The following is a 144,179-nucleotide window of genomic DNA, read 5'->3' on the forward strand; positions in this document are numbered from 1 at the left end:
ATAGGTTCTTCAAAGTTATGTTAGTTTCTTAAAAATTCGAGAGTGAAAACTAAGTGTGATAAGATTTTGGAAAAAGCTCAACTGGGAAGTGTACTATAGCTTTGGATTTGAGGTAGGGGTTTTTCTTGGGGAGGTTTTGTTTTGTATACATTGAGTTAATTAAATATTGTAAATACTACATTAGGCTTGATAATATTTGATTGTTGTTATGCTTGGTTATATTGTTTGATTGTTATCCTTGATATTAGATGTATACATGTTGTCAATTATCATTATAATTTGATGAATTTTGACATATTCATATGTTGTTGGTGGTGGTTGGAATTTTTGGGTTCATAAAGAAATTATGGAAAAGAGGATAATGGGAAGTATCTTTTGTGTAGTTGAGTCTAACCATTGTAGGGACCAAGTTCAAGCGAGCTCGTGTGCACAGTAGATTAGGAAATCGGCGGTATAATTGTCGATTGGGTGATTTGGGCTTGGAGATCAATGGACAAGATGACTAGCAAAAGGGGAATTATGGGATGATTGAAATGGGTGTTAGTTTATATAATGGGGCATTCGGAATCACAGTGGTAAAATGCATGGTATGGGACATGCAGATTTGCTTGCCCTATTATATAGATTAACAGGTTGGGTAGACTTGAAGTTTATTCATGCATTGTATAAATTGTACATTATAAATCTCACTAATCACATAAGACATAGGACCCTTACTGAGCATGTAATGTTCACCCCTTATTGAATCTATTGCAGGCTTTGAAACTAAAGTGTAGTTTTTGCTGAGGAAACAAGAAGAATGAATTATGGATAGTTTTGAGTGTTTTGTTGAAAGTTTGTTACTTTCTTGTTATTTTGTTTGTAATAATACAATGTAAATTACTTTGACTTAAATGGAAGTTTATGTTCAATCTTCATGTTTCTTTGTAATTAAATTTTTAGTTTTAGTTTTTCTTTTACCTCACATTCCCAAATAATAACAAAAAAAAAAATAATAATTGGGGTGTGACAAATATTCTCTAATAGTTTTCATATTTTAGCATGGTATCAGAGCGGCGATCTTGGAATTGCTGACTCTAGTTTCAAACCCCCGCCGCTATGGGGGTTGATGATTTTTTCAACCCTCATAGAGGTAGCACCACCGACTCCTTCTCTCCTTCTCAACCAACCATAGCTAATTGAGTGCCCAAATGGCTCAGCTCCTACAGATGCAGACTTTGGCCCCGAATTTGATCCTGAATCGGGATCCTATTTTGATGACCCGAACCCGATCCGGAATCAGGATCCTATTTTGACGACCCTAACCCCGACCTCGACTATGACGACGACGACCCGACCCCGACTCGAAGATGACCTCGACCCCAACTCCGATGATGACCACAACCCCGAACTTGTCTATGATTGGACCTCGATCCCGATTTCGACTTCGACTCAGCCCGACTCGAGCTCGATCCCGATCCAATTCCTACTCTACCGTATCCTATGCATCTTCTGCTCCACATCGTGAGACTTGTTTTAAATCGCATGGCTACCCCGATTGGTGGGCTACTCTTAAAGATCGAGGACAATGCAATACGACCAGTAATGGTACTGGTTATGGATTCCATACTTCCGATAAGATTGATTCCAGGAGTTGGATAATTGATTCGGTGCAACTGATCATATGATGTTTGATCCTGATGATTATCTGAATACTACACAACCTGAACGAACTGTATTGCAAATGCCAATGGCGTTACTTATCCTGTGATGGGGCTGGCACTGTTGCACTCTCATGCTCTCTCACACTGTCTAATACTTTACTTGTTCCATCTTTATCCACTAAATTGTTGTCCGTTAGTCAGCTTAATGAACAATTGAATTGTTGTGTACTCATTTACCCGAGTTTTTGTTTGCTTCAGGATATTCACACTAAGAAGATTCTTGATCGTGGTACTAAGAGAGGAGAGCTATATTATGTCGATGACTTCAGTCCTGGCATGGCTAACAGTGTGACGCATGGCTAACAGTGACGCATCCCTTTGATAGCAAACAAAAGCAAATTTGGTTGTGGCACCGTCGATTAGGACATCCGTCTTTTAGTTATATGAAGCATCTTATACCAGATTTATTCTCAGGTTTCAAGGACTCGATTTCACATGTGATACTTGTATTTTGGCTAAGAGTCACCGTGTGCCCTACCCGTTAAGTACGAACAAGTGTACTACTCCATTTACGTTAATTCACTCTGATGTCTGGGGACCTTCACCTATCACTGCTCCTTCTGGTGTTCGATGATTTGTCACATTCATAGATGATTGTACACGGATGACATGGCTTTATTTGCTGAAGAATAAAAACGAAGTGTTTTCCCGTTTTCAGTCATTCCACAAACAGATGAAAACTCAATTTAATGCTCAAATCCAGATTCTTCGCTCCGACAATGGTGGAGAATTTTTCAATCATGACTTTCAGACTTACTTCCAACAACATAGAATTATCCATGAGACGACTTATCCTCAGACACCACAACAAAATGGTGTTGCTGAACGAAAGAATCAACATCTTCTTGAAACCGCCTGAGCACTTCTGATTGGCGCTCATGTTCCTCGCCATCACTGGGATGATGCTATTGTCACTACAGTTCACCTAATCAACCGCATGCCTTCTGGTGTATTGACTTTTAAAACTCCCTTATAGGTGCTTGCGCAACACAGACCTCTGCCCTCTGTTTTGGTACTCATACCCCGAATCTTTGGATGTGTGGCTTTCGTTCATCTCCATAAAAATCAACGTAGCAAACTTGATCCATGTGCGCTTCGTTGTGTTTTTGTGGGTTATGCCACTCATCAAAAAGGCTACCTTTGTTATCACCCTCCTACCCGACGTACATCTAAGTCACTTTGGATGTGACCTTTCTGGAATCTGAGCTGTTCTTCCATGGCTCATCATCCAATTCTACGCTTCAGGGGGAGATACGAAATGAAGAGCAGAATTGGAGCAACTTGGAAAACGAAGAAATTCTCCTATGTACAGAAATGATTGATCATCCCGAGTCTGGAGCACAAGATTACTCTCTGCCGAAAAGCGACCAATCGCCCATTCATAGCAATCAATTACCTGACCCACCTAATCCATACGAAGATATTTCTGATCCGAGTCTCACACCTACAGACAATACAGAACAATAAGATGAAGACCCTTCTAACTCAACAGTACCAACAGACCAATCTCCTGAGAATATCCTTGAGGTAACTACTCCTACTAGACTTGTGCATTTAGAGGATAAAACTATTGGATATCAATTACCTTTCAGGCAAAATCGTGGGAAGCCACCAAACCACTATTCACCTGATATTGGCAAGACATCCAAGTATCCAATTGCAAATCATGTATATACTGAGAAGCTGTCTAAACCACTCAAGACTTTTGTGCATCAGTTGTCTGCTATCCATATTCCAACCAAGGTCTCTGAAGCATTGAAAGATCCTAATTGGATCCAAGCTATAAAAGAGGAGATGAAAGCTCTTGAGAAAAATCAGACTTGGACATTGGAGACTATACCACGAGGAAAAAAGACTATCGGATGTAGATGGGTGTTTACTATAAAACACAATGCAGATGGATCTATCGAGCGATACAAGACAAGACTTGTGACAAAAGGGTACACACAGACCTATGGTATAGACTATGAAGAAACCTTTGCTCCAGTTGCAAAGTTAAACACCATCAGAGTCTTATTGTCCCTTGCAGCTAATTTGGATTGGCCACTACACCAGTTTGATGTAAAGAATGCTTTTCTACATGGCGAACTCACGGAGGAGGTGTACATGGACATTCCTCCTGGTTATAATACTACTCAGACTGGAACAGTTTGCAGGCTAGGAAAACCATTGTATGGGTTGAAACAGTGACCACGTGCATGGTTTGGACGGTTCACCATGGCAATGGAGAACAATGGTTTCAAACAGTGCAACTCAGATCATACTTTGTTCTTGAAACATCGGAAAGGGAAGGTAACAACATTAATTATTTATGTTGATGATATGATTATTACTGGGAATGATAAACAGTAAATATCACAGCTACAAGACTATCTGCTACAGAGTTTGAAATGAAGGATCTAGGTGGACTCAAGTATTTCTTTGGAATTGAGGTGGCTCGATCGCAGCAAGGCATATTTCTCTCTCAAAGGAAATATGTCTTGGACTTGTTGATGCACAGGAATGCTAGATTGCAAACCTGCGGACGCTCCTATTGTTCAGAATCATCATCTTAGAGAATATCCGAATCAAGTTCCAACTAACAAAGAAAGATACCAAAGGTTAGTGGGAAGATTGATCTATTTGTCACATACTCGACCAGACATTGCTTATGCAAAGTGAGCGTTGTCAGTCCAATTTATGCACTCTCCAAGTGAAGACCACATGAATGCAGTTCTTCGGATACTTAGATATTTGAAGTCTGCACTGGAAAAGGACTTATGCAGATTGGGCAGGTAATGTAACAGATAGAAAATCCACATCGGGTTACTTCACATTCTTGGGAGGTAATTTGGTGACATGGAGGAGCAAGAAACAGAATGTAGTAGCTTTATCCAGTGCAGAAGCCGAGTTCAGAGGCATGACTAAAGGAATTTGTGAACTTCTTTGGTTAAGAAAGTTGCTTACTGAACTTGGGTATAAACCTACATCTACAATGAATCTCTTTTGTGACAACAAGGCTGCTATAGCCATTGCACAGAATCCGGTTCAGCATGATCGTACTAAACATGTTGAGGTGGATCGACACTTCATCAAACAGAAGCTTGAGGCTAAAGTGTTTCAGTTTCCTTTTGTGAAATCCGAGGATCAATTGGCGGATATTTTGACAAAGGCGATTTCCAGTAAAGCATTCCACAATTCACTGGATCAGTTGTGCATTGGCAACATCTATGCACCAACATGAGGGGGAGTGTTGGCATGACTTGTGGATATTGACTTACTTTCCTTACACACCAAGGATTCCTATTTTATTTGTAATTAGTTTACTTTAATTCCTGATTTCCTACTGTAAATAGATTTAGGAATTTATTATTTACTTGCCCATTCAGGTTTTGTTGTATTATAAATATGACCTCCTACAAGGAGAAGAATACATAGAAAATTCCCACAAACAAATATTCTCTCATAGTTTTCATATTTTAGCAGTTTCCACCCGTCCTTGCTTGATCACCACTTCCGCCTTCTTCATTGTAAGCGTCTTGAATCCCAACATCTGTGCTTCCAAATGCGGAGAAATAATTCTCATTAATGTTGTTGGTCTCGTTGCTTTGATCAGTATTTTCTGCCTCACTATTATCATTTTGCTGGAGCACTTGTTCAGTTCTTTCTCCTTGGGGCTCTTGTTCATAAAGAGTTCTACGGTGACCAGAAAAGCGGTTTCTTACCATCTCTTGAGGGCTTTGGTTCAGTTGTTCAGCTTCAGTTTGAGATCGAGACCCATCTTATATATATGCGAAGATTAAAATGGAAAGATCTTCAAATAAGTGGAGGCCAATACTCAATCAGATGGAAGATAATCTTTCAATAAATGGAAGTTACTATTGTAAACTAATTTCATAAATTCCTTAAACCCTATACACGCATAGAATCACATCAAGGAAAATATCTTGAATCAAATAAAAATATTAATCATAATAGTACATACCTGCCATTAATGAAAGCTCAAAAGAAAGTTTTCTACTCTCCGTAGAGTTCTTATGTTCGACTAGCAATAGGGACTAGATGTTTTGAACGGGTATTTCTAAGAGAGCATGGACCACTTCTTGAAAATGGAATAAGTTACTATTATGTATGTGGATTTATTTATTAATCTTTGTTTTGTTTTTTTTTGGGTCATAAGTTTATTAATCTTTGTTATATCTGCAGTATTCCAAATGATCAACTTGGAAAAGTCTTCCCAGCCAAAAAAAACAAAAAACAAAAAACAAAAAAACAAAAAAACAAAATTGGAAAAGTCTTGTGAAAAAAGATTATGTGTGTGTGGAGAAAGGTTCAAGTTTTTCAAATTTTTTTTCGAATCTCGACAAAATAAATAAAATAAAATAAAATGATTACAAACTAACAATCGAAAAAGAAATTAAGCAAAATCAAACTTAGGCAAACCAAATAAATCCAAAGATAGCAATGGAACGAAGATTCAAATAAGTTGATTTTTATAGTTAATCTCAGTTATATTCTAAACAACTCAGTTCTTCCTCCTCTCTTCTATCTTCTCTTCCTCCTTTCTCCTCTTCCCATATTTTCAAATACATAAGTTTTTCTCTATTTATCTTCGTTTTGTTATGATTTTCCTCCAACCATCACATGCGGCTTCGTCTTGGTGTTGGATTTCCATCTACATTTTTGGCGTAGTATATGCCCAGTTGGCTTCGTCTTGGGCATATACTTCGTCCTTGGTAAAATAAAAAAATTACAAACAAAAAATTCTCTCTAGAATACTAGGGTTTCTCTAGGGTTCTAGGAGAGTCAAATCTGATCACTACAGGAGGCGGGGACACCCCCGGCGTAGTATATGCCCAGTTACTGAGATTAACCAACTGGTCTATTTATCTTTGTTTAGAAGCCAACTGGGCATATACTACGTACCATCACATGGGCATATACTACGCACATGCACCTTTGAAAGAGAAGTTCACACATAAATTATATAAGAAATTATAATTAGTGCTTACAATTATAAATTATCTAGCTAATTGATTACTTTGAATTTTTGTTTTGATCACATGCAGGACAAAAGAGGACCACTCTTGTCCTAATGCAAAGGGGGGCCGGACAGACATTTGTAAGTGGCCATGTTTCACAGACTGTACGTAGTATATGCCCAGTTGGCTTCTAAACAAAGAGCTCCTGTGTTTTGTAACAAACAAACAAAAAAACAAAAAAACAGCATCTTTGTTTTATTTTTAGCCAATCCACTTTTCATATTTATATAAAAATATAAAAATATGAACAATTTTATATTAACTTCCGCAGTTTCCTTTAATATGTACACATATTCCGGCTGGTCACCTGCAAAAATTTTATATTGAAGGTCACCACGTGCCTAGTGACAATCTTTGGGTGTCACCATGTTTTATCCTGTGTCTTTACATCGCATGTCACCACGTACCTAGTGACAATTCTTATGTGCTTTGTCATTTGGTGCTCTATTGATAATGGAGGGCTTTGGTTATTTAATTAGGGTCATTTTTTTCATCCTTATTATGAATTTGGGATTCTTTAATCGTTGGAAAAAGAAATATCACTCAACCTTAAGGTTAACTATGAATCAGAGTGAGAATGAATCGAATCAACATGAATTCTCATTAAAATATATACTGACTATCATGAATCGAAATGAAGAAATGTTTGATTAGTGGAATCATGCCCTCAAAGAATGTATATTTTATTTTATTTTTTCAAAAACCTACTACAACTTTTCAAATGGGAAAAACTATTTCACTGACAATAAAAATTAATTATAAATATAAGCTATAGTTGCCTGTGATCATCTGACACATTATATATTATACTTGCACTCCTACTGAGAATTGAGGGGCTCAAGCATCTTAGATGCTTTCCAGTTTGTTTATCGTAAAATTACAACAACTTCCCCTCTTTTTTGCTGTAACGTTAGCAAAGATACTAATGATATTAATTATTGGAGCAGTACATAAGCTTGAAAATAGGCCCAGGTATTGCTATTATTAATTTATGATTTTAAAATGTACAAATTCTACATTTTAAGGGATTCAAAACGTCAAGAGCGATGTCGAGTCAAACAATATAGGGTAAAATATTTTTTTGATATATTTCCATTCATCAAAATAAGGTATTTATAATACAAGTGTGTAAACCCTAGTAGGGTTATACAAAAAAACAAATAAAATTCTAATTACACAAAATTTGTACAAAAGAGAAAGAAAAAAATCAAATAGAATAGGAAATAAATATCCTAATCAAACTAGGATCTTGTGAACATGGTGATGATCACCGTAAAGTTCGTTTTAGTATTTGAAAGTACATAATACGGTTGGTTATAATAAACAAATTTTTTTGATAACGAGAGATTTGTTATATCTATAATGTTCGTAAAACTTCATTTTTCACAAAAATCTGATGAACGAACTCTGCTTCTTCATTTTCCATTTTTATGGTTCCTAAAATAATGCCACTGTTGCTGAACTTGAGAGAGAGGTGCATTAATATTGTATATTGACGACCATCAACATAATATATATTTTTATTTTATTCATCAGATGAATAGTACATATAATTAAGAAGGGAGGGGAGGCCCTAGCTAGCTACAGACCTCAGTGAGTCATCAGTTCAGCTTCGTCTTCATCAGTACTGGATGCGGAGTCAGTTTCTCCACCGGAGTCGAGTAGTTTTTCTTTGCCGTGGCCTTTGTAGATGTGGGTGTTGCCAAACTCGAAAATTCCTACTCTCTCCGATTTTTTCCCCGTAATATTATTCCCAACGATGCTGAAGCTGAAGTCATTGCCTCTTCCGCCCTTGTCTTTTTTCCTGGGTTGGAGAGTTTTGGTGCTCACTGATGGGGATTTCGAGCTGTTGCTGTTTTGTTGGTCGGTGTTCGCCTTAGAAGAATCCTCCGAACCTTGTTTCTGATCACCAAGAGGAGGCTTCAGATATAGCCAGCCGGTAGACATTTTCACTGCTTGGGATCCTTGTCTGGTTTGAAATTTATCTATATATATAAAGGCGGAAAGCCTCAAAAGCCCCAGAATACCCTTGGTAACCTAAAATACTAAATCGCATGATTTTAATTAAAATAGGATAAAATTGTAAAACAAAAATTAATAAAAGAAAAATAAAAACCGGCAGAATTTATTAATTTTTGCAAACACGTCTTGGAGAAACCGCTAGCCCTATTCATACACCTTCATCAGAGGTCTTGGGTGGTTCCTTCAAGTGTGGCTCATTCTATTATTGGTGAAAACATTACAGGAAGTGATGACAGAAGAATGGACAAGACTGATCACAATTGCAGATGCCATCTCTTGATATTTTGAACTTGCATTTCTCTTGATATGAAGAAGAAACGTGGTATGAAATCTGCTTTGAATTGAGTCTTTCTCTTTTTTTCAAGGATTTGATATATCTTTAACGCTACCGACCCTGGTGTGATGGCTTTATCCAATTTGGATCAAATCTAAATTTTTTATTTTAATTTCCTCTTTTCTTCATTGTGTTAATGTATGTTTTTTGTAATTTTATTTTGGCTTCCCTTGACATCTTTGTAATAGGATTTGTATTGTTATTTATCAAGCTCAAGTTTAGATTAAGAAAAGCTTCTCTTGGTGCAAGTTCAAGGTTCTCTTGTTATTTATCAAGCTCAAGGTTTTTGTAATTATCTGTATCGCAAGTTACTGAGCAGTTAAACTGCGTTGTACTGATGTATCTATTCTTTGTCTTACTATAGGATATCCAGACTTGAGAGATCTTTGGTTGTAGTACTAAAAAGGGGGGGCTTTATTATGTGGATGATGTGGCAATTAGTCGGGTTCTTCATGCTGGTAGCGCCAAAACTTCTCAGCATCGCCGGATTTGGTTGCTCCATTACCAATTTGGTCATGCCTTACTTGGATACTTACGGCATTTGTTTCTTGCATTATTTAGTGGTGTCAACGAGTCTGCTTTCTAGTGTCAGACTTGTATTTTAGCTAAGAGTCATTGGGTATCCTACCCTCCAAGTTGTAATAAATGGCTTATGCCATTTGATTTAGTTCATTATGATGTTTGGGGACCTTCCTCGGTTTCTACAACCTTGGGAGTTCATTGGTTTGTGTTATTTGTGAATGATTGCACTCGTATGATGTGGTTATATGGGATGAAAAATAAAACTGATGTTTTCGAAAATTTTCAACGTTTCTATCAGATGATTCAGACTCAATTTATGCTCCCTATCAAGGTTTTTCGATATGATAATCGTGGAGAATTTGTTAATTCGGCGTTATCCCATTTTTTTCACACTAAGGGTGTACTTTATGAGACTACTTGCTCTCAAACACCACAACAGAATGGGGTTGCTGAACGTAAAAAAGGGCAAATCCTTGCTGCTGCCCGTGCTCTGCTGCTTGGTGCGTCGGTTTCAAAGCGGTTTGGATGGATGTTGTTACATATGCAGTCTATCTCTTGAATCATCTACCTTCACTAGTTTTGGATTTCCAAACTCCTAATCATATCTCTGCCTCTTCGATACTGACTCTGTCTCCAAAGGTGATTGGTTGTGTTGTCTATGTTCACCTTCATCAGAATCAGAGGAGTAAGTTAGACCCATGTGTTCTCCGCTGTGTATTTATGGGTTTCTCTCCTCATCAAAAAGGCTACCGATGCTATCATCTTACAACCCGACGTCTATATGTCTCTATAGACGTTACCTTTATTGAGGATGAAATGTTCTTCTCTGATACACTCGAGCACGTCTTTCAGGGGGAGACTAGTAGTGAAGGACATAACTGGCTAGATTTACAAGGGGGAGTAGTATTGGATAGTTTGATACAAAGGGAAGAACCGATCGAACCTGCTGAACCTGCTACACCAGCCGAACTTGCTACATTAGATGAATCTGCTATTTTAACTTATGTCACTATCACATCGAATCTGATTGCCCCCCATGAAGCTTCTCTAATAGTACCCGATCAAGCTCCCTTGGATATTCCTAAAGTAAGTGCTTCTATTCATACTTCTGATAATTCTTATGTTTTACCGCCTAGACGGAACAGTGGGGTTCCACCTGATCTATTTGATTATTATTCTTGATATTGGGTGTTTACATGTTGCTAATTATTATAATATCATTTTATTAATATTGTCATGTTCATTTGTTATGGGTGATGGTTGGAATTGTTGGGTTGATAAAGAAATTATGGAAAATAGGATAATAGGAGTGATCTTTTGTGTAGTTGAGACTAACCATTGTAGGGACCAAGTTCAGGCGAGCTTGTGTGCACAATGTGGGAACACATATTTTTGAGACCAATAAGAATGGCACATGGAAAATGGGATAGTCCTTAGGCCTCAGCTAATTACCCTAATTAGTTAGAGATTTATCTTTGATTTAAGATATGAGTATCTTCCCTAAATCATGGAACCAATTTTCAGCAAATCTCTTTGATTAATTCTCATAATCTTTTTGAGTAAGAATAATCCTAATTAAATAAGGATTATTCTTTAAACCCTAGCCAAGTAAGGAGACTATAAATATATGGTTACACGACACACATGAGGGAATTTAAACTTGTATGTTAGCTATCTTGGTTGGAATTAAGAGTAGACAATATATGCCTTAATTCGAATTGTACTATGAATAGGAAGCGTGTTAATGTATGGTTTTTGTTATTTTCTTTTGGCTTCCCTTGACAACTTTGTAATAAGATGTTATTGTTATTTATCAAGCTCAAGTTTAGATTAAGGTAAACTTTTCTTGGTGTTCTTCTCTAATTTCTACTCTATGGAGTTTCAAGCAAGTTGACAAAGGTATTGTGCATTGCATATCATTACATTAAACAGTCTTCATAAAATGATGACTAGTCATCCATTTCTCATCTGACTAGTCATCCTTGCTCTGTAGGATTTCCAGCTGGATAACAAACTATTTTGTCCTATTCTTCTTTCTCTCTCTCTGTTGCCATGTGGGTTTCTGACCTAAGGAATATTTTGGTCTGTAAATGCTACAATTTTTCTCATTTGGCGGTTGTCTCTTTTGGGTGGAAGTTTTGGAAAGTTTGGTTTGCCATCTTTCGCTTCTTCTTCCTCGAGAGAACCATCTTATTTTCATCTATGAGTTTTTCCAATTGATTTCTTTTTGAAAAATTGCATTTGAAACACAAAACTGCATCTAGCTACTTAAATCATTCTCTCATTTATATCTAGGTCAGATTCAAGACTGATTTCTTCAAGAATATGGTTTCTTGAAGAAATTGGTCATTCTCCTTTGAATCCAAATTTTGGTTTCGGTTTGTGTTGGAGCTTGCAAGCTAGTGCCAAGGGATGAACGAGCTGGAGAAGGAGCTGCCATTGCCATGAAGAACTGAGCTTCAAGCTTTGCTAAGTTGGAGAAGAAGATTGCACAAAGGATGTATAGCTCATCTTCCTAAATAGATCTAGGTTTTTCTTGAGCTTGCTTGTGTTCCTTTGGAAGAATCTTTTTCTATTTAGTGGATTGCCTAGTCGGTTGATGACCCCCAGTTTTTCCCAATGGCAGGTTTCTGGGTGAACAGTTCCTGATTTCCATCTCTGTAAATTTTTTGGGTTTGTGTTCTTGATAGTTGACTAGTCATCTGGGTTTGTGCGGTTGACTAGTCATCTTTTTCTGCTGTTTGGTGTTTGCTTGATTATGCTGTCTTCACACACTTTCACCAAAGTTATTGCTAGCACAGGGGATGCCTAGATTGACGGGTCATTCTAAGTGCCTAGGTTGTCACTAGTAATTCTCTAGGCTTGTAGGTTCATCTTGGTATGCTATGTCTATGTTATTGTTTGGCATAATTCATATCTGACAGTTGACTAGTCATAAGAGTATGAGTATTTGGTCAAGGTCTAGAGTGTGTGAGGTTTGCTGTGTTCTTGGTTGAATATCTTTTCAATTTACCCATCGTCACCTAAGTACCAATTTCAAAGCGTATGTATGGACCATCGACAACAGGGATTAGATACATGTTTGGTTGTTTAAAATTTTCTCCTATGCATAATGAATTTCTAATGCTTGATTTAGGTTTGACAACAAAGGATCTGATTGAAGAATTAGGAATACAAGGTTTAGACCAGACACCATGGCTAAATTATACATTAGAGAAAATCAATCTTTTTACTTGAATTGAACTTGTTAACGTGATTGTTTGAGACTTAGAATTGGATTGTTCTCTAGTATCTTTCTTCTTTGTTTGTTTAACTTTTTGTTTTCAATTCATGTACTCTTGTCAATCATCTTTAAACCTTGTTTCCATTTCTCTTTTGTGCAGGGAATCGAATTGAATCAATCTATCAACAATCCTCGTTGGATCGACCTCTAGCACTTACACATGCTATACTACCCAACGGCTTATGCACTTGCGAGTATCACAAGTTGAGGATGCAGCTAAATCAATTTTGGCATAACTGAATCAACAACACCACATTGCCAGGCCTTGTCCAGGAGAAACACTTACATGAAACGGGAATAGCACTGCTATCCCCAGCCAATCATGTTATGCCATGCGTGATAACTTTTCCACATGCAGTCTGTGGTTTACAGAGATTGCAAAATAGTATTATCCTTGTTCATACAAGTTTTTATGCTTGTCAACTAACTAATTATGTTTTTTTTTCCCACTAGTTAGGGGATGGGGTGGGGGGGCGAGGTTTTACTCATACATGCCTAGGGATGGGTTTGAACCTCAAACATCTCAGGACAAACACACTTGGCACTAGTCATGTATTTTCCACATACATTATCCTTTCTCGAAAGTGAAGTTCGAAAGATAAAGCAACCAATTGGAAATGGCGTTGTGCCCAATACGTCGATTGTCTACTATGATAACATGAAGGACGTTGAAGTTTCATCTTAAAATTAATGGGCTATATAGGAGTAGCGTAACTCTTTATAAACTTATGTTAAATGCGTTTAACTTTTCATAGTGTGACATACTCTCAACAATCTAGATGCACCATCAAAGTGGAGACCCACCTAACTAAGTGTCAAAAAGGCACGAAACAGTGTATTTGAATATTATCATTACATATTTTCTAAAATTAGATTTAAAGTACCATCTAGTGAATGCAAACGTAGTCTTCTTTAACTCGTTGTCGTAAGTCTCGAATTGTTGAGTAAAATCCATGTGCACTGTGGGCTCATAGGGGCTTTGCCATTTCAATTTTCTATGCTTCCTACCACTGTTTTATTTTGCGCCCTCTCATGCTTTTTGATTATTTTATTAAGTATGAGAATCAATTAGGTAGATAATTTTGCTCTATTTTTTTTTTCTTTCCTGCTCTAGCTTTGTTGTGTGACAATCTATTATCAAAATTGATGTGGCAATGTTCATGTCTAAGTTCACTCTGATTCTTATTTATTTGCATGCAATAACAAGCTGACATATGGGGGGTATCGGAACCCAAAGAATCTGACAACCGAACCAAATTGGGTTGAGAAAAAAATAAAGAGTTGACCAAATAAGTCAAACCCAATTCAAAAGATCGGATTGGATGTTTGGTTCTAGTTTTAATTCTACACCATAAAAAATAAATTGATCCGAACGGAACCGACTATATTAATTTTAATTTTTAGTTTTCATATATCCCAATGCTAAATTTAATTTTTCATATGTCATGTGAACGAGTTAAACTGATATTGAAATAAACAAATTGAACTTAAAAACTTGTATTTATGGGTTTAAAGGGATAAGATGAGATAAATGGTATAATTTAGTTATGTTCTTCATTTGATTTTGGCTCGAGGAAATTGGGAGAGAAATTGCATTGACCCTTAAGATATCATAAGTGCCCAAGTGCCCCAAGCAAGCCATAAACTCTTTTAACTCCATGGCCAACCAAAAAAAGTCCAAGTGAATGTATCTGAATATTGTTATTACATCTTATCTGCAATTAGATCTCTCCTACTCAAAGTTTTCACACCACCCTACTCTCCTCATGCAAAATTTTAATTTTAGTTTTTTAATTTGGTATATTATTTTGATGTTGTAATTTTTGTTTAGGTTAGTTATCACGTGGTTATTGTATGAGATATTTCTTAGAATCAGAGCCGGTCTTAGGAAAGACCCAGGACAAATTTCTAGAGAGTGCCCTTTTAGACAAATGAAAAACTAAAATTACAAATTGTTTTATCAACAAATTAATTTTATTAGGTAACATTTTTTAATTTTTATAAAAACACGAACAATAACAATAAAACTAATGAACGAAGAATAATAAAATTTGGATTTTGAGAATTTTTTTCTTCAACTCGAAACTTCAAATTTCCAATTATGAAAAACAAGAATCTCTGTTGAGTTTTTGCTAAATCAAATAAAAAGAAAAATAAGTTAACAAAGATATCTTATGTACTCTACTTATGCAGTAGACAATGCAACACAATTTTTTTTGACTGAAGCCCAAGAGAAAACACCAATGCCAAAAGAGAATGCATATCCAGATGTGCTCTTACTGTCCTCAACTGATCCACCCTAGTCACTGTCACATAAGCCAATCAACATTGCATTTTTTTCGTAACACATACTCTAAACCATAGTTTAGGTTCCCCTTGATATATCTTTCCACTCGTTTGGTAGTTCCATAGTGTTTGCTTGTAGGACAATGCATGAATCTAGCAAGTAGACTAGAGGCATACATAATATCTGGTCTAGTGGCAGTTAGGTACAAAAGACTACCTACAATACTTCTGTATAGTTTTTCACTCGTGGCTCTACTTCCATCATCTTTGGTTAATGTCTCAATTGCTACAAGAGGTGTGGTCACAGTTTTGCATTCATTCAAGCCAAACTTGTTCAGTAGAGAGCTTGCATATTTCTTTTGATGTATGAATATGCTAGAGTTTGTTTGACCCACTCTCATACCAAGAAAATGATGTAGAAGGCCCAAATCTTTCATCTCATATTTCATCATCATGTCTTCCTTGAATTCAACCAGTAGTTCCTTGCTACTTCATGTGTACAGAATGTTATCTATATAGATAGAAACAATTAGGATATCTTTGTCTCCCTTTGTCTTGGTGTACAAGTTAGCTTCACTTAGGCTCTTCTCAAAATCACACTGAGTGAAGTAGGTATCTATCTCTCCATACCAGGCTCTAGATGCTTGTTTCAGCACATAGAGAGCTTTATGCAACCTGTACACCTTGTCTTCTTTGCCTTTGATCACAAAACCCTCTGGTTGGTCTATATAGACTTATTCTTGCAATACACCATTTAGGAAAGCTGATTTTACATCAAGCTGATATAGCTTTCATTCTTTCTGAGCAGCTAGAGCAATGAGAGTTATAATGGTGTCCAATCTAGCTACAGGAGCATAGGTTTCATGGTAGTCCAATCTAAGTTTATGAGCATTCCCTTTGGAAACTAACCTTGCTTTATTCTTTTGGACTAAACCATCCAAGTTTAGCTTTGTTTTGTAAACCCACTTGACTCCAATAACTGGCTTCTCAGTTGGTTTGTCTCCTAGTTCCCATGTACCTTTTTTTTTTCAATCATTTATAATTCATCTTCCATAGCTTTTAGCCATGATTTATCTTGAGCTGCCTCTGCATATTTCTCTGGTTCTATGATGCACAAATTGCATTGTGCAAGCACATCATCTAACCTTCTCACTACTACAAAAAGTGACAAAGACGACCAAAAAAAACGACGGTTTAAGGGAAAACCGTCGTTGTTTTTTAAAAGACGACGGTTCTATAAAACCGCCGTGTAAGAACAACTTAAACACCTAAAAAATGGAGATTCCAATGGTTGTTTCTAGAAAACGACACACTTAGTTAAAAACCGGCGTCTTATTGAAATAGGATTTCCACAGAGTAAAATCTAAGCCAACAAAGAACGGTAGAAGGTATGAATAGACCGACGTAGAAAGTAAAGACGACGATATCAAAAAAAAGCCGCCGTTTTTACTCAAAAATTAACACAACCAAATTTTCGTATATGGCGCCGTATAATTACAAATAAATCCACGGCGGTATAATACAAAATACTGCCGTATTAAATTAATGTACAACTACGACAAAGATAAATTTACCGATGTCTTTCCTGTATAGTTCTACGACGGTATCTTTAACTCTCACCACATTGGGGTTTTTCATTTAACGACGTATTATAAAATTTACCGTCGTATTTATTCACTTTATACGTCATACCTTATATTTAAACCATCGTCTTAATAAGAATTTTTTTAACAACGTATTTCTTGGATTTTCTTATCCTACGTCGGTAGATCAACTTAATGACAAGAATTGAAATAACCACGACGGTTTATATAGAAAACCGCCGACATAATCAGATTTTTTTGAGATCGCAAGAGTTACGAAATCTTACCAGATGGAACTCTGTTCCTCATCATAATCGGACCACAGAAAGACAATATTTTAGAGGTTAATGATGTATGTGTATTTGTGTCTTTGAGATACACAAACGCACATACACATTAACATCCAAAAAATTGCTTCTAAAATTTAACGACGGCAGCCTCAGATTTGCAATCGAGAGACAATTTTTTGGAAGTTGATGGTGTGTGCGTTTGTGTATCTACACAAACGCACACACACATCAACATCCAAACAATTGCCTCCTAAAATTTCACGACGGCAGCCACAGATTTGCATTCAGAAAGACAATTTTTTGAACGTAGGTGATGTGTGTGTGTTTGTGAATCAGATACACAAACATACACACACCAACATCCAAACAATTGCCTCCTAAAATGTGAGACAGAGAAAAGGGCAAGAAGAAGTTGAAACCCTGATTGAAAACTAAAACTGAAAGAACTCGTGAAAAAAAACTCTATGTATAATTAAAAAAATCCACGTCGGTTATATTACAGTTAATGACGTTTAACAGAAAGAATCTACGTCGGTAATTATAAACCTACCGTCATCTTACTTTAATATACTACGATGACAAAAAAGATGACCAAAAAAAGACGACGGTAGAACAAAAAACCGTCGTTGTTTTTATCTTCGTATTTAGATGCTGAGGCAATTTTATTATTTGATTTTATTAGTTTGGTCTGTTCTCTTTCTACAGGACTTGGACAATGTCTTCATCATATCTCCCAGCAACTACTGATTTGATTACTCAGGCTTTAGAGGCCATTTCTATTCTTTATCGCATTCTTGAAAACCCTTCTTCTTCTTCTGAAGCTCTACAGATAAATGACCAGGCTATCACAAATCTGACGGATCTTCTTAGACAAGAAAATCGAGCAGAGGATCTTCGTAACCTTCTCACCCAGTTGAGGCCTTTCTTTAACTTGATTCCCGAGGCGAAAACTACAAAAATTGTACGTAGTATTATTGATGCAGATAGCTAAAGTACCAGACACATCTGATCTTTAGATTTCCCTTTGCAAAGAAATGGTGCAGTGGACCCGTCTGAGAAGTGAACTTTCCTTCGACAACGAGTGGAGGCCAGGCTTGCATCTCTTTTGATGGAAAGCAATGAGTATTCAGAAGCACTAAGTCACCTATCAGGCTTGATCAATTTATACAAAAAATTTCATATCCACATCAGTTAACGAGGTGTTTGAAAACCACGTCGGTTTAATATAAAAAACGACGTGGTAACTTATAATATTACTTATTTAAAAGTAAACTTTTGACATGTAGCGCCCAACTAACCACGTCGTTTTCGGAATACAAAAAGTCAAAAGGCTTTTTTACTAACCACGTCGGTTGATGTTATTTTAATGTCGTATAAACATCATTAACCATGACGCTATATGAAAAAACCGACACTGGAGATAATATCGTCGTGGAATTGTATATAAACACGGCATTTTATGAAAACTGTTGTTAAAAAAATTTACTAGGGCGGTGAAAACATATACCGACGTCTAATATATAATACTAGGGCGCTTTCTATTAATCGCGTGCGTTTTATGAAACGATGTGTGAATATATTAAACTTTTCGTCCACGACTTACACTTGCACTCGTTTCCAAACCCGAGAAAAATTTCAGGCTCCGAGAGAAAACTTTTCATCTTTTTCCTCCTCGAGCACAGTCGGTGTATCTCATCGTCTTCCTCTCGTCTTCGTCGTCGTCTTTGAACTTAAACACCGAACTCCGAGAGAAAGCTTTCATTGCACGCAAAAGGTAAGCATTTCTCACTATTTTTGTTACTGTTTTGCATGCTCATACGGTTTTTGTTTTGAAAATATTTTTACCTTTTTTCTGGCCAAAATCATTTTAATTCTTTCCAAGTTTGATAAAATATACAGACAAAGAGGGAAAGTTTCCAACTTTGAACACAACTACTTCAACTAAATAAGACGACCGCAGTTTCTTATTTACGTGGTTAAATTTATAGACCACGACGGTTCGTCAGTCGTCCTAGCATCGTCTGAAAGTTGTTCTAAGTTGTTTTTAAAATGACCTTCGTTTTTTTATTTGCTTGTCTAAGATATTCATTGCAGGTTTGATTTCTCTGAACCATGGTTTTTGTTTTTCCTAATTTGATAAAATACAAAGACAAAGAATGAAGGGTTTGGAACAACTTCACTGTTTTAGTTTTCCATCTTATATAGATGACGGAATATATTAATATTAGCATCGTGTGAATTTTCATACCACGACGTTATATTAATATTAACGTCGTTTGAATTTATATATCACGACAGAATATAAATATCGTTGTAATAAGGTCTTATTACGTCTTCTGTTATAATTGTTTCGTCGTTGTTTAAGTACCATCGTTTTAAACATTTATTAGGTCTCATGTTATGTTTTTGCATCGTGTAAAATCTTATCATATGTCGTGTTTTATAAATAACCGTCGTTTGTGTTCTTAATTTTTTCCTGAAATATTTTCACTTTCAAGTTTGATTTGTCTGTAACCATGGTTTCTCAAGACCAAAGTAAGGACTCTGGCTAGAAAAAAAATGGAGGTAAGGAGTTTAGAATGGTAAATCCTCAAGACAAGTCCTTGAAGAGATGAAGTTTGTTTTCTCTGTTGAGACAGAACCAGGCAACACGACAACATATTCTGAGGATTCAAAGTCAGGTCAAGGTATAAGCACAATGCCTCGTGTTGTGAAGAGAAAATATCATAAACTCAAGCCAGTTGTTGAGTACAATAAAAGGGGGAAAGGATGTGGCCCTGCACATATTGAGATGCAATCCTACATTGGTGTGTTGGCACGCTCCAGAGTCCCACTTGTGGACAAGAAATGGGCTGAAATCCCCAATGATATAAAAGAGCATATTTGGGAAGTCGTTGATATGGCTTTTGTGGTAGGTCAAGGGGGCAAGAACCTGGTGTTATCTTCCGCTGCCAAGAAATGGAAGGATTTCAAGTCTACACTAACGATGCATCATATCCTTCCATTCATCAAGGAAAAGGAGAAATTTAGCCAACCCCCTGAACTATATGAATTCATAAAGAAAGTAGAATGGGATGCCTTTGTAGCTTCAAGGTTATCCGAACAATTTGTGTATGTGCATTTTCAACATTCACATATTAGGGAGAAACTTGAGTACAATCATCGATTGTCTCGAAAAGGATATCCTGGTTTGGAGGATCAATTGGAGGAAACCATGCCCGGGGTAGAAATTGATCGATCTACCTTATGGAAGAAAGCTAGACAAGACAAGCATGGTAACATCCCGGATCCAAAGGTGGCAGAGAAAGCAAAATTAATTGTAAGCCTACTCACTCTGTTTTAAATTTTTATCAAACTGTGTATTGCACTTATAATTCTTATTACATCTTATGTTATATTTTTGCATCGTGTGACTGATATTACTATGTTGAGATGTTTTAAAAAACGTCATTACAGGTCTGAATTTGGAATCACTACTCTATTTTTTGTAATTATAGCATAAGACGTCGGTGGTTTATTCATTACGTCGTTTGAAACTTCTAACCACGTCGTTGGTTAAGTACCGTCGTGATAAATTTAAGATAACGTCGATTGCTATGTTATTGCGTCGTGCGAAATTATATAATACGTCGTTTTTTTATAAATAACTGTCGTGTGTTTTCTTGTGCTGACCTTTTTTATATATCTTTGTTTTAGGATGAATTGCAAAAACAAGTCTCGGAAGGCGCTTCATCAGAATCGCAAGTAATGATGTGTTGACAATGGCTTTGGGTCCCAAGCATCCAGGGAGAGTTAGAGGGGTAGGTGCTGGGATTTCCCCTAGGCAATACTTCAATTTACCTAGACAACAGAGGGTAAAGTTTGCCGATCAATTAAAGGAAAGTGTAAGACTTGTCCTTCAAGAAGAGACTTTGAACATGGAAGCTAGATCAAGGGAAGAGACTTTAAAGATGGAGGCTAGAACCAAGCAATTGGTAGAGGCTGAGAGGGAAAATTTACTGAGTCAGCTTTCCCAACTCATCCCCAATTTTGATCCAAGCATGCTAAAACCGAAAACTAGCCCCTGTCAAAACCAAGGTCAAGAGAAATGTCCCAAAAATCCAATGTCGGACAAAGCAAGCTGCTCTGGGGCTCTTGATGGGAGATCCCAACATTTTGAGGATGATACTGCCAAGAATGGGGAAAAGCAGGATGAAATGGTAACATATCTGAACTTTGAATTCTTTATTTTTTTTAAAAGCTATTAGACATCGTTATTATGAATCAAACCGGCGTTTGAAATACATACCACAACGATTTTATTAATAAACCGTCGTTTGAATTTCAATATCACGTCGTATTTAGTTTACTTGTTTTACACACCATTAGATGTCATTATTTTTGAAAACTTTTATGGTGATTTAGACGACGGTTTTAGTCCTTACCGACGTAATAGATAAATCCCCACGACGTTTATTATTTACCATCATTTAATGATTTTAAGACGTCAATAATTCTTACATACCGTCTTATGTTATGCCTTACCACGACGTGTTGATTTAATTTTTTTAATTTCTGTACAATCTGTCTTATATATATATATTTCTTTATTTCTTAAAACAGAAATCTAGGGATTTAGAAAAGCAAGATGAAGAAAAGAAAGATGAAAAGCAAGATGAAAAGGTAAATTCTCATAACTTTGCCTTTTTTATTTGTTTTTCAAATTTCAGACGTCGATATTTTCTTTAAATCGTCGTTTGTTTTAAATTTCCATGGCAGTTTTGTTTTTAATTGAATTTTTACATTGTTGTACAAGCTTTCTTATATATCTCTATTTATTTATTAAAATAGAAATCCAGTGGTGGAGAAAAAGAAATTGTGGTAAATTCATTATCTATGAATTTTGCATTTTAATTAGACGTCGGAATTTGTTTTCTATGACGTAATAAATTATTCACCATGATGGTGTTTTGTTACCGTAGTTTAAATTTTTATCAGACGACATTTTTTTTCTTTAAACCATCGTGTTTATTGAATTACCATGTCATTTTATTTTGCTTTATTTCTTTAAATAGAATATTGAAGTAGTTGATTATTCAAAGCTGGAGGTGCCATCTTCTTTACAATCCCTTTGTCATTATGTGAAAACGACACTAAAGCCTCAGGAGAAGATTATGACCTTTACAATTGAGAAGGAGGTGTTTGGTTATGATCGTAGTACCTTTTTCTTGCATGAAGATATTACATAGTTTGCAGGCATGGAAGAAATTGGGGCTACCGTGGTTGCAGTATATATGAGGTTTGTCCTTATCAAATATTTATTTCACATTCTCCTTTCTGTTGAAAAAAAAAAGTCATGTGATCATTTCATATATATATTTAGGTGCCTATTTGATAATTTGAAAGCTGCAAATATGTTGAACATGGTTGGCTTTATCGACCCTGCTCAAGTTAGTGCCAACGCTGGGTCATTAACTGAGAGATCATGTTTGGTAGCCAATCAACTTCAAAAGACAGATGGTGAACAGATTTTCATGATGCCTTACAATCCAGGGTTAGTCTCCTTATCATGATTTTGTTTGTATGATGCACTGCATATAAAACTGTTTAACCTTTATATTAATTTTGTGCAGTCGTCATTGGGTGTTGTTCATTGTGAGAGCAAAGAATGAAACTGTCTATTTTCTGGATCCTCTGCACGGAAGTCGAGTGGTTGATGAGGAGGCTAAAAACATATTGAACAGTGCTATCAAAATGTATAATTCACACATATGCAGACAAGGCCGTAAAGCAACCATTTGGAAAACTCTGCCAGGCACACCAAAGCAACCAAGCAGTGTAGAATGCGGCTATTATGTCATGTGCTTCATGAGAGACATCATCATGGATCCTTCCCTGGAGTTTGAGAAGACAGTAAGAAGAAAATTTTCAGATTTATTTTATGTGGTTTTTTGTATTATCAACGACAGTCCTTTAAAATTACCGTCGTTGAATCGATATACTACGTCAGTTATGAAAAATAGCGTCGTCTGTGATTGAACTTCTTTTTATTTATAAAGCTTAATAATCATTGTTTATGGATTGCAGTTTGCGAAGGGAAAAGATCAAGCGCCATACCCCAAAGCAGCCATTGATGAAGTCAGGAAAGAATGGGCAGAGTTTGTTTGCCTTCATATGGAGTAGAGGATTTTTAGAACACTTGACATTTTTATATAACACTTTGTTAGAATTAGTAAAGTTTTTGTACAAATTTTGTTAGAATTAGACAAGTTTTTGTACAAATTTTGTCTATAATATACATCCTTTTTTTCCTTGAAAATTTGTTGAGGTTTTCGTAATTAAAAAAAAGAAATTGCGTAACCGAAGGGTAATAACGTTCCAACAACATAATTATGTCAAAAACCGTCGTCTTATGGAGTACAAAAGTTTGTAAAATAATAAAACGAGAGGAATAAAAAACACGACTGTACATTACAGACGACGTCTAAAGGAAGTATAGGTGACGTTTAATGTATGTTCCATTTATTACAACCGAAGTTGTAAAAAATAACAACGTCATCGTTTGAAACAAATCCGACGTAAAAGGATATTTAGACGACAGAGATGATGTGGTAATTAAATTACACGGTGACACCTTTTTAGTTTAAGTCGTGATATACCGTTTGTATGTCGATGCGACGTCGTTTGAGTGAAAATTCCGCCATGGTTTCGCTTTTAAACGACGTTCTTTTTACAAGTAAGTCGTTTATTAAATTTACAACGTCGTTACTTTCTTAACGCCGACGTGGTTTGTTGGTGTTTGTAGGGATATTTTATTCTATTTCATTCAAAATATTCATAATAAATTTAAAATATATCTAAAAAATGCAACGTTAACTCCTATAAAGTCATTGATATATTTTCTTCCCCCTAAAGCTTAAAAAAATGCAGTTTGAGTAATACAAATTTAAAATAACCACCCAAAAAAAAAATTGTTTTGATGAGTCATAACATCATTTATAGTTTGATGGTTTAGGGTTTAGGGTTTAGGGTTCAGGGTTGTTATATATTAAGGTTTAGGGTTAAAGGATAATTTTTGGGGTTTAGGGTTTATGGTTGTTATATATTAGGCCGTAAAACCATAAACCCTTTTTCTAAAATTATATTTAAAATATATAATTTAGGGTTTAGGGTATTATTTTTTAACGATGGTGTTTATGTTTTCAGTCGATGATTTACGAAGTGCGCTTTCTAAACCGGCGTTCTTTTAAAATGACGTTGTACACGAATAACAACGTCATTGATTAAAAAAAAAACGTAAACGGTTATTCAAACGACGCTATTGGTTCAGTAGACGACGTGGTTGGTTTGAAATAAACTGCGGTAAGTTCAGTCGTGGAATAATGATTGTACGTCGATTTTGGTGAAACTTTCACCATGATTTTGCTTTTAAACAACGTCCTTTTAAGTTGTTTATTAGGATTTACAACGTCTTTAATTTCTTAACGCCGACGTGGTTTGTTGTTGTTTGTAAGAATATTTTATTATTTTTAATTCAAAATATTCAAAATAAATTTAAAATAAATTCAAAAAATGCAACGTCAACTCCTATAAAGTCATTGAGATATTATCTTCCCCCTTAAGCTTAATAAAATGCAGTTTGAGTAATACAAATTTAAAATGACCACCAAAAATAAAATTATTTTGATGAGTCACAATATCACTTATAGTTTGATGGTTTAGGGTTTAGGGAGTTAAAGGAATATTTTTGGGGTTTGGGTTCTTTGGTTTAGATATTTTTGGCCCTAAAACCCTAATCCCTTTTCTAAAATTATTTTTAAAAAAAATATAATTTGTGTTTGCTTTATTAGGGTTTAGGGTATATTTTTAATTTTTAGTTTTGACAACGGTTTTTTGATTTTACATCGTAAATAATTTTACCACGACGTCTTTAATGTAATAAGTGTCATGTTTAATGTGAAATTTTAATGACGGTTTTTTTTTTCCGTCGATGTTTTAAAGAGCGCGCTTTCTAAAAAATTTCACGGCGACCTAAAATTTTCAAATTTCGCTCTAAATCCCCTTAACATTTCGCTCTCTCACTTCAACTCTAATTCAAAGTTGGGCTCTCTAAGCTCCGTCAAATCCAAGTAGGCCATAATATGTGAGCTCTGTCTACCTGTAAGTACAAACCCTTATCTTCCCCTTGTAAATTCATTGAATGATATTCAGTTGTTTTGTTAAAGAGTTTTAGATATATGTTTTGCGATCTTTTAATAATGTTGTCGGAGGTATGGGTTCATGGATTTTCTATTTAATGTTTTCATGATCAATTGGGAATGGATTTAATGTTGTCGGATTTTTTAATCACTCTCTGTTATGTTGAATCTGGAATGGATTTATTGTTTTCATGCTTAGTATACGTGTTCTTAATGCCCAAGATAAAAATTAATGTATATGTTGTGTTCTTAATAGGGTTTTGGGTTCTTGAAAATAAACTGGGATATCGACGCTTTTTTAGGTATACGACGACGGTGTTTTAATAAACCGTCGTCTGTATTATTATACACGACAGTTTTCTTTAACTACCATTGTAGTTAGAATTAGACGACGTTTGTTGAAAATCTGTCGTCTATATATGTCAAATACATCTGTTTTTGTTTAAAAACCGTCATCTGTATAATATATTACTTGCTATTAAAGCTTTATAGAATCTGCTATAGTGATGGTAATTGCTTGTCTTTTCACTTTATTATAGAATAGGGTATAGTGTCGGAGATGGATAAGTCATGGATGCACTCGGATAGAAGATCGAAGGCATATGAGATAGGGGTGAAATCATTTTTGAACTTTTCTGTAGAAAATCTTCTAACTACAACACATATCCGTTGTCCATGTGTTAAATGTGTGAATTTGCAATTGTTTGGGGTTGGAATTATAAGGGATCACTTATACTTTAATGGAGTTGACCAAAGCTATAAGAATTGGACATTTCACGGAGAACCTTGGGAAGCAACTACAAATGCTAGTAGAAATTTTCAAGAAGATGATATGAACATCGTAGGTACAGTTTTGTGTCTGAAGAAATAGAGATGGATGATAATAATTTTGGTGATTTTGGATCCGATCCTTATGAGTTTGCCAATGTGATTGGGGATGGAGATCAACCATTGTACCTTGGTTGTAGAAATTACACGAAGTTATCGGCATTAGTGAAGTTGTATAATTTGAAGGCAAAAAATGGGATGAGTGATGTCTGCTTTACATAATTATTGATACTTCAAGGCGATTTGCTTCCAGAAGGAAATACAATACCGGCCTCTATGTATGAGGCAAAAAAGACTTTGTGTGCATTAGGGCTGAGTTATTAGAAAATGCACACATGCCCCAATGATTGCATCTTCTATAGGAAGGAGTATGAAGATTCAACTAATTGTCCTGCTTGTGGTATCTTAAGGTGGAGGGAAGGCAAAGATTCAATCTTGAAAGAGGGTGTGCCTGCAAAGGTGGTGTGGTATTTTCCTCCAATTCCAAGGTTTAAAAGGATGTTTCAATCACATGAGACAGCTAAGAGTTTGACTTGGCATGCTGCTATAAAATCAATTGATGGTCAGATGTCTCATCCGGCAGATTCCCCATCTTCAAAACTGCTTGATAATAAATGGCCCGAGTTTGGTAATGAGCCGAGAAACTTGAGATTGGCTTTTTCATCTGATGGATTCAATCCCCATAGTTCTCTAAGTAGTAGATATAGTTCTTGGCCGGTTATTTTAGTTACATATAATCTTCCTCCATGGCTGTGCATGAAACGAAAGTTCATGATGTTGACCTTATTGATTTCCGATCCTAAACAACCCGGAAATAATATAGACGTCTACTTGGAGCCTTTGATTAATGATTTAAATTCTTTGTGGGATGGGATTAGATGAGTGTATGATGCACATAATGGAGAATACTTTACACTCAGAGCTGCATTAATGTGGTGATTTCCCCGTCTTTAGATGTGATTGGATAGATAGTTCTGGTCTTGTAGTCAACGAACTTGGATTTGCCCTTTTAGATTTGAGTAAATTGGACATAGGAATGACCAATTTGTTTTGGCTTCTCAAATCAAACAAGTATTTTTTGTTAACGACCCGATGCATCGTGGTTGGTCGGTAGTGTTATCAATGACTAATAGAGATTATAATGATGTCATTGGTGATGATGTCTTAGGTGATGTGAGAATTGAGTGTGAGCCATTTACTAGAGGGATGCCAAATGTTGACACATATAATAAACTGGTGGGTGAGTTTGGGAGTCAAAATATTCGAGATGGGTGTGAAGATATATGGATTGAATGATGCTTATGTAATTTATGAAATTACTTATGCCCTAAACGGCAGTGTATGACATTAATTTTGTAATATATTGTATTGTGATTTCTTCACTTTCATTATTCAGGTTTTGGCCACAACACAATCAGCACAAAAAATACTGGTTCAAGATTACAAACACGACGGTCTTGATAAAAATGTGAAAAACATACGTCTGTTCTAATAAAAAACGACGTTTTGGAGCATTCAACGACCGCAATATATTTACCGACGTCTTAAAGCAACTTAACAATGAAGAACCACGACGCTATTGTGAAACAGTTATTAAGGATATCACGTCGAGAGAAGCATAAAGAGCCGCCATGTAATTCCAAATAACACGACTCCAATCCCATAATACTGACGTCTAAAAGACGAGATATCTAACCGGAACATTACAAAAGACGACGTCTTCGATTATGAACTCGTCCGTGTCAAATCAAAAATCGTCGTCTTAATTTTACCACGTCGCTTGTTCTCTCATAAACTAAGTGGAAAAGGATTAATTCACGACGGTATTTGAAATCCATTGGTAAATTTGTCGACATCAAGATATATTTGGACGTCGTTCCTTTACAAAAACAACGTTATATGAATGTATCCACGTCTCTTTTCTTATGATCATGTTGTTAAAATGACTTTACAAGGCGAATTTCGGATAAACCACACCATCTCATAGACATTAGATGACCGTAATTTTAGTAATGATGACGTATAAATCCTGAAACACGGCTATCTTTTACATGATAACGATGTTGTATATTGACGACAACGAAAAAGAAAAAGAAAGAAAAAGAAAGAAATGTTTGGCATTTATATAGACGACGGTATCTTAGTATAACGTCGTGGTATTAACATTCACACGGCGTCAATAATAAGATACCGTCGTCTATATAAGATACCATACCCTACTTTCTTTGTCTTCATATTTTATCAAATTAGGAAAAACGAAAACCATGGTTCAGAGAAATCAAACCTGCAATTAAACAAGCAAATAAAAAATCGACAGTCATTTTAAAAACAACTTAGATCAATTTTAAGACGACGCTAGGACAACTGACGAACCGTCGTGATCTACATATTTAACCACGTAAATAAGAAGCTACCGTTGTCTTACTTAGTTGAAGTAGTTGTGTTCAAAGTTGGAAACTTTCCCTCTTTGTCTGTTTATTTTATCAACTTGGAAAGAATAAAAATGATTTTGGCCAGAAAAAGGTAAAAAGATTTTCAAAACAAAAACCGTATGAGCATGCAAAATAGCAACAAAAATAGTGAGAAATGAAAGCTTACCTTTTGCGTGCAATGAAAGCTTTCTCTCGGAGTTTGGTGTTTAAGTTCAGAGACGACGACGAGAGGAAGGCGATGAGATAGTCCGATAAAGCTCGACAAGGAAAAAGACGAAAAGTTTTCTCCGGGAGATTGAAATTTTTTCTCGGGTTTGGAAACAGTGCATGTGTAAGTCAGGTAGACGAAAAGTTGTATATATATACAAACTGTTTCATAATAATAAGACGGCGGTTTACATAGAACGACGACGTATAAATAAACAAACTATGACGATAATTTGAACTTAGGACGTGGTAAATAAATACGACCGTAGTGTTGTAGGTACCGTCGTAGTAAACTCCTAAATAAAAGTCGATAAATCAATATCTCGCGTCATGGTAGAAGTATTTAACACGACGTTTTTTTGTAATTTACCGACATTGATTTTTATAATATACGTCGTTTTTTTGTAATATACCGACGTAGAATTTATAAATAAACGCAGCGGTTTTTATGTAAGGACCGCTTGTGGGTTTTAAAATTTATTGTATAAATTTATCGCTTTCTTTCAGTTTCAGTTTTCATTTAGGTTTCCAAGTTCTTCCTCTCTCACAGACACTCTCTCTCACATCTCAAAGACAATAATTTGGATGTCCTTCTCAAAGAGAAATGGAGCTTACTCTCCAACAAATCTATGTCCACAAGAGGAAGCTTGTCAAGTCTGATAGGAGACTTAGTGCTTCTGAATACTCCTTGCTTTCCATCAAAAGAGATGCAAGCCTGGCCTCCACTTCTTCGAAGGAAAGTTCGCTTCTCGTGAAACTCGAAGATCGGATGTGCTCCTCTGCTCGATTTTCTTGGCTAAGAAGATCCGTCAGATTTGTGATAGCCTGTTCCTTTATTCGTAGAGCTTCTGAAGAAGAAGATGGGTTTTCAAGAATGCGATAAAGAATAGTAATGGCTTCAGATGACCTCTAAAGCCTGAGCAATCGAATCGATGGCTTCAGCTGTAAATGCTTTGAACTGTCCAAGTCTTGCGAAAGAGAACGGTTAAAGAAATTGAAACAACGACGGTTTTCTGTTCTTCCGTCGTCTTTTTTAAACTAAGACGACGCAATATTTTTTTCGCGACGTGGATTCTTTTTTAAACCGTCGTTATGTGTAATATAACCGGCGTGGATTTTACTTTTATAATTATAAATAGAATTTTTTTTCCCTTGTTCTTTCAGTTTATTTTTCAAAAACAGTGCGTTATAAATACAGTTTTTTTCCCGAGGAAATTAATGCTCTAGAATTTGTAAAGTTTCTTTTTTGGATGACTGATTTAAATCAAATACGAATATAAAAATAACGACTGTTTTTTGTTATACCGTCATCTTTTTTTAAACTAAGACGATGCAATATTTTTTCGTAACGTGGATTCGTTTTTAAAACGTCGTTATGTGTAATATAACCGACGTGGATTTTATTTTTATAATTATAAATAGAATTTTTTTACCTTGTTCTTTCAGTTTATTTTTCAAAAATAGTGCGTTATAAATAGAGTTTTTTTTCCCAAGGAAATTAATGTTCTAGAATTTATAAAGTTTCTTTTTTGGTTGACTGATTAAAATCAAATACGAATATAAAAACAACGACTGTTTTTTGTTATACCGTCGTCTTTTTTTGTCGTTTTAAGTAAGACTAAAACGACGTAATGTATTTGTTCCCCGACGTGGATTATTTTTGTTAAACGTCGTTAGGTCTAATATAACCGACGTGGATTTGATTTTTTAATTATAAATAGGGTTTTTTTTCACGGGTTCTTTTAGTTTTAGTATTCGATTAGGGTTTCAACTTCTTCTTGCCCCTTTCTCTGTCTCACCTCATCTCTTAGGAGGCAATTGTTTGAATGTTGGTGTGTGTGTGTATGTTTGTGTATCTGATTCAGAAACATACACACATCACCAATTTTCAAAAAATTGTCTCTCTGATTGCAAATCTGTGGCTGCCGTCGTGAAGTTTTAAGAGGCAATTGTTTGGATGTTGATGTGTGTGTGCGTTTGTGTAGATACACAAACGCACACATATCATCAACTTCCAAACAATTGTCTCTCTGATTGCAGATCTGAGGCTGCCGTCGTCAAATTTCATAGGCAATTTTTTGGATGTTAATGTGTATGTGCATTTGTGTATCTCAAAGACACAAATACACATACATCATTAACCTCTAAAATATTATCTTTCTGGTAAGATTATGATGAGGAACAGAGTTCCATCTTGTAAGATTTCCTAACCCTTGTGATCTCAGAAAAATCAGATTATGTCGGCGGTTTTCTATATACACCGTCGTGGTTATTTCAATTCTTGTCATTAAGTAGATCTACCGACGTAGGATAACAAAATCCAAGAAATAAATTGTTAAAAAAAATTCTTATTAAGACGACGGTTTAAATATAATGTATGACATATAAAGTGAATAAATACGACGTTAAATTTTATAATACGTCGTTAAATGAAAACCCCAACCTGATGAGATTTAAAGACACCGTCCTAGAAAATACGAGAAAGACGTCGTTATATTTATCTTTGCCGTAGTTGTACATTAATTTAATACGGCGGTATTTTGTATTTTACCGCCGTGGATTTATTTGTAATTATACAGCGCCTTATATGAAAACTTGGTCGTGTTAATTTCTGGGTAAAAACGGCGGCGTTTTTTTGAAATCGTCGTCTTTACTATCTACGTCGGTCGTTTCATAACTTCCGCCGTTATTTGTTGGCTTTGATTTTACTACTCGGAAATCCTATTTCAATAAGACGTCGGTTTTTTAATTAGGTATGTCGTGTTTTAGAAACAACCATTTGAATCTCCAATTTTTAGTTGTCTAAGGTGTTATTACATGGCGGTTTTATAGAACCGTCGTCTTTTAAAAAACAACGACGGTTTTCACTTAGGCCGTCGTTTTTTTCTGGTCGTCTTTGTCACTTTTTGTAGTAGTGTTTTCTGAGACTTGGGTGAACTAGATTTAGCTGCATTCTTGTTCTGGCCTTCTGGCCTTTTTGGACTCACAGGACGACGCAGCAAGCGTTTGTGTATTCACGTGTCTAGCAAGTAATGGTACAACCGTTTTTGAGCGATTGTGAATAGTATTCCTCATAAAATAAATAAGTACTTTGTGTGGAGAAGGTTCGAGAGTTTTTATTTTTGTTCGAGTTTGAGATTTTTATTGCTGGGATAGGATTCCATCCCACCATTCAAGACTAGAATTTGAGTCAATCAAACTTATTTTGAATAGCCAGAAATATGTTCGTCAGGTTTTAAATATTGCGATGTCCCTGACCGCTAGTAGGCTATATGTTGGCAGCTAGAGATTGCTTGTTGGTGAAGGAAGTGGAGGGAGAGAGATCCAAACCCTGAAGTGGGCTCGGAAGCTACTCTCTGATGATTTGTGATTGGCATGTCACTACTAGTGATACTCTTATAGTAGAAAGAGGGGATGAGGTGAAGATGAAGCCTATTAAACTGTTGCGCCCTTGTTTTCTTATATTCTAATCAAAGTCATTGTGCTCTAAAGAGGGGAATCTAGTTTTAGATAGGTTCTTTTCTATGCCTCAAGGAATAGCACTTTAATATTTCACCTATTATGGAATAAAACGCAAGATGGATGATGATTTTAGACCGTCATCGGACAAAGAGTACAATAATGAGCCTTGCATGAGAAGTGTTTGGTGGATAACATAACATCAAGAAGCAATTATGTATCCAACAGATACTTAATAATAAGTACAAATAAAAGTAAAGCTGGTTCCAACAAAACTACGAGAGCCTTATCGGACAGAAACAAATTCCATCGAACATAACTGCAATATACTTGAGACAGTGCAGAAGGTATGTCCGATGAGAGCTTGTCAGAATATCTGCAGTCATAACTTGTTCGAACCACGAATAGGAGTTTTGATTTAAGTGAGTTGGAAATCGAGACCAACTATCAAATCATACCAAGCGATGATGGTAGAGCATATAGGTTACAAACAATAGTGATGCAATTCCAATCAGGAGTTGTCAACTGGGAACTGGACATAGTATGTGTGTGGGAAAAGAATAGAATTCCAATCAAGAGTTGTCAACTGAGAACTCAAAGAAACGAAGAGGATTCGATTCAAGACTTGGCTTTGGTCTGCTGTGAGATGCTTTGCAAGAGTTTGAGTCTGGGTTACTTCGAGGTTGTCGAGAGTAAGCATATTTTGAAAGCTGTTCAAAATAGGTTTGAAAAGTACTTACCCTACACGTATTCAAGGCTAGAATTTGAATCAGTCTTCCTTTTAACTTACTGGTAATTAAAGAAAAATTTTATGTGGACGTAACTAGATGAATGCCTAGAGATGTGGCTCAATAAGTTAAAAGTTGAAACTCACACAAGGAGAAAATCTTGGGTAGAGCTGCCTTATCACATGGGTTCAGTCTACTGTTTGGTATAAGTATGGGCTGGATTGCATTGGACTTCAAAAAAAATTTGTTTTAAATTAATTTTAATGTTTATTAGATTATTTAATATTATAAATAATTAAATTTAAAAAAAAACATACACAAAATTCAAAATAAGAAATCACATGAAGATGAAATAAAAATAGTCCAAAAATTCACAAAATTAATGATAACTCGAAAATTCTTTTAATACATTCAAATGATCAACAAATACTTATGTTATTTTGTTCTATTTGCCATCCACTCATGTGAGAACATGATTAGTCAAGCTCTCTCTTTCTGTTACAGTGGATACATTAGTGTTTGTCGAAAGTGAAGATAGAAAGATAATAAAGCAACCAATTGGCAGAGCACGTCTGAATGCACCACGATCTCTCTCCTACTCAAAGTCCAAAGATTCACACCACCCTTTCACACTCTCCTCTCCTCACGCAAAAAGGGCAAATAGGCCGGTGATGTGTGCAACCCTATTTTTGTTTGGGTGGGTGGGTGCAGTAATTTTCAAGATCGAGTAGGCCTTTTTTCCTTTTTTAATTGTACTAGAATTCAGGTCCACTAGATCCTGAAAATCAAACACTGCTCCCCAAATAAAAATGGGGTCACATGGTTGGTAAATGTAATGATGACAATATTCAAATACATTAACTTGGACCCTTTTTTTTTCGGTTGGCCATGGAGTCAAAAGAGTTTATGGCTTGCTTTGGGCACTTGGGTACTTATGATATCTTAGGGATCAATGAAATTTCTCTCCTAATCTCCTCAAACCAAATCAAAATTGTTAAACGGAAACCATCAGGTTTATTCAACTTACTAGTGGGGTGTGTAAACTAGTGTTGAGAGAGTAATAGCGTGAGAGGAAGCTTAGTATAGTCAGCCGACCTTGAGAATTTTGCCCATCAACAAACTCTCTAGACAACTTTATATGCCCATAACTTTCTTAGACCGTCACACACATCACCCATTAGACAAGAAATTAGTGACGGAGCCATAAACTTTGACAGAGGAGGCACCTCAAATATTAAAATATATTTTTCTTACGGTGGCATTTGAACTAATTTTTTACGTGATACTAAATTCCTAAATTTGATTACTACACTCTATTATTTTACATATCACATTCGCTATCTATTTATCATTGATACTAGCAAAAGATATTGACTCAAATTAAATGTACTTTGTCAGATATACAAAGATTTGATAATAAAAGATTTGTAATTGTGTTAAGAAAACAAAGGTCTCAAGAAAGTTTAGAGGGGGCCATTGGATCCCCCAATACCCTAGCTCCTTCTCTGCCCCGGACTATATCCTGCTATATAATCTAACTCACCAAATGAATATAATAGAAGAATGAATGTCCCAACATATCGCATGGTACAAGGTATTAAACCCTAATATTCCGATTATTCTTTGGTGACTACTGATCCCAAATATTCCTTGTATATATACAAACAAAGTAATTAAAACTGCCAAACAAAGGTCAAAAACAGAATATAGAATGAGACCTGTGGTGGAGAATATAAAGTTTTACTCATGCACGCCGTCTAATAGGTTTTACAATAACCACAAAGAGTTTATACAATGCGGAGGAGTCCAATGGCAACATCAAATTCTCATATGGTATACCTCAATTCACATGGCTAAAGAAATTCTGGAATTAACATGATTATCGACGTATGGTATAATACTCTTGCGGTTGTATTTGATGTTGCCAAAGTTTTGTAACCCAACTTTTCGGGGATTACCTGCTATAATTGTATTATTATTAATGTCGTGACTGATACCTTTATTTTTGTGGAAGCCCTCGTTTCCTTCAGAGCCACCTTGATCTTTGCCGGCATTGCTCGAGTCGACATTGAAGTTGTGAAAGTTTTATTTCCCGACATTTGAGGATCCATTGCGTGCTGTAATTTTATTTTTAGAAATTCTGGATCGGTTGGTGCTGCGGCCATTTTCAGTATTAGTTGTCTTCAAGTTCCATTGGGAGTTGCTGAAATTGTGATACGCTTCCGGAACTCTATCTCCTTCAGTCTTATTGTCACAAATGTTGAGACCGCCACCTTTGAGTTTCTTTAGTTAAATATAACAGAAAATTAGATGGTGGGATCAATGGAGCGAATAATATAGAGTTGATGGACCATTTGAACGAATAATTTAATTGAGAGGCCAAAATGTAAATCGGGTATAAGTTTGAAGACCATTTGAGTAATATACCCTTATTGTTTCTAGTGGTTTAGGGAATCTTAATGGTACTTAATATTGTGCAGGCATCCTACTCGCGTGTGTTTGGGTTTACGTTAGGTTAGTGGTGGTCCTACCATGTGCATATGATGCTCTTGCTTTTCAAATTGAGATCATTTCACCATGAATTCAAGTTTGAACAAGATTCAGACCAAAAACAAAAGTCTGAACAAGAAATTTGTTCACACTTCACGTATTCAAATACCTATATGGTAGGGTTTGAAAACATGCCCGTGAACCAGCGAGTGGTCTCTATCGTTTGAACTGTGACCTATCTTCTATATATGCAAACTAATTACATAAATTCCTTATAGGCATACACACATACAATCACATCAAGGAAAATATCTTGAATCAAATAAAAATATTAATCATGCCTGTACATACATACCTGCCATTGATGAAAGCTCAAAAGAAAGTCTTCTCCTTTCTGTAGAGTTCTTATGTTCAACTAGCAATAGGGACACACTATTATATATGTGGATTTATTTAATTAATTAATTAGCATTTGTAATCATGCGATTACCTTTTTCTAATGATAATTTATTTAATATTAGTAGCAGCCGTCACCATTTCAATTTTGGATCTACAAATTTTTTTTATGTCCCATCATGTGAAAGAAACATGAACACCAATAGGAAAAACGAAAATTTTCCACCCACATAAAATACCTTTTTAGTCCAAGTTGATTATCCGGACTTTATTTATTTATTATTTCCATTTTTATCCTCACCTCTATATACAAGATGGGTCTCCAAATGAAGCTGAATACCTGCACAAGGAGATGGCAACACAACCCTTTACTGGTCCCTCTAGAACAGTTTGTGAAACTCAAACAGAGCTCCCACGAAACGAAACTGAAACAGTGCTCCCACAAAAAGAAACTGAATCAGAGCTCCCGCAAAACAGAACTAGTGAGGCAGAAAATAGTAATAACCAGACCTGCAACATTCAGAAGAATGTAATTACCGCAACAAAAAGCAAACACGTTGGGGTTTTCGACTTCAACAACGAATATCATGAAGGTGGTGCTGTTGATCATCATCAAGGAAGGAATGTTCAAAACAAAACTGACTACAACATTGATGGCAACGAGGTTGATTCAAAAGATGGGGAGTTTGTTGGGATCGGCAAATTTAGCAACAAGTACAACAACCCGAGGAAAGAAGAAGGAACGAGCAAGAAGCCATGGTATAAGTTTTGGGAAAAATAAAGAAGGGAGAAAGTAAGGGAGCTGCGCTGCTGAATAAAGAAAGAGGCTGGAGTTCATTTCCATTTTATAGTCCATGTCTTTGTTTCTTTGTAGTGTCTACTATTTGAATGTGGTTAGTTACAGTATTGGAGTTGAGAATATGGTCTCTTGGGTCGATCTGTGGAATTTATATATTGATTTTCAGCATGAAAAATACGTTCTACATGAGAAAAGTAATTATGAACCCCGAAGTCATGCGGGTCTTGATCAAAATCATAGAAGGATCAACCCCTAACATATACTCATCAGTAATCTGTGTGTATTTGAAAGTTTAATTCTGAGCATGAGAAAGAACTAATAACGAAGAAATCTGACTTATTGATTGCCACAAAACAAGTCCATACATAAATCTAGTTTTTCATGCCCCATAAAATGTGGTAGAGTCTTGACCTGCCCCATAAGATCTAGTTTTTCACCAACTATTTATTCTTGTTCTTCTCAGTCGTGCCATTTTTTTCACCTCAAGCCGCTTGCTTCATTTTTTGTTTTGCTTACTCACCATTGATATATAAAAGAGAAAAGAAGAAGCAATAACTAGAAGAACAAGAAGACCAAGAAGAAATGGTACGCTCGACTTCTTGTTGTACTTGTTGCCAACTTTGCTAATCCCAACACGCTCGCCTTTGTTTGCATAAAATGTATTGCCACAAATGTTGTGGTTTCGACCCCTCCTTGGTTGATGAACATCAACACCACCTCCACCTTCTTCGTTGTAAGCATCGTGATCCCAATATCCATGCTTTCAATTGCGAAGAAATCATTCTCATTAATGTTGAGAATGATCCCTTTATACATAAGATGTCTTAAGCATCGTGATCCCTTTATGTAATTAGTTTACAATAGTAACTTCCAGTTATAGAAAGATTGTCTTCCAATTGATTTTGGAGTATTTGCCTCCTCTTATTTGAAAGATCTTTTCATTTTTATCTTTGCATATACATAAGATGGGTCTCGATCTCAATATGAAGCTGAACAACTGAATCAGAGCCTCCAGGAGAGGATAAGAAACGAGAGTTTCACTAAAACACCCAAAATGGGGGTTGAAATTATAAAAAAACCCAAACACTATTTAAACATATAAACACACCCAAAACCCATCATTACACACACTCAAAACTCATTTATAAACACACCCAAAAAGTTGACTTTGGGGTTGATTTTGGGTGTGTTTATATATTTAAACAGTGCTTGGGTTTTTTTATAAATACATGTCTAGGATTGGGTTTATTTATAAATTTGTATTACATAAATTCCTTAAACCCTATACACACATAGAATCACATCAAGGAAAAGATCTTGAATCAAATAAAATTTCCTACTCTCTCCGATTTTATCCCCGTAATATATTATTCCCAACGATGTTGAAGTCATTGCCTCTTCCGCCCTTGTCTTTTTTCTTGGGTTGGAGAGTTTTGGTGCTCAAGGAAAAGAGAAGTGCACATTAATTATATAATAAATTATAATTAGTGCTTGCAATTATCAATTATCTAGCTAATTGATTACGTTCAAATTATAATTATCTTGCAATTATCAAAAGAGGACCCCTTCTTGTCCTAATCAAAGAGGGACCGGACAGACTTTTTAAAGTGGCCATGCTTGTGGAAAAATTATACAATACATTGTACATCAAATTTGGAAAGCAGCAATTTGAATAATCACCAGTGTTGACCAGGGCCGGACCTTGGCCAGGGAAACTAGGTCATCGCCCGGGGCCCACAATTGAGAGGGGCATAAATATGACGTTTTAATATGTGTTTAGGTCAGTTACCACGCGGGTATTGTATTTGTATGAGATATTTCTTAGAATGAACAAGAATTGTTTGTAGAGATTTGTAACTTTCTTGTTTTGTTTATGGTACTAGAAATGACTTTCTGTTTTTAGGTATTTTAGATGCACTGCATCCATATGGAAATATATATATATATATGATTTATCTACATTTCAAGATATCAATTAGGGGTGGCAATTTCTGATAACAGTAGAAGAATATGAAGAAAATGAAGAAGAAAGAAGAAGAAGAAGAATAAAGAAGAAGAAATCTGATGATTGTATATTGATTCTCATTAACCATGATTACATTGTAATAGTACTTATATAGCAAACTAACAGACTCTCTTAACAACTAACAAACTCTCTTAACAACCAGACACGTGCCATATGGTTATATGGTTATCATTCCCCCTCAAACCCAGCTGAGCTACTAAGTTGCAGATTCCTGCAATGTCTCAGAAAAATAGGACCATGTAATCCCTTTGTGAAGATGTCTGCTACCTGTTCTTCAGTAGGAATATACTGCATAATCAAGTCTTTCTTCTGTACTCTTTCTCTTACAAAATGAAAGTCAATATCTAAATGTTTGATCCGAGAATGATACACAGGATTTGAACTTAAAGCAAGGGCTGAAAGATTGTCACAATGTATTGTAGGAGGCTGTGGTAAGAAGACCTTTAAATCAAGTAAAACTTGTCGAACCCAAGCTAGATCCGCTGCTGTATTAGCTAATGCCCTGTACTCAGCCTCAGTTGAACTTCTAGAAACAGAATTTTGCTTCTTAGACTGCCAGGAAACTGGATTGTTGCCAAGATAAACCACAAAACCAGTAGTTGATCTGCGAGTATTCACATCTGAGGCCCAATCTGCATCACTATAGGCATGAAGATCCCAAGCTCCGCTTGTAAAAGTCAGACCATGATCCAAAGTACCATGAATATATCTCAGGATGCGCTTAACCAACTGAAAATGTAAATCTGGCGGTTGAGTCATATCTTGTGAGCGATGACATAACAAAGATCAGGTCGAGTGAATGTCAAATATTGCAGTGCCCCAACAATACTCCTGTAGATGGTTGGATCAGATAAGGAGTTACCCTCCGAAGCCAAAAGCTGACAATGTGGCTTACATGGAGTAGTACAAGGTCGACATGTATCCATACCAGCCTTTGCAAGTAAATCTCTAGCATATTTTGTTTGACATACAAAAATATCTCCATTATCATGATAAGAAATCTGCAATCCTAAGAAGTAGGTTAACCTCCCCATATCTTTCATTTCAAACACAGCACTTAATTCATCAATAACCTCTTGGACTAAACTATCTTTAGAACCAGTCAAGATGATATCATCAACATAGAGTAGAAGAATGACACTATCTGAACCAACATGCTTAACAAAGAGACTTGGATCAGAATGAGAAACAGTAAAACCAATGGCTGGAAGATGACCTGTGAACTTTGCATTCCAAGCTCTAGGTGCTTGCTTTAGCCCATAAAGAGATTTTCTCAATCGACAAACATGGGTTGGATATGCAGAATCTTCAAAACCTTGAGGTTGGCGCATAAACACTTCTTCTTCAAGATCACCATGAAGAAAAGCATTTTTCACATCAAGTTGTCGAAGAGACCACCTGTTCATAGCAGCAATACTCAAAACCAATCTAACTGTTGTATGCCTTACAACAGGACTAAAAGTCTCACTAAAATCTAGACCATGAGCTTGACTAAAACCTTGTGCAACCAAGCGAGCCTTATGTCTTGCTACAGACCCATCTGAGTTCTTGTTGACTCTATAAACCCATCGGCTACCAACAATGTTTTTATCCACAGGCATAGGAACTAAATCCCATGTACCTTGGGTGTGCAAAGCTTCAATTTCTTCCCTCATAGCCTGTATCCAAACAGAGGACTGAGAAGCAGCCTTATAGGTAGTTGGTTCAACAGTTTCATGAAAAGGTGGAATAGTAGTAAGATAGCATTGATAATCCTCAAATGGCTTAGTCTTGACAATACCACTCTTAAACCTTGTCTGCATATGATGCATAGGAGGAGGCATAGATGGTGAAGAAGATTCATGAGAAGGCAAAAGAGCTTGTAATTGGTGATCACTAAGAACCTGTAAATCGTCTGTAGGGTCTGCACCCGAAGCAATTAAAACTGATTCATCACCAAAAGATGCAGAAACATGGGAAGGGACATCAGAGGAATGTGAGGAAGCAAGACTAGGATCTGAACTAGAAGCCAAGGAAGGCACATGATGTGAAACAGAAACTACAATAGGTGGAGCCTTGAAAGAAGATGGAGTACAAGAAGAAAGATTGCTAGATGGAGGTGAAGGCTCGGAGTGCCTAAAAGGAAAGACACTCTCATCATGAACCACATGTCTAGAGAGAAGGAAACGGTGAGTAGCAGTGTTATAGCATATAACACCCTTATAACCCTGAGAATATCCCATGAAAACACACTGTACAGTCCTAGATTGAAGTTTATGTTCATTAAATGGTCTAATATATGGATAAACAGCTGTGCCAAAGACTCGTAGATGTTGAAGAGGTGGAGGCTTAGCAAATAACTTCTGAAAAGGAGACTGATTACCAAGAGCAATACTAGGCATGAAATTGATCAAGTAAGCAGCATGTGCCATAGCATGATACCAAAATTGACTAGGAAGATTGGCTGTAACTGACAGAGTTAAGGCAGTTTCTATAACATGACGATTCTTTCTCTCAGCAAGACCATTTTGCTGAGGAGTGGAAGGACAAGACAACTGGTGAATGATACCCTTTGAGTCAAGAAAAGAGGCAAATTGTGAACTATTAAACTCACCACCCCCATCACTTTGAAAATATTGAAGATGAGCACCAAATTGAGTACTAATAAAGGCATAGAACTTAAGAAAGATCTCAAAAACTCCAGATTTATTGAACAGTGGATAAAGCCACAGGAAACCAGTACATTCATCAACAAATGAGACATAATAGCGATATCCATCTATGGATTTATTTCTAGAGGGACCCCATACAACACTATGGATCCTCTGAAAGGCTATGTTAGACTTAATATGCTCACTAGGAAAAGGCAACCTATGCATTTTGCCGTGCAAGCAAGCAGAACATAGGGCAGAAACAGAATCAATAGAAACAGACACAGCTGAGGCTTGAAGCATTAGTTTCACAACTTCATTGGTTGGATGACCTAACCTCTGATGCCAAAGAGAGGACTTTATTTGTTGGCCAAGATAGGCAACTGGAGCAGAGGAAAAACAGGAGGCACGATTCAAGACAGAAGAGGCAGCTAGAGGAATGTGATAAAGACCTCGATTACTCTTGCCCTGAAGAACAATTTGCTTGGTGAGCTTGTCTTGTATGCAAAAACCAGAGGCATCAAAGGTGATAAGACAATTGTTATCTTGACACAATTGATGCACCGATAATAGATTTGCTTTAAGTTTGGGAACATGAAACACATTTGGCAAAGATAAAGCTTTGGTATTGGCACAAGAAATAGAGGTAGTGCCAAGATTAAGAATTTCCAAACCTTCCCCATTACCAACAGTGACATTCTCAGGTCACATCACAAGAAGTGACATTATGCAGGTGAGAGGCATTGCCAACCACATGATGAGAAGCTCCTGTGTCAACAATCCAGACTTGCTCTGGAGAATAAGAAGATTGAGCCGTCATAGCAGTTAAGGAAGATGGCGGTGCTTGCCCTTGAAATGCATAGTTAGAGCGGTGATAACAATCCAAAGCAGTATGCCCTCGTTTACCACAGATTTGGCACTCAACAACAGGTGAAGGAGCATCCGAAGAGGGAGCATTACGAAAATAACGATTCGCCAGTATGACCACGTTTGCTGCATATTTGACATTCTGGCACAACTTTGTATGAACCAGAACCACCATAATTGGAAGAGGAAGCACCACGAAAACGGATGAGCGGCGAGAGTGCTGATTCCGGCCGCCATTAAACCTTCCACGGCGGAAGAAAAGCCACGATAAGAATGCACAGGAGGCAGAGAATGAGGAGTAGGCAATAAGCCTTGACCAGAAGCAACAGAAGAGGTTTGAACACTAGAAGATGAATTCTCGGCATACAGACTGAGTGATGAACAATACGAGCATCGCAGTTTGCTCTGCAGCTAGGAGTTGAGCGCGAAAATCCTTAAGAGTGATTGGAGAATCACGAGCAATCAATACAGTCTTGATTATGGCATACTCTGGTGGTAAACCATTCAACGCAGCAATAACAAAATCATCATCGGAAATTCGCACATCAGCCGCACGCAATTGGTCACGAATGTGTTTAAGACGAAGCAAGAATCGCTCAATGGAGTCTCCACCTTTTTGAGCGATCAGTAGTTCTTTTTCAGATGATTAATTCTTGCTCGAGAAACAGAGGCATAGCGATCACAAAGATGAAGCCAGGCCTCTCTAGCTGTTTGACTCCCGATGACATACTCAAGTGCTTCATCTGACAAAGATGCAATAAGAAGACTCAAGAGTGCCTTGTCTGTGCGAATCCAGTCTTTATAGGCCGTAGTAACCTCAGAAGTAGTACCTTCTTCACCAACAATGGCGAATTTTGGAGGAGCAACAAAAGAACCATCGAAGTGGCGAGCGGATCGTAGCCCTGGAGTACAGACTCCAGTTGATAACTCCACTTCAAGAAGTTGTCATCGTTAAGCCGAATGGTAAGCATGCCCAAAAGGCCATCAATTTTGAGAGAGAAAGCCATGAAAGCAGAATTAGGGTTTCACAGAACGAAAATTTGTTTTGAAGAAAAATTGCAGAAAAATTGAGAGAACAGGATTTGAGATTGACAGAAGAAAGAATCAGAGAAATAAGGAAGAATAGAATGCGGAAACGAAAAGACCTCAGAATCGAATCGAACCTAAGCTCGTGATACCATGATAACAGTAGAAGAATATGAAGAAAATGAAGAAGAAAGAAGAAGAAGAAGAATAAAGAAGAAGAAATCTGATGACTATATATTGATTCTCATTAACCATGATTACATTGTAATAGTACTTATATAGCAAACTAACAGACTCTCTTAACAACTAACAAACTCTCTTAACAACCAGACACGTGCCATATGGTTATATGGTTATCAATTTCCTACACGACTCGAAACCCGCCCGGAAAAAACACGACTCGAACCCGCACGATTAATAATTGGGTAATTTTCAGGTCAACCCGTTTTGACCCGTTTATTAAACGGGTGGGTTTTGAGTCAACCCGTCAACCCGTTAAAACACATGTATAACCCATTTATTAAACGGGTCGTGTCACGAGTCGTGTCAACCCATGTAAGACACGCCAACCCGCGAAAAAATATAGAGAAATAGAGACTTCAAAACACACATATGGGGTTTCAAACCTGCACCATCCTCATTACTCTCCAACATCTTATCCACCATGCTAGATACAACTTTGTAATTATATACTATGCCTTTTGAAATTTATAATGTTTTTTTCTTTCTTTTCCGTTTATCTCCTCCTCTCTCTTTTTTAATTTCTTTTCCTTCTCTCTTTTCTCCTCTCTTTTTTTACTTCTCTTTAGTTTTCTCTCCTCTCTTATTTTTTTTTTCTTTCTTTTCCTTCTCTTTAGTTTTCTCTCCTCTCTTTTTTATTTTTATTTCTTTCCTCTCTCCTCTCTCCTCTCTCTATCCTTTTTTTTCTTTCTTTTCCTTATATTTTCTCTCCTCTCTCCGTTTTTTTAATTTAAATTTTTTCAGTTGTGACTTTTGTAACATGCATGTTATTATTTATCAACCCGTTACACGACTCGAAACCCGCATGATAAAAGACAACCCGAACCCGACACGACACGTTTATTAAATGAGTTGGGTTCGGGTTGAGCATTCTTGACACGTTTAATATCCCGACACGACACGAACCCAACACGACCCGACCCATTGCCAGCCCTAATATCAATCATTAATCTAACCAAAAATCATATGATGACTACAATGCTGGTCGTGCCTTCTTTTTCACTCAAGCCACTTGCTTCATTTTTTGTTTTGCTTACTCACCGTTAATATATAAAATAAAATATAAAATAAAGCTAGAACAAGAAGAATAAGAAGACCAAAAACAAATGGTACGCTCGACTTGTTGTAGTTCTTGTTGGCAACATTGATAATCCCAACCCGACGGCTGTTTTCTGCATAAAATCTATTGCGAGAAATGTGGAGGTTTCCACCCATCCTTGCTTGATCACCACTTCCGCCTTCTTCGTTGTAAGCATCTTGAATCCCAACATCTGTGCTTCCAAATGCGGAGAAATAATTCTCATTAATGTTGTTGGTCTCGTTGCTTTGATCAGTATTTTCTGCCTCGCTATTATCATTTCGCTGGAGCACTTGTTCAGTTCTTTCTCCTTAGGGCTCTTGTTCATAAAGAGTTCTAGGGCGACTAGGAAAGCGGTTTCTTACCCCCTCTTGAGGGCTCTGGCTCAGTTGTTCAAAAGAAAGTCTTCTACTCTCCGTAGAGTTCTTATGTTCAACTAGCAATAGGGACTAGATGTTTTGAATAGGTGTTTCTAAGAGAGCATGGACCACTTCTTGAAAATGGAATAATTACTATTATGTATGTGGATTTATTTATTAATCTTTGGTTTTTTTTTGCTCATAAGTTTATTAATCTTTGTTATATCTGCAGTATTCCAAATGATCAACTTGGAAAAGTCTTTCCAGCAAAAAAAAAAAAAAAAAAAAAAAAAACCTGGAAAAGTCTTGTGAAAAAGGACTCTCTGTGTGGAAAAAGGTTCAAGTTTTTCAAATTTTTTTTTTCGAATCTCGACAAAAGAAATAAAATAAAATAAAATGATTACAAACTAACAATCGAAAAAGAAATTAAGCAAAATCAAACTTAGGCAAACCAAATCAATCCAAAGATACCAATGGAATGAAGATTCAAATAAGTTGATTTTTATAGTTAATCTCAGTTATATATCTGAAATAATCATGGGGCATTCTAAAAGACTCAATTCTTCCTCCCCTCTTCTATCTTCTCTTCCTCCTTTCTCGTCTTCCCCTATTTTCAGATACATAAGTTTTTCCCTATTTGTCTTCGTTTTGTTATGATTTTCCTCCAACCATCACATGTGGCATCATCATTTTTGCAGTTTTTTTGTGTTTGGAACAAGTCACAAAAACTCTTTGGGCTCTCTGTGTATTTTTCATATCTCCTTTTGTGAGAGCTTTTCACCTCTCCTTTGTGAGAGCTTTTTATCTCTCCGTTGTGTGAGTTTTATTTGTATTATTATGACTTGATTTTTTCAAGCTTTATATATTTTTTTATTATTATGAGTTTACAATCTTAATTGGGATGCTTATACTAGAGTTTTGATCATGAGTGATCGTTAATGGAGACACATCAGATTGCCTTAATTTTGATGTTAGATCACTCTGTTATTGCAATTGCCCCTTGTGGCAAGTTTGTAAAGGCCATTTGTGACTAGGGGTGGGCATCGAGACTGGAAAACCAGAACACCGAACCGGACCGATAAAAAAAAAAAGGGAAAAAAATCGGTTGACCGAAAAAGTCAACAAATCGGATCAAACCCGTTCCAACTGGTTTCAATTCGATTTTACACCGCACCACACCGGACCGGACCGAACTGAATTGGTTGCAGTTTTTTAATTTTATTTTATTACAAAATTTTAAAATCCAATGCTATATTTGAAATTTTATAATTAATATTTTTCCAAATTCAACTTCAAAAAATTTCTCATTGTATGAATTGGGTCATTTGTTAATTTTTAAGCCAAAAAAAAAAACTTATTTATTATAATTTTTATTTTAACAAAAAATCTTCAGCCATATAATCCCACTTAAATTCATAATTTTTAATTATTTTTAGGTCCCTTCCACGTAAAGCCCCCACATAGCCCATTCAATACACACTTAAAGCCCAAAACTTATATTAAAAAAGAAAAACCCTAAACCCTATGTTAAAAAAGAAAAATAGAGATCCCACCAAGTTCACTCATTCTGTAATTTTGTGGAGAACTTAGCCGCCAAAACTCGTTATTTGACATAAGTCTACAGCCCAACAAATCAAACATCCTACTTTAATTGATTTTACAGGTTAGTACTTAGTTGTTTTTTACAAACTAATTTCATTATATTCTTATTTATATGCGTTCAATTTGTACTGATGATTGATTTTATTATTTTATATATATATATATATGTATCTTGATGAAAAATAATATAAACTATTTATGACAGTTATGGAAAAATATTTTAAAAGAAAATCCGAGTTGGAGTTGTCAGGACCTATTGGGAGAAGTGATGATAGTTCAAAGCAAAGTCGCATAGAAATCAATATGTCAGATCTTCATTCTGATCCTGGTTTAAGAACTCGAATTTTAGATTACAATCCAAACATTCGAGATGAAATTAGAAGAGCTTACTTACAAAAAGGCCCTTGTCAGCCTAGAAATCATGATTTCCCTCAAAAGAAATTTGGAATAGAGTGAAGACGATTCAACCCGGCATGGTTTGATGAATTCCCTTATTGGTTGGAATATAGCATCAAAGAAGATGTTGCATTTTGCTTATGTTGTTATCTTTTTAAAATAAATTTGGGAGAGAAAGCTGGAGGTGACTCATTTGTTGGTACAGGTTTTTCAAATTGGAAGAAAAAGGAAAGATTTCAAGTTCATGTTGGAGGTCCCAATAGTTCCCATAACCAAGCTCTGAAAAAATGTCAAGCCTTAATGATTGAAAAACAACATATTGAAAATGTTTTCGATAAGCACTCACATCAATCTCAAATTGATTACAGAATTAGATTGAATGCATCTGTTGACTGTATTAGATTTCTTCTACGACAAGGTCTTGTCCTTCATGGCCACGATGAGTCTGAGGATTCAAGCAACCAAGGTAATTTTCTTGAGCTTTTGCAATTTCTTGTTGATCACAATGAGGAAGTTAGAGCTGTTGCTTTGAAAAATGCTCCTAAAAACCTCAAAGTAACTTCACCTAAGATTCAGAAAGACATTGTAAATGTTGCAGCAGTTGAAACTACTGATACTATTATTAGAGATATGGATGATGCATTCTTTTCTATTTTAGTTGATGAATCTCGTGATGTATCAGTAAAAGAGCAGATGGTTGTTATGTTTCGTTATGTAGACAAGAAAGGATGTGTGATTGAACGGTTCATAGGTATTGAACATGTTACAAGTACCACAATTGAGTCACTTAAAGCAAGTATTGATGCATTATTTTCTAGACATAAATTGAGTATGTGCAGATTACGAGGTCAAGGTTATGATGGGGCCAATAATATGAGTGGAGAGTTCAATGGTATGAAGACACTTATTATGAGGGAGAATGAGTCTGCTTGCTATGTTCACTGTTTTGCACATCAACTTTAGTTGGTTATTGTGGGTTTGGCAAAAAAGCACAGCCTCATAGGTGCTTTTTTCACCTTAGTTTCTAATGTGGTAAATATTGTTGGAGCATTCTCGAAGCGTCGTGACATTCTTCGGGATAAGCAAGCTCTCAAAGTAGTTGAAGCACTGACCAATGGGGAGCTTTCTAGTGGGGAAGGTTTAAATCAAGCAACAGAGATTAAGCTTTCATGTGATACACGTTGAGGCTCATATTATGGTACATTGATAAACTTTATTACCATGTTCTCATCTACAATTGATGTGCTTGATGAAATTGCAAATGATAGATTGAGTGTTGATAAAAAAACATGAGGCATTTATACTGCTAGGATTAGTGCAATCATTTGATTTTGTATTCAGTTTGCATTTGATGAGGAATATACTTGGAATCACAAATGCATTGTCACAAGCCTTACAGAGGGATGATCAAGATATTGTGAATGCCATGGATTTAGTTGAATTATGTAAGCAACAATTCCAGAAGATGAGGGAGAATGGATGGGATTCTTTGTTAGAGGAAGTTTCTGTTTTTGGCAGGAATCAAAGTATTGATGTTCCTAACATAGACGATATGTTTCTACCTCGAGGGAGGTCATGATGCAACGGTCCAAAAATCACAAATATGCATTATTATCGTGTTGATTTTTTCTATGAAGTGATAGCTTTGCAACTCCAAGAGCTGAATAGTAGTTTCAATGAGGCAACACTAAGTTGTTACTTTGCTTGGCATGCTTGAGTCCGAATGATTCATTTTCTTCTTTTGATAAGCAAAAGTTCATTTGGCTTGCTCAACTTTACCCGAATGCTTTTTCTACACAAGAACTTGAGGTACTTAAAGATCAACTTCAAACTTATATGGATGATATGCATTCCAACACCAACTTTTCAGAATTACAAGGTATTGCTGCTCTTGCAAAAAAAAACTAGTTGAGACAAAAAAGGACAAGGCATATCCACTAGTTTATCTTCTCATAAAATTGGCATTAACACTTCTAGTTGCAGCAGCTTCAGTAGAAATGGCATTCTCTGCTATGAACATTGTGAAGAATAGAATGCGTAATCGAATGGGAGACCAATGGATGAATGATTGCTTGGTAGTATATCTTGAAAAAGACATATTTAATAGTATTGATAATGAGCTTATTATGCAACGTTTTCGGAATATGAAAAATCGTCGAGGACAATTGTAAATTTACTTATTAAACAATGCTATTAATATTCAAATTTTGAAATATTTTTTGTTTGATTATATAATGGTTAAATTTTTTAAGCCCCCAGATAAACGAAAGTCTAGATCCACCACTGCACACATGCACCTTTGAAAGAGAATTTCACACATAAATTATATAAGAAATTATAATTAGTGCTTGCAATTATAAATTATCTAGCTAATTGATTACGTTGAATTTTTGTTTTGATCACATGCAGGACAAAAGAGGACCACTCTTGTCCTAATGCAAAGGGGGGCCGGACAGACATTTGTAAGTGGCCATGTTTCCTTTGATCTGTACACATATTCCGATGGTCACCTGCAAAATGTTTATATTGAAGGTCACCACGTGCCTAGTGACAATCCTTGGGTGTCACCATGTTTTATCCTATGTCTTCACATCGCATGTCACCACGTACCTAGTGACAATTCTTATGTGCTTTGTCATTTGGTGCTCTATTGATAATGGAGGGATCTGGTTATTTAATTAGGGTCATTTTGTCATCATTATTATGAATTTGGGATTCTTTTATCGTTGGAAAAAGAAATATCACTCAACCTTAAGGTTAACTATGAATCAGAGTGAGAATGAATCGAATCAACATGAATTCTCATTAAAATATATACTAACTATCATAAATCGAAATGAAGAAATATTTGATTAGTGGAATGCATGCCCTCGAAGAATGTATATTTTATTTTATTTTTTCAAAGACCTACTACAACTTTTCAAATGGAAAAACTATTTCACTAACAATAAAAATATTATGTAAAAATATTTTATGTAGTTATGATGTGTATTAAAATAAAAATTCATTATAAATATAAACTATAGTTGCCTGTGATCTGACACATTATATATTATACTTGCACTCCTACTGAGAATTGAGGGGATCAAGCATCTTTGATGCTTCCCCTTTTTTTTGCTGTAACGTTAGCAAAGATACTAGTGATATTAATTATTGGAGCAGTACATAAGCTTGAAAATAGGCGTGATCTAGAAAACTTAGAACCCAGGTATTGCTATTATTAATTTATGATTTTAAAATGTCAAATTCTACAATTTAAGGATTCAAAACTTCAGCAGCAATGGTGAGCCAAATAATACGGGGTAATTTTCTAATATATTTCCATCAATCAAAAGGAGGTATTTATAATACTGTTCACTCATTTTGTGTCTACTCTTGAGATGGAAGGGCAAAGTTCCCCACTGCCTTGGAAACCATTGAGTGGTCAACAAGTCAGCTTTCTTTGATGTATGAGCATGCCACTACTAGCAGTGAAGATTCTAGTAGACTTCTTCTAGAATAGATAACTTGCGCCCAAAGTTACTGATTTCTAAAACAAACGATTGTGAATTTGGGTGAGGAATATCTCCCAAGTAAGTTCTTTTCATGCCTCAGACTAGTGAGGACTTTCATAATTTATCTCAGTATAAAAACGGTTGTTCTGGCCAGAATAGTTGATAGAAATTGGATTGTTTTAGACAGAACTGCCTTTTACAAAACTATAAACACAAATGTCTATGCTAGAAAGATTAAAAGACAATTGGAACTCCATTTCTGCATGGATAGAGGGCTCTGATCCGGGCTGGACTGGATATGTCTGTGACAGGACCCGCCAATTTCCGGAACTCGAGGCGAATCTGTGGAATTCCCACATCACCCGATGTCGAGCCCGCTTACTAAGCTGTAACCTCCTTTTCAAAAGAGTGCAGAGAGACTTTCTGCCAAAATTTTGGCAGAGTCTCCCCTGTAAATTGAATATTCCCCAAAATTCCAACCTGAACAAAATCATAATTTATATATATCCCAACCGGCAGCACGCGCAAGATAATTTCATGTAATTCACACAATCGGCCTCTGGCCTTCAAATACTTCAAAACAAACTACCAACACATTCCTTAAGCCAAATAACATAATCAAATGCACTTATGTAAGCCAAAAGTAATTTATATCATTTAACTTTCCCAACCATTTAGCATACGAGGCTCCAACCTCTTAACACGACTGCATCTCACTTTCACTCAAATTTCGGGACCAACGACAAGGTCCGAACCAAACTCAACAAAGTACCTAACTAAATCTAATCCGCCTAGCAAGTCTCAATTCAACCAAGTTTTTAGGACCAACAACGAGGTCCGAACCAACCTTACTAACACAACCTAAGTAAGGTTTTACCTGCGGCTGCACCTAGTAACTTCAGGGCTACCTACGTACCCTTACTGAGGGATCAAGCCACACGTAGTTCTTTCTAAAACCCTTTTACTTTAAATCACAAATCACCAATCACAATCTCACATATCTGCCCATACGCCGGATCTACGAATGCCACATATGGGGTCTGTCAACACGCTGGCTACTCCTACGACACGTGCGACCTCAACACAATATCGCATATCTCCACATATGCCGGATATACCAATGCCACGTATGGGGTCTGTCAACACGCTGGCTATTCCTACGAGACGTGCGACCTCAACACAATATCATAATATCCCCATATGCGATGCGGTACGATCAACGCCGCATATGAGGTCTGTCAACACGCCGGCTACTCCTACGACACATGCGACCTCAACAAGCATATCACAATGTCTCCTCATACGTCGGAACATCCAAAGCCGCGTATGGGGTCTTTCCACACGCCGGATAACCTACGACACGTGGGACCTCACAATCGCATGGTGGTACTTATAGTGTAGTCAATATCCGGGGAGGTACATAGAGTAGTACATATAGCACTTCAATCTGACAATCTAAACTCTTTCTATACCTTGATATATACACAAATATATATATATATAATAAACATAATCCTCTATTTCATAAACCTCAACCCTGGTATAGCATCCGATAATCCCCCAATTTCGGACCATCACTGATATCCTAATCCCACATAACCAACATACAATCAAGACCTGTCACTACGGTCATTTTAATCTTCCTAGGAAGTCTCATGGTCAATCTAGGGTCAAACTACCCAACCTTGGTCAAAAGGGCCCGCGGGCCCACGGCCTCCAAATTCTGATCCGAAAGTCCCTATAGATTTTACAAGGCTTAGGACACATGTCCTGCAAGTTTAGGTCCAGATCGGACGGTTGGATAAACGCTACGATCGGACGATTCTGAAACCCTAGCCTAAGGTTGGCATTTTCAGAGTATCCGAGACTCCGTTTTACGATCCATCGAATCCTACACGATCCTAAGAATGTCTAGATTAACATATTAACAATTCAGGACCATCCAACGGTCCAAACCTAGGAAACTCAGGATAACGTGCAATATGCGATATCCGTTCGGGGCTCTAACGGTATCCAAATTGGGATCCGAGCACACCTCCGTGCTCGTGACAACTTGAGGATCCCATTGGGACAAAAATCCCCATCAGCTACATGCCACGCTCCGCCACACCCACCGGCAGCGTGGGGTGTCCAGAGCCACCCTTCCGAATCAGCTACTATTTGACAAGTGGAGCAACTTATTCCCGCTGCGGCAGCGTCAATTTGGAAGGAAAGTGGCGAATTTCAACCCGAAATCCAGCCAAAACCTAGATTCTAAACCGAGTTATTTACGTTAAGAATTGATCAATCCTACCCAACAGGCAGCTAGAGCTCGCAAAATAGGTGAAGAACCATACCTGTTTCACCGAGATTGGGCTACGGAGGTGGCGGCGCAGCGCTGGAAAAACTTGGTTCAAACCGGTCGAAGCCATGGCGAATTATAGGTTTACGGCGGAAATTTGGGTGCGGCGTGGTGGGACGTCAAGCCAGTTCAAACGTGATAGGTCTCATGTCTGCGGTGGCTCAACGATGGTGAATCGAAGAGAGAGAGAGAGAGGGCATTCCTGACTTTTTATCAAAAATTCCTTTTCCAAATAATTATGATTGTGCCACTGAGTTTCATTCGATCGTAACTCTCTCATTACAACTCCGATTCGAGCCCACTTCGTGTCTACGGACTCATCTCACCGTGCTCTACGCAACTGTGTAGCCAAAATTTCAAATACCTTCCGGATAAGGAATGACCAAATTACCCCTATCCCAAGGGTAAATTCATAATTTCACTCAAATTAATTAAAATGGGGGATAAATTTGGAGTCGAGGTGTTCTGATGCAAATTTGGACTGAACTATTAACAACTTCAACTGCTAAGCTTCAACTGTAAATCAATACCAAATTTCAATTTTGGCAGAGCTTTAATCTACTTCAAGCTTTGTGAGGCTTTTGAGTGGACAGAGCTGCGGCTTCTTCATCTGAAGGCGTGGCTGTTCTTGAGGACTCAGTGTGCTAAGGACTGCCTGTGAAATTTGTTGAGGTTTTCATGCTGGGGAAAAACTCAAACTCTGTCTGTCTTGGCTTTTGCTGAACCAAATTTGTAACGAGAGAAGTCTCGTTTTAAATGACTTATTTTCTAAGTCTGAACTTTGGGAATTTTGATCTCAAGCTGGTTTTTCTTGGAGCTCAAGTGAGCTTTTTTGGTTGATCTCTTGTTGTTTGTTTGAATTGAGTGTAAGATTGATTGTGTTTTTTTTTTTTTTGCCTTGTTCACTCCCTCTTGTATTTATAAGAAATGCATAGGGGCAGGGTTTCTTTCTTTTAAAATAATGGGCGGCAAGTCTTCTCAAAGATCTATAAAGAGATATACGAGAGGGAAGTATTTTAATTTAATTCTGTCAGATAGGCTTTCATCAACCAATCTTTGAGATTACTTCCATGTTTTTTTAAGAGAAAGCCCAATTCCTTTTCCCAATTTAACTGCCCCTTGTGAGATTTTAACCGTAATGGTTAGTTTGATTTCTTCAGATCAAATCCCCTTTCCTGCTTATCTCCTTTATGAAAACATAGTTTGTGTATCCTTTAAAAAGATGGTGTCTCTTTGGAGTGAAAACAATATCTTTGAATATATAAGAGGGATTTTGATCTTTGGATGACTGAGTTTTTAGAGATGTCTCTTCCTAGTTTGTCAGCCACTGTCCTTTTTCTTTTAAAATTCCTAATCAACTCTGTGATAGTTGTAATTGTTGACTTTTCCATTTCTGGTGGTCACGTGGGTTCTTGCAAAATAGGCTTTAATCAAATCTTGTGATATTTTAATTTGATCTGTGCTAGTGGTGGGCTCCTCTCTCTTTTGAAAAAAGACTTGGGCCCTTTTGTTTTATGCCGGTTTCCTTGATGTTGGGCTGGGTCTTCCAATGCTTTTGGGCTGAATGTGTATTTATGGCCCAATTTCAAAGAAGTGTTGGTGGTTGCCAAAAACCGAGATGGGCTTTTACTTCCTCATGCTGGGTGTGCCAATTTAGGCCCAAACAAATACAAGTGCATACGAGGAAACAAATAAAATTCTAATTACACAAAATTTGTAAAAATTAATAATAATAAAATCCCAATAAAATTGGAAATAAGTATCTTAATTGAACTAGGATCTTGCGAACATGGTGATGATCACCGTCAAGTTCGTTTTAGTGTTTGAAAATACATAATATGGTCGGTTATAATACACGAATTTTTTTGATAACAAGAGATTTGTTATATCTATTAATGTTCGTAAAACTTCATTTTTCACGAAAATCTGAAGAACGAATTCCGCTTCTTCATTTTCCATTTTTGTGGTTCGTTGGCTTCTGCTTTTTTTATTTTGTTTTTATCCATATATACTCCAAAAATCTGATGGCTTATTCTTCTGCTTCATAGAGCCTACTGTGCCTGCCTTGTTAAGTAATCATTATTAAATATTTATGCATTTTGTTATATATATCTTCCAGGTTTCGAAATTCATATTTCATCTGTAAAATAATGCCACTATTGCTGAACTTTGAAGGAAGTTGAGCTTCCACCTCAAAACCAATTGGCAATGGGGGGAGTAGCCCAACTCCTTATAAACCCAGACTAGGTCCCCTAACATTTCAATGTGAGACAAATACTCTCAACACGTTCCTGCACGTGTGGCGAACTTTCAAGCCTAACACGTGGATAACACATATTAGGTGACGTGTGAGCACGTGTGGTCGTTGGGCCCAACACATGAAGCTTTGCTCTTATACCATGAAGGAAGTTGAGATTCCACCCCAAAACCCTTCAGAGGAGCATTAATATTGTATATTGACGACCATCAACATAATATATATTTTTATTTTATTCATCAAATTAATAGTACATATAATTAAGAAGGGATGGGAGGCCCTAGCTAGATATAGACCTCAGTGAGTCATCAGTTCTGCTTCATCTTCATCAGTACTGGAGTCGACTAATTTTTGTTTCCCGTGGCCTTTGTAGATGTGGGTGTTGCCAAACTCGAAAATTCCTACTCTCTCCGATTTTATCCCGGTAATATTATTCCCAACGATGTTGAAGTCATTGCCTCTTCCGCCCTTGTCTTTTTTCTTGGGTTGGAGAGTTTTGGTGCTCACTGATAGGGATTTCGAGCTGTTGTTTTGTTGGTCGGTGTTCGCCATAGACGAATCCTCGAACCTTGTTTCTAATCACCAAGTGGAGGATTCAGATATAGCCGGCCGGTAGACATTTTCACCGCTTGGGATCCTTGTCTGGTTTGTAATTTATCTATATATATATAAAGGCAGAAAACCTCAAAAGCCCCAGAATACCCTTGATAACCTAAAATACTAAATCGCATGATTTTAATTAAAATAGGATAAAATTGTAAAACAAAAATTAATAAAAGAAAAATAAAAACCAGCATAATTTATTAATTTTTTCAAACACTTCCTGGAGAAACCGCTAGCCCTATTCATACACCTTCATCAGAGGTCTTGGGTGGTTCCTTCAAGTGTGGCTCATTCTATTGTTGGTGAAAACATTATAGGAAGTGATGACAGAAGAATGGACAAGACTGATCACAATTGCAGATGCCATCTCTTTTATTTTGAACTTGCATTTCTCTTTATATGAAGAAGAAACATGGTATGAAATCTGTTGACGCAGAAAAATGGTTCGGCACTTTCTCGCGCAACTTAGTGATATTGGGCCTTCCGTGTGCTCTGGGCCTTGGTAGGGCGTGCGATCGCAAGATAGCAAACGCTCAGTAAGACCTAGGGCACCGGTGTGGTACCGCCGAAGGCTCTCTGATGCTTAAATAAGTACGGATTTAGTAAGGTTGAACTACAGATCAATATGCAGTATGCTGTAAGTTCTAATTAACTCCATTTTGGGATAGTTGTTCTCTTTTATAGACCTTGGGAGGTGTGCAAGTTGTTGAGAATTTCGATGTGGGACTGTGGACACCAATTGTGGGACTGCCACATGTCCCTGGGAGAAAATTTCCCTAATTGCGGGATCGTAGACTGGGTACCGAAGCTAGGTACCAAAGGCTATAAAGCTCGATTTGGTCCACGTGTCAGGCAATTATTGGCTGTTCATTTTGGTATAAACAGGAGTCCCCAAGTTCTCGAAGTGGACTTGAAATCATCTTCTGAAGGTAGAACGCGTTGCCCTACGGTTCGGTAGTCCCGCTGATGGAGAGGCTCAACTTTGGCGCATCTGTTCGTGTTTATTGGGCGACATCGAGGAAGTCATAAGGTCGCGTCGAGTTGATATCGGAGGATCGGACCCTTGCCGATTGCCCGAGGCGACAATGCCGGGCAGCACTGTAGGTATGGCAGCGGCCAACCCTTCGGTAGGGTAGGCGAGCTACGATGCCATGTCATCAAGGCCGGGTAAGAGGCCGATGATGGTGGACTTGGAGGCGGGCGGCGCTCAAGAGGACTCGGTAGGGAGATGTGCGAGGCTATCCTTGCCACGAGGACGAGGACAACCCGCGGCCGGTCACGATTGCTGCCCGTCAAAGGTAGTTCAGTTTGTGAACCATATGGCCCTTAGTTCGCAAATGGAGCTGTCCGAGATAGAGAAGCTGCCGAAAAAGCTCCTCCGGGAAGAGGTGGGCATCCCTTCGTCTCGAGGCCTCGGTAAGGCAATCTCGCTTTTCCTCTAGCCCTTTACATTTCCGTAATTGCCGTTTGATACGACTTCCGTTTCTTTCTCTGAGCATCAATGGACATGTGGTTGTGCGTGAAGCGCGCCATAATCGCTGCCGAGCGTGCCAAGAAGGCTTATGCGAAGCGGGGCCAAGGTTGCCGAGGCGGGAAAGGCGCTCGTGCTCGGCCAACATCGTCAAGGACTTGCGAGCAACCGAGCAGCGAGTCGCATCTGATTCTAAACTTCGCGAGATGGCGGCGCTTTGGAAGGCGCGGTGGCGGCAAAGGATGTCGAGGAGGCAAAGAGGCTGTCGGTGGCTGGACGAATCATAGCGGGCCAAGGCTTTGGAGATTGAAGCTGCCGTTTGGGATGCAATAGGTAGATTCCATCACTCGATCGAGTTCTCCATCCTCTTGGACAAGGAGGTCGGCGCAGATGGCGGATCTGCTCTCTGATTCAAAAGATACAATCCGGAAAAAGTTCAACCTTAACTTTATTGCAGACCCTCCTCCCCTTCCGGAAGGCTGACCGAAGAGATCATCGAGGATTACGAAGGGAGGACGCCCGAGAAAGCCTTGGCCGAGGGCTCTGACCCGCCGAACTGCTGCGGACGCTGATGACGAGGAGGCCGCCGCCTAGGAGTTGTATTTTGTAATTTGTAATTTGTTTTTAACTCAAGCTTTCTTAAATTTTTCCTTTTCAATTTGTCCAAGTGACTACTCTATCGGTAGTATTTATGTCTTCGTTACTCAACTGTGTTATCATATTGTTGCCGAGGGCTAACTAGTATCACTTTGTAAGTTCCAAGTGAACCTGAGATCGGTAACAACTTTTAGGATTTAATCACTTCGCAAATGAATCGGAACTAGACTCTTACTACCGAAGGCTGGTTAGAGACAGAATCCAAACACCTTAATTACTGAAATAAACTATAGGATTAATTGCCGAAGGCTAGTACTAGACACAAATTGAGTGAACCAGTAATCGGTAAGTCATAACTACTTATTAAATGCCGATGGCTAGATAAAAGCTTACTAGCGAAGGCTGAGTAAAAGAAATTCCAAAGTTAACTTCCGATCGGTAATTGCCTTAGAGATTGGTAACTCGACAATAGACTTAAGTGTTGTGTTTAATTAATGAAAAAGTAATTAATCACACCGGAGGTTGTGAGAAAAATAAGCTGAAGGCCTTTTCATTAATCGCGGTGCCAAAGGCAAGGTTACTGATTTCATTGAGTTACACTTTCATCCTGCCGTAGGCGAGGTGACATCATTTAAAATAATATTTCAAATGTTCTACGTTCCAAGGATGACCGAGGGTCTTTCCGTTGGAGTCTCTGAGCCGATAAGTTCCCGATCGCTGGATGTCGATGATCTCGTAAGGTCCTTCCTAGGAAGGTCCGAGGGTTCCTTCTGTCGGGTTCTTAGTTGCCAGAGAGACTTTTCGCATGACCCAATCTCCGATTCGGAAAGAGCGAGATCTGACTCTAGAGTCGTAATACCGAGAGACGCACTGTTTAAAGCTTCATTCCGAAGGTTGGCTTGCGCTCGGCGTTCCTCGATCATGTCGAGGCTTAATGCAAGTGCCTCCTCATTCGCTTTCGGTGCATAGGTTTCCATTCGGTAAGAGGACTATCCGATCTCTACAGGAACCACTGCTTCCGAACCAAAGCAAGAGAGAAGGGGTTTCCCGATTGCCATTTGGTAGGATGTCCGAATGGCCCATAATGCCTCTGAAAGCTTATCGGCCAGGCTCCTTTGGCCTTATTGAGCTACCGTTTCAATAGCTTCTTTACTATTTTATTCATTGCTTCGACTTGGCCATTCGATTGCGGTGAGCTGATAAGCGAAGAATGATTGATCTTAAAGGCGAGTGCAGAATCGCTAAAGACTTCGAATCGAATTGCACTGCCGTTATCGGTGATGATGGCATAGGGGATACCGAATCGGCAGCAAATGTTCGTCAAAATGAAATCTTCCATCCTGGTTGCCGTTATCGTTGCTAAGGCTTCGGCCTCTACCCATTTTGTGAAGTAGTCCACGGCAACAACAACATATTTGACCTGACCCTTGCCTTGCGGCATCGGACCGATCAAGTCTAGTCCCCACTGGGCAAAAGGCCACGGGCTTACGATCGGTGAGAGAGGTTCGTCAGGGATGTGAGGCACACTACCGAACCGTTGACATTTGTCGCACTTCTTTACCAATGCGTTTGCATCTTGGTGCAAAGTGGGCCAGAAGTACCCCTGCCAAGGCCTTGTGCACCAGTGATCGGGATCTTGAGTGGTCACCAGACTCATTGTGGATTTCCCAAAGGACATAGTTCCCTGTTCTTTGGTGAAGCATTTCAGATCGACATGGTATACCTCGCAGGCTGCAGAATATCGTCAATTCGTATCTTGCCGATCGGTACCGTAACCGAGCTTGGAACTTATCGATGGGCGGGTTTCGTTCGTCGAAAGCATAAATTGGAGACATCCATGTGTCCTCATACCGTCGGTACATACTTTAGCATTGTCGTGCTTACCGAGATAGTATCTCCACCAAGGTACCTTTCGCTTATTGCCGCCAAGTGTGAGAGTGCATCGGCGTGATTGTTTTCGACACAGGGACCTTCGAATTTCGTAGGCATGAAACTTTTGTAGGAGTTGGTGGGCTGCTGATAGGTAGGCGGACATGGAGGCATCCTTTGCTGCGAAGTCGAGACGGTACGTGGCTTCCCTGATAAAGCCGATGACTTTAAGCTTATCAACTTCGGTACATATGGCCTCATACCGTTCGGCATAATAAGAGCGTCGCCATGCGATAGGCTTATAGGAAGGGGAGATGCTAAGCTTGTGGTTGATGACGTCTAGGGATATGCCGGGCATATCATCATAAGACCAGGCGAAGACCTCGGCATGGTGCGGCAAGAAGTTAGTGAACTGCGTTCGGAGGTAGGGGTTGAGGGTGGTGCCGATCCTTACACATTGATTGGGATATTCTTCATTCAGATTATTGTTTCTAGTTCTTCGGCAGGTTGAGCTACCAGTGTGGGTATTTCCTTCCTTGGGTCGTCTATAGGCCCACTACCGTTCGGTAGCCCTTGCATAGACATGGCTTCCATTAGAGGTTTGCAAGCTACCAATTTCAGAGCATCACGTAGCATGTTGTGCACCGAGCTGGTCTCCTTTGATAACACCGATCCGTTGCAAGTAGGGAACTTCGCCGCAACATGTGGGGGCAGTGAGCCTTGATTCGGTGAGCGCCGTTCATCCGATAATAATGTTGTATGTCGTTGGGCCAACAATGAGGAACTGGTCGTAGATCATTGTCTTTCGTTGGGAAACGCCGAAGGTGATGGCGGTGACACTGCCGACTTGGACTAGGTCTCCGAGAAGCTCAACAATGGTGTTATCTGCCGATTGACCTGGCTATCTGCTACTCCCATTTCCTTGAAAGCATCGGCAAATATTACATTTATCGAGCTTCCGTTGTCGATCAGCACCGTCCGACATCATAGTCGCGAATTCAGCTCGTATAATCATCGGGTCATCATGGGGATAAATGACCCCTTCCTCTTCTTCCTCACAGAAAGTGATAGGCTCTCATCCCACCTTCGGCACCTTGTTGTGCCGGTTGGCCTCTATGCCGAAGACTTGTGGATAGTGAGCGGCATGAACGTAATGCTTTACTAATTAGTTTGATGAACCCGCCAAAGTGGGTCCCTCGCTGATGGTGCTGATCATGTTGATTTGTCGGTTCGCGTTCGGGATGGGTGCCTGCTGTGGTCTAGCAATATATTGATCCAGCTTTCCCTCCCTAATCAATCGTTGAATGATCTTCCTCGAGCTTATGCAGTCTTTGGTGTTGTGGCTGTAATGCTGGTGGTATCGGCAGAATTTACCCGTATCCCGATTGTCCTGCTGATTGGGCTTTTGGTTATTTGGCTTGGGTATTATCTCGTTTTCATTCATCAAGACTGCCTCATAGGTCGTGTTCAACAAAGTAAAGACTTCTTGTGTGCGATCGTGATTCGGCAATGGTGCTCAGTGGTCATTGCCACCGCCTTTTCCGCGTCCCTTCTTTGAATTTCCCTGCCGATTATCTCGATCATCCTTCGCGCTTGTGCCCTGCCGAAGGCTCGTCAGTCTTTTTAGAGGGTTATGGTGATCCCTGCCGTGATAGCTTTTCAATGCCGGCTCCTCTTTTTAGAGGGTTAGAGGATTTGGAGTTGAAATATTCTGCCTTGGCGTGGATCGTCGCTTGCTTCATTAACTCGTCATATGTGCACTAGTTGCTACTATGCACGAGGTACGTACCGAAAGTGAGAAGACCGAAGGCCACTCTTAAAAGTGTTGTAGGCTGCCCTATCGTCCGTTCCGTTCACCTGGAGTACTCGTGATCAAGCGTGCTGCGTCTCCGTGAGGTTCATCTTCTCTCTCTTGAATCATATACGGATCATCGGCAGTATAGACGGTGCATGCGGATCATAAAATGATTAAGGAAAATCTGCTTTAATTTGTCGAAGGAGTTTACCATCCCGGCTCCAAACGGTAAAACCAGTTCAATGCAGATTCGGTCGGGAGGATGGGAACAACAGCATTGCCCTTCGTCGCAGACACTTGCATCCGATCGCCGATTGGAATGAGTGAAGGTACATTAGGGTCTTGATACGGTGTAGAACGGTATCCGAAGTAGCTGTATATCCCTATCCTGCCGCGAACGTTTTATGCGTTGGTGAACCATCTTGGCCGAAGCTTGCCCCAGTCGAGGCTCTTGGGAGCGGGTTCTATTGTTCTCTGATAGGAGCATATTTATGCGACTTTGCTATCTTATTTCTTTGCATTTACTTAGTTAATTCCCATTTATTAGAGTGATTTAGCTTATTTTCGTAGTATTGTAGGTCCAGATGGCAAGATTGGCAAGAAAGGGCATTTTGGAGCATTTTAGAGCAGTTTTGGACTTGGAATGGATAGCATATGCATGGGCCAAGATGGATGGACGTTTTTGAAGTTCGAATAGGCTAGGAATGTGCTAAAAAGATAGGGAAATTAATTCAAGAATCAACTTCTGGGAAGTAAAAAACCTTAACTGATTTTATTTTATTTTACCTTATCCTAATCCTATTCGACCTAAATTCCAGCTGGAAAAGGGGGGGATTAATTTCATATTAGGAAACCTAAAAACCCTAATTTCGTGGGTTTCTATTGGGCCCTATAATGCCTAAAGAAATCTGCCAAATAAAACCCTAATTTCGTGGGTTTCTGCTGGGCCCTTTTACCCTAGATCTACCACATATATAAAGGAGGGGTTGCTGCAGGAGAAGGGAGTTCTTTTGGTACCGTAGCAAGAAAGGAGAAAGGGAGAAGAAGAACTTGGCGCCGGAACCTGCTGCATCCATTGGGTTTTTCAGAGTTCTTCCCTTGATTAGTTCAAATGTTTATTCTAGATTGCTTTTCAATTATTATGAACATGTGTAACTGAATTTCTTCTTAGTTAGAGGTGCATTCGAAGCCATGGACATATGTTTTACATGAATTGATTACTTCCAGTTATGGTTTCATAAAGTATGAATGTGATTTACTTTTCTGTTTTATTGAGGACTTATTCTTGCATGTTTATTAAGGATGCACACTTAGTTTGTGTGCAGGGATTTGATGCTAGAATATAAGGGAATTTCACCTAATCGTTATGAACTTATATTCATAAGTAGTAAAAGTCACTAGTCATGATTGCGTTAAGTAAATTCTTGGCAGGAGTATCATGCTTTTCATAGTTACAATTGCCTTGTCAAGGCTTATGATTTTCATAGAACTTAATGATCTATGATATCTTTGATATGTATCTCTATCATGCTGTTCATATAGGGAACTTGATAAGGATAATTTGATTGCGTCGCTGAGTCCAATTCAATGAACTTAGGAAAATCTGAGAGTTAATTAGTGCATTCACAATTAATTTGGGGCTTTGTCATTCATACTTTATAGAAAGAGTAACTGGAGATCGATTTGTGTGCATATGTTCCATGGGTGGAGAAGAATCCTCTAGCTATCCCTTAATCCATATTTCATTCACAACTTAGTTGTTTGCTGCTGTCAGTTTTACTTTATTCTAAATCGTCCAAATTCCCCCCAATCATTATTCCCTTAACTTAGTTTCCAGTTTAATAAGTCTAATTTGTGTTGATTAGCATCCCTCCTAATCCCCGGAATAGAACGATCCCTACTTACTCGTACTACGATTGCATAATTTATAGGGTTTAATTTGTGCGTTAGTTATTTCTCACGCCATTCTCCATCTTCTGAATCCTCTGGAACAGCAGACGGATAGCGGGGTCTCGGCTTGGGACCTTCTCGGAACCGTAGTCTTCGGAAGTTCTCCGCGGACTTGGTGGTCTTGCCTTTGAATATTCCATGGGAGTTTCCGAACGGTAGTTCGATTCGGTGCCCTTGGAGGGGACATATTCATCGTTAGATTCTACCTCCGATTCCAACCCTTGGACCTTTCTAAGGGGTGATTTATTTCCAAGGACCCTCATCTGTGAGTCCCGCGGCGGGCATTAATCTGATCGGGGATCTCGCCGTTCGACCTCCTTGTGCGTTGATCCGATGGCGATCGGTGTAAACCTTCTGCAGTATGTGAGGCTGGTCCCGTGAGTCGGGACAACCAAGCTGTTTAGAAGCGCAGTGTTGCCTTTGCCCCTTCTTCCCCTTCTTCGCCGACCGAGTCTGCGGTTCTAGGGAAGATTCCGTAGTTTGGATATTCTGCGTTTCCTGTGATTGAGCAGACGCTGGGTTTCGTCTACTTTGGACGAGAGGAGGTTGTTATGTTCTTGGAGCTTTGCCATATCCTTCGAAGGGAAGTGATTTGGGCGAAGCTCCACCTCGGTGATAGTTTGAATTCTGGTGCATTACCGAAGGGGGTGGACAAGAGCGCAGGGAGTGATATGGGTCGATTTTCTAACGTTTCCCACAGACGGCACCAAACTGTTGACGCAGAAAAATGGTTCGGCACTTTCCCGCGCAACTTAGTGATATTGGGCCTTCGGTATGCTCTGGGCCTCGGTAGGGCATTCGATCTGCAAGATAGCAAACGCTCGATAAGACCTAGGGCACCGGTGTGATACCGGCCGAAAGCTCTCCGATGCTTAAATAAGTACGGATTTAGTAAGGTTGAACTACAGATCAATAGACAGTATGCTATAAGTTCTGATTACCTCCATTTTGGGATATTTGTTCTCTTTTATGGACATTGGGAGGTGTGCAAGTTGTTGAGAATTTCGATGTGGGACTGTGGACACCAATTGTGGGACTGCGGACACCAATTGTGGGACTGCCACATGTCCCTGGGGAAAATTGCCCTAATTGCAGGATCGGTAGACTGGGTACCGAAGGCTATAAAGCTCCAGTTTGGTCTACGTGTCCGACACTTATTGGCTGTTCATTTTGGTATAAACAAAATTAGCTTTGAATTGAGTCTTTCTCTTTTTCTCAAGGGTTGATTTGATATATCTTTAACGCTACCACCCCTGGTGTGATGGGTTTATCCAATTTGGATCAAATCTAAATTTTTTATTTCAATTTCCTTTTTTCTTCATTGAATTAAGTCTATTGTTATGCTTTGATTAACTAGGACACGCATAGAAATTTGAATACTTTAGCATGGTAACAATAAATAAATAAATGTTATATGTTATCTAAAGGAAAAAAGAAATAAATAAAAGTTTTCCCTCTTATAAGAGACTTTTTATTTAGGATAATACTAGACTTACCACATTTTTATACCACTGTAAAACAAAAGAGGACTTCAACATTCGAAAAGACTGTAAGAATTAAATCATATCCGACTCAAAATATGATGAAACTCGACTAGTGAAATGATACTATATCAACTAGGTACAAAAACACATGCCTTTAAAATATGGTGCAAAGTAATAGTTGTGTGTGACTTATCATTTCCAGAAATTGAAACTAGTATTCAAATATTCATGGTTTGTAAGGGAGTTATAGATGCTATGTTTGATGGATAAACATGATGTACACATAGTTATTTTGTGAAATAGAATGTGTAATTATTTATTGTTTTGTATTGAATTTTTTTTTTTTTGCCGCAATGATTGTATGAAAACAAATGTGATCCTAAAACTACAAACAAAAACAAAGAGAGAAAACTGCAATTGGTGATTAATTTTTAGTGACCAAGAGAGATAGCTCACGAATCAGACGAACATATTTTAATGACCAATTTACAAATGTTAGTGACCAAATTATTGACCTCTATATGCAAATAATAATCACAAATGACACCGTTTTTAGTGACCACGCAAAGGTGGTCTCTAATAGTTTGTGTTTTAATGATCAGATTTTCAGCGTGGTCACTAAATGGAATTTGTGATGAGCTTCTATCAAGTGCCCACAAATATTTGAACACTAATTGCATTTTAGTTAACATATCAGGTACTTTTTTGTGACCAACTGGCTGGCCACAAATATCTGTCTTTCTTATAGTGGTAGTTGGCCAAGAGAGGAATTGGAGAAGAAAAAACGATAGGAGAGAGAGTGTGTGTGGGAAGTGAGAACTGGAAGAAGAACACAGAAGAGTGAAGAGGAGTGAAGAAGTGATTGACCAAAAAAATAGAGAGAAGAATTGAAGGAAAAAGTAATAAAAACACAACCAGACAATACAAAATTGAGAGAAGTGAGTTGTTTTCTAACACCAACCAGACAATACAAAAGGCACTCACGTGGTCTCCAAACCAAAACTAACAACTTATATTAACATATCTTCAGCAAGCATGCGACTTTGTTGAATAAAATACAATAAGTGGTGGGCTACGTACTTAGCCTATAAAATTTGCAAAAGGGGTGGGCTAATATTCGTGGTTAAGTTGAGGAATTATAATGAAGAGATTTAATCCAGTAGTCTAAGAATAATTTTGCACTTGATGGAATGACTATTAAAGATCCCGTTACAATAACCCCTCATTTTAGTCTCGGTAAGAAATACCTTATAAAATTTGCATCAAAGCAGTGTTTTATCAAATCTTGCACCAGACTGAAGTTCAAGATCTAGTCTCTACATTCCGCCCTTGGATATTTCTTAGAATGAGCAAGAATTATTTGAAGAGAAAACATTCTCTTATTGGTTGGTACTAGAAATGACGTTTAAGATATCAATATATATGGAAAAATATATGTGATTTATATACATTTGAAGATATCAATCATTAATCTTGTGAAAAAGCATCTGATGACTACAATTTGTGGCTTATCCATTTTCCTTGATTGGGGTTTCTATTCAAGCAAAGCAGGTAAGGTAACATACGAATTAATGATGTGATTCACAACAATGCTATTTAAAAAAAAATAAAAAATTTAGGACTATCTCTATTGAGAGGGGCAATAATATACTAAACTCACACACACACGTCACGGATATTGCTAGGACTCGAACCCAGTACATGTGAGAGCAATTACTCCAAACCACTACACTAGTGAATCTTTTGCCACAATAATGTTATTTGAACACACTAAATTGGCCACATTATGTGGCGGCTTATGTAGTAGTGCATGTCAATTAATAAAATTGGTTGACTGGGATTTAACTTTTTAATTTTCTTTTTTCCTTTTTTGTTCAGATTTTTTATTTCTTCTTTTCCAAGGGCATATATGCTCCACTGTAACTGGTTCACCGTCGCTAGATTATTTGAACACACTTAATAAAAACCTTTAACTCTGCTCACCGTGGTCGCTCATCGTCAGACCACGGCTAGCTCTTCATTGGCGTGAAAAGAAATAGTACTTGTTGCATGTAGACAAGAAGAAATAATACTCACTCATCATTAATATACTTATCCCATGTAAGAAGAAGAAGAAAATACAGAAATATAAAATAAATAAGATTCAGATTCAGAGAAAGGAATGCAAAGAAAAGTTTGAGTGTAGGAGCACTGGTGGCCATACATCCCCAAACCCTTCCGATGGGTAATAGTATGGGAAACTCCAAGCCTCTCCTTTCTTTCTCGCTTTTTTTTCTTCCTTCTCGTGCCTTCTTTTTCCCTCAGCCAGCTTGCTTCATCTTATTTAGTTTTGCTTACTCACCTTTAATTTACATAAAAGGAGTAAAAGAAGAAGAACAAGAACAAGAAGAAATAAGATGGTCGACGACTTTTTGTGGTTCACGTTGCCAAATTCGGTAATCCCAGAACGACTGCCTCCGTTTACAACAATAAAATTGTCATCAGTCTTGAAGTTTGCACGCGAACCTCCATTCCCGAATCCGGATATCCCAGAGTCTTCGCTATCTTGTACCAAGATTGTATTCCCAGTAGTTTTGAAGTTCGGGGTGGTTTCACCTTCATTTCCAGAGTCACGTTGTACGAGGCGGCGGATACTTGCCCTCCCTTTCTTGGGCAGTTGTTCAGCTTTACCTCGATTCCAACCTTATATATATGTTAAGAAAAAAATGGAAAGGATCTTCAAATAAGTGGACTTCGGGCAAATGCTCCAAAATCAGTTAAAAGAAATCTTTCGATTCGACCCAAAAAAACAGACAATCTTTCAATAAATGGAACTTCAGTTGAATCAAATAAAAATATTAATCATAAGAGCATCCACCGTGGGGAGGTGTATATGGGGGTGTATATTAAATATACACCCCGAGTCACTGGAATCGCCTCCAATGGGGAGATGTAAATGGATGTAAATATATATCACCACCATGGGGATGTAAAATAAAATGTATATTTACATCTATTTTTGCATCCCTTGCATGCGGGACCCACCCGAGAAAATAGAAGAAAAATGAAGAAAAGTCAACATAAAAGGCTGGGACCCACGACTACACCCCAATTTACACCCTCCCATTGGAGCAAAACATATTTACACCCAGGTGTAAAGGGGATGTAAAAGTGGCTTTACACCCCCGAATTTACACCCCCCACTGTGGATGCTCTAATAGTACTAGTACATACATTTCATTGATGAAAGCTCAAAAGAAAGTCTTCTACTCTCTGTAGGGTTCTTATGTTCAACTAGCAATACGAAGTAGTTGTTTTGAAAGTGTGTTTCTAAGAGAGCATGGTTCTCTTTAAATAAGTTGAAAGCTAGTGGGTGGAGAAGGTTCGAGATTTTCAATTTTGTTTCCTTCAAGCCTAGAGGGTGTATCTAATTCAAACTTTTAATAACTTTTATAGATTTTAAAAGTTTAGAAGTATTCAATTTAAATTTTTCACGAGTTTATAAAAGTCTAGTGGTATTCAATTGTGACTTCTTAAAAGTTTGATGGTATCCAATTATGACTTTTAAAAAGTCTTTAAAATTTTTTGGGGCTATCCAAAAAGTTAATGGCTTTTAAAAAGTTGGGTTTTTACATCTAATGGTCCCCGAATTTTGACCCTATTCGCATTTTAGTCCCTTAATTTCAAAAAACTTCCCGTGGTTCTTCAACTTCAATTTTGTTAGGACAAATAGTCCTGCCGTCAATTTTGTTAACTATTTCTGTTAAATACAAGGGCAAAATGATATTTTTGTATTAAAACAAAAAAAATAATTTTTAAAAAATATATATATATATCTATCTATCTCTCTCTCTCTCCCCTCCCTCCCTCTATCCCAAGTTCTTCCCCCACAGCCACCCTCCACCCAGTGCCCCTCTTTGATTTTTGTACAAAGGGCAAGGAAGAATAGCGGACACAGGGGTGGAGGGGGTAGGGAGGAGGAGGGGTTACAGGTTCTGGATTCGTTGGGGTTTGGAGGCTAGTGGTCAGGGGGAAAAAAATTGAAGGGGAAGGGGTGCTAGGTGAAGGGTGGCTGTGGGTTGCCCTCTTTGCTCTCTCTCTTCCTCTCATCTAAATCTTGAGTATACAGGTAAGCTTCCTTGTTCCTGATAGAGGGAGAGGGGGGAGAGAGAGATATATATATTGATTTTTAATACAAAAATACCATTTTGCCCCTATATTTAACCGAAAAGATAACAACATTGACCACAGGACCATTTGTCCTAACGAAATTAAAGTTCAAGAACCACATGAACAATTTTGGAAATTGAGGGACCAAAATGCGAATCGGGTCAAAGTGTTTCATATACTTTTTATGCATATTTACTGGTGACTTTCATCAACTCTATGAAAGTGTTTAAGAATATGTCAATTCTATCAAAGTTATTCACTAGATAAGTATTTATAAGAGCATCTCCAATAATAGTAGCATGTTTTTAACATTTTCAAAGTAAAATTAAATGTTTTGAAGAGCCAAAGCCAACGTACTAGTCCTGAAGAGAGAGAAAGAGGTTGCAACTTTGATGACTGAGTTTGACAAGCAGTGGCGGATCCAGGAATTTTTCAGGGGAGGTGCAATATTTGAAGGGCTAAAAATTCGCAAAGGACTCAAGCAAGGTCATGGATTTAAGTACTAACATCCATGTAGTGTGTTTTTTTTAAAAAAAAAAGGCTAAAAATTCAAAAACTAATTTAGACAACCAAATGCCCTTAGAATTTAAACAAAACTAATGTCATTCATAATTAAAACAATAAGAGTTTTACATCTATAACTAATTGATTATAGTCTATATGGAATATCAATTCATATGAACAAAATCCTTGTCAGTGACACAATTAGTTTACCAAAATTCATATCAAATATGAACAAAATCCATGTCAATTACATAATTAATCTAACAAAAGTCAATACTAATTAATCTAACCAAAATCAATGCCAATTAATCTAACCAAAAGCACATGTGCTTTGGAGGTCACGAGATAAAAGTACACGTGATTAAAAGTTCGGGGTAATTTTCGGTGAATTTTTCGGAACACATATGAGTTTTTAATGAATTTTATAAGTTAGGCCAATTAGAAATAGACATATTTCAGCTTGCTATTGGACCATTTAAAAAAAATAATAATGAGAAGCGCTGACGCAGAGTCTTCTTCTTCCTCGAACTGTGGCTCTGCAACTTAACTTCACATATTCTATAAAAACTTAGAAAATTCATAACTTTGGTTGTGGAGCTTCCGATTGATGAACCGTTTTCTCCTACATGCTCGTGAGATTGAGCCGAACAATCTAAGGTAAATATTCAGGGTCTCACTTAGTAGCAAACAAAACAACGTCTTTGAGGCATTTAGTCGAACAATTGGTGGTCACTGGCAAATGGGGCAAATTCCGGCATCCCAAAGGAAGCTTCGGCGAGGGGAGGTGCAGCTGCACCTCCTTGCGCCTCTGTGGATCTGCCGGTGTTGACAAGGCTGTTGGAGATAATTTTTTCAAAATCAAATAATGAACAAGTAAGCTTCCTTTTTTCAAGCTTTATCTCTTTTTGATTAATTACGAGTTTGCAATCTTAGTTGGGATGCCTATGCTAGAGTTTTTTCGATCATGCGTGATCGTTAGTGGAGGCTCACTAGATTGTCTTAATTTTGATGTTAGATCTCTCCATTATTTGGCGTGAGAAATAACTAACGCACAAATTAAACCCTATAAATTATGCAATCGTAGTACGAGTAAGTAGGGATCGTTCTATTCAGGGGATTAGGAGGGATGCTAATCAACACAAATTAGACTTATTAAACTGGAAACTAAGTTAAGGGAACAATGATTGGGGGGAATTTGGACGATTTAGACTAAAGTAAAACTGACAGCAGCAAACAACTAAGTTGTGAATGAAATATGGATTAAGGGATAGCTAGAGGATTCTTCTCCACACATGGAACATATGCACACAAATCGATCTCCAGTTACTCTTTCTATAAAGTATGAATGACAAAGCCCCAAATTAATTGTGAATGCACTAATTAACTCTCAGATTTTCCTAAGTTCATTGAATTGGACTCAGCGACGCAATCAAATTATCCTTATCAAGTTCCCTATATGAACAGCATGATAGAGATACATATCAAAGATATCATAGATCATTAAGTTCTATGAAAATCATAAGCCTTGACAAGGCAATTGTAACTATGAAAAGCATGATACTCCTGCCAAGAATTTACTTAACGCAATCATGACTAGTGACTTTTACTACTTATGAATATAAGTTCATAACGATTAGGTGAAATTCCCTTATATTCTAGCATCAAATCCCTGCATACAAACTAAGTATGCATCCTTAATAAACATGCAAGAATAAGTCCTCAATAAAACAGAAAAGTAAATCACATTCATACTTTATGAAACCATAACTGGAAGTAATCAATTCATGTAAAACATATGTCCATGGCTTCGAATTCACCTCTAACTAAGAAGAAATTCAGTTACACATGTTCATAATAATTGAAAAGCAATCTAGAATAAACATTTGAACTAATCAAGGGAAGAACTCTGAAAAACCCAATGGATGCAGCAGGTTCCGGCGCCAAGTTCTTCTTCTCCCTTTCTCCTTTCTTGCTACGGCACCAAAAGAACTCCCTTCTCCTGCGGCAACCCCTCCTTTATATATGTGGTAGATCTAGGGTAAAAGGGCCCAGCAGAAACCCACGAAATTAGGGTTTTGTTTGGCAGATTTCTTTAGGCATTATAGGGCCCAATAGAAACCCACGAAATTAGGGTTTTTAGGTTTCCTAATATGAAATTAATCCCCCCCTTTTCCAGCTGGAATTTAGGTCGAATAGGATTAGGATAAGGTAAAATAAAATAAAATCAGTTAGGGTTTTTACTTCCCAGAAGCTGATTCTTGAATTAATTTCCCCATCTTTTTAGCACATTCCTAGCCTATTTGAATTTCAAAAACGTCCATCCATCTTGGCCCGTGCATATGCTATCCATTCCAAGTCCAAAACTACTCTAAAATGCTCCAAAATGCCCTTTCTTGCCAATCTTGCCATCTGGACCTACAATAGTACGAAAATAAGCTAAATCACTCTAATAAATGGGAATTAACTAAGTAAATGCAAAGAAATAAGATAGCAAAGTCATAAAATATGCTCCTATCATTATTGTAATGGCCCTTTATGACTAGTTTGTATTGGCCCTTTGTGGCTATGGCTTTTTTAGTTGAGTTATGAATGCAATCCTAGAAATTCGAAAAAATAATAATAATTATAAATCATGGTGGATAGTGTAGTCAAAAGGTACTTCGTGTGGAAAAAATATTTAGCTTCTTTGGACATTCACATGCACGTTTGAAAATGTGAGAAAATAATCAATTAAGCTCTCTGTTTCGATTACAGAGTAATGTGGCGAAGTCAGGATTTTATGTGTGTGGAGGCATCTCACAAAATATAAACAATAAAAAATTCGAACTCAAGACATACCAAAACATAAAAAATAATATTGTCTATTCATTACAATCATAATTTTGACCACCAAAAAAAAAAAAAAATCATTACAATTCATAATTGTCCTTGACAAGTTTTCATATTTTGAAATCGTTGCTTAACAACCACGTTATCTGTACTATTAAAAATATTTTTCTCAATATATGCAACCAAGCAATCATTCATCTATGAATTAACCTAATTCTAAAACTTGATAATATAATATTGAGCTTGAGAGAAAAACTCACAAACAACAAGAAAGTTTGCTCCTGCCAAGAAAATAGAAAAATGGATTAAAATCTCTTTTCTTTTTAGCAATTTGTGTACAAAGATAATATTTGTGTTAAAAGGTAATATAATAATAATAGTTTCATTAAAACTTTTGGGAATGGGTTTGCACTGGTCCCAACATGGCTCCACCCTTGGTGGTAAACATACTAGTTTTTGGATGGATCTCCTTTTGTCCATGTCCAATTCAACTAACTAGTCATGTATTTTCCACATCTTCTGTCTAAAGTGAAGAAAGAAAGATAAAGCATAAAGCACCTATGATTGGGAGTAGTGTCTCTGCCCATGTTAGATCCATTTACTTCTCAATGTGGGACAATATTCTCAACACGCTCACGAATGCAGGAGCATGTATGCCTATTGTGCCTAACACATAGTCTTGGGCAGTTTTATGCACATGGCAAGTAGGGACGAATCCAGGATTTTAAAATGAACTGGACTGAATTTACCTTAAACTTGACAACACGAGCAAATTTTATTAATAAAAAAATAATAATAATACCCTTAGTTAGGGAGGACATAATGAGTCATATACCCCTCAAAATGCATCTAATACATAAGATAGAAGCTAATAAAAAAGAAAATAATAAATAAATATGTAATAAAAATAGAAAATAAAACTAATTAAGTTGCACCATTTGATTATTTTCCACCTTAATGTGATATATTGATGGATATACATATTAATTTTTAACTTGTACTTGCACTACTAAGCAGAGCCGGCCAGGCTACTGACCAGGCCCAAAATTGGGGCACAAAAATATGATTTTTTAGCCTATATATTTACATTTTTTTTAATAAAAAAAACTCAAAACCGTTTGTGTCCTAGAAGGAAGTAGATGTAATCATTAATCATGGCAGCATCCAACTTCTTTGAGATTCTCTAGGAAACTAAATATAAATTATATAATATAATATTTCAAAGAACAAAAATTAATGAAACTAAAAATATGGAAACAAAGAGTTCTCAAAAAAAAAAAACAAAAAAAAAAAAACAAAAAAACAAACAAACAAACAAATGTTCTTATCTTAGACAAAAAAAAGACCTGGAGTGGTAGCAACACACATTGGAAAGCTTTAGCCATTTGAAGGTCTTTTATTTTATTCACCCATTTTTGGTTTATTCCTGTGATGGAAGGGCAAAATTCCTCATTGCCTTCAAAACCATTAACTGGTCAACAAACCAACTTTCTTTGGTGTGCGAGCATGCCACTGCTAGTAATGAAAATCCTAGCAAACTTACTTGAAATAGATAACTTGTGCCCCAAGTTACTAATTTCTAAACAAGTGATTGTGAATTTGGTTGAGGAATATCTCTCAAGTAAGTTCTTTTTCTGCCTCAGACTAGTGAGGACTTCACAATTTATCTCAGTACAAAATTGATCTAGCTAATATAAATGATAATAAGGTGAACTATTTTAGGCAGAACTGCCTTTTACAAAACTAGAAAGGGAAAAATCAAATCTAGAAAGACAAAATGATAGTGGAATTCCATTTACTGCTGGATAGGAGCTTGATCCAAGTTGGAATTGGGTATATCATGTGTTGGGTGAACTATCCCTAACTTCAACTGCTCAGCTTTAGTTGTAAATCTATACCAAAGTCCGAATTTAGCATAGCTTTAATCTATTTTAAGCCTTGGAAGGCTTTTTGAATGGGTAGAATTGCTGCCTCTTGATCTAAAAGCGGCAGAAGTGGCTTGGACTTGAGGACTCACTAAGATGGAACTGCACTGTAGTACTTGTTCTGCTTGATCAGGACTCTCCATAAATTTGTTGAGGTTTTCATATTTGTAAAAAAACTCAAACTCTGCTTATTTTGGCTTTTGCTGAACCAAATTTGTAACGAGAGATCTGCCGCCCATTATTAAAAGATTAGAAATTCCACTCCTGCATTCTTTATAAATATGAGAGGAGGTGAATAGATCAAAGACAGCCAAAAAATCAATCAAAAATAAAAACTCAAAATGATCACTTGATTTCAAAAGCCTTCAAAACATTGAAGCAACCAAAGTTCATTGAGCCACAACAAAATAAGTCAGCTAGAATTCAGAATCTCTAAAGTCACCAGTTCAGTTTGAGAAATAGTCAGTTCAGTTTCATGATATTGATAATATCTCGATATTTCCGTATTTTTGTACTACCGAAATTTCCGATACCATCGATATTTTAGACCTTGGCCACAACCATGAATGTCTGACGGGCCCCTCTTTTACATTAGCGTGCATGGAGGAGAGAGGTCGTCCTTTGTCCTGCATGTGATCAAAAGTTTTATGTAATCAATTAGCTAGACTACCCTACTTAATATTTGTTTTAGAAAATTTGGCATAAGCGCTAAACCCTAAATACTGTTCACAAATGGGGTGGATTCCCCATTTTATTATTTTTCTGGTAAAAAAATATCGCTTCTGGTACATGTCATTTGAGAAAGAGAAAGGATAGTTATCTTGTTTTATTCGCTGGCTTTAGCTGGAGAAAGAGGTCGAAGGAAGAAAGCAGCAGGTGGGTGGGGCAATGAATGCCTTAATTGTGTGAGAGGTTAAAACGGGAAAAGAAGGAGTTTAGTGGTGTTTAAATTTTATCATAGACTTCTTCAACCACGTGTAGTGCTGTAAACTGGGCGAGTCTAGCTTCAGTTGCTTAAAGTGACGGCAGCATTCCCCTTCTGTAGCGACCCTGGCAGGCAAAAATTTGCCAAAACCAACACAGCGCACGACAAAGAACTGAAAGCAACGAGACCTGGAACACACCTGGGGACAAAATCATGTGACAAGGAGGCGGGCGTGCAACGTGTTGGTATTGGCAAATTTGGCCAACTGCTACCACTGGGCGGTTTTAATAACATTCCTATGGCTATCGATCGAAGGAAAACCACCCCACGGTCCCCACCCCACACCCTCCTCTCTCTCTCTCTCTCTCTCTCTCTCTCTCATGAAGAAGAGCCACGGAGCATCAAATCATGCTTTTGAGAGGAAAAAGATCCGGGACAATCCAAAAACCAAAAAATAAAAAATAGAAATAAAAAACTATATTTTTCATATGCATACACAAAACAAATAAGAGGAATCTTGCAACTTTCTCTACTAATATTTTGTTTTGGAGTTTCTCCTTCTTCTGATAAGTGTTGCTTTCCTTACACTTAAAATAATATCATTAATGCATCACACAAGTTAGGTTTTGTTTTCCAAATTTACCCTCGTCACAAGTGTCACTTTCTGTACTCTCTTTTGAACTTGAAAATTTAAGATTTTGTCAGCCTGGCCCAGCACAATGATGAACCCTATCTGTTATAAGATGGGTCTCCAAATGAACCTGAACAACTACACAAGGAGATGACAACAAGAAGAGGTACTGGTTCCCCTATAAATGATGCTGAAACTACGCAGCCCCCACCCGACAGCAAGGATGTTGGAGGTGGGAACTTCGGCAACAATTACTTCAACGTGGTTCTTATTGCATTTGTTCTGTTGGGATTGGCATACTACTCAAGAAGTACTACAAGGTATTATTTCTTCCTGTTCTTCTGAACAATTTAAAAAAAAAACTCAGCACATTATGATACACACACACACACACACATATATTGTTTAAATAAATTGATCCAAACTGAAAATTAAGGTTCTCAAACTTAGATCCGAGAAATATTGTTTGATCTCAAGCTCGAGTGGTTTTAGAGCCATGCTCAAGCTCTGCTCAGATGTTCTTTTCCAAATTTGAGCAGATGTCATGTGTGGCTTGGCTTGTTTCATTTTTAAAATTAGTAAAACTTGGCGTATGTTTTGTAATCTTAAAAACTTCTTCTTTGTTTTGCTTCTTCGTTTCTTTGACATGGTAGGAACTAGGAATTGAAATATAGAATATGTTGTAAAGCTCAGATTATCTTGGTTTTTTATTTTTATTTTTATTTTTATTTTTATTTTTTATAATGCGAAGTTCAGATTTTGTATATTATTGAAAAGAAGAAATTTTACTGATGTTGTGCTTTATTAGTTAGTTCTACATTCTAATATCATATCTCTGCTATCTTTTAATTTCATTTTTGTTTCATAGCTGACTAGTATTTCTACTTTCATTTTTGTTCCATAGCTAAATAGCTCCTTTTTTATTTTTTATTAATCTTTTTGGGCTTATTTTTCAGTGAATTGTCTAAATTGACAATTTTGGTTAACTATGGTGGGAGGTGGGTTGATTCAAGGTACGAAAATTTCAAAACTAGAGCAGTACTCGTTTCCAATACAATTACATTGAAGGAGCTTCAGAAGCAAGTATATGACATTATCAATGTGGACCCAAATGACTATGAGATAACTATAATAGCTATGTATGAAACAATGAAAAGCGCATGGCCTGTGGAGATAGCCGATGATGATGACGCGAGAGCTTTTATTTTTGAAAGTCGTTTAAAGTCTTACAAGATTCCATTGTGCATTACATTGGAGGAGACCAACCTTGTGGGGTCTCCACAAGTTCCTTGATTATTCCTAGTTAATACGTTCGTAGGCTTGGCATCCAACGAACGTTCGATAACCTGAATTATCTTCTCTTCAGGGTAAGTGGCCAAGTATGGGTTGTAGTGCTCCTCTTGCACTGTCCAAAGACTATAGTTGTTCTCATAGGCTGTTTTTTTTGATAGTTTTGGGAATCGTTGGTGTGTGCTCCCTCAAAATTTGATTCGCTTTTTCTATTTCCTCTTTTTTTGACTATTTGCAAGCTGATTAATCCCTACGCCTTCTCTATGTTGTCTTGGTGTGTCTCTTGTGTCTCTGACCCTTGGTGTACCGAACAACTCTTGTGCTGGACAAAGGACTATGATTGTGCTCATAGAAGGATTTCTTTGACAGTTTGGGATACATTGGTGTGCTCTCATGTTGGGGTCTCCTGCACTGAATTTATCTAGTAGTATGATTGTTTTGTTTTGGTTATTTGTAATGATTTGGTGGGTCTCAATCGGACTCTCCTGTTAGTCCACAGCATGTGTGGAACTCTTTTCTACCCTTGGTTTTTCCCACGTGGTTTTCTTAGAAATGTTTTAATGAGACCACTGTTCTCATGTTGTTCTATGTATGAACCTATCGGATTATGAATGAAATCCTTTTTACTCTAAAAAAAAGAGTAAGCAAACAACAATCTCTATCAGTTGACTTCAAAAATGAACTGTGAAATCCTGAATATATTGACGTGTTTAAAAAATACATCACTTTTGTTCCTTGTGGTTTATCACTTTTACCACAAAAGTCCCTATGGTTCAATTTGGTTATTTTTACCTTGGTGGTTTCAATTTGAAGCAATTCAATGACAATATTCTCAATTTCAGTCAACACTACTACAAAAAAGGAAAAAGACGACGGGAATTCACCGTCGTGTATTCCGTTTTCAAATGGTCGTGGAATCCACCGACATCTTTTCCCTAACCGAACCACGACGCTAAATACCCGTCGTTGTTAAAACAAACAACGTCATCAACAAATAAAAACCGACGTCTTTGTACTGCAAAAAGAGAAAAAAAAAAACAGTCGAGGATGAGAATAGACGACCAACTCTAACAAAAAAACGTCGTTAAAAAGGCAACATATGACATATATTAACAGGGCATGGCCGCAAGATACACATACAACGACGAAAACTAAAACTCAACGCTGTTAATTACACCTTTCACAACAAATAAAAATATGACGTCTTTAAATACATAATAGACGACGTTATTGACACCTACTACGTCACTACATTTCCAACAACCATCGTGAAATAAATTTTTCACTTCGATTTTTCTATGAATGATGACGTGGAAATAGATGTTAGGGTCATTACTTACGACGCATGTATTTACAAAGACGAAGTTGAACTACATAAACAACGTCAGTTTCAAATAAATGAGAGCCATATTACAGAATTTATACGTCATCTTTTAAAATATAATCGTCATCTAATGACTCTGAGACGGCATCGTTTCTCATTCCACCGCCGTGTAAAATAATTTTAACGATACGATCTGAAAATAAACGACGTGGAAAAAATGTTGGGGTCATTAATTATGATACATTGTCATTGATATACAACATCATTATCATGAAAAAGACAGCCGTGTTTCATAATTTATAAGTCATCATTAACAAAATTACCGTTTATCTGAAATTTGCCGTTTAAAGCAATTTTAACAACATTATCTTAAAAAAAGAGACGTGGATACATCAATATAACGTTATTTTTTTTAAGGAACGACGTCCAAATATATCTTAATGTCGACAAATTTACCAATGAACTTCAAATACTGTCGTGAATTCATCCTTTTCCACTTCGTTTATGAAAGAACATGCGACGTGGTAAATTTATGACGACGTCGTCTTTTGTAACGTTCAGATTAGATATCTCGTCTTTTAGACGTCGGTATTATGGGGTTGGAGTCGTGTTATTTTGAATTACATGGCGGTTCTTTATGCTTCTCCGACGTGATATCCTGAATAACTGTTTCACAATAGCGTCGTGGTTCTTTATTGTTACATTGCTTTAAGACGTCGGTAAATATATTGCGGTCGTTGAATGCTCCAAAATGTCGTTTTTTATTAGAACAGACGTTTGTTTTTCACATTTTTATCAAGAGCGTCGTGTTTGTAATCTGGAACTAGTAATTTTTGTACTGATTGTTTTGTGGCCAAAACCTGCATAATGAAAGTGAAGAAATCACATTACAATATATTACAAAATTAATGTCATACACTGCCAATTACATAAGCATGATTCAATCCATATATCTTCATACCCATCTCGAATATTTTGACTCCCTAACTCACCCACCAGTTCATCAAATGTGTCAACATTTGGCATCCCTCTAGTAAATGGCTCACACTCAATTCTCACATCACCTAAGACATCATCACCAATAACATCATTATATTCTTTATTAGGCATTGATAACAATACTGACCAACAACGATGTATCGGGTCGTCAACAAAAAATACTTGTTTGACTTGAGAAGCCAAAACAAATTGGTCATTCCTATGTCCAATTTTACTCAAATCTACAAGGGTAAATCCAAGTTCGTCGACTACAAGACTAGAAGTACTATCTATCCAATCACACCTAAAGACTGGGATTGTAAACTTTTGGTAGTCAAGGTCCCAAATTTCTTGAATGACACCATAGAAACCCATATTTGAGATAATTGAGTTTTTATCCTTGGCACTAGCAACTTGCATGGTATGTGCAAGTAAATAAACTCCACTATTTTGAGTTGTCCGCACATCATCTTGTGCCTTGATGTTGAATTTAATACCTTTCATAAGATAGCTCCTATATAATGGAACTGCCATGTTTGGACCAGCTACTAGCCACCTTAAATTTTCTGATACGCCATGATTGTCTTCCTCATTAAGTTCACTTTGAACCTGCAAATTAATCATATCTTAATTCAATCTAACATAGAGAAAAGAAAATTAAAAGTCCAATATTATTCAATAACATATACCTTGAAGCATAGCCATTGAATGAAAGTGCTATTGTGCTTATCCTGCAACCACTTTGTTCTCTTTCTAAATTTTGGATAAGCGGTCTTGATGTGGATCATATGTTGCCTACATGACACGAAAAATTCAAGCATTAGAGTCCCAAACATATAAGATAAACATAGGAAATAATTTAAAATGGAAACTTAAAGAATAAAACTCATACGTACTCGATATAAGGTAGGACTTCCTCCGTATTCTCCAAGACATATAGATGTGCTTGGTTCAACAGTCCGATAAACTACGCTCACTGTGCAACCTGATAATGGCTTTGAAACTCCCATCTTTTGGCTTGAAGGCACTCCAACTATACTAACATCAGATAAATGCTCGGTACAAAACTCTACACTTCTTGACTATATACCGCTCAAAGCAATGCAACCTTCGGGATGAATACGATTCTGAACATACCCCTTTAGCACTTTCATATATCTTTCAAACGGATACATCCATCTAAAATATACTGGCCCACATAGACGAACTTCTCTGACAAAATGTACTACTAGATGAACCATGATATCAAAGAATGAAGGGGGAAAGTACTTCTCAAGCAAACACAAAGTAACTACTACATCTTCTTCCAACTTATCTAGCTTGGAAACAACAGTCTTTGCACATATAGCATTGAAGAAGAAGCACAAATGAGTTATTGCATACCTTGCAGGCTTCTCCAAAACAGAACGAATTGCTACAGGGAGCAATTGTTGCATTAAGGTATGGCAATCATGTGATTTAAGGCCAAGAAGTCTTGAATCTTGTAAAGATACAAGATTTTTTATATTTGAAGAATAACCTTCAGGGACCTTCATACCATAGAAAGAATTGCAAACCTCTCTCTTCTCTGCTCTTGACAAATTCCAAGGTTCGGGAGGCAAACGAGTACGTCTTTCTCCATACTCGGGTTGCAAATCAGTTTTGACCCCCATGTTCAATAAATCTAATCGAGTAGCAATCCCATCTTTATTTTTTCCAGGGATCTCCAGCAATGTACCAATGATACTATCGCAAACATTCTTCTCAATGTGCATAAGATCTAGGACATGCCTCACAGGAAGGTATTTCCAATACTTGAGATCAAAGAATATTGATTTCTTCTTCCAACAAACTCTGTCACCATCTTCAACCATATGCAGCACTTTTTCTCCGGTTACTGGCTCGGGAGGTGTGCCATATTCAGGTTTCCCATTAAAAGCTGCACGTTACCTCCTATATGGATGATTAATTGGTAACCATTTTCTATGCCCAATGTAACAAATTTTGTGGCCATTTTTCAACCTGTGACTAGGTGTATCATCGCCGCATATTGGACAAGCTTTATATCCTTTAACAACACAACCAGATAAGTTTTCATAGGCGGGGAAATCATTAACTGTCCACATTAATGCAGCTTTGAGTGTAAAGTATTCTCCATTATGTGCATCATACACTCCTCTAATCCCATCCCACAAAGATTTTAAATCATCAATCAAAGGCTCCAAGTAGACGTCTATATCATTTCCGGGTTGTTTAGGACCGGAAATCAATAAGGTCAACATTATGAATTTTCGTTTCATGCACAACTATAGAGGGAGATTATATGTAACTAAGATAACTAGCCAGCGACTATATCTGCTACTTAGAGAATTGTGGGGATTGAATCCATCAGATGAAAGAGCCAATCTCAAATTTCTCGGCTTATTACCAAACTCGGGCCATTTATCATCAAGAAGTTTCCAAAACGGGGAATCCGCCGGATGAGACATCTGACCGTCAATTGATTTTCTAGCAGCATGCCAAGTCAAACTCTTAGCTGTCTCATGTGATCGAAACATCCTTTTAAACCTTGAAATTGGAGGAAAATACCACACCACCTTCGCTGGCACACCCTCTTTCAAGATTGAATCTTTGCCTTCCTTCCACCTTGAGATACCACAAGTAAGACAATTAGTTGAATCCTCATACTCCTTCCTATACAAGATGCAATCATTGGGGCATGCGTGCATTTTCTCATAACTCAGCCCCAATGCACACAAAGTCCTTTTTGCCTCATACATAGAGGCTGGTACTGTATTTCCTTATGGAAGGAAATCGCCTTGAAGTATCAATAATTCTGTAAAATAGACATCACTCATCCCATGTTTTGCCTTCAAATTATACAACTTCACTAATGCCGATAACTTCGTGTACTTTCTACAACCAGGGTACAATGGTTGATCTCCATCCCCAATCACATTAGCAAACTCATAAGGATCAGATCCAAAATCACCAAAATCATTATCATCCATCTCTATTTCTTCAGACACAAAACTGTACCTACTATGGTCATCATCTTCTTCAACATTTCTACTAGCATTAGTAGTTGCTTCCCAAGGTTCTCTGTGAAATGTCCAATTCTTATAGCTTTGGTAAACTCCATTAAAGTATAAGAGATCCCTTATAATTCCAACCCCAAATAATTTCAAATTAACACATTTAACACATGGACAACGGATATGTGTTGTAGTCAGAAGATTTTCTACAGAAAAGTTCAAAAATGCTTTCACCCCTAACTCATATGCCTTCGATCTTCTATCCAAGTGCATCCATGACTTATCCATCTCCGACACTATACCCTATTATCTATAATAAAGTGAAAAGACAAGCAATCACCATCACTATAGCAGATTATATAAAGTTCTAATAGCAAGTAATATACAACATAGACGACGGTTTTTAAACAAAAACAGAAGTATTTGACATATATAGACAACGGATTTTCAACAACGTCGTCTAATTATAACCATGACGATAGTTAAAGAACACCGTCGTGTATAAGTAATACAAACGACGATTTATGAAAAAACCGTCGTCGTATGCCAAAAAACACGTCGATATCCTAGTTTATTTTCAAGATCCCAAAATCCTATTAAGAACACAACATATACATGAAACCAAGCATGAAACCAACATATACTAAGCATGAAAACAATAAATCCATTCCCAATTCAACATAACAGAGAGTGATTAAAAGATCCGACAAAATTAAATCATTCCCTATTCAACATAACAGAGAGTGATCAAGAAAACATTAAACAGAAAATCCATGAACCCATACCTCCAACAACATTATTAACAGATCGCAAAACATATATCTAAAACCCTTTAACAAAACAACCTAATATCATTCAATGAATTTACAAGGGGAAGATAGGGTTTGTACTTAAAGGTTGGCAGAGCTCACAGATTATGGCCTACTTGGATTCGACGAACTGAGAGCCCAACTTTGAATTAGAGATGAAGTGAAAGAGCGAAATGTTATGTTGCGTGAAATCTAAAAATTTTAGGGTTCAGGGTTAGAAGTATAAAACTAAGAGCCAAATCTGAAAATTTTAGGTCACGCGAAAATTTTTAGAAAGCACGCTCTTTAAAACATCGACGGAAAAACAACCGTTGTTAAAAGTTCACTTTAAACATGACGCTTATTATATTTAAGACGTCATGGTAAAACTATGTACGACGCAAAATCAAACAGAAGTCTTCGAAACTAAGAAAAACCATGGCGAAAGTTCTGCAAAATCGACGTAAATATAGTATTCCACGACGCAAACACTGAACGTAACGCCGTTTATTTTAAAGAAATCACGTCGTCTATTGAACCAATAGCGTCGTTTGAATAACCTTTTACGTTTTTTTAAATCAATGACAATGTTAGTCGTGTACAACGTCATCTTAAAGGAACATAAACACTGTTATCAAAAATATAAACATAGAGTGGAGACATAAATACCGTCGTTAAAAAATAATACCCTAAACCCTAAATTATATATATCTAAAATATAATTTTATAAAAGTGTTTATGGTTTTACAGCCTAATATATAACAAACATAAACCCTAAACCCCAAAAATTATACTTTAACCCTAAACTCTAATAAATAACAACCCTAAACTCTAAACCCTAAACCACCAAACTATAAGTGATGTTATGACTCATCAAAATAATTTTGTTTTGGCTGGTCATTTTAAATTTTTATTACTCAAACTGCATTTTTTTAAGGTTTAGGGGGAAGAAAATATATCAATGACTTCATAGGGGTTGACGTTGCATTTTTTGGATTTATTTTAAATTTATTTTGAATATTTTGAATTAAAAATAATAAAATATTCTTATATCAACACAAACCACATCGGGGTTAAGAAATTAACGATGTTGTAAATCATAATAAACGACTCACTTGTATAAAGGATGTCGTTTAAAAGAGAAACCATGGCGGATGTTTCACCATCCGATATAAACTCAATATTCCACGACTCAATCACCGTCGTTAAAAAGTAATACCCTAAACCCTAAACCCTAAATTATATATTTTTAAAATATAATTTTATAAAAGGGTTTATGGATTTACAGCCTAACATATAACAAACATAAACCGTAAACCCCAAAAATTATCCTTTAACCCAAAACCCTAATAAATAACAACCCTAAGCCCTAAACCCTACTAAACCTCAAACTATAAGTGATGTTATGACCCATCAAAATAATTTATTTTTGGGTGGTCATTTTAAAATTGTATTACTCAAACTGAATTTTTTTAAGATTTAGGGGGAAGAAAATATATCAATGACTTCATAGGAGTTGACGTTGCATTTTTTTGATCTATTTTAAATTTATTATGAATATTTTGAATGAAATAGAATAAAATATTCCTACAAACACAACAAACCACGTCGACTTTAAGAAAGTAATGACGTTGTAAATATAATGAACGACTTACTTGTTCAAAGGACATCGTTTAAAAGCGAAACCATGGCGAAATTTTCACTAAAACGACGTCCCATGGACGTACAAACGGTATATCACGACTTAAACAAAAAAGGCGTCGCCGTGTAATTTAATTACCACGTCATATCTGTCGTCTAAATATCCTTTTACGTTGGTTTTTGACATAATTATGTCGTTGGAAAGTTATTACACATCGGTTCACGCAATTTTTTTTTTTTTTTAAATTAAGAAAACCTTAACAAATTTTCAGGGAAAAAAAGGATGTATATTATAGACAAAATTTGTACATTATATAAAAATATCAAGTGTTCCAAAAATCTTCTACTCCATATGAAGGCAAACAAACCCTGTCCATTCATTCCGGACTTCATCAATGGCTTCTTGGGGGTATGGCGCTTGCTCTTTTCCCTTGGCAAACTGCAATCCATAAGCAATGATTATTAAGCTTTATAAATAAAAAGAAATTCAATCACAGACGACGCTATTTTTCATAACCGACGTAGTATATCGATTCAAAGACGGTAATTTTAAAGGACCGTCGTTGATAATACAAAAAACCACATAAAATGTATCTGAAATTTTTTTTCTTACCTTCTTCTCAAACTCCAAGGAAGGATCCATGATAATGTCCCTCATGAAACGCATCACATAATACCGCATTTGACACTTTGCTAGGTTTGCTTTGGTGTGCTGTGAGTTTTCAAATTGGTGTTTCACGGCCTTGTCGACCTATGTGGGAATTATAAATTTTTATAGCTTGTTCATGATGTTTTGGCCTACTCATCAACCACACGATTTCGGCTGAGGATCCAGAAAATAGACTGTTTCCTTCTTTGCGCTGTCAATCAAAGACCCAATGACAGCTGCACAAAATTAATATAAAAAGCGACGGTTAATATAACAAGTTAGCAAAAGAAAACACATGACGGTTATTTATAAAAAAGGACGTATTATACAGTTTCACACGACGAAATAACGTAGCAATCGACGTCATTATAAATTTATCACGACGGTAAATAACTAACGACGTGGTTAGTAGTTTCAAACGACTCAATAAATAAAGCACCAACGTGGTTAGATGTTTCAAACGGCACAAAATTATTTAAACAGTTTTATACGCAGATCAGTTAGTGAAAATCATACAAACAAAATCCTGTTAAGGAGACTAACCCTGGATTGTAAGGCATCATGAAAATCTGTTCACCATATGTCTTCTGAAGTCGACTTGCTACCAATCATTATCATGGTTAGTGATTGCGTTGGCACTAACTTGAGCAGGGTGGATAAAGCCAACCATGCTGCACATATTTGCTTCTTTCAAACGATCATATAAGCACCTAAATATATAAAACAAAGATATATAAAAAAGTCAGCACAAAAAAGCACACGACGATTATTTATAAACAAACAACGTATTATACAATTTCACACGACGAACTGAAATAGAAACCGATGTTATAATTAATTTATCACGACGGTACAAAACTAACGACGTGGTTAGTGGTTTCAAACGACGCAATAAATAAACCACCAATGTCTTATGCTATAATGATTTTTTTTTTCAAACACAAATTTGAGTGTGAAATAAATATTTGATAAGGACAAACCTCATATATACTGCAACCACAGTAGCCCTAATTTCTTCCATGCACCTAAGCTGTGTAATATCTTCAGTAAGATTAAGGCGACGCAATGTATTTGTTCATGACGTGGATTCCTTTTGTTAAACGTCGTTAGGTGTAATATAACCGACGTGGATTTGATTTTTTAATTATAAATAGAGTTTTTTTTCACGGGTTCTTTCATTTTAGTATTCAATTAGGGTTTCAACTTCTTCTTGCCCCTTTCTCTGTCTCACCTCACCTCTTAGGAGGCAATTGTTTGAATGTTGGTGTGTGTGTATGTTTATGTATCTGATTCACAAACATACACACATCACCAATTTTCAAAAAATTACCTCTCGATTACAAATTTGTGGCTGACGTCGTGAAATTCTAGAAGGCAATTGTTTGGATGTTGATGTGTGTGTGCATTTGTGTATCTACACAAACACACACACATCATCAATTTCCAAAAAATTGTCTCTCTAATTGCAAATATGAGGCTGCCGTCGTCAAATTTCAAAGGCAACTTTTTGGATGTTAATAAGTATGTGCGTTTGTGTATCTCAAAGACACAAATATTGTCTTTCTGGTAAGATTATGATGAGGAACAGAGTTCCATCTTGTAAGATTTCGTAACCCTTGGGATCTCAGAAAAATCTAATTATGTCGGCGGTTTTCTATATAAACCGTCGTGATTATTTCAATTCTTGTCATTAAGTAGATCTACCGACGTAGGATAACAAAATCCAAGAAATAAATTGTTCAAAAAAATTCTTATTAAGACGACGGTTTAAATATAAGGTATGACGTATAAAGTGAATAAATACGACGTTAAATTTTATAATACGTCGTTAAATGAAAAACCCCAACGTTGTAAGATTTAAAGATACCGTCGTAGAACTATACGAGAAAGACGTCGATATATTTATCTTTGCCGTAGTTGTACATTAATTTAATACGGCGGTATTTTGATTTTTACCGCCGTGAATTTATTTGTAATTATACGGCACCTTATACGAAAACTTGGTCGTGTTAATTTATGCGTAAAAAGGGCGGCTTTTTTTGAAATCGTCGTCTTTACTTTCTACGTCGGTCAATTCATAACTTCTGCCGTTCTTTGTTGGCTTTGATTTTACTATGCGGAAATCCTATTTCAATAAGACATCGGTGTTTTAATTTGGTACATCGTGTTTTAGGAATAGCCATTTGAATCTCCATTTTTTAGGTGTCTAAGGTGTTATTACACGGTGGTTTTATAGAACAGTCGTCTTTAAAAAACAATGACGGTTTTCATTAGACCGTCATTTTTTTTGGTCGCTTTGTCACTTTTTGTAGTAGTGCAATTTTATTTAACTTTTTTTTTATTTGTGGATATATAGCATACTGAGATTTTAAAACTCGTTCTAAGTATAAAAAAAAAACGAAAGCTACAAAGAGAACAAGAAGAAATAATATCTTTGAGTTGCAATACTTTTTTCCCAATTTGCCAATCCAAAAATAAGAAGAAGAAGAAACATTATTACCCTCAACTTGTGGGGAAAGGGTTGCTGTAAGAGGCAGTCGTCACTTAGAGTAGATATTTGAGGTTTTGCAGGTCCAGACGGTGATAGATTCCGATTAGCCACCTTTCTCCTGAAGGGTAATGCTTATCATTGATGGAAGGCAGTCAGAAGAAGTTATGCAAATCCGACTGCTATTACTTGGGAGAATTTCAATGGAGCAGTTCTATCCACCTTCATACAGGAATGCTAAGAAGTCTGAATTTTTGTATCTGAAATAGGGATCCATGCCTATATTGGAGTATGAACACAAATTTAATGAGCTGTCAAGATTTGCACCTAAATTGGTAGTTACTGAGGAAGAAAGATGTAGATGTTTTGAGGAGGGTCTATGGTTGTAGATTCAGGTAGTGGTCACTGCGAACACTTATCTTAATATGAGGGCATTGGCCCAGGTGAGTGGCAAAGCAATACAAGATGAGTGTTGGCGCGCCGTAGAGATGTATCAGGCTTTGGTGGACCGAGTCATGGTCCATCACATAGGAGAGGATCTAGTTCTAACTCTGCATGCAGTGGTTGGTCTGGAGGAAGTAGGTCTAGCTAAGGTAGTGGAAGATCTGGTTCTTGTCTAGTCTAGGCTAGTACTTGGGACAGTAGTCTATGGCCAATACAACTAGGTTTCCTTCTCAGCAGACTAGTGCAGCCTACCATCATTGTGGGCAGGTCGGTCATTTTGTGAGGGATCGCCTAACTTCACCTGTGGAGGATGGGCCAAGGAAATGGCCTAACTTGTTACACTTGTGGGCAAGTGGGGCATACCAAGAGGAATGCCCAAATTCACTTCAGAGAGGTACAACAGTTTCAGGGGACTGGCCCAACAGGGGCAAGGCAGCCTAAGCTAGTGTTGGCACAAGGTGTGGGATGTGTTTTGATGCAACATGATCGGGTCTTAGAAATACAAAACATATCAAATTATTCCAAAGAACATAACCAAACCCTCTGTTTGGTCTCCTCCTAAACCAAGGAATACAAAAAATTGATAAAAATAACAATCTCAAATCCATGCTTGTTGACAAAGTCATCTCAACATAACAACAATTTTAGTGGTCTCATAACAACAACAACAAAAAAACTTAAAATTCTTCTCTTCATCCATATTTTCATTCAAGCCAACCACACAGAAAATAATACTGGAAAGGAAGTAAATTTTGAAAGAATGACCATACCAGCATCACTAGTGACAAGATCTCGAACTGGATCTTTCGCCATTGCTACAGTGTGGTTTTGGATAGAGAAAATCATTACAAAGGTAAAAACTAGTAAATAATTTCCACAAATTACAGAAGAAAATAAATAAATAATCGGAGCAAATTAATAAGAAAAGTAGAAATACCATATGTAACATATCCAAAAGGAGAAAACAGTCTCTTGGGTTGTTTATTATTAGTGAATGATGATAATCCTAAGCTATAACAATAATCATGTGTTTGGATGAGGAAATTTTAAAAGTACTAAGTCATTCATAAATGATGAAATTTGAAATGACGTAAAGTAAGAACGGTGTGTTTGAATAAGGAAATACTTTGGTTGAAAAGACTTGGTGTATATATACTAATGGGATGTAGAAGAAGAGGAAGAAATGCATAAATATCAGAGAATTATCAGTCGATGTCATTTGCATCTTGAAAATGTACAATGTTGGCACACGCTCGAACTTTGATGTACAATGAATTTTGCCACAACCATAGTCTAAAATATCAATAATATCGATGAAATATCGAGGATTATTATCGTTTTTTCGAGTCCCGAATATTTCGGAACATATCCATACACATATCATATAAATATCGACAATATCGACGATAATATCAGAAAATATCGATGTCTATAATTTCGCTCACACTTCAACAAAATTTTGTCAAAATATCGCTATAATATCGATAATATCGATAATATAGAAAATATCGATGTAATGGAAAAAATGAAAAAACAAAAACAAAAAAAACAAAGCACACACGCAAAGGATTCAAACCCCTGCCATTTCACTCCTCCAATGCCTTAACTACCATATTGCTTATGTTTTTGTGATAATATGCTAAAATATGTTTACTTTTATTGATTTTTTTTGAACTGTTTTTGCAAAAAAATAAATTTACACATGAGAATGTGAGTCTTTGACCTTTCCCTTTCGGGATAAAATCAAGCGACTCATGGAAAGAATGTGAGACCCAATCTTCAAATGATTTTGCTTATGGACAACGTCAACCAATCTCGGATTCATATGGTTAGCATGTTAACAATTACATATAAAACTATTTTCGGGATTTATCATTTGATGACTACTCTTCACAATACACTTACTCAACACATAAAGATGATGAAGATAGTGAAAATTTTGAACATCATAGGAACTCTATGTGGTACTAAATCACTCATGTATCTTACTATGCAGTGTATAAAGTGTAAAATATTATAGAAAATCATTATATATAAATGATTATGGTGTGTTTAATCTTCTTTTATTAATTACTACATATTTTCTACACTCACACTGTTTGTCAGCTCTCTGTATAATCAACTTAAATTAGCTAAACCCATCATACAATGAATTTCCTTCGAATTTTTTGTGATAAATTAATAGATTATTGACTAAATAAACATCCTCCAAAGTTTCAATAAAAATTTCCAAGTTTTTCTTACAATTTTCGTGGTTTTTATTCAATTTTTACGGATATCGATAATATCTCGATATTTCCATCGAAATTTCCATATTTTTGTACTACCGATATTTTCGATACCATCGATATTTTAGACCTTGGCCACAACCATGAATGTTTGACGGGCCCCTCTTTTACATTAGCGTGCATGGAGGAGAGAGGTCGTCCTTTGTCCTGCATGCACTACTATAAAAAGTGATAAAGACGACCAGAAAAAAACGACGGTCTAAGGGAAAACCGTCGTTGTTTTTTAAAAGACGACAGTTCTATAAAACCGCCGTGTAATAACACCTTAGACACCTAAAAATGGGAGATTCCAATAGATGTTCATAAAAGACGACGCACCTAATTAAAAACCAACGTCTTATTGAAATGGGATTTCCGCAGACTAAAATCTAAGCTAACAAAGAATGGCAGAAGTTATGAATAGACCGACGTAGAAATTATAGACGACGATGTCAAAAAAAGCCGCCGTTTTTACTCAGAAATTAACACGACTAAGTTTTCGTATAAGGCGTCGTATAATTACAAATAAATCCATGACTGTATAATACAAAATACCGCCGTATTAAATTAATGTACAACTACGGCATAGATAAATATATCGACATCTTTCTCGTATAGTTCTACGACGGTATCTTTAACTCTCACCACGTTGGGGTTTTTCATTTGACGACGTATTATAAAATTTAACGTCGTATTTATTCACTTTATACGTCATACCTTATATTTAAACCGTCGTCTTAATAAGAATTTTTTTTAACAATTTATTTCTTGGATTTTGTTATCCTACGTCGGTAGATGAACTTAATGACAAGAATTGAAATAACCACGACGGTTTATATAGAAAACCGCCGATATAATCACATTTTTCTGAGATCTCAAGGGTTACGAAATCTTACCAGATGAAACTCTGCTCCTCATCATAATCTTACCAGAAAGACAATATTTTAGAGGTTAATGATGTATGTGTATTTGTGTCTTTGAAATACACAAATGCACATACACATTAACATCCAAAAAATTGCCTATGAAATTTGATGATGGCAGCCTCAGATTTGCAATCAGAGAGACAATTTTTTGGAAGTTGATGATGTGTGTGCATTTGTGTATCTACACAAACGCACACACACATCAACATCCAAACAATTGCCTCCTAAAATTTCACGACGGCAGCCACAGATTTGCAATCAGATAGACAATTTTTTGAAAATTGGTGATGTGTGTGTTTTTGGGAATCAGATACACAAACATACACACACACCAACATCCAAACAATGGCCTCCTAAGAGGTGAGGTGAGAAAGAGAAAAGGGCAAGAAGAAGTTGAAACCCTAATTGAAAACTAAAACTGAAAGAGCTCGTGAAAAAAAATCTATTTATAATTAAAAAATCAAATCCACGTCGGTTATATCACACATAACGACGTTTAACAAAACGAATCCACGTCGCGAAACAAATATATTGCGTCATCTTAGTCTCAGAGCAAAATACCAACGACAGAATCAATTAAGTAACTGACGTAGAAATTAAAGACGTCGGAAATTATAAACCTATCGCCATCTTACGACAAAAACGACGACAGTAAAACAAAACACCGTCGTTGTTTTTATATTCGTATTTGATTTAAATCAGTCACCCAAACAAGAAACTTTACAAATTCTAGAACATTAATTTCCTTCATTTAAATTTTCTCGGGAAAAAAAACTCTATTTATAACACACTGTAATTGAAAACTAAAACTGAAAGAACTCGGAAAAAAAAACTCTATTTATAATTAAAAAATCAAATCCACGTCGGTTCTATTACACCTAACGAAATTTAACAAAAAGAATCCACGTCATGAAACAAACATATTGCGTCGTCTTAGTCTCAGAGCAAAAAACCAACGCAGAATCAATTAAGTAACTGACGTAGAAATTAAAGACGTCGGAAATTATAAACCTACCGCCATCTTAAGACACAAAAGACGATGGTAGAACAAAAAATCGTCGTTGTTTTTATATTCGTATTTGATTTAAATCAGTCACCCAAACAAGAAACTTCACAAATTCTAGAACATTAATTTCCGTCATTTAAATTTTCTCGGGAAAAAAAACTCTATTTATAATGCACTGTAATTGAAAACAAAAACTAAAAGAACTCGGAAAAAAAAAACTCTATTTATAATTAAAAAATCAAATCCACATCGGTTATATTACACCTAACGACATTTAACAAAAAGAATCCATGTCGCGAAACAAATATATTGCGTCGTCTTAGTCTCAGAGCAAAAAACCAACGACAGAATCAATTAAGTAACTGACGTAGAAATTAAAGACGTCGGAAATTATAAACCTACCGCCATCTTAAGACACAAAAGACGATGGTAGAACAAAAAACCGTCGTTGTTTTTATATTCGTACTTGATTTAAATCAGTCACCCAAACAAGAAACTTCACAAATTCTAGAACATTAATTTCCGTCATTTAAATTTTCTCGGGAAAAAAAATTCTATTTATAATGCACTGTAATTGAAAACAAAAACTAAAAGAACTCGGAAAAAAAAAACTCTATTTATAATTAAAAAATCAAATCCACATCGGTTATATTACACCTAACGACATTTAACAAAAAGAATCCATGTCGCGAAACAAATATATTGCGTCGTCTTAGTCTCAGAGCAAAAAACCAACGCAGAATCAATTAAGTAATGACGTAGAAATTAAAGACATCGGAAATTATAAACCTACCGCCATCTTAAGACAAAAAAGACGACGGTAGAACAAAAAACCGTCGTTGTTTTTATATTCGTATTTAATTTAAATTAGTCACCCAAACAAGAAACTTTACAAATTCTAGAACATTAATTTCCTTCATTTAAATTTCCTCGGGAAAAAAAACTCTATTTATAACACATAATCGTGTAATTGAAAACTAAAACTGAAAGAACTCGGGAAAAAAAAACTCAATTTATAATCTAAAAACAAAATCCACGTCGGTTATATTACACTTAACGACGTTAACAAAAAATAATCTACGTCTGTAATTATAAACCTACCGCCATCTTACTTTGATATACTACGACGACAAAAAAGACAACCAAAAAAGACGACGATAGAACAAAAAACCTTCATTGTTTCAAATTTGGTTTGTTCTCTTTCTGCAAGACTTGGATAGTTCAAGGCATTGACAATGTCTTTACAAATTCGATTGTTCAGGCTTTAGAGGCCATCTGAAGCCATTTCTATTCTTTATCGATTGCTCAGACTTGGATAAGCTTCTTCTTTTGAAGCTCTACGGATAAAGGAACAGGCTATCACAAATCTGACGGATCTTTTTAGCCAAGAAAATCGAGCAGAGGATAAGGCACATCGATCTTGATTTCCCTTTGCAAAGAAATGGCGCAGTGGACCCGTCTTTGAAAGCGAACTTTCCTTCAACAATGAGTGGATGCCAGGCTTGCATCTCGTTTGATGGAAAGCAAGGAGTATTCAGAAGCACTAAGTCTCCTATCAGGCCTGATCACGGAAGTGAGAACTCTAGATGACAAGCTTCTTCTTATGGACATAGATTTGTTGGAGAGTAAGACCATTTGTCTTTGAGAAAGACATCCAAATTATTGTCTTTGAGAGGTGAGAGAGAGTGTCGGTGAGAGAGGAAGAACTTGGAACCCTAAATGAAAACTGAGAGAGAGTGTCTATTAAATATGTAAACCACGACGGTTCAAGTCGCCCTAGCGTCGTCTGAAAATTGATCTAAGTTGTTTTTAAAATGACCTTCGTTTTTTTATTTTCTTGTTTGATTGCAGGTTTGATTTCTCTGAATCATGGTTTTTGTTCCTCCTAATTTGATAAAATACAAAGAAAAAGAAAGTAGGGTTTGAGATCTTATATAGACGACGATACCTTATTATTCACGTCGTGTGAATGTTAATACCACTACGTTATACTAAGATACCGTCGTCTATATAAGATTCCAAAACCTTCTTTCTTTGTCTTTGTATTTTATCAAATTAGGAAAACAAAAATCATGGTTCAGAGAAATCAAACCTGCAATCAAACATTCACAGACAAAGAAAGAAGGGTTTGGAATCTTATATAGACGACAGTATCTTATTATTCACGTCGTGTTAATTTCAATACCACGATGTTATATTAATATTAATGTCGTTTGAATTTAAATGTCACGACGGAGTGTAAATATTGCCGTAATAACTTCTTATTACATCTTCTTTTATATTGTTTCGTCGTTGTTTATGTATTATCGTTTTAAACATTTATTACGTCTGATGTTATGTTATTGTGTCGTGTAAAATCTTATCATACGTCGTGTTTTATGAATAACCGTCGTTTGTGTTCTTAATTTTTTCCAGAAATATTTTCACTTGCAGGTTTGATTTGTCTGTAACCATAGTTTCTCAAGACCAAAGTAAGGACTCTGGCTCGAAAAAAAATGGAGGTATGGAGCTTGGAATGGTAACTCCTCAAGACAAGTCCTTGAAGAACCAGCCAGCACGACAACAATTTCTGAGGATTCAAAGTCAGGTCGAGGTATGAGCACAATGCCTCGTGTTGTGAAGAGAAAATTTCAGAAAATCAAGCCAGTTGTTGAGTACAATAAAAGGGGGAAATGATGTGGCCCTGCACATACTGATATACATCTTACATTGGTGTGTTGGCACGCTCCAGAGTCCCATTTGTGGACAAGAAATGGGTTGAAATCCCCAAGGATATAAAAGAGCAGATTTGGGAAACCGTTGACATGGTTTTTGTGGTAGGTTAAGGGGGCAAGAGCCTGGTGTTATCTTCTGCTGCCAAGAAGTGGAAGGATTTCAAGTCTACACTAACGAGGCATTATATCCTTCCATACATCAAAGAGAGAGAGAAATTAAGCCAACCCCCTGAACTATATAAATTCATAGAGAAAGCTGAATGGGATGCCTTTGTGGCTTCAAGGTTATCCCAAGAATTTGTGTCTGTGCATTCTCAACATTCAAAGATTAGGGAGAAACTTGAGTACAATCATCGATTGTCTCGAAAAGGATATGCTGGTTTGGAGGATCAATTGGAGGAAACCATGCCTGGGGTAGAAATTGATCAATCTACCTTATGGAAGAAAGCTAGACAAGACAAAGATGGTAACATCCCTGATCAAAAGGTGGCAGATAAAGCAAAATTAATTGTAAGCCTACTTACTATGTTTTAAATTTTTATTAAACTCTGTATTGCCCTGATAATTCTTATACGTCTTATGTTATATTTACCGTTGTGTGAATGATATTATACATCGATATGTTTTAAAAAAAGTCGTTACAGGTCTGAATTTAGAATTGCTACTGTCTTTGTAAATATAGCATAAGACGTCGGTGTTTTATTTATTGGGTCGTTTGAATATATTACTGCGTCGAGATGTTTTAAAAACTTCGTTACATGTCTGAATTTGGAATCGCTACTCTGTTTTTTGTAATTATAACATAAGACATAGGTGGTTTATTTATTGCGTCGTTTGAAACAACTAACCACGTCGTTCTTAAGTAACGTCGTTACAAATATATTATAACGTCGATTTCTATGTTATTGTGTCCTGTGAAATTATATAATACGTCGTTTGTTTATAAATAACCGTCGTGTGTTTTCTTGTGCTGACTTTTTTATATGTCTTTGTTTTAAGATGAATTGCAAAAACAAGTCGCTGAAAGTAGTCTCAGTGTATCTGGCAGTAATGATGTGTTGACCTTGGCTTTGGGTCCCTAGCATCCAGGGAGAGTAAGAGGGGTAGGTGCTGGGATTTCCCCTAGGCAATACTTCAATTTACCTAGACAACAGAGGGTAAAGTTTGCCGATCAATTGAAGGAAAGTGTAAGAATTGTCCTTCAAGAAGAGACTAAGAAGATGAAAGGTAGATCAAGGGAAGAGACTTTAAGGATGGAGGCTAGAACCAAGCAATTGGTAGAGGCTGAGAGGGAACATTTACTGAGTCAGCTTTCCCAACTCATCCCTAATTTTGATCCAAGCATGCTTAAACCGCAAACTAGCCCCTGTCAAAATCTAGGTCTAGAGCAAAGTCCCAAAAATCCAATGTCTGACAAAGCAAGCTACTCTGGGGATGTGAGATTCCTACATTTTGAGGATGATGCTGTCAAAAATGGAGAAAACCAGGAAGAAATGGTAACATATCTGAACTATGAATTCTCTGTTTTTTAAAATAGCTATTAGACGTCGTTATTATGAAGAAAAACGTCGTTTGAATTACATACCATGACGATTTTATTAATAAACCGTTGTTTGTATTTCAATACAACGTCGTATTTAGTTTACTTGTTTTACACACCATTAGACGTCGTTAGTTTTGAAAACTTTTATGGTGATTTAGACGACGGTTTTAGTCCTTACCGACGTAATATATGAATCTCCACGACGTTTATTATTTACCATCGTTTAATAATTTAAAGACGTCCATAATTTTTACATACCGTCTTAAGTTATGCCTTACCACGACGTTTTGATTTAATTTTTTTACTTTCTGTACAATTTGTCTTATATATATATATATTTGTTTTTTACTTAAAACATAAATCTGGGGATTTAGAAAATCAAGATGAAGAGAAGAAAGAACAAAAAAAAGTGCTAAAGGGATGTATGCGTCTATGTGGGCTAGTATACTTTAGATGGATGTATCCGTTTGAAAGATATATGAAAGTGCTAAAGAGGTATGTTCAGAACCGTACTCGTCCCGAGGGTTGCATTGTTGAGCGGTATATAGCTGAAGAAGCTGTAGAGTTTTGTACCGAGCATTTATCTGATGTTAGTACAGTTGGAGTGCCTTCAACCCAAAAGACGGGAGTTTCAAAGCCATTATCAGGTTGCACAGTGAGCGTAGTTGATCGGGACCTGTTGAACCAAGTACATCTATAAGTCTTGGAGAATACGGAGGAAGTTCTACCTTATATCGAGTAAGTATGAGTTTTATTCTTTAAGTTTCCATTTTAAATTATTTCTTATGTTTATCTTATATGTTTGGGACCGTAATGCTTGAATTTTTCGTGTCATGTAGGCAACATATGATCCACATCAAGACTGCTTATCCAAAATTTAGAAAGAGAACAAAGTGGTTGCAGGATAAGCACAATAGCACTTTCATTCAATGGCTACGCTTCAAGGTATATGTTATTGAATAACATATTGGACTTTTAATTTTCTTCTTTCTATGTTAGATTGAATTAAGATATGATTAATTTGCAGGTTCAAAGTGAACTTAATGAGGAAGACAATCATGGCGTATCAGAAAATTTAAGGTGGCTAGCAGCTGGTCCAAACATAGCAGTGCTATCATATAGGAGCTATCTTATTAAATGTATTAAATTTAACATCAAGACACAAGATGATATGCGGACAACTCAAAATAGTGGAGTTTATTTACTTGCACATACCATGCAAGTTGCTAGTGCCAAGGATAAAAACTCAATTCTCTCAAATATGGGTTTCTATGGTGTCATAGAAATTTGGGACCTTGACTACCAAAAATTTACAATCCCAGTCTTTAGGTGTGATTGGATAGATAGTACTTCTGGTCTTGTAGTCGACGAACTTGGATTTACCCATGTAGATTTAAGTAAAATTAGACATAGGGATGACCAATTTGTTTTGGTTTCTCAAGTCAAACAAGTATTTTTTGTTAACGACCCGATGCATGGTTCAAAGTGAACTTAATGAGGAAGACAATCATGGCGTATCAGAAAATTTAAGATGGCTAGCAGCTGGTCCAAACATGGCACTGCCATCATATAGGAGCTATCTTATTAAATGTATTAAATTTAACATCAAGACACAAGATGATGTGCGGACAACTCAAAATAGTGGATTTTATTTACTTGCACATACCATGCAAGTTGCTAGTGCCAAGGATAAAAACCCAATTATCTCAAATATGGGTTTCTATGGTGTCATTCAAGAAATTTGGGACCTTGACTACCAAAAGTTTACAATCCCAGTCTTTAGGTGTGATTGGATAGATAGTACTTCTTGTCTTGTAGTCGATTTAACTTGGATTTACCCTTGTAGATTTGAGTAAAATTAGACATAGGAATGACCAATTTGTTTTGATTTCTCAAGTCAAACAAGTATTTTTTGTTGACGACCCGATGCATCGTGGTTGGTCGGTAGTGTTATCAATGCCTAATAGAGAATATAATGATGTTATTGGTGATGATGATGTCTTAGGTGATGTGAGAATTGAGTGTGAGCCATTTACTAGAGGGATGCCAAATGTTGACACATTTGATGAACTAGTGGGTGAGTTTGGGAGTCAAAATATTCGAGATGGGTGTGAAGATATATGGATTGAATGATACTTATGTAATTGGCAGTGTATGACATTAATTTTGTAATATATTGTAATGTGATTTCTTCACTTTCATTATACAGGTTTTGGCCACAAAACAATCAGTATAAAAAATACTAGTTCAAGATTACACACATGACGGTTTATAAAAGTATGAAAAACAAACGTCTGTTCTAATAAAAAACGACGTTTTGGAGCATTCAACGACCGCATTATATTTATCGACGTCTTAAAACAACGTAACAAAGAAGAACCACGACACTATTGTGAAACAGTTATTAAGGATATCACGTCGGAGAAGCATAAAGAGCCGTCATGTAATTCCAAATAACACGACTCCAATCCCATAATACCGACGTCTAAAAGATGAGATATCTAACCTGAACGTTACAAAAGACGCCGTCGTCTTAACTTTACCACGTCGCATATTATTTCATAAACGAAGTGGAAAAGGATGAATTCACAACGGTATTTTAAATCCATTAGTAAATTTGTCGACGTTAAGATATATTTGGACGTCGTTCCTTTACAAAAACAACGTTATATGATTGTATCCACGTCTCTTTTCTTATAATAATGTCGTTAAAATTTCTTTACACGGCTAATATCGGATTAACAACGCCGTCTAATAGGAATTAGATGACGGTATTTTTTTAATGATGACGTATATATTATGAAACACGGCTGTCTTTTGAATGATAACGACGTTGTATATTGACGACAACGTCGTCTTTATTAATTAATATGTCTTAAGTAATGACCCCAACATATTTTCCACGTCGTTTATTTTAAGATCGTGTCGTTAAAACTAGTTTACACGGTGGTAAACTGAGAAACTTTGCCGTGTCAGATCCATTAGACGACGATTATATTATAAGAGATGACGTATAAATTCTGTCATATGGCTCTCAATTATTTGTAACCGACGTTGTTTAATAGTACAACGTCGGCAGTTTAAATATATGCGTCGTAAGTAATGACCAAAACATCTATTTCCACGTCATCATTAATAGAAAAATCGAAGTGGAAAATTCATTTCACGACGGTTGTTAAAAAAATACTGACGTAGTAGGAGTCAATAACGTCGTCGATTATGTATTTAAAGACGTCATATTTTTATTTTTCGTGAGGTATATTTAACGGCGCTGGGTTTTAGTTCTCGTCGTTGTATGTATATCTTGCGGCCATGTTCTGTTAATATATGTCATATGTTTCCTCTTTAACGACATGTTTTGTTAGAATTGGTCGTCTATTCTCATCCTCGATTGTTTTTTTTATCTCTTTTTCCATTACAAAGACGTCGGTTATTATTTTGTTAACGACGTTGTTTGTTTTAACAACGACAGTGATTTAGCGTCATGGTTTGACACCCCAATAGAAGTCGGTCAATTCCACGACGGTTTGAAAACCGAATACACGACGGTGAATTCCCGTCATCTTTATCCTTTTTTGTAGTAGTGATGTGATCAAAAGTTTTATGTAATCAATTAGCTAGACTACCCTACTTAATATTTGTTTTAGAAAATTTGGCATAAGCGCTAAACCCTAAATACTGTTCACAAATGGGGTGGATTCCCCATTTTATTATTTTTCTGGTAAAAGGTACATGGCATTTGAGAAAGAGAAAGGATATTTATCTTGTTTTATTCGCTGGCTTTAGCTGGAGAGAGAGGTCGGAGAAGGAAGAAAGTAGCAGGTGGGTGGGGCAATGAATGCCTTAATTGTGTGAGAGGGTAAAACGGGAAAAGAAGGAGTTTAGTGGTGTTTAAATTTTTTCATAGACTTCTTCAACCACGTGTAGTGCTGTAAACCGTGAGTCTAGCTTCAGATTGCTTAAAGTGACGGCAGATTCCCCTTCTGCAGCGACCTCGCTAGCTAGTGTTCCATGGCTAGCAAAATTTGCCAAAACCAACACAGCACGACAAAGAATCAAAGCAAACGAGACTGGAACACACCTGGGACAAAATCATGTGACAAGGAGGCGGGCGTGTAACGTGTTGATGTTGGCAAATTTGGCCAAGTGCTACAACTGGGCGATTTTAATAACATTCCTATGGCTATCGATCGAAGGAAAACCACCCCACGGTCCCCATCCCACACCCTCCTCTCTCTCTCTCTCTCTCTCTCACGTGAAGAAGAGCCACGGAGCATCAAATGATGCTTTTGGGAGGAAAAAGATCCGGGATGTTAAAGGAGATCGAGCTTAGAATGGAAAGTTGATTCTGTGAATATTGTAAATCATTCCTTTCCTTATTTGTGAATGATATAGCTTGATCGTAGGAACCATATTAGGATGCTTTATGTAACTATAAATCTGTGGCTTTGCCTCTTGAATAATCACAAATCAATTACATATCAATTTCTCTCATGGTATCAGAGCATTGATCTGGGCAATAACCAAAAACACAACAAAACCCTAGCCGACCTCCATGGCAGAAAGCAAACCATCAGGCACGGCTTCGGAAACCAAGTGGGATAATCCCAATCACCAACTATACCTTCATTATTCAGACCAACCCGGTGCTATTCTTGTGCCGCAGCCCTTGGTTGAAGATAATTACAGCACATGGAAACAATCCATGACTATGGCCTTAACGGTCAAGAACAAAGTTGGACTCATAGATGGTTCGATCAAAGAGCCGAATGGGAAGGATCCAAGTGAATGGCAGCAGTGGAATCGTTGCAACACTTTGGTCCAAACTTGGCTGCTAGGGTCGATGTCAAAAGACATCGCCAGCAGCGTGATTAAATGCAAGAATGCTAGGCAGATGTGGCTGGAACTGCAGGAGCGATTCTCACATGTGAACGTGGTTCAATTGTTCAATATCGAGAATGAGATTCATGACTGTGTGCAGGGAAGTATGTCCGTGGGATCTTACTTCACGAAATTGAAGGGACTATGGGATGAACGTGACGCTTTGTGCACCTTTCCAATCTGCACTTGTGGATCTGTCAAAGAAATGGCTGCATATTTGGACACGCAAAAGACCATGAAGTTCCTCATGGGTCTCAATGAATCATATGCAAGTGTTCGCAGCAACACTTTGCTGCAAGATCCCTTACCTACATGTGAACAAGGCATACTCCCTAGTTCTGCGGCATGAGAAGCAATCGGAAGTGACAGCGGTAAAGCTCAGCACAACCGGATGCGGCCGTGTTTGCCGTGAAGAATTCTAGCCGTGCATTCGAAGGAGAAAAGGGTGAGTTGAAGTGCACCAAGTGCAACAAAACAAACCACACTGCGCAAGAAGCTGCCGCACACCTAAAATACGCTTTGCGGATGGAAGGGTCACACAACTGATTATTGCCGCAAGAAGAAGGCAGCGGCCGAGGCCGAGTTTGGTGCGATGATTTCCAAAGGGAATCAAGCAGAACGTGTGTGACAGAGAGGAAGGAGATGCAATTTCCTTTTACTGCTGAAGAGTGCAAACAGATCTTAGTGAGCTGCACAACCGGTCCTCTTCTGCTAATCATGTTGGTAATTCCACAACCCATGCTCTTTCAGGTAAAGCTTTTTCACTCAACTCTAATGGCAAACAGAGTACTTGGATTTTAGACAGTGGATGCACGGACCATATGATTCATGATTCCAACTTGTTCTCTACCTCGAGGCCGGTCACCAATCACACAGTAGAATTGCCGAATGGGTCCGTGGCACAAGTGACCCACATTGGCACAGTTGTCTTGTCCCCCAAATTGATTCTTGAGAATGTTTTGTGTGTCCCGTATTTCAAATTGAATTTGATTTCTATTAGCAAGTTAGCAAATTCATCTTGCATAACCATTTTTCTAAACCACTTTTGTATCATACAGGACCTACGTTCGGGGATGATGATTGGGACGGGAATTGAACGGGAGGGCCTCTACTATCTCGATCGAGGCAAGACAGGAACATGCAATCAGGCACAAAAATTCAGCCCATCCCTTTGGCACCAACGCCTTGGCCATCCATCTCCCAGAGTTCTTCCATTATTCTCTTTTTCAAATTTGAAACATACCTCTTGTGATACTGACAAGTGTGCAATTTGCCCTTTGGCTAAACAAACAAAACTTCCTTTTCCTTCAAGTTCAATTACTACTCATTCTCGTTTTGATTTAATTCATATTGACATATGGGGTGGTTATAAAGTTGCTTCGATTTCAGGTGCCAAATATTTTCTTACCATTGTTGATGATTACACTAGATGCACATGGATTTATCTTATGAAACACAAGTCTGATGCTAGGACTCTTCTAGTTAATTTCATCAATATGATTGCTACTCAATTTGATTCCAAAATTAAGATCATCCGTAGTGACAATGGCCCTGAATTCAACCTTGGCAGCTTCTATGCTGATAAAGGTATCATGCATCAAACTAGTTGTGTCAACACACCCCAACAAAATGGGGTTGCTGAAAGAAAACATAGACACTTGTTAAATATGGCCCGTGCCTTGCTCATTCAGGCCGGGCTCCCACATCGTTTTTGGGGGGATGCCATTCTCACATCCGCATACCTCATAAATCGAACACCCACTCCTCTTCTCGATGGCAAAACCCCGTATGAAAAGTTGTTTAACCAAACTCCTACTTATTCCCATTTGCGTGTTTTTGGTTGCTTGTGTTTTACTTCTACCCATGCACAGAGTCGTTCGAAATTTGATCCCCGAGCATCTCGGTGTATTTTTTTAGGATATCCTTATGGTCAAAAAGGATATCGCGTTTTTGATCTCAATCAACAAAAGGTGCTTGTTTCTCGTGATGTGTGTTTTTTTGAAAATGTGTTTCCTTTTCTTATTCCTCACCAATCCGCTGCGTCACCACCTCATCACCATTTGCCCAACCTTTCTTCCCCTCACCTTGACCCGTTCTTACACTTTGACATGGACTCCCTCTCCCAAGCCCATCTGCCTTCCCCCACTGCTGGGCCCATCACACCCCCAGCCCATCCGACCCCACTTTGCCCATCACACCTACCGCACCTCACGGATCTGCCTTCTTCATCCCCCAATCCAGACCTCATCGAGCTGCCTTCTCCTTCCCCATCTCCGTCGCCCACATCTCCCACCATCGCTCCCCGTCGCAGCGGTCGCACCATCCGACCGCCTGCTTATTTGCGAGACTTCCACCTCGAGCCTGGCCTCCCTTCAAGGACCGCACCGATGTCTTCCACGAACTTGGTCATCCCTTCAGGTACGGCTCACCCTCTTTCTCAGTCCTTGTCTTATGCTCAACTTTCTCACTCTCACAAAACATATCTTGCCCAACTTACCCTTCTGCAAGAACCTACGAGTTTCTCTCAGGCAGTCCAAATTCCCCAATGGCGTGCCGCCATGAAATCTGAGATTGATGCGTTACATGTGCTAATGGGACTTGGAGCTTGGTGTCGTTGCCCCCTCATAAACGACAATCGATTGGCTGTAAGTGGGTATATAAGGTGAAATTGAAGGCCGATGGCACGGTCGAACGCTACAAAGCTCGCTTAGTGGCAAAGGGTTATAGTCAGGTGGAGGGCATTGATTACCAGAAACTTTTGCCCCGGTTGCTACAAATTGGTGACGGTCGTGTTCTCCTTAGTGTGGCATCTGCGTGGCTGGCATCTCCACCAATTGGATGTGAACAACGCATTTTTGAATGGTGACCTTGATGAGGAGGTGTTCATGTCCTTGCCTCCTGGTTTCGGACGAAAGGGGGAGAATCGGGTCATCAATTGCACAAGTCGTTATGTACGGTTTAAAACAGGCATCTAGACAAAGGGTTTATCGTCATCTCACGCCTCAAAGCCGCAGGATTCCAACAATCACGATCCGATTATTCTCTGTTCGTCCGTCGTCGTCAAGGTAACTTCCTAGTACTGCTTGTATATGTTGATGATGTCATAATGGCAGGGAACAATTTGGAGGATATAGAGAACACGAAATTATTCTTGGCTAACTTGGTTCAAGCTTAAGGATTTGGGGGCGCTTGAAATATTTCCTTGGCATTGAAGTTGCGATCACGGCATGGAATCAGCTTTGTCGCAACGTAAATATGCCTTGGAGATTTTGGATGATGCTGGATTTTTAGGTGTCAAACCTTCTCGGTTCCCAGTGGAACAGAATCTATCACTCTCACAGTTCAATGGAAAATTACTGGATGATGCTTCGTCGTACAGTAAGAATGGTTGGCAGGTTGATATATTTGACCATAACTAGACCAGACCTGACTTATGCCGTACATGTACTGAGCCAGTTCATGGACAAGCCACGGCAACCACATTTGGAAGCAGCCCATAAAGTGCTTAAGTACATTAAGCATACACCGGGTCAAGGAATTCTACTACCATCAACAGGGTCACTCCAATTGCGGGCATTCTGTGATGCCGATTGGGCACGTTGTAAAGACACAAGGAGATCAATCACGGGGTACTGCATTTTACTTGGGCAAGCACCGGTCTCTTGGAAGACTAAGAAACAAACAACGGTGTCACGTTCAAGTGCGGAGGCCGAGTATCGCTCCATGGCTGCTACTTGCTGCGAAGTCACATGGTTGAAGAGCATTTTGAAGGATTTGGGAGTTGATCACACGCAGCCAGTAACTCTGTTTTGTGATAATCAGGCGGCTATACACATAGCATCGAATCCGGTGTTTCATGAGAGAACCAAACACATAGAGATAGATTGTCATTTGGTTCGAGAGAAAATTCAAAAAGGGATGATTCGGGCAGCTCATATTCGAACTGCAAATCAGCCAGCCGATTTGTTCACTAAGCCATTAAGCTCGACACAGTTTGAAGTGCTACTTAGCAAGTTGGGTGTCATCAACATACACTCCAACTTGAGGGGGAGTGTTAAAGGAGATCGAGCTTAGAATGGAAAGTTGATTCTGTGAATATTGTAAATCATTCCTTTCCTTATTTGTGAATGATATAGCTTGATCGTAGGAACCATATTAGGATGCTTTATGTAACTATAAATCTGTGGCTTTGCCTCTTGAATAATCACAAATCAATTACATATCAATTTCTCTCACGGGACAATCCAAAAGCCTCCAAGGCTGGAACCCAAAAAAGAACAAACTATATTTTTCGTATACATACACGAAAAAAATAGGAGGAATGCTACCAACATTCTCTCTAACATTTTCTTTTGAAGTTTATCCATTCTTCTCATAATATGTGTCCTTACACTTAAAATAATATCATTAATGCATCACACAAGTTAGTTATTGTTTTCCAAATTCACCCTCATCTCAAGTGTGTCACTTTCTGTACTCTCTTTTGTACTCGAAAATTTAAGGTTTTGTCAGCCTGGCCCAGCACAATGGTGAACCCTATCAGTTATAAAATGGGTCTCCAAATGAACCTGAACAACTACACTGGCAACAATGACTGGTCCTAAAATTAAGGAGAATGTAATTCTCGCGATCAGATGCATAGATGTGGGGTTTTTCAAACTCCTGAATGGGATTAATAGTCAAATGTTAGCGGGGGTTCGCATTGTTGGAAATAAAATTTATGCACGCGACAGCAAGCGTGTTGGGTTCGGGAACCTTGGCAACAATGACTTCAACGGGGGATTCACAATTCCTCTTGTTCCTATTGCATTTGTTCTGTTATTGGGATTATTGGGATTGGCATACTACCCAACAAGTACTACAAGGTATTATTTCTTCTTGTTCTTCTTAACAATTTAAAAAAAAAAAAAAAAAAACTCAGCATATTATGACACACACACACACAAACACACATATACAAAATCGATTGTATGTGTTTGGCTTGGCTTGGTTCATTTTTAAAATTAGTAAAACTTGGCATATGTTTTGTAATCTAAAAAACTTGGTCTTTATTTTAAAAATTAGGAACAAGGAATTGAAATATAGAATATGTTGAGCTTTATTAATAGTTTTTTTTTTAATGCGAAGTTCAGATTTTGTGTATTATTGAAAGGGAGCCATTTTACTGATGTTGTGCTTTATTAATAGTTCTACACTCTAATAACTTACTAATTACTACTATTATAACATTTATATACGATATCATGGTATACATATCATATCTCTGAAATCTTTTAATTTCATTTTTGTTTCATAGCTGACTAGCTAGTATTTCTACTTTCTTTTTTGTTCCATAGATAAATAGCTCCTATTTTCTTATTTATTTTTTTGGGTTTATTTTTCTGTGAAATGTCTAGATTGACAATTTTGATTAACTACGGTGGGAGGTGGGTTGACTCAAGGTACGAAAATTTCAAAGCTAAAGGAGTACTCGTTTCCTATACAATTACATTGAAGGAGCTTCAGAAGCAAGTATACGACATTGTCAATGTGGACCCAAATGACTATGAGATAACTATGATAGCTATGTATGAAACAATGAAAATCGCATGGCCTGTAGAGATAGCCGATGATGATGATGTGAGAGCTTTTATTTTTGAAAGTCGTCGTTCAAGTTGTTCTAAGATTCCATTGTGCATTACATTGGAGGAGACCAACCTTGGGGGGTCTCCACAAGCTCCCTGATTATTCCCAGTCAAAACGTTTGTGGGCTTGGCATCTGACGAATGTTCGATAACCTCCTCTTCCGGTTAAGTGGGCCGAGTATGGGTTATAGTGCATCTCTCAACAACTCTTGCGCTATCCAAAGACTATAGTTGTTCTCATAGGCGGTTTTCTTTGAGAGTTTTGGGAACTGTTGTTTTTTACCCTTTGCAAGCTGATTAATCCCCACGCCTTATCTATGTTGTCTTGGTGTTTCTTGTGCTTCTTGCGTCTCTGATCCTTGGTGTGTTTCTTGTGTCGTCTGATGTGGGGGTCTCTCGTGTTGGTCTTCTAGTAGTATAGTTGTTTTGTTTTGGTTATTTGTATGGTTTGGTGGTTCTCAATTGGACTCTCCTATTAGTCCATAGCATGTGTGGAACTCTTTTCTACTTTGAGTTTTTTCCCACGTAGTTTCTTAGAAATGTTTTAACGAGCCACTGTTCTCGTGCTGTTGTATGTATGAACCCATCAGTTGACTTCGAAAATGACCTGTGAGATCCTGAATATTTTGGCGTGTTTAAAAAATACATCACTTTTGGTCCTTGTGACTTATCACCACTAAAGTACCCGTGGTTTCAATTTGATTATTTTTACATCTGTGGTTTCAGTTTGAAGCATTTCAATGAAAATATTCTCAATTTCAGTCAATTTTATTTCACTTTTGTTCTTTGTGGATATATAGCATACTGAGATTTTTGAACTCATTCTAAGTATCAGAAAGAAAAGAAAAGCTGCAAAAGGAACAAGTAGAAATAATACCTTTGAGTTGCATACTTTCTTCCCAATTTGCCAATCCAAAAATAAGAAGAAGAAATATTATTACCCCCAAGTTGTAGGGAAAGGGTTGCTGTAAGTGTTCACCCGTTTCTAGGCAGGGGCAAAGAATCAATGAACACAGTGGCTGGTCAACAGCAGTGGTGCTAGTGTAGAGCCTCCTGCGTTTGTTGGAGATGTCGTGGGTTGTCCAAAGACATGATGGCTAGGTGAGCATTGACGTCACGGAGGAAATAAACGGCTCAGTGAGCAGTGACGAGGCTCACGAAGGAACTGCAATGAAGACGGCGGGTCTGCAGCAAGCGTAGATGACTTAAAAAAATGATGGGTAGGCTCGATGAAGGCCGAAGGTGGCGTGGTTGTGGCAAGCGTAGTAGACATGAAAACATGGGCTCAATATCTGATTGCAACAGAGAGCATGACTAGAGATGGCTCAATATGATTTGTATAGAGAGCAATACTTGTATGAAAAACATAAGGAAATTGCAGCGCCAAAGAAGGGTGCGACTGTTGGTTTAGTTAGATGTAGGAACTGTAGGATGGTATGGCTTTGGTAGCGGGAATAAAATATTGATTATTGAGGAGAGGGTGAACAAGACGACTGTACAAGATGAATACCCATTATGGGTGAGGGATGAAAAGCGCCAACGACTCTCAATTTGGCAGAGGATTTCAAAGATTAGCAACTAGGGTTGTGAAACATCGGATTGTGAAGAAAATAAGGTTTGTAAAAAGTTTCAAGAGACGCCCTAGAATCGGTGCTCTGATACCATGTGAAATTAGAGATTTTGTTAAGAAGAATAATTCTCGGGTTGTTATTGATAGAGCCAAAAGGCTAAGTATTTATAGAGATATTACAAGCTTAACTAGGAAAACTAGGTTACTTGGAGACTACTCCAAATCAATTACAATCAACTAATAAAAGGAAACTAAATAACAATTTAATAATGTTCCTAATTTCCAACATAAAACTCAAAAGATAATCATAAAACTCAAAACCAAAATAGCTAGTAAAAACTATTTACTGAAGATTGGATCACAATGCTAAAAGTTCTAAAAATATGTAAGGGATATCTGACCCATCTTCACAAGTTACAAGCAACATGTATAATGTCATTATGATGAAAAATTACATAACAAACCCACAAGTACCAAATAATAGAAGCAGAAACGATTATATCACTTTAGGAACTGAACTAATGATGTCACTTCAGACACCATTATATCTGTATATGCATCCTTATCCACATAGAACCAAACTGCAAAATTGAAATGAGAATAAATCTTCACAAATCTCTAACAGAAACAGCAGATAAAGAATTCATGATATAGCTGAGCCACCAAACACATCACAATCTATGAATAAATGGATGCCCAAAAAGTATAAGCAACAGTTGCTGCGCAAACAATGCAGAAGATAGCATTGCAGCAGGAGGTAGTGATATACAAAACGATCACAACAAACTTCCTATGAAGCAATATAAAAATAAAACACAACAAAATTTCTTTTGAGGATACATTCATTGTATACATTTCTGAATTATTAAATATTTAGTGCATCATTTTGTAATGCTTTTTATTTGGACTTATCTTTTAAAAAAATTTCAAAGTTAGTTTTCTTTTCTTAAACAAATAAGAACAAAACAGCCAGATATTTCCTTGAGGAAAGCTCCAATGACAAAGCCAACCATCACTAGATCAAGAAAAGGGACCAAACAAAGAAATAAAGACGAGAACCTAATGGGGCATCAACTTCCTTCCCCTTAACCCCTGCCCATTCTGGTCATTGTTCTCGGACTTGGTTACACTTTAGGAATTGAAAAATAGCTTATGTTAACTTATCCATTGGCTGATAATAAAAAAGTAAATGCAGAAAGACAACAAAGTATTTTAATAAAATACCATCCAATTCGCATATGGCCTGACAAAAACAGAAAATAAATGAATGAGACCACACAAAGAACAAAAGCCAAATTAGAAACTGAAAAATATGCCCAAATAGGTTGGTCAAAACCTTGTAAAGCCTTGAGTACATGCTCAGGTGGTACTGTTCTTTTCTCCTCTTTGCTACAAACTTCATTAGACTCTAATGAGATGAGATGTATAAACTCTACAAACTTCATACAAACAATAGACAGCAGTAGAAAACCACAACTTATTTCAATGTGGTGGAAGTTGAAAGTGAACATAAGCCTCACTCAATTCAAGCAAACAAAGAGGAAACTAATGTAGAATTATTCTAAAATTAAACGGAGAAAGCAGGATGTTTAGTTGAATTGATTAGTTAATTTCTAATCAGAGAACACACATAGCAATTCAGTAGCTTATTCCTCTTTCTGCTTTTGTTCAGGTTCTCAAAAACCGAACAACACAATGCTTTTCTTTCATATACATTTTGATGACCATTGAAGGATACTCAAAGTTCAAAAATAGAGAAAAAGAAAACAAATGAACACATTTCTTATGTACTTGGTTATCATTATAAAACAAAAACATCCCCAATATATCAAAACTTTAACAAATATAATTATTCTCAAACCTCAATAGCCCCATCTATAGACCGATAAGAGAAATCTGTTAGAGTTTTGAATAGGTTGAAGAGAAAGAGAAAATGCAGAGAAGAAAAGAGAGCAGAGAATGAATGAAAACGAATCTGTATTTTTCTATTGCATACTCTGTCTAAATGGAGCAAGCTCAGCGTGAGCTATATGGCTGTTAGAAAGAATAGCTGGATTCTCTTACATCACAGAGAATCACAGCCTTACATCCAAAACTGCACTCTAGGATTTTTACACGTGGCTATAACCACTTAACATGACTAACGCCTAACACAGGTCTGACTTAGAGACTAAGTGAATTCACCATTTAGCTTAGAGGCCTAATTACATTCTTATCAGCTCACCACTTACATTTCAACACTCCCCTTTAAGTTGTGAGCTGATTTCACACCAAGTTTCTCTCTGAGATAGCAGAAATGATCCTTAGCCAAAGCCTTTGTAAAGATATCTGCCAACTGCTCATTTGTGGGACAATAAATCAGATCCACAGTTCCTTCTTGCAAAGCATCTTTAATAAAGTGGTACCTCCGATCGATATGTTTGGTTTTCTGATGAAACACAGGATTCCTAGTAATGGCAATAGCTGAAATGTTGTCACAGTGTAGAGGTGTAGCTTCTGTTTGAAGTTCTCCAAAGTCTTCTAGGACAAATCTCAACCAAATAGCTTGTGTTGTTGCTTCAGAGGCACTGATGTATTCAGCTTCTGCAGTAGAAAGTGCAACACAATTTTGCTAGACTGAAGCCCAAGCAAACACTCCACTGCCAAAAGAAAAGGCGTATCCAGATGTGCTCTTGCTATCATCCACTGAGCCACTCCAATCGCTGTCACAATAGCCAATTAGAACTGCCCCTTTTCCTTTCACATACTCCAGACCATAATCCAAGGTTCCTTTTACATATCTAAGGACACGCTTTTGCTGTTCCAAGGTGTTTGCTAGTGGGACAATGCATAAACCTTGCAAGCAAACTAGCTGCAAACATAATGTCGGGTCTAGTAGCTGTGAGATACGGTAGACTCCCAACAATCCTTCTATATTGTTCTTCATTTGCCAAACCACTCCTATCATCCTTACTTAGTTTTTCTGAGGTAACTAGTGGAATAGATACCGGCTTACACTCACTCAAACCAAATCTGCTTAACAGAGTTGTTGCATATTTCTTCTAATGAATGAATATGCTTGTTGGTGTTTGAATTACTCCCATTCCCAAGAAGTGATGCAAGATCCCCCGATCAGTCACTTCATATTTCTCCTTCATGTTCTTCTTGAAATCTTCTATCATTTCTTGATCATTTCAAGTGTAGACAATATCATCTACATAAATGGATACTATCAAGATGCTTGCTTCACCTCTTGCTTTGACATAAAGAGTAGCCTCACTTTGGCTCTTTGTGAAACTACACTCAGCAAAATAACCATCAATTTCACTATACCAAGCTCTTGGCGCTTGTTTCAAGCCATATAGAGCTTTGTGCAGCTTGTAAACCTTGCTTTCACTCCTCTTCAACACAAATCCTTCCGGCTAATCTACATACACTTCTTCCTCTAAGATACCATTTAGAAAAGCTGACTTAACATCTAATTGATACAGCTGCCAACCCTTCTGAGCTGCAAGTGCAATTAGAGTCCGGATTGTGTCTAATCTAGCCACTGGTGCGAATGTTTCATTGTAGTCCACCCCTGGTTTTTGTGAGTATCCCTTAGCCACCAGTTTTTCCTTATTCTTATGAACTGAACCGTCCAGATTTAGCTTAGTTTTAAACACCCATTTAACTCCAATCACTGGTTTATCCATAGGTCTTAACAAGTTCCCATGTAGCATTCTTTTCTATCATGTTCAACTCATCTTTCATTGCCTTCATCCATGACTCATCCTTCACAGCTTTTTCAAACTTCTCAAGTTCCATTACGCATAGATTGCATTGTGCTAAAATATCATCCAACTTCCTCCATTTCAATGGAGTATGATCAAAGTTCTGAGTGTCTTCCAATCTCCTGCTTGCCTTGCTTGATTCTTCATAGGAAACTGAATTTATAGGTCTGAAACCAGAATTTTGATTTCCTGCAGGTGTCTCAAACACTTCCACTTGAGAATTCCTAGGTTGCCCTTCTTCATTTACCATTATCACAGAATTTTCAGTTGCTTCCTTCCAATTCTAGGTTGTTCCTTCATCAAAAACAACATCTCTTGACAATATAAGTTTTCTAGTGGCAGGGTCAAACACTCTATAACCCTTCTCACATGTTCCATATCCAACAAACACTCCACTTGTACTTTTGGCATCCAATTTCTGTCTACTTTCTTCTGGTTTATGCACAAAACACACACTGCCAAATACCTTCAAATGAGCAACACTTGGTTTTCTTGTGCTATACGCTTCAAAAGGAGTCTTGTCTCTAAGAGCCTTGTAGGACACTGTTCAGAATGTACACTGCAGGTGTACAGCCTTCTGCCCATAAGTAATAAGGCACTGACAGACCCGGCCTGAATTTCAAACCGGGCGACTGTTTTGGTGCCGACATCTCACTGATGCCGGGCCCACTTACTAAAACCCAAGACACTCTACCAAAAATTTTGCAGAGTCTCCCCTGTAAAATGCTCAAACCAACAATAAACAACCTGCAATAATTTACAATAATATACAATCCAACTGCCAAGATGCTTTTAACATACTACAATCCAACACAAAATGGCCTCCGCCTCAAGTAGTAGCCTCAACATGGGCAATAACAGAGCGTCTACAGAATTTGTTTACAACAAACAGGGAGTAGAAAGAATTTATACAGCACTCTATTAATGCAGACGACAAGTTCGGAGCTCGTGACTTGCTCGAATGCCTTCAGGAGCAACTACTGTCTGGGGGGCGCAAAACAGAAAGATGTGAGTGGACAGAAATAAAGTTTCACTTTAAAACAACATAGTAACCCCACCATGTAAAAATAATGCTCTAGCATGCAGTTTCACAATTCAGAAACCAAAATTCAAGCACAAAAATCCCAAAGTCCAAAACATCTCCACATCTCAAGCTCACAACTCATTTCCCAAAATATATGCAACTCTCAACAACCCGTAAATACCCATATATAAATATATATATATATAAATATAACTAGGACTCTAGTATAATATATATATACTCCTCTCCATACTAATGTACCGGGGAGACAATTCAACCGGGGGATTGTTAGCTGGCACGCAGGATTTCCGAACACTAACTCCGCGTCCGGGATGAGTAGTCCAACCGGGGGACGGAACTCCATAGCTCACACGCCGGCACTGCCAACGACACGTGTAGCTCACAAATCTCATAACAAGTCCTACGCGCGCAGACGATCATCACCCCACCGCACCGCCAACGACGGTGTGATGATACTCAAGCAATATACATACTCTCCCATACGCCGGCACGCCAACGACATCGTATGGAAAGTGTCTCACACACCGGCATCGCCAACGCCATGTGTGAGACCCGTAATCTCATGGCCTTCCCACCCCACCGGCACTGCCAACGACGTGTGTGGAAAGCCTAGTAACTAGGGAAGGGTACTCACCTACCATACTCATATCTCACAACCATCCATCAAACTCCTAACTTTCCACAATCTCACCACAACAACCTCTCATACTCTATACATAGACAATATAGATAGCCAACCCAAAATCCTTATCAACATAATCATCATAATCAACTATATATGTTCATATTCAAAATATATATATCCAAGATATATAAACATATTCAAATCATCGACCAAAGACTTATTACATCAAAGTCACCATCATTTAAAGTATATGCACAAAACTTTCATAAATAAAAACCATGCATATGCTTAAAACAAAGTCCACTCACAGTAATCCTAAGCTGCCCGCCCTGTGAGGGTCCCGCCTGCTGAGAGTGATCAACCAAGTACCTATTCCAAGATACAAATCCTGATTAACAGACGCATACTTCCAAACGGAAATTCACGAAGGAAATACTTAAATCCCCAAGTTCCTGCGCCACGCCCAAAGGAACATCCTAAGGTCCTACATGATTGAATTCGCTTCCAATCGCACGGTGATCGCGATTTCTAAACTTCACGCTATTGAATCGAACATCCGGCTCCAATTCACGATCCGCGAATTCCTATAGGTTTCTAAGAGTACCTAAATCAACATACTTCAATTTGGAAACGATCCAACGGTCAGAACTTATCGAACCCGGATAACGCACAATATGCGTAAATCCGTTCGATAGTCAAACGATATCCAAATTGAGATCCGCGAAATCCTACGCACTCGTGACAGCGTAAGGATCTCAACAAGACGAAAAACAACTTCACCCACCCTGCCCACGCGCCGCCACACGAGCCGGCAAAGGCTGGTGTGTAGAGAGATTTCCACGACGGAAAATCTCCAAACCAACGCCACCCTTCCAATCCTAGATACTACTCAAGAATGGAGCAACTTTTTCAACTACGGCAACATCCAATTCGACGGCAAGTGGCCGAATTTCAAATTGAAATCCGCCAAAACCTAGGTTTCCAATTCGGTTCCAAACTTCACTTCGATCCAAACCTAACCCAAAGTCAGCTAGAACACGTAAAAAGGAGAAGAAACCTCACCGTTCACCGGATTGACGGCGAGACGACGCGCAACGCCGCGAAATTCCGACTTGAACCACCGATAACACGCCGGATTTCGCTTTCCGGCGGGATAACCGGTTGTGATCGGGCTTCAAGGTGAGTCGAACGGACCGGTGTCGGCTTTCTTCTGTTTAATCAGAGATTCGAAGAGAGAGAAAGAGAGAATCGGGAGAGAGAAACGGGAGAGAGAGAGAGTGTACGCGGGAGAGAGAGAGAGAGTGAGGTGAAAATAGTAAAAATCTGATTTTTACTAAACCCTTCGAAAATTTACTTCTCACACCGAACAAGTTTTGATCGCCAAAGCTTCGTTAAATCTGATTCAAAGCTCTCACCGCCTACTTTCTGCTTCAGCATCCACCTACGCAACCACACCACTCACCCCAAAATCTTCCCGGATAAGAAAGTGACCAAAATCACCCTTAACCCAGGAGTAATTTAATATTTTCCCTTAATTAAATTAAATAGGAAAATAACGGAGTCGGGGTGTTACATTCTACCCTCCTTATAGAAATTTCGTCCCCGAAATTCACATACCACAATGGAAGAGATATGATACTTGGCCCAGCATCTGCTCTTCGGGTTCCCAAGTAGCTTCTTCCACAGCTTTGGCTTCTCCACAAAACTTTCACTACCGGGATGGATCTAGAACGCAACTTCTGTTCTTTCCTATCCAAGATCTGTACTGGTTGTTCCTCATACGTCAAAATGAATCAAAGCGATAAATAAAGCAAGAACGAAATGAAAGCAATAAGAACAATAAAGTAAAATGTACTTGAAATTAAACTTAATTGAAGTGCGATAACAATGAAAAGTAAAGCAATTGAAATAAACTTGAATTTAAATTACAAGAAAATATAAATTGAACGAGAATTTAAACTTATACTAAGAAAAGGAAGAACTTGCTACACTAAGTGCATGAAAAGTAAAATCTTAAGTCTAGGAAAAGAAAAGTGCGAGATGAAAAATAGGTTTGTCTGTCTGATGTCTTCATGGAGCAAGGTTAATTTATATAGGGCACTTGTTAGCCCATGGGTTGGCCATTGAATGGCCAAATGTCAGCTCTTCCTAAAAATCTTTCCTTTCGAAGCCCTCCTAAATCCGTGGTATTGCATTGATATTTTGACATGCTTGATTCTTCCCTGTTTTGGAACACTCGGAGTTACTATAAAAAATCCCTTGATTTCTTTCCTTGTGAGGCCCTCCGTCACGTGCACATAATCCTCCGAAAATCTGGGCGTGAATAAGTGGCTTAAACTTGGGCCTCCATTTTCTCTTACATTGCCACCCATCTAATATACATTAAATTTCAAATATATATATATATATATATTATAATAGGATGAGGAGGGCGTCAGCTTAAGAACCTTGCCGCATCCATCAATCAAACCTCGGGCGCATAAACTTGCATAGCCCAAATAAAACGCCCAGCCAAGCTCTCCAAAACCCGGCCGAAAATTTCATCAGTCGTAGCCTTGCAAGAAAAGATCCGCCGACCTCAATGTCCACCATATCGTAAACTGTCGGGCCACGCCTCGCATGCCCCTTCCTCCAACGAAACCCAGCCGTGATTTCTTCTCGTGCCCGGGTGGATTTCTACCACCCTTAAACAAAAACAAAAACAAAGCAAAAGAAAAAAACACAAAACAATCTTTCCGCACATTTTCTAAAAAGATATGACTCATGCACATACTCAAAAGTTTTAACAATAAAAGCTTAGTTTTAGACATTACTTATAAGGTGGCGAAGTTCAAAACACAACATGCTCAAAGTGTAGTAGTGTGATAGCCAAATGCAACAAATTCCCCAATATCCGTTTTCACACAATTTCAAAAATCATACAAAGCACAAATTTGACTTCAAATCTTACCAAAATTGTTCTCTCACAAATGAATCACTCAAAAGCGGGCTATAATGCATCACTCAGTTGAATCAACCACCAATTTATTTTGAAGGCCCAAAAATGAATTTTCAATCAACCACCACTTAATCACAAATTTTTTTTTTTTGCTTTTCTTTCACCAATTGTGTGATTTTTTGTTTTGTTTTTTTTTTTTTTTTTTTTTTGTGAAATGTAACACCCCTTCCCAAATTTAGTATGAAAAACACATCCCAATTAAAGCTCAAGAGTTCCTTAGGAAGGTAAATATTTGTTTTTAAGGCTAAGGTGAGGAAATATAATTGGTTAAATGAAAGAAAAGGCTTACATGTAGGCTCAAAATGGTTGACAATGGAAAATCATGCTTAAGCATGCATAACCCATATCCTCTTCATCTTCACATTCATCGTTTCACACGCCAAATGCACCGAATCAACGTCAAACTGGAAATTTGCAAGTTTTTAGGTACGTTGCACTAACTTTTGGTTGATTTTGGTATGATTTTAATGCATCTATAGCCTTCAAAAGTTTAGACTTGAAACTTTGAATATGTGAATAGTGCCATGATGTTCTTCATGTTCTTGATTCGAATCTTATTTGCTTCACTATATTTTTCTTTGATTCAATTTGACACCATGTTTGTAGGATGGAATCTATTCCAAGTGATAGTGGCCAATTTTTTGAAGATATGAAAGTGGCCATGGACAAAGACTTGGGCAAGCAAGTATTTGCTTACTTCCTCAATGCTTTTCCCAACTCCACCTAATATATTCTTGGCCCATTTTTCTCCGCCTTTTCGGAGGAGGTGGCCAAGGTGTGGGTGACCCAGCCGAGAAATGGCCCAACTTATTTTTCAGACTTCACATGGGCACCCGTTTGGGAGAGCGCCAAGCCATTCAAAGGTTGGCCGACGGGAACCCCCCTCAAACCGGATCCCACCGCAACTAAAGAGGCCCTATCAAAGAAAGCATCATCCGCCACCGGGAAGTTCGACCACTCAAGCTTGATGGATGGCAAGTTTGATTGGTATCATTGGTTCAAGGCATTGGAACCAAAATTGAAGGGCCATTGGAAGAAAATTGGAATATATGATACGTTGCTCCTATGTGTGGGAAGCCCATTTCCTTGCGACTGATCTCTCATCATCTTAGCCCTATGTTTTTGGTCTTCCTCCACCAATTGCATTAGGCTCCGTTTTGGGATGATGACGCCCAACCTGCTAGACTTGGCCATTATCGCCGGCCTTCGCCCTCATGGAGATGATTTCTCGGCCACCAACCTTCCGGAAGCCAAGGCGGGCTTAGACTTTCACAAGTCAAACAAGACCTTCGGGAGTTGGATGAAGACATATCTTGGCCATGGCGGAGAACCCACCAACCCTCCTTCCATCAATGGTGTATCCTATACTAAGCATGTGGCTTTTCTTGTGATGTGGTTGTGCAAGTTATTGGCATGTCCAAAATCTGTTGGGATTACTAAGGAATTCCAAGCCTTGGCAGAGGTGCTTGCGGATGGCCATCAAGTGGCCATGGACCCAATCTTTATAGAGGGCTCCACAAGGTAACCACTAAACCCATGGATTATCATGCTTTTGGCCCTATATGGATTTTTCAATTGTGGCTCCAGCTATATTTTCCGAAATTAAGTCCCACCACCGTTTGCCCAAACGATAAAGCACTTCTGGGTCCACCTTTGCTCAACGCCCCACGCTGGAAGCATTATGTTGAGGATTTCTTCTGATTTTTTTTATGAGTGCCAGGAGAGGACTATGGAGCATCTCTCCATTTTCCTAGATCATCGTTTCCCGGATTATCTAGCCCTAGATCTTTCCTCATATCCTACGGCGGAGATGAAAGAGGAGAGACATAATATGTGGGCAAGTATCCTCAACAGCCGAGATCTTCCATACGGCCTAATGGTGAACAAAGCTAGCAACTATTACTGTGGTAGTGAGCTTTATTATCTCGCCGCCGCCGGCTACTAGCTTGGTTTTATACAAAGCATCCCGATACCACCCATGGATTTCGTCAACCTGCTTTCCTCTTGGCGGGTGGAATTCAAGGATGCAAAAGAAGTCACCACCTTGACGAATTTCAACCAAGATTTGGTGAAATCCTTCAGTATTCCGATTAAAGATCCTCGGTTTGGTGACTCTAACATTTTTATCCACTGGTGAAAAGAGATGTAGGCTGGTTGGTTTTCTCAACCATGTTCAGAGATTGAAGATAGGGTCTTCAGGCATTGCTCATGCTCATTGGCCTTTCAGCAAGAGAAAGAGAAGAAAAAGGCCCAAGCAAAAAATAAAATACTTATACTTTTTCCTATTTTAATTCTGGCCATTTTTTTTTCCTCTAACCCTTCAAATCTCACAGCCGACACTGCCGAGAAGGAAAATCCTCCCACCGACATTATTGAGAGAGAGAGCTTGGCCAAATCTACCGATGCAAATTCTGGGCGAGGCAAGAAAAGGCCCAACACCCCCATCCAAGGTAAGCTATCCTCCATGATTATTTTTTGCCCTTTCAAATATTTGCACTTCCAGCTTTCTGAATTCTTGATGGGCACATCTTAAAACTTAAAACTCCAACTTTTTAGGAGATAACCTCACCGGAAATATTGTGCCCTCGCAAACATTCCTTCGCCCAGTAAGTTCCCAGAACCTCTCACCTTAAGGTTTGGCCGTGCACGGTTTTTTATTTATTTTTTATTTGGTGTGACTAAAATAAGCTTGTTGTAGGTTTCCCGAGGCCGGTAGAGCGTCCTTCCTCTTCTCATTCGATCGGGGCCGTGCAATCGGCCACCACTTTATCCGCCACTCCGGTAAGCTTATATCTTCACATGCTTTCATTTATTAATTTTGAAGGACAAAAACTCACCCTTATGCCCAACAATGTAGGAAACTCAAACTTCTGTACTTGAGAAGGAAATTGGGGCGCAAACCATGACTTCGGTGGGCGAGGATGAGGTAAACTCATTTCCTTAGTCGTTTGAATTTTCTTTTACTTCTTTTACGCTTACTAAATTTTGAAATTTAGTCGGCCGAGGTCCATACCACTGGGCACTCGGAGGAGGTTTCCATGGAGTCACATGAGACTATCCCAATGCCCGAGGACCACTCCCTTGAGCACGTGGCCGAGCTGACCGAGGAAGACTTCCCACACGTTCTGAACTCTTAGGTTCATTGAAATTTCATACTTTTAAAATTTCTTCTACACTTGCCCCCAATTCCTTACTCTCAACGTTTGAACATGTTAACGGGCCACTTTTGGCCCTGAACTTTCTTCGGCCGACACCATGACCATTGAGGCCGAATTTTAGCCCCTTTTGCCGTAAGCTCGGACCTCCCTTAACTCACTCTCGAGGCGCCCCTAAGTGGCCCAACTTTTCAAGTGATCTTACTCTCCCTTAATGTTTTTCAAAGTTTTATGTTCGTTAGAGAGCTCACATCCTCCCTTTTAGGCGGATGTGGTGGAGTCTATCGCCATTACTGCTGACTATGAGATCGCACCAGTGGTGCGCTTCCACTATTCCCACCAGAAGTGCACCACCTAAGCTCGCTTCTTATGTTGACCTCAGGAGCTCCTGCCTTGGTGGTCAACGCTATTCCGTCCGAATTCCAACTTGAGGTAAGCCTCGAACTTTCTTGTTTATTTCAAATAAATGGGCCATTATTGTAATCCTTATACCCTTTTGCTAGATTGGAGAGTCTTCATTCTTTGTGCCCACCGAAATTACCATGCATCCGTCAATGCGGAGGATGGAAGGAGCTTGACAATGGTTCCTCATGAAGAGGCCCCTTTACCATCCCTTGATCAGGTATGAAACAAGAAATATATACATATGTACATGTGCAATTTATTTTCCTTACTTGAAAGAAAAAAAAAATATAATGCCCATTACTTTTCTTGCGGCCCTCTGTGATATTTTTGACTTCCTAGATCGTGAGATGCCTATCTCCTCGCCAAAGCTTCCACCCTCCTTAACACTTCTTCCACTACGACTGGGCCCTACTAGATTCTGGGCTGAGGCCCTACTTGGTCATATAGAGATGGAGACCTCATGTCCTTGGAGGACAAGAATGAGAGAACCAAGCTCAAGGCCGCCATCGAGAGTTTGGCGAGTTCTGGCTTTTTTCCGATCCACGCTCAGCTATGATCACATATCTCTTTAGTCAAGTGGAGGAGTTTGCCCCCGCAGCCGTCCTTTTCTGGAGGAGCAAAGGATAGGCCAAGACTTGAGCAGCGGATTACCTCATGTAGTGCCACCATGAGGAGGGAGATCGAGATTATCCGCCGATACAACAGAGGCTGCGATATCGATGAGCGGTAAGGCGCTTTTAAGAGAGGAAGGCGGCATTGTTGCCAAAGTCTCCGAGATTGTCCTGAGAATAGGCCTCTTAAGGCTCAACTTCGACAAGGTGCGGTAGCGGTGGGAGAGTATCGAGAGAGGAAGTTGATGATTCAATCTACCTTGTTTGCCGGAGATACCACGATGGAGAGCTTTAGGACTACCCTTCGCATCCTTTTCCCTGATGCTTAGGTTCATATTTGGCCATTAGTTGGCCTATTTTGTACTTAGATAGCTTTTTTTTATTTGGTCACCACATATGGCAGAACTAGCTTAGTTATTATTTCTTAAACCTTTGGTGGATACTTAGGCCATTACTTGGCCCTATTTTGTAGTAGACTTTTGCCTACCTATATATATATATATGATATCTTTTGGAAGAGATCCTTTTATGATGCCCATTATTCCAATAAAAATCATTATTACGAAATATTTCTTTGTGGCAGACTATTTCTCCGCCATTTCCCAAACCGTTGGGTAATATTTTTCAAAATCGACTCATTGATCGTTAATCATGGACCCGACCATTTTGGTCACTTAACTTGCACGCCCTCTTCCCCAACACTTCGTGGACGAGAAATGGGCCTTCCCAAGTTGGAGACCACTTGCTGAATTTTGGATCCTTTGATCCCACCAGAAGAATGGTCTTCCATACTAGATCTCTGACCCCAAAACTCTTGACCTTGGTTCTCTTGTCGTATGCTCAGGCCACGACCTCTTTTTGGGCCTTCAATTTGCCTAAAGCGTCGAATCTAACCTCGTCAAGGTCGTCTAACTCTTGTGCCATGACTTGCTCATATTTGTCCTTACTCCATTCGGCATGGCGAACTACCCTTAAGGACTTAACCGAAATCTCAAGTGGCAAGACGGCATCATGGCCATAGGTGAGGGTGAATGGAGGGATCTCTAGGCTGCCTAGTCTTGGCCAGAGCCCGCCAACATCTCTAACGTCTGCTAAGTAGGATCTCCGCATTGTGGGCATGACAAGTGCGGCCTCTAATGGACTCTCCAACATATGATCGCCTACTCTCAGTACCGTGCTGGATAGAGAATTCTCTTGCTCGGTTGGGGATCCTGTCCCTCGACTCGGGACGATTATGTGGTCTCTCTACGGAAGCCACCACGCTTAGGGCCCATGTTTACTTTCACAAGGAATAGATGTTCAATAAGATGTCATCTATGAACACAATCACAAAGCAATCCAAATAACGTCGGAACACCCTGTTCATGAGATTCATAAACGCAACTGGCGCATTAGTCAACCCAAATGGCATCACCAGAACTCATAATGCCCATACCTCATCCGAAAAGCTGTCTTAGGCACATCTCCTTCCCTAAACCGCAACTGATGATATCTAGACCTTAGGTCGATTTTATAAAATATCTTGGCACCGCTTAATTGATCAAATAGATCATCAATACGCGGTAACGGATACCGGTTCAGCACTGTGACCTTATTCAGCTGTCTATAGTCGATACATAATCTCATGGTGCCATCCTTCTTCTTAACAAACAATATCAGAGCACCCCATGGTGAAAAGCTAGGTCTGATGAAACCTTTATCCACCAGCCCAGTAATCGAATCTTCAACCCTTAACTCGCTTAGTGCCATTCTACAAAGGTCGAGCAACAGGATTTGTACACGGAACGAGCTCAATAGTGAACTTAATCTCTCTGTGAGGCAGTAAACCCAAAGATGCCCTAACACATTTGGGAATTTCTGCACGATCGAATATCCTCCACCAATCCATTATCCTGTATTGATAACATGCGCCAATATCCCAAACATCCTTTCGAGCAAATCGCCTTGCCGCCATAGTTAAGATGAGGCAAGATGGAAGCACTCAGCGCTTGCTATAAAACGCCACCTCGGGCCATCCGGGACTACGAGTACACCCTCCTTCTGAAGCAATCCACTGAGGCATGATGCTTGGTCAACCAATCCATGCCTAGAATGACATCCAAGTCAACCATCTCCAAAGAAATCAGATATACCTCCAATAATACCTCCCCTACTAGAAATTGTTTGTAGCTGTCTCCCAGAATCACGCCTTTGTTTTTCTAGTTCAAGGTGGCATTTTCCGGAGTAAGCTAAGGTACTACACCCTTCCAGAGCGGTTCCGAGAACTATCACTTTGGTTAGAGCCTCCGCTGAACTAAACTGTGTCGAAGCCTCGTGAGTTGCGACCACTAGATGATCCAAACTCTAATCGCTTCTCTTGGTTGGCCCCTAATCGACCACCCATATCAAATCTGCTTTTTAAGGATCACCCCATGCTTGGACCAACGAGGCAGAGATCACAACTGCAAAGTCACCACCACCGACTAGTCATATATCTCTAATGGAAGTCTTCAACCTCGTGTGAACAATTGGCAATTTCTTTCTTTCATCCTCTACTAGTGGAACACAATATTTGGACAACTCGTTAAACTTCTTTTCATTTTCCAACACAGTCATCACCTCCTGCTCTAGCCGCAAGAACTCTCCCTCTTCATGTTTTGTTTGCTTTTGATAGTACTGGCTATCAAATGTAGCTCAACACTAGCAATGTGATGACCGATGGATCCCGATACCTCCCTGATTGCCTTCTACCAGTGCCTAGCATTTCTAACCAAAAAATAAAGTGGCCAAGGTCACTCTGCGGCCTCGTGGCACGCCATTACATCCTCGATCCGCCTATCCCCCTATCCACTACTTCATCACTGGTCACCATCACCCTCAAAATTGATGGCCCAATCCTCTTAGCCTGATCAACTTAACTCAAGGAAGGATCTCTAGGCTGCCTAGTCTTGGCTAGAGCCTGCGTTAACATCTCTAACGTCACTGAAGTAAGGATCTCTCGCATTGTGGCCATGGCAAAGTGCGGCCTCAAAGGACCTCCAACATACGATCGCTTCTACCGGTTCGTACCGTGCTGGATAAGGAATTCTCTTGCTCGGCTGGGATCCTGTCCCCTAACTCGGATGATTGTTTGGTCTCTCTACGAAGCCACCAAGCTTAGGGCCCATGTTTACTTTTGTCACATCCCGGGACTGCCCGCCAGTAAACGATATTGTCCGCTTTGGGCCCCTCTCGCCTTCACGGTTTTGTTTCTGAGCTCACGAGCAACTTCCCTGGGTCACCCATCCGAATTGTTTCTAGCCTCCAACTCCGCTTAACTCGGAGTTCCTAAGAATCCGCCGTGAGCTCCCAAAAGGCATCGCTAGATGGATGCGGGTGCACATATAAGGCACATCACCCCCTCTCCGTTAGTTGATGTGGATCTTACAACTTTCACAAGGAACGGATGTTCAGTAAAACTTGAATGCACAAAGTGTGAAGTCTACAGGAAGTTCAACCTAATGCTCTGATGCTGTTGATAGGACCTACCCAAATTCCACTTTGGAATTCAAGTCGAACCCTGTATGTGATCGACATCAAGAGTGCCGAGCACGAATGACCTAATTGCCCTTCTTGTTAAAAACTTAACTTCATTTCAGGTTTGACCATGTAAATTGAACATTCCCAAATTTTACACCTGTCAACAAGCACTTAAATATATACACCAATTGCCAGTATACTTAAACACAGATCAATTTACAAGGAAGGAAACATCTTGTGTACCAAGAAACCCTACATCAAACTGAGGATGTACGGGAAGCGGAAACGCCCTGTGGTGGATCTCGTGATGCACGTCTACTACTTGGGGTGCAAAACATTAAAAAGGTGAGTGGACCCGAAAACAAAGTTTAGAAAAATAGATAAGAACATACTAACCCCACTCAGAAAAACAGCTTATTCAAAACTAAATCATTCTCTTTATTATATACGTACTGAAATCAATGCAATCGTATATTTATACGTATACATAACAATCATACTCATGGTCAACTTTAAACTCTTAACAAAGATCAAATCAGCTTTAAAAATACCACCTAGGTGTACCCCTTTATTTCACACCCTCAATTCCTGATATCCGTCAATTCCTTATATGCCGTCAATTCCTTATATCCGTCAATTTCTCATATGTCGCCAATTCCTCGTATCACCATTGGTGACACGTTCTCGCAGGTCTCGGTGACACAAGGTCGACCCGAGCGCAATCCTCGCAGGATTCGGGGACCTTGAGTCGGCTGATCCGCACTCCTCGCCTCTGCACGTGCAGGTACCATAGAACTTGTGGGGCAAGCTGTATCAAGCATGCTGACTAAATGAAGGCAACCAAATAAATCCGAAGGCAACATATTTACCGAAGGCAACCAAATTATCCGAAGGCAACATATGTACATCTAGGTACCTAAGGTGGCTTAGAAAAATATATATAGTTCCTGAAAAATCTAGTGAATAATTGAATTTCTGTTAAATCTAAAACTCTGCTGCCATTTGTCCCATATTTAGCTAAAATGTCCTTTTCCTATATCCATAAAGGATATTCCACTCAGCAGTATATAAATCCAAAGCTTTAAAAACATATTTCAAATCATGAAAGCACTAATCTATGAATAAAACTTATTCAAGATCAAATAACGGAATCGAATTGTATAAATCATTTATAAAACCAAAAAGTCCACTCACCCTTGGTCCGAGCTAGCTAGACCTCTTGAAGGTCCTTCCTGCAAGGGTCGGTATGTGCCCGTGTGCCTGATTAAAACATCATGAATACTTAATTAATAAAATGCTCAGGTATAAGTATTTAAATACAACAATGACCCTGCTCCTAAAAGTGCGTGCACTAACTTAGAAACATTTCCTATACCCACAAAAGCTTTCCTTACATTTGGAATGGTTGGGAAGTGCTTCGGGACTAAAAAAGCGCTAAAGTCTCAAAAAGTAAACCCGACCTCAGTCCCACGACCTCAAAATTCTGATTCGAAGCTACTGGAGGTTCCACTATACATAGGACACAAGTCCCGAGAGTTTGATCTCGATCGGATGGTTGGATGACTCACGATCGCACGATCAAACGGTTTCCAAAACCTTAACCTTAGGGTTTGCAATTTCGAAGTATCCAAGACTTCGATTCACGATTCGTCGAACCCTAAATAGTCCTCGGTAATACGAGGTACGACATAAGCGAATTTGGGTTCGATCCAACGGTCTGAACCTATCAAACCGGATCATGCCTATTATGCGACATCCGATCGACGATCAAAAGGTAACCAAATTGGAATCCGAGCATACCGTCGTGTTCGGACGACGTGGAGAAAATTCTAGGACAAAACCCGGCCTTGACACTGGCCGACGCCGCCACCGCCGGCGGGTGCATTGAGTAATTTTCCGGCGATCGGAAAACTCCAAAACGCCGGCTAATAACCATACCTACGGATTAAGCACATCAAGGGTCGACGATCAATTCCACCATTATAGCCCTCGAACGAAGCTTTCTGTCTCTTGAAAACCTAGAAAATTTTAGTTTCGAAATCAAAGAAATTGGAATGGATTCACGCTGGGTTTTCAAAGGATAACACAAAGGGAAGGTAGGAGAGTACTTTAGATGCAATTACCTGAGCTGTGGCGGCCGGAGATGGCCGGAATTTGCATGGAGAATCACTGAAAATTCTGGGTTCGAAGCTGCCTATTTTTGGGCTCAACTTTGGCTCGATTTTCTGGTTGATTCGCTTGGAATCAAGGCTGGAAATGGGTATTTATGAAAAGAGAAGAGAAAGGCAAAGAGTTTGCAAGTTTTGGCACTCGATTTGGTGGCCAGATGGAGGAGAAATGGCCGTCTGAAAATGGCTGTTCGAAACCTTCGCGAAGGAGAAGAAAAATCTGGGTTTAAGAAATCTGAACTTTGAAAAATTTACGATTATGCCACTGGACTTCTATAGACCATATCTTCTTCGTTACAACTCCAATTTGAGCCCACTACGTGTCTCCGGACTCATCTCGATGTGCTCTACGCAACAGTACCATGGAATTGTCTGTCTGATGTCTTCATAAGGCATTTGCGAGACAAAAAATAGGTTTGTCTGTCTGATGTTGTCTGTCTGATGTCTTCATGGAGCAAGGTTTATATAGGGCACTTGTCAGCCCATGGGCTGGCCATTGAATGGCCAAATGTCAGCTCTTCTTTAAAATCTTTCTTTTCGAAACTCTCCTAAATCCGTGGGATTGCATTGATATTCTGACATGCTTGATTCTTCATTGTTTTGGAACACTCGGAGTTACTATAAAAAATCCCTTGATTTCTTTTCTTGTGAGGCCCTCCATCACGTGCACATAATCCTCCGAAAATCTGGACGTGAATAAGTGGCTTAAACTTGGGCCTCCGTTTTCTCTTACATTGCCACCCATCTAATATACATTAAATTTCAAATATATATAATAATAGGATGAGGAGGGCTTCAGCTTAAGAGCCTTGCCGCACATGCAGGTTCATATATACTTCTCCATACATATAATATATGCTAATATATATTACTATTATTATTATATACATATTTATACATATAAGCATAACAATAAGGCAAGTCAGCTTGAACTGCCGGGTATGCATATATATTAATATATATATATATTATTATATATGTATACATATATGAATAAGACAACTTTTGGAGAGTAACCACAGGCTCCAGCCGCATAACTCATATATATATATAAGATGAAAAAACCAAGCTCAAGCCGCAATTCACCCATTCAGGATCACCCGGCCGCAATACATTCATTCAAGAGCACCCAGCCGCATCTTTTCTTGGACATCCCCGGCCGCTTCAAATCCCTGTGCCCTGTCTGCTCCAAACAAAAGTCCCGACCGCAATATTCTTAAAAACTCGGCCGAGATTTCCTTGGGCTCCATCCATCAAACCCCGGGCGCATAAACTTGCATAGCCCCGGCTAAAACCCGGCCGACAATTTCATCAGGTTGTGGCCTTGCAAGAAAAGGTCTGGCCGACCTCAATGTCCAGTCATACATAAACTGCCCAGCCACGTCTCGCAGGCCCAGCTTCCTCCAACGAAACCCAGCCGTGATTTCTTCTCGTGCCCGGGTAGATTCTACCACCCCTAAACAAAAAGTAACAGAAACAAAAACAAAAACAAAGCAAAACAAAAAAACTCAAAACAATCTTTCCACACATTTTCTGAAGAGAAATGACTATGCACATGACTCAAAAGTTTTAACAATAAAAGCTCAGTTTTAGATATTATTTATAAGGCAGCAAAGTTCAAAACACAACATCCTCAAAGTGTAGTAGTGTGATAGCCAAATGCAACAAATTCCCCAATATCAATTTTCACACTATTTCGAAAATCATACAAAGCACAAATTTAACTTCAAATCCTACCAAAGTTATTCTCTCACAAATGAATCACTCAAAAGCGGCTATAATGCATCACTCAGTTGAATCAACCACCAATTTATGTTGAAGGCCCAAAAATGAATTTTCAATCAACCACTACTTAATCACAAATTTTTTTTCTTTTCTTTTCTTTCACCAAATGTGTGATTTTTTTTTCTTTTTCTGAAATGTAACACCCATTCCCAAATTTAGTATGAAAAACACATCTCAATTAAAGCTCAAGAGTTCCTTAGAAAGGTAAATATTTGTTTTTAAGGCTAAGGTGAGGAAATATAATTGGTTAAATGAAAAAAAAGGTTTACATGTAGGCTCAAAATGGTTGACAATGAAAAATCATGCTTTACATGTAGGCTCAAAATGGTTGACAATGGAAAATCATGCTTAAGTATGCATAAGGTTAGCTTGAAAGGTACAAACAATCCAAAGAGGGCCTTAATATCATTTCTTAAATGTCATGAAATCAAAGTGCATAAGAATGAATGACTTTTAAGTGTTCAACCAAATCAATGAATAATGAGATCAAACAACTTTGATGACAAGAAAATAAGAGTATGTGTATAACACTCATTAATTGAAGTACAAGGCTCAAAAGCTCTGCTCCCATGCCACAAGCTTCTCATGCCAAGCCAAGAATTTATCTATAAGCAACTGTTGGTTTCATTGGTGAAGAAGACCAAAGTGTTTCCTAAGGCTCAGCTACCCTTTCGAAACACTCTTGGGGCCTGATCCTTGAACTCAGACACAGGGACAGCTTCACTTGTTTCTCTTGTTCGGTAGCCCAAGTCTATTCATCAGGCTGCTGGAATAAAAAGACCCCTAACATAAATTGGCGATTTCACTGGGGATTAGGCCGCTATCTTCACCAATACCTCCCATCAAAAGCAATATACCAGAGAAAATAAAGAGATAAGAACATTCCCTCTTTCTTTTTCTTTTTTTTCCTTTTGTTGGCTATGTACTTTGTAGAACAAGCATAACATGGGTTACTGACATGTGCCTTTTGCTGGTGTCGATCTTCATTCTCAAGCAAAACCAGATCTTGTACGAGGGCTGGGGCCTTAGGCAAATCCATCATTCATGCCATTGAAGGGAACTACACATGCGAACTCCAAAATACTTGGGGGCTTCGTGCCAAGCAAATCTGTGAAAAAAAAAAGAAGAAAGAAAAGGAGTCAAGCATCGGCACCTCAAAGTTTCTCATGCTAAACCAAGCTATATCTCAGTTCCAAGAGCTGTGTGAACATTATTCACATCCTCATAGCAAGTCCAAGCTATATCATTCTAAGCCAAGTTAAATTCTTCCAGTTCCTACTCTACAAGCAAAGAATTTTTGGCACTTGCCTTATTTCAAATCTTCTTAGCTCCTGTCTTATTTCAAACATCATGTCAGTGTATATACTCCTTAACCCCCCAAAGCTCAATTTATCCTTGCGACAATATCATCCAACATCAACCTCTCACGAAAATATTGCTCAACATCATCCTCTAGCAATGCCCAGGTCAACACTCAATGCCAAAAGAAAGGACATGCTAAATTCTCAAACAAAAGCAACATACCAAGCAAAAGTTATACACAAGTTTTCCAACCACTCCAGCTGAAACATCCCACCTTTGAAAAATCACTAGAAATCAAGCTTACAACCAACAAATCCCAAACTTTCCATATTAGAACTAGACATATCAAGCTTCATTTTCCCAAAATTTCGTTTCATTTTGAGCTAGGGAAGCATGTCAAACAGGTTCCTGAAACAGCCGATGCAGCAGAAACTGCACAGCTCCAGCAGCTTAACCCTTACTTTGAAATTCCACCAAAAATTCATTTTTGCTTCAAGTGACGCAAAACCAATTCCAACATAACCATTGAAAAGTCCATTTTCATGTCTCAAAAGCTCCAACTCAGATTCGAAAAGAAACATTTCAAAAGTTCAAAAAACAGCCAGCAATCTACTTTGAGATATTTTGACAAACCCTTGGCATGCATTACCCAAGTGAGCTTGTATGACTCGTGTTTATCACCAAACTAGAATCCTAAACCAGAAGCTTAACCTCAGAATTCGATTTCTAGTTCACAAATTCTGGAAAATACAGAGGAACTCAAGCATTCAGGCATAGAAAACAAGCATGCAACAAAGGCATCAACATCAACTCTTGAACATGCTTCAGAAAAATGGAGGCAGAGAGCACTACAATGGGTGGATGATCCTCAATTTTGGATACGTTATAAACAACATAATTTCAAGCAAATTTTGTGAAGCAAGTGCAATCATCCAAGTATCAGAAGTTAAAGACACATGCAGAACCAGAATCTGCAGAACCTCACCAGCCATGGATGAACACAGAAGTTGCAGACCAGCTTTGAGGAATCAGAAAAATTCAAAGAATTCAGAAAATTTTACAGGCTATAGTACTCGAGCAAATGAGAAACTTTCATCAAGGAAGTTTTCTGATCCGAGCTTCCAAAATATGACCTATGTACTGATGCACAATACCCACGGGTTTGGGTCTTGAAGAAGGAGAAGAAAGAAGAGAATGAGAGAAAACAAGAAGATAAATCATGCCAAGCCAAGTCACGTTCTTCAGGCACATGCCCTATTTAAAACATTTTTCAGCACCTGCTATGTTTCAAATATCCTTCCAGCACATGCCCTATTTCAAGCATTCTTCCAATATCTAGCCATCATGTCGCACGCTATCACCTTCATGAGGTTTTGTCTGCAAAATTCAAGTGTTCTGGGGCTGGTGCTGTAAACTCAATACAAGCCAAAGCCAAACAATACCAAGCATACAAGCAAAAATCAAGCATACACGCCAATGCCAAGCATCAAGCCAAAATCAAGCGTGCAAGCCAATATCAAGCGTACAAGTCAATGCAACTCTTGCAAATCACAACCATGAAAAATCAAGCCTCTCTAGTCACTCAAGCAAATAAATCATGCAAGCTAAGTTATTTTGAGCTAATCCATCAAGCACTTTCTTCTCCGTCATGCCACAAAATAGGCCAACTCTTGGTAACTCTAGTAAGCGACCTCCAAAATTACAGTGTCTAGGAAAGTTCTTCAAGGCAACACCCTTGGTGTTTAAGAAGGATTGGGTCTTAAGCGGGACCATTGCGACCCCTCCAACCTTCCCGGAAAAAACCTAGCTGTAATTTCAGAGACACTTAACTAGTCATCCTTGAGGTGTTCCTAAACTCATGTCATGCCATGCCATGCCACTGCCATTTATTTTGGGCTGGAAATTGATTATTTGGACCATTTCAATACACATTCATGGCCCCAATAATCAAGGGGGCTAATGTCGAGGCCCAACAACATGCCACGCTACAAGCTTAAGTGGGCCCAAGCCACGCGAATGCCTGGGGCTTGCTGAGCGGGTTGTGGTATGGATGGTTACGAGCATTCACGAGGCCCATTGATTAATTTAGGTATTCGAATATTAGATTAATTTGGAATCCTCGTGGGAACGATACTTGGACTTGTCAAACGCTATACTACATCAATCTTATGCACTTGCAAGGACAGACCACTAGGGAAAGTGAAAATCTGAATTAAGTATTGCTTCTACCTACAACGTCCACTTCACCATCTTACAACACTCAATTCACCAATTTTACCTAACTTCCCCACTAAAAATAATTAGCTCATGCATGGCAATGCATTGCAGTCAGCTTGTGGGCTAAATTTGGGCTTGTTCCACCAATCTGAAAAATCTGGAAAAATATGAATCTTCAAGCTCTTTGTCTTATCTTTCCAAGCATATGCAGCCCAGCTCAAGGAAAAATCGGAAAGACCTTCAAATGTCGTTTTTTGCCCAATAACGCAGATGCTGCCGAATTTGACCTTAAGCTGCCAAAACTTGCATAACTTCCTCTAGAAACCTCGGAATCATGAACCGTAAAATGCTCCAGAAACTAGACGTCCGCATATTTCCAGTAATGTATGGCACATTATCTAGTTCTTCTTGAGCAAGTACAGTCTAATCCGTGAATTTGACTGATCTGCAGACATAGTTTTGAGCTAACTTGACTCCACAATGCATTAAATGAGTTCCAAAACTTAATACACTGAAACAAACACAAAACAAATTAAAAGCACAAGTTTAACTAAAAACATAACCAAATCATAAGTTAAAAGGGTGCAAAACAATTTGTAATTATGAACCGATCAATTGATTGATCCAATTTGATTTCCTGTACAAAACAGAAATGAAAAGAAAGGGAACAAATAAAACAAGAAAGATTCAGCTGCATCCTCAACTTGTGATACTCGCAAGTGCACGAGCCGTTCGGTAGTATAGCATATGTAAGTGCAAGGTTGATCCCACGAGGATTGGTGATTGAATGATCCAATTTGATTCCTGTACAAAACATAAATGAAAAGGAAGGAAATAAATAAAACAAGAAAGAAAGAAAAACAAACTCAAGCAAAAAAGTTCCCAAGTTCAATTTAGATTAATGGATTGATTCTAGCTAAAGTATGATTAGGTCATGGTGTCTGGTCCTAACCTTGTTTTCCTAATTCCCTAATTTGATCATCTGTTGTCTAACCTAAAATTAAGCATTAGGAATCCATTCAGCATAGAAGAACATTTTAAACAACCAAGCATGTATCTAATTCATGTTGTCGAATGTCCATACGTACTCCACCTGTTCATGGTTCAATTTGAATTAAAATATGGTGTCTACTCTTAATTCAAACCAAGATAGCTAACATGTACGCCTTAATGGTGATCAATCATTCAAACTAGCACATTAATTTATAAGTATAATGAATAAGAACAAAAACCATAATTGAAACTTGGAAACTAATCAAACTTGAAAACTTAAAATAAGAATTTACATTACAATGAAAAATACATACAACTAAGAAAAATGTTATCGTCAGATTAGCTGCACCAAAATGGATTCAGCTGCATCCTCAACTTGTGATACTCGCAAGTGCACGAGCCGTTCGGTAGTATAGCATATGTAAGTGCGAGGTCGATCCCACGAGGATTGGTGATTGAACGATCCAATTCATTTTCCCTACACAAAACAGAAATGAAAAAGAAAGGAATTAAATAAAACAAGAAAGAAAGAAAAGAAATTGACTCAAGCAAATAAGTTCCCGAGTTCAATATAGATTAACGGATTGATTCTAGCTAAAGTATGATTAAGCTATGGTGTCTGGTCCTAACCTTGTATTCCTAATTTCCTAATTTGATCATCTGTTGTCTAACCTAAATTAAGCATTAGGAATCCATTAAGCATAGAAAAACATTTTAAAAAACCAAGTATGTATCTAATCCCTGTTGTCGAATCTCCATACATACTCTTTCTATTCATAGTTCAATTCGAATAAAAGCATGGTGTCTACTCTTAATTCAAACCAAGATAGCAAACATGCAAGCCTTAATGGTGATCAATCATTCAAAATTAACTTATAAGCATAATGAATAAGAACAAAAACCATAATTGATGTTGGAAAATTAGCTCACCTAAGGATACAAAGACTGGGGAAAGCGACCGGTCGCTGGGAACTTGCGATTAGTCGTTTTGAAGCTGGAAGGGGGAAATTAGAATCTGTGCAAAAGCGACAGGTTGCTGGTTCTTGGCGACCGTTCGCCTAGAGGTAGAAAAGAATAGCGACTGGTCGCTAGAGACTCTGAGCAAAAGCGACCAATAGCTAGGAACCAGTGACTGGTCACTCCAATCGCTAGGAACTAGAGACCGGTTGCTCCAGTCGAGCTGTTGGGATTCCCACACATTTTCAAGTGCTCTTTCCATGTGTTATCGCTTTCCACTTGTTTCAAGGACTATTTTGGGTCAGTTATGAGTCAAATTAGTGTTGGCAAGCTGCTAGAAAGGTGTGATAGCATTTATGGGTGATTGTTGGCTTGTTTCAATGTGTGTCTACCTTTGGCTCTAGAAAAAGGTGGCTGATGTGAAGGCATAGGATGGCTGGTGTGTAGGCATTTATGACTTGCCTAACTAAAGGTCTATGATGGGTGACTAAAGCCTCAAATGTAGGGAAAGTTGCAGCCTTTTTTCTAGTCTAAAGGCTTGTAAATAAAAGGGAATGTGAAACATGACAGCAAGAGATGGAGTTGAAGTAGTTGGGAGCTAGAGAGTGCAAAGAATCCAAGAGAAAGAGAGAGTCTTTCAAGTGTATCAAGTGTTGAGCAAAGGGTGTGACAGAAACAGATTGTGAGGGTAGTGTTCTAAGGGGGTTTCCTTGTGTAAACCAAAGTTGTAACCTATCTTCATTGTAGAGATTTCTCAAGGTGATCACCAAATACGATGTAGGCAAATTGCTGAACCTCTATAAACTCTTGTGTCATTTGTGGTTGGTTAATTTTCTTTGTGTGTGTGTGAGACTCATCCATCATTGAGTTTGTCCAAAGTCCATCAACAATAAGGTCTAAAGGGGATTGAGTTAGTTCATAATTCACAACAAGTGGTATCAGAGTTGTGTTAGCAGCTGGTGCTAGTTCTTCTCTTGGAGTGCTAGTGTGTTGAAGATGGCAAGTGACAATAAAGTTGAGAATGGTAGCAGTTCACAACTGAAGCAACCACAAGCAACAAGCATGAAGGTGGAGTTGAAGCGTTTCACAAGAAAGGAGAACTTCACATTGTGGCAACGAAGGGTGAAGTCAGCTCTTAAACAACAACATCTCCATGTTGTTTTGGTTGGCAAAGAAAAGAAGCCAGCAACCATGACAAGCAAGGAGTGGGATGTACTCGACGAGCTAGCTAGAAGAGCCATAAAAAATTAGACTGTTGATGAGGTGCTCATAAATGTGATGAAGGATACAACAAAATAAACATGGGAGAAGCTCGAAGAGATGTTTGGAGGGAAGTCACTGTCCAACAAACTCTTCCTCAAGGAAGAACTCCTAAATCTTCAGGATGGAGGAGGGAGGTAATCTAATGGAATATTTAAGCAGTTTCAATAGATGTGTCGCTGATTTGCAGAGAATGGGAGTTAATTATAGTACGGAGGATAAGGCCCTTATGTTGCTAACATCCTTACCTTCGTCCTATAAACATTTTTGAACTACGCTCATGTTTGGGAAGGTTACACTGGATTTTGAGTCTGTGGTGCAGGACATCATGTCACACCATAGGATGACCCAACATTCAGGAGAAAATTCTCAAGGTGAAGGTCTAGTTGCTAAGACCGGAGAGTGAGGCCGTTCAAAGAAGCATGAAGGCAAAAAAGGTAATAGAGTAAGGTCAAAATCTAAGGCAAAAGAAGGTTGTTTCGAATGTGGGTCAAAGGAGCATTGGAAAATAATTGCCCCATATGGAAGGAGAAGAAGAACAAAGGGAAGAATGCAGCCAACATAGCTGAGGAAGTCAGAGAAAGTGATGGTGAGCTTTTATGTGTTAATAGCAATGTTAAAACTTATGCATTTGCTAATTCTTCAAGGTATTTCTCTTCGGATTGGATTTTGGATTCCGGATGCTCATATCATATGTGCTCAAACAAGAAGTGGTTTGACACATACGATAAAGAAGACGGTGGTGAAGTTATAATGGGGGATGGCTCAATTTGTAGAGTCAAAGGCACCGGTACAATCAAGGTGAAGGTGCATGATGTGGCTGTTAGGACGCTCGGGATGGTCAAAGTTGCGTAAGAATCTCATTTCCCTTGGAACTCTTGATAAGAATGGATATTCATTCAAAGCTAATGGATGGAAACTCATAATCTCAAAAGGTTCACTTGTGATTATGAAGGGAGAAATACAACCTAACTGTCTATATAGATTGTGTGGTACAACAATTATAGGTGGAGCAGCTGTATCCACAAGCAAGGACTCAGAGGATGAAACTCAGCTTTAGTATTTGAGGCTAGGGCACATGAATGAGAGGGGCATGCAAGAACTACACAACAGGAAGTTGATGAAGGGTGTTCAAAGTTGCAAGCTGGAGTTCTGCAAATTTTGTACCATGGGAAAGCAATCAAAAGTAGCTTTCAAGCAGCAGAACAAAGAGGAAGAAAGCACAGGTGTGCTAGATTATATTCACATAGATGTATAAGGGCCATCACCGGTTAAATCAAAGGGTGGAGCTCGCTATTTCGTGACTTTCTTGGATGATTTTTCCAGGAAGGTTTGGGTCTACTTCATGAAGGAGAAATCTGAGGTCTTCACCAAATTGAAAGAGTGGAAGGCGGAAGTGGAGAACCTAACCGGAAGAAAGATCAAGATCCTAATGAGTGAAAATGGTGGTGAATATAAAGACAGCAAGTTCCTTGAGTTTTGCATAAATGAAGGCATCAAAAGGCACTTTACCGTGAAGACAAAATGGAGTCGCAGAGAGGATGAACTGAACTCTCATGGAGCGTGACAGATGTATGAGGATTCATGCAGAATTGCCTGAGTCATTTTGGGCGGAGTCAATTAACCACACTGCTTATTTGGTTAACCGATCACCTTCAAGAAATCTTGAGTTCAAATGTGCAGAGGAGGTATGGTCTACTAAGTCAATTGATTAGACGAATCTAAAGGTGTTTGGATGCTTTGCATATGCACTTATTCCCATTGATGAAAGATCCAAGCTGAAGCCAAAGTCTCTTGAATGCATTTTCATCGGCTTTGAGAGCAGTATGAAGGACTACAAGCTATGGGATCAAGTGAATCAAAAGAAGATACTGAGCAGAGATGTTGTGTTTGATGAGAAGACCATGCCTATGAACAAAGTCAATAATTCAAAGGCAAATGAGGATGTTGTTGAGAAAGAAACAACCATAGAAGTTCCACTCAAGAAGGTGTTCAGGGAAACTTCACAAGAACAGCTAACTAAAGACGTTTAGGAGGAGGTAGAGTCTGATAGTGAGAAGGAAGATGCTGGGCAACAACAACAACAAACTCAAGAAGAAGAAGAGGCTCAAGTTCAGGTGAAGCCCTCATCTATAGCTCGGTTCAGGCCTAAGAGAACCATCAAACCACCTCAAAGGTTTGAATGGGACAAGGATGCAGTTCACCATGCCTTAAATTATAGTGAAGAAGAACCAACCACGTTCCAAGAGGCTGTTGAGAACAAGGAAAGAGAAAGTTGGATGGAAGCTATGATGCAAGAGATGGAATCTCTACACCAAAACTCAGTTTGGGAGTTAGTTCCTAAACCCAAAGATCCAAGGTTATTGGTTGCAAATGGGTGTTTAGGAAGAAAGAAGAAATGCATGGAAGGGGAGCCACCATATTCAAAGCTCGATTGGTGGCCAAAGGTTACTTGCAAAAGGAGGGAGTTGATTATGATGAAATCTTCTCTCCGGTGGTGAAACACATTTCTATACGACTACTACTCTCCATAGTAGCACAAGAGGACATGGAGGTAGAGCAAAAAGATGTGAGAATGCTTTCCTCCATGGGTACTTGGACGAAGACATCTACATGAGCCAACCTCAAGGGTTCATTGAAGCAAGCATGGAAAATCTGGTGTGCAGGTTGAAGAAGTCTCTATATGGGCTGAAGCAATCTCCAAGATAGTGGAACAAGTGCTTCGATTCTTTCACGAAGAAGATTGGGTATAGAAGATGTTAATCAGATTGCTATGTATACACTCGTGCATTTAAGGATGGTGATATCATCCTTCTGCTTCTTTATGTTGATGACATGCTAATTGCCTGTAAAGACATGTCAAAAATCCTGAAATTGAAGACATTGCTTGGGATGGAGTTTGACATGAAGGATCTTGGTTATGCACAAAAGATCCTAGGAATGGAGATAAGGAGAGATAGATCTTGGTTCAATATGATGGATTGCAAGCCTGTGTCTACTCCTTTGGTGGAGCATTTTAAGTTAAGTGCGCAGGAATGTCCTTCTACGAAAGAAGAGAAGGAAGAACTGAGCAAAGTTCCATATGCAAGCTTGGTAAGGTGTCTCATGTATGCAATGGTCTGCACACACCTCGACTTAGCTCAAGCCGTAAGCGTGGTCTCAAGGTACATGGCGAATCTGGGAAAACAATATCAGACAGCAGCAAAGTGGATTCTTAGGTACTTGAAGGGCACCAAGAAGTTTGGGATATTGTTTGAAAGAAAACAAGGAAAGGCATGTGTGTCGGGTTATGTGGATTCAGATTATGCAAGAGATTTAGACAAGAGGAGATCCACCACAGGATATGTCTTCATGTGTGGTGGAGGATAGATTAGTTGAAGAACGTGCTACAATCGATTAGTGCCTTGTCAACTATAAAAGTGGAGTATATGGCACTAACGGAGGCTTTAAAAGAAGTGGTATGGTTGAAGAGATTGACAAAGGAATTTGGTATAGCCCAAGACTTGGTGGTGATACAAAGTGACAGTCAAAGTGCTATATGCTTAGTGAAGAATCAAGTGTTCCATGGAAGATCCAAACACATTGATGTATGATACCACCGGATAAGGGATTGGGTGAATGACGGAGACATCACGATAAGGAAGGTTCATACAACGGAGAATGCTTCGAATTGTCTAACAAAGCCAGTCACAGCAGCAGCAAAGTTCAAGCATTGTTTGAGCTTGCTCAATCTTGTTCCATGCTAAAGATTGAGGTGGAGTTCTTGAGAGTTATCAGAACAATTCTCAAGACATTTCAGATGCCCTGGAAGGCAATGATTTTCACAAAGGGTCTTGTTGGAAAATTGGCTCACCTAAGGATACAAAGACTGGGGAAAGCGACCGGTCACTGGGAACTTCGACCAATCATTTTGAAGCCGGAAGGGGGAAATTTGAATCTGCAAAAGCGACCGATCATCGGGTCTTGGCGACCGGTCGTCCAGAGGCGAAACGAATCTGCCCAAAAACGACCGATCACTCCAGTCGAGCTGTTTGAATTTCACACATTTTCAAGTGCTCTTTCCATGTGTTATCCCTTTCCACTTGTTTCAAGGACCATTTTGGGTCAGTTATGAATCAAGTTAGTGTTGGCAAGCTGCTGGAAAGGTGTGATAGCATTTATGGGTGATTGTTGGCTTGTTTCAAAGTGTGTCTACCTTTGGCTCTAGAAAACGGTGGCTGATGTGAACGCATAGGATGGCTGGTGTGGAGGCATTTATGACTTGCAGCCCATTGTCTAGTCCAAAGGCTTGTAAATAAAAGGGAATGTGAAGCTTGACAGCAAGAGATTGAGTTGAAGTAGTTGGGAGCTAGAGAGTGCAGAGAATCTAAGAGAAAGAGAGTCTTTCAAGTGTATCAAGTGTTGAGCAAAAGGTGTGAGAGAAACAAATTGTGAGGGTATGTTCTAAGGGGGTTTCCTTGTGTAAACCAAAGTTGTAACCTATCTTCATTGCAGAGATTTCTCAAGGTGATCACCAAAGAGGATGTAGGCAAATTGTTGAACCTCTATAAACTCTTGTGTCCATTGTGCTTGGTTAATTTTCTCTGTGTGTGTGTGAGATTCATCCATCATTGAGTTTGTCCAAAGTCCTTCAACAGCAAGGTTTAAAGGGGAGTGAGTTAGTTCATAATTCACAGCAATTGAAACGTGGAAACTAATCAAACTCGAAAACTTAAGAAAAGAATTTATATTACAAAGAAAAATAAATTACAACTATGAAAGGAAAACTAAGAGAATTTGAGGATGAGAAGGGAGGGGAGCTATAGAGAAATGTTTGAGAGCTCCCCTCATTGGCGTGTGTTTACAAGCTTGGGAAACCTCACTATTTATAGGCCTAAGGGAAGTAAAATTCTGAAGTAAGTATTGCTTCTACCTAGAACAACACTTCACCAACTTACAACACTTAATTCACCAACTTTACCTAACACACAATTGCATTTGAAAACAATTCCTCTTGTCTTTAAGCTTAGTGTTGTAGCTCTCACTTCATCTTCTTTTACTTCATTTGGCTGTTGCAAAACTCCACAACAATTATAAGTTGTGAATATGCTTCACCTAACTTTCCCACAATCAATAACACTTCATCATGCAGATGTCATGCATATGCAGCCACGAGTCTTCTTTTGGGCTCGTTTTGGGCTTGTCACTCCATTCATAAAATTCTGGAAAAATATGGATCCTGAAGCTCTTTGTCTTATCTTTCCATGCATATGCAGCCAGCTCAAGGAAAAATCGGAAAGACCTTCAAATGTCATTTTTGACCTTGAGCTACCAAAACTTGTATAACTTTATCTAGAAGACTCAGAATCATGAATCGTAACGTTCTCAAGAAACTAGACTTCCGCATCTTTCCAATGATATTTTGCTCATTATCTGGTTCTTGTTAAGCAAGTACAGTCCAATCTGTGAATTTGACTGATCTGCAGACATCGTTTTAAGCTAACTTGTCTCCAAAATGCATTTAATGAATCTCAAGTTTATTACACTGAAACAAACACAAAAGAAATTAAAAGCACAAGTTTAATTCAAAAACATAACCAAATTATAAGTTTGAAGGGTACAAAATGATATATAGTTATGAACCAATCAAATACCCCCAATCCTAGTGTTTGCTAGTCCTCGAGCAAACCAAATGGAAAACAAAGATAAAAACAAAACAAGAAGTTAATTAGACCACTTTCGTAAGTAACTCGATTGCATTGAGCGTATGCAACAAGTCTTTAAACCTCTATGCATCCCTAATAGGAGGAGTTGTGTCTCCTGAGGGTTTAATAGATACGATACCCACAAACGTTTTACTGACTCTACAAAGCAAAGTACTTAGAAAACTTATTACATTTATTAGTCCTTAAGCAAAACAACAAGAAAAAAAACAAAAACAAAAAACAAAAATAAATAAAAAATAAAAAATAAAAACAAAAACAAAATTAATAATAATAATAATAATAATAAACAAAACAAAAATTATATAAAATTAAAACTTAAAACAATCTTTCCGAACATTTTTCGAAGAGAAATGACTCATGCACATGAATCAAAAGTTTTAACAAATAAAAGATCAGTTTTAGACGTTATTCACAAGGCGGCAAAGTTCAAAACACAACATGCTCAAAGTGTAGTAGTGTGATAGCCAAATGCAACAAATTTCCCAATTCTAGTTTTCACACAATTTCAAAAATCATACCAAGCACAAATTCAACTTCAAATCTCACCAAAGTTGTCCTCTCACAAATGAATCACTCAGAAGAGGGCTACAATGCATCACTTAGTTATAAACATGGGATTAAAGTTAAAGCATAAAGGACTTAGCTCGCAATAGAAAGATGAAGAACTTGCATTAATATGATCTCAAGAAGGATGCCAAACACTTAAAAGTAGGAAAATAAATATAATTCAACCACATGACATTTAAGATCAATTTAGGTCTTTAACATAGGTTGTAATGGGGCCAAGGATGTAAGGTGAGTAAGAAGTGAAAGGTATGGATAATACAAAGTCCAGGGAACTCGAAATATAAGAGCATAAAACAATTGTTTCTAAGACTTCGAATCATCACAATGAGAATTTTATTTATTTTTTTATTTTTTTTACATGATCAAAACTCCTTATACCTTCATTTACATTGATTCATGCTCCTTTATTAAACAACCACCAATTTATTTTGAAGGCCCAAAAATGAATTTTCAATCAACCACAACTTAATCACAACTTTTCTCTTTTCTTTCACCAATTGTGTGAATTTTTTTTTTTTTTTTTTGAAATGTAACAACCCTTCCCAAACTTAGTATGAAAAACACATCTCAATTAAAGCTCATGAGTTCCTTAGAAAGGTAAATTTTTGTTTTTCATGCTAAGATGAGGAAATATAATTGGTTTAAATGAAAGAAAAGGTTACTTGTAGGCTCAAAATGGTTGACAATGGAAAATCATGCTTAAGCATGCATAAGGTTAGCTTGTAAGGCACAAACGATCCAAAGAGGGCCTTAATATCATTTCTTAAATGTCATGAAATCAAATTGCATAGAAATGAATGGCTTTTAAGTGTTCAATCAAATCAATGAATAATGAGATCAAACAACAACTTTGACGACAAGAAAATAAGAGTATGTGTATAACTCTCATGAATTGAAGTACAAGGCTCAAAAGCTCACTTTATATGGTTATATAGGTCTAATTTATGCTTGATACAATTATTTAGATCATGCAAATCCTTTAATTGGAAAATATGAAACAAATGGCAAGTGTAAAGAAGGTTTCAAACATATCATGCTAGAACAATGCCAAAAAAAAAAATATATATTTTAAAATTTATTAAAATTTATTTTAAAAAGAAAATCCAATTTTCATTTAAGTCATGCAAACATTTATCACAATCTCATCAAATATGTTTGGAAAGTGACTCAAAAATAAAATAAAATAAAGAAAGAAAAATAAAATAAAAGAAATGCAAGACTAAAAAAAACAAAACAAAAGCCAAAAAATAAAAAACCAAATTTATTTGCTAAATTCCAATACCCCCAAACCTAGAAATGAACATTGTCCTCAATGTTTAAAAATTAGCCACAAGGAATGTCATAATAACAAATGAAGGTATTAAAGCAAATAAAATAAAATAAAATATAAAAAAAACGAAATAGTAAGCCAAAATCACACCGGTTTATGCAAACTGAAGCCCAAAAAAAATTTGAAGCCCAAAGCCCATAATTTCGAAACCCAAACAACGGTAATACCCAACCCAAAATGAAATATGAAGCCTAAACATTTTTTTATTTTTTATTTTTTTATTTAAAGTGAATTGGATTCTGAAATGTGGGTCCTAGTGTCTTGGCTCTGCGTAAGGCACTGACAAAACGTGTGAGACATGACAAGACACAAAGGCACAAAGAAGAGAAAAAAAAATTACAGCCATGCAGAAGAAAACTAAGGGAGAAAGAAAAAATTAAAGCCACGCAGAAGAGAAAAAAAAAAGAAAAGAGAGAGGAAAGAACAAAGAGAAGAGAGAGAAAAAAAAAAAAAAAAAAAAGCACAAAGAAAATGGCGTCTTCCTTCCCATCTTCTCTAGATCTTAACCTAGCTCCGCCAACATAGACATGGGTGCAAGGAGTTGCACCGGTCTGGGCACCCTATTTTACTTCCTCATGAGGACTAGTGACATTGAATGACTCGATACTCCTAGACAACTAAGTTTCTATTAGAGTTGCAAGGAGTTCGGTGACTCCCAAAGATGTGCGCGTATTGGCATCGAAGGATGACAACCGGTTGGTCGTGAGGTCGTGGCACTAAGTGTACAAACTGCCGCATCTATACCAAGTGTGGGGCATCAGCTCATTTCGAAAACTCATGAGGTGCAATTTCTAAGAGCTCAGTTGGTGGCAGAGTAGAATTTCGTTGATGGATATCAGCGTGAAAACAAAAGATTGAAGAAGGATAGGACAAGAATAGCATAGGAGAACCAACATCAATTTCTACTTTTGCAGGCAGAGAATGAAAAACTAGCAAAGATGGTAGTTTTTTATTCTAAAAAAATGCAAAAACAGTTGGAGGTTTTTCAGAACTCTGGAAAGCGCAAGCGAGATCACGAGAGAAGTTCAAGAGAGAGCGGTATGATCATTAG

The 144,179-nt window shown here is 37.9% G+C and overlaps 2 protein-coding genes, 1 long non-coding RNA gene and 3 pseudogenes across 4 annotated transcripts; 5 read left to right on the forward strand and 1 right to left on the reverse strand.

Moving 5' to 3' along the window:
- Positions 1 to 17,759: 17,759 nt before the first annotated feature.
- On the forward strand, positions 17,760 to 94,068 carry LOC148920428 (26S proteasome non-ATPase regulatory subunit 11 homolog pseudogene; annotated as a pseudogene).
- Positions 34,600 to 36,699, reverse strand: LOC148920429 (uncharacterized). The gene is made up of 2 exons (XR_016124711.1): positions 35,721 to 36,699; positions 34,600 to 35,158 (listed from the first exon to the last, which is right to left on the reverse strand). It is a non-coding gene; the product is annotated as an uncharacterized LOC148920429 (long non-coding RNA).
- LOC148920430 (uncharacterized) lies at positions 46,596 to 48,955 on the forward strand (annotated as a pseudogene).
- LOC148920431 (uncharacterized) lies at positions 75,759 to 77,502 on the forward strand. Its single transcript, XM_089046929.1, has 2 exons — positions 75,759 to 75,928; positions 76,565 to 77,502. Exons 1-2 carry the CDS (start codon positions 75,759 to 75,761, stop codon positions 76,899 to 76,901), a joined length of 507 nt encoding a protein of 168 aa, XP_088903055.1. The 3' UTR covers positions 76,902 to 77,502.
- A 6,928-nt stretch (positions 94,069 to 100,996) lies between the features above and the next one.
- Positions 100,997 to 102,888, forward strand: LOC148920432 (uncharacterized; annotated as a pseudogene). Its single transcript, XR_016124280.1, has 2 exons — positions 100,997 to 102,311; positions 102,620 to 102,888. The product of XR_016124280.1 is annotated as an uncharacterized LOC148920432 (transcript).
- A 3,263-nt stretch (positions 102,889 to 106,151) lies between these two features.
- LOC148920433 (uncharacterized) lies at positions 106,152 to 107,791 on the forward strand. Its single transcript, XM_089044623.1, has 2 exons — positions 106,152 to 106,425; positions 106,945 to 107,791. Exons 1-2 carry the CDS (start codon positions 106,152 to 106,154, stop codon positions 107,283 to 107,285), a joined length of 615 nt encoding a protein of 204 aa, XP_088900749.1. The 3' UTR covers positions 107,286 to 107,791.
- Positions 107,792 to 144,179: the final 36,388 nt, after the last annotated feature.

Source organism: Prunus mume, linkage group LG2, assembly GCF_029339155.1.
Source record: "Prunus mume cultivar Tortuosa linkage group LG2, ASM2933915v1, whole genome shotgun sequence".
NCBI lineage: Eukaryota > Viridiplantae > Streptophyta > Magnoliopsida > Rosales > Rosaceae > Prunus > Prunus mume.

Excerpts from the sequence above, each read along its gene's own strand:
- LOC148920431 (XM_089046929.1), top strand. The coding sequence starts at position 75,759 with ATGACAACAAGAAGAGGTACTGGTTCCCCTATAAATGATGCTGAAACT. Across the intron at positions 75,929-76,564 it reads TACTCAAGAAGTACTACAAG|TGAATTGTCTAAATTGACAA; the intron begins GTATTATTTCTT and ends CTTATTTTTCAG.
- LOC148920433 (XM_089044623.1), top strand. The coding sequence starts at position 106,152 with ATGACTGGTCCTAAAATTAAGGAGAATGTAATTCTCGCGATCAGATGC. Across the intron at positions 106,426-106,944 it reads CTACCCAACAAGTACTACAA|GTGAAATGTCTAGATTGACA; the intron begins GGTATTATTTCT and ends GTTTATTTTTCT.